Source organism: Mobula hypostoma, chromosome 21, assembly GCF_963921235.1.
Source record: "Mobula hypostoma chromosome 21, sMobHyp1.1, whole genome shotgun sequence".
NCBI lineage: Eukaryota > Metazoa > Chordata > Chondrichthyes > Myliobatiformes > Myliobatidae > Mobula > Mobula hypostoma.
The window spans coordinates 52,913,282-53,019,461 of NC_086117.1; the positions used below are offsets into that span (position 1 = coordinate 52,913,282).

General features: G+C 45.0%; 2 protein-coding genes across 2 annotated transcripts; one reads left to right on the forward strand and one right to left on the reverse strand.

Annotated features, from left to right (window-relative positions):
• Window positions 1–13,880: 13,880 nt before the first annotated feature.
• Window positions 13,881–49,983, reverse strand: ogfod2 (2-oxoglutarate and iron-dependent oxygenase domain containing 2). Its single transcript, XM_063074036.1, has 7 exons — window positions 49,773–49,983; window positions 46,946–47,002; window positions 32,229–32,339; window positions 28,245–28,344; window positions 21,463–21,587; window positions 16,254–16,511; window positions 13,881–14,544 (listed from the first exon to the last, which is right to left on the reverse strand). Exons 1-7 carry the CDS (start codon window positions 49,917–49,919, stop codon window positions 14,269–14,271), a joined length of 1,074 nt encoding a protein of 357 aa, XP_062930106.1. The 5' UTR covers window positions 49,920–49,983; the 3' UTR covers window positions 13,881–14,268.
• Window positions 49,984–54,448: 4,465 nt separating this feature from the next.
• Window positions 54,449–89,992, forward strand: zgc:113436 (uncharacterized protein LOC503528 homolog). Its single transcript, XM_063074034.1, has 8 exons — window positions 54,449–54,611; window positions 67,838–68,031; window positions 70,195–70,306; window positions 70,386–70,524; window positions 74,506–74,560; window positions 80,305–80,562; window positions 87,220–87,336; window positions 89,795–89,992. Exons 1-8 carry the CDS (start codon window positions 54,485–54,487, stop codon window positions 89,990–89,992), a joined length of 1,200 nt encoding a protein of 399 aa, XP_062930104.1. The 5' UTR covers window positions 54,449–54,484.
• The last annotated feature ends 16,188 nt before the right edge of the window (window positions 89,993–106,180 follow it).

The following is a 106,180-nucleotide window of genomic DNA, read 5'->3' on the forward strand; positions in this document are numbered from 1 at the left end:
AGCCAGAAGGGGACATGAGAAGGCCTTGGCGGACAGGATTAAGGAAAACCCCAAGGCATTCTACAAGTATGTGAAGAGCAAGAGGATAAGACGTGAAAGAATAGGACCAATCAAGTGTGACAGTGGAAAAGTGTGTATGGAACCGCAGGAGATAGCAGAGGTACTTAATGAATACTTTACTTCAGTATTCACTATGGAAAAGGATCTTGGCGATTGCAGGGATGATTTACAGAGGACTGAAAAGCTTGAGCATGTAGATATTAAGAAAGAGGATGTGCTGGAGTTTTTGGAAAATATCAAGTTGGATAAGTCACTGGGACCGGGTGAGATGTACCCCAGGCTACTGTGGGAGGCGAGGGAGGAGATTGCTGAGCCTCTGGCAATGATCTTTGCATCATCAATGGGGATGGGAGAGGTTTCGGATAATTGGAGGGTTGCGGATGTTGTTCCATTATTCAAGAAAGGGAGTAGAGATAGCCCAGGAAATTATAGACCAGTGAGTCTTACTTCAGTGGTTGGTAAGTTGATGGAGGATATCCTGAGAAATAGGATTTATGAACATTTGGAGAGGCATAATATGACTCGAAATAGTCAGCATGGCTTTGTCAAAGGCAGGTCGTGCCTTATGACCCTGACTGAATTTTTTGAGGATGTGACTAAACATATTGATGAAGGTAGAGCAGTAGATGTAGTGTATATGGATTTCAGCAAGGCATTTGATAAGATACCCCATGCAAGGCTTATTGAGAAAGTAAGGAGGCATGGGATCCAAGAGGATATTGCTTTGTGGATCCAGAACTGACTTGCCCACAGAAGGCAAAGAGTGGTAGTAGATGGGTCGTATTCTGCATGGAGGTCGGTGACCAGTGGTGTGCCTCAGGGATCTGTTCTGGGACCCCTACTCTTCATGATTTTTATAAATGACCTGGATGTGGAAGTGGAGGGATGGGTTAGTAAGTTTACTGATAACACAAAGGTTGGGGGTGTTGTGGATAGTGTGGAGGGCTGTCAGAGGTTACAGTGGGACATTGATAGGATGCAAAACTAGGCTGAGAAGTGGCAGATGGACTTCAACCCAGATAAGTGTGAGGTGGTTCATTTTGGTTGGTTAAATATGATGACAGAATACAGTATTAATGGTAAGACTCTTGGCAGTGTGGATGATCAGAGGGATCGTGGGGTCTGAGTCCATAGGACACTCAAAGCTGCTACGCAGGTTGACTCTGTGGTTAAGAAGGCATACGGTGTATTGGCCTATATCAATTGTGGGATGAGGTTTAGGAGCTGAGAGGTAATGTTGCAGCTATATAGGGCCCTGGTCAGACCCCACTTGGAGTACTGTGCTCAGTTCTGGTCACCTCACTACAGGAAGGATGTGGAAACCATAGAAAGGGTGCAGAGGAGATTTACAAGGATGTTGCCTGGATTGGGGAGCATGCCTTATGAGAATAGGTTGAGTGAACTCAGCCTTTTTTCCTTGAAGTGACAGAGGATGAGAGGTGACCTGATAGAGGTGTATAAGATGATGAGAGGCATTGATTGTGTGGATAGTCAGAGAACATAGAATAGTACAGCACAGTACAGGCCCTTCGGCCCACATTGTTGTGCCGACCCTCAAACCCTGCCTCCCATATAACCCCTCACCTTAAATTCTTCCATATACCTGTCTAGTAGTCTCTTAAACTTCACTAGTGTATCTGCCTCCACCACTGACTCAGGCAGTGCATTCCACGCACCAACCACTCTGAATAAAAAACCTTCCTCTAATATCCCCCTTGAACTTCCCACCCCTTACCTTATATACAAGATATAAGCCCACAAGAAATAGGAGTAGAAATAGGCCATTTGGCCTATCGAGTCTGATCCACCACTCCATCATTTTCCCTCCAGCCACAATCTCCTGCCTTCTTCCCATATCCCTTCATGCCCTGATCAATCAAGAATCTATCAAACTCTCCCTTAAATTTCTGTAAAGAGGCTTTTTCCCAGGGCTGAAATGGCTAGCAGGAGAGGGCACAGCTTTAAGGTGCTTGGAATTAGATAGAGAGGAGATGTCGGCTAAGTTTTTTACACAGAGAGTGGTGAGTGTGTGGAATGGACTGCCGGCAACGGTGATGGAGGCAGATACGATAGGGTCCTTTAAGAGACTCCTGCATAGGTAGATGGAGCTCAGAAAAATAGAGGGCTATGGGTAACCCAAGGTAATTTCTAAGGTAAGGACATGTTCGGCACAGCTTTGTGGGCTGAAGGGCCAGTATTGTGCTGTAGGTTTTCTATGTTTCTGTTTCTATTGGCTTGCAAGGCAGATAACAGAAATAATGTCCCAAGCCTGTGACCTTTGATCAAAGTTTAGACAAATAATCACCAAACTAAAACATTAACTCATTCTCTCATCCCAAAGAATGATGTTTCCAGCATTTTCTGATTTCATTTCAGACTTCCGGAATCCATAGGGTTTAATTATTTTCAACCTCAGCAGAACTCCATTCTGTTTTTTGACTGTCTTCTCTGAAGTTAGTTTGTAAGTTAGTTAATTGCAGGTAACTGAGAGCATTCTGACTGGTTGCATCACCGTCTGGTATGGGGGACCAAGTATAGAGAAATAACATACCAGCCATTTATCAGTAGATACCGCAGAATTGCTTGCCCTCATTTTAAGCTTACAGTGGGTGGGGGAAAGTTGTCCTGGCGAAGTTATAATTTGTTCAGATTCCCTTTCAGTTTTGATGAGTCTTAAATCAGGTCATTCTGGCAGTCGGTCAGATTTACTGCTGGAAGCTCATCAAACTTTATCTCATATTCAAAGTATTGGTCTACATGTACTCCTCTTATGGGCCCCTGCACATAGAAGTGTTGAGGGGATTGAGTGGGTTGATTGTTTCGTAAGAGTTGGACTGTGGACATAGACCTTCCACTTAGCAAACCAGAAGCTAAGGGGGTGGTGGGGTTAATAATTAGGGGATTATGGCGGGACCTGTGGGATACTGAGCATAACCGGAGACCCCTTTACAGAATACATCAAACTGTTGGATTGATGGGAGAAGGGGGTAAAACAAGAAGGGAAGGAGCTATATAGACTCGATATAGAGTTAGGTATAGTATGCTTAATTATTCCTTGTATCTTGACAGAAAATAATCTTTCTGGGGTGTGGAGGTTTTGTCGTCATTGTGAAACAGTTACTTGCTGCCCGTTATGCCATGGGCAGCAATGAAGATCCTCCATCTCTGACAGTGTCTGGGGCTTCCTCCATTGTGTTAGCTTCCTCTCACAACTGTCAGTCGTGCAGATCCCGGGTGGAGACTCGGGAATACCGTCGCACTCAGATGTAGAAGGATTCTTCATTGCCGTTTCTGTAACAATTTTGTTTGACCAGTCAGGGTTGTTAGCCCTGAGTTGAACCCCCGAACCCAGAGGACCAGTGGACCACTCTTAGTTTGTCCTCTACCCTACCCATGGGTGACCCTACTAAGAGCCAAAGCATAAAGCCCTGACTCCAGCCAACGTAGCTCTCCGGGACATTGAGGCCACACGAGCCCCCAAACCCTACAATCCCTGCTTACAATCTATAGGGCTTTTTGGGGCAATCTAGCTTTCAGTAAGTAGTACAGTTATGGGTTTTATTTCCCAGCTCTTTGCACCACACTCCAGCCCAGTTGCACCTTTAAGTTGGACTGCCAACTGCCAGGAAAAGTCAGGAGAGGAAGCAGGTCAGCGCCCAGAAGTGATGTGGAGGATGCGGGCGCTGGGAATGACGGAGTGTAGCTGGTGGGAATGTGACTGGCCAGAATGAAGGGAGAGACGCGGTAAATGCAAGAGACTCCATCAGCTGGTTTGACAGGGGGCTGGCCAAGGAGGGAGCGACACTTTGTTTAAAGTGACCGGCAGAGTAGGAGCAACTGGCCCACCACAGATGCCATCCCGTTAGCTCTTCACACAACTCTGCAACATCTGGACAGCAAAGATGCATACATCAGGATGGGCTTTATCCATTACAGCTCGGCATTTAAAACCATCATCCCCTCAAAACTGATCAGTAAATTCCAAAATCTGGGCCTCAGTGCAATTGGATCCTCGACTTCCTCACTTGCAGACCCCAGTCAGTTCGGATTGGCAAAAACATCTCCACAATCTCCGTCAGCACAGGCGCACCACAGGGATGTGTACTCAGCCCCTGCTCTACTCACTTTACACCCCTGACTGTGTGGCTAAGCACAGCTCCAACACCATATACAAGTTTGCTGATGACACCACTGTTGTGGGCTGTATCAAAGGTGGTGATGAATCGGAGGGAGATTGAAAACCTGGCTGAGTGGTGTAGTAACAACAACCTCTCACTGAGTGTCAGCAAGACCAAGGAACTGGTTGTGGACTTCAGGAGAGGGAAGCCAGAGGTTCATGAGCCAGTAATCATCAGGGGTGGAGAGGGTCGGTAACTTTTAAGTTCCCGGGTGTCACTATCTCAGAGGACCTGTCTGGACCCATCATATAAATATAATTGTGAAAAAGCACAGAAGTGCCTCTACTTCCTCAGGAGCCTGCAGAGGTTTGGCATGAAATCGAAAACCTTGGCAAACATCTATAGATGTGCATGGAAAGTATGACGACTGGCTGCATTACAGTCTGGTACAGGAACACCAATGCTTTTGAGTGGGAAATCCTATTAAAGGAGGTGGATTTGGCCCAGTACATCACAGGTAAAACCCTCCCAACCATTGAGCACATCTACATGAAACGTTGCCGTAGATAAACAGCATCCATCAGAGACCCTCACTGCACAGGTTATGCTCTTTGCTTGCTGCTGCCATCAGGTGGAGGGTACAGGAGCCTCAGGACTCAGACCACCAGGTTCAAGAACAGCTACTACCCCTCAGCCACCAGGCTCTTGAACAAAAGGGGATAACTACACTTATTTAAGGACTCTTTACCTTGTTATTTCACGCTCGTTATTTATTGCTATTTATTTATATCTGCAATTGCCCAGTTTGTTATCCATTGTTTACAGTTACAATTAGATTCCCCCAGTACGCCTGCAGAAGAAGAATCTCAGGGTTGTATGTGGTGACATGTATGTACTCTGATAATAAATTGTACCTTGAACTTTGAATGTCACAAGTTTTTGGCTATAGCTGGCTTCCAAAACAGCATGAGTCTGATCCCTACGTTGTTTAACCTCTTCACTTGTGTGTGATTGTGAATCACAGCAAATGACCTAGCCAGTGGCTTGGCCTTCCTTATTTCACTGACGGTCATTTTGCCCTTAGTGATCAATGCTGGAATATTGTTGTCTCTATAAATCCCCAACTCTCCCCCCCCCCCCACATTTTCTTAATCATGAAAAGGAATTGGAGTCCAGCTGCTGGCTTTAGATAGCAATTCTGGTATGCACCATGATCTTGGAAGTAATTACAGCCTGCACGTTGGAATGCGGTTCGGGGCTCCTGTCGGCTGGAGAGGGGGAAAGGGCACTCTGGTCACGGCTGCTGTACTCTGATTGGCCTCACTAGTGCCTTATAAAGCCCAAGCATTACGTCCTTCTTTTATATTCTAGTCCTCTTGAAATGAACGCTAACATCACATTTGCCTTCCTCACCACCAACTTAACCTGCAAACTAACCTTTAGGGAATCCTGCACAAGGACTCCCAAGTCCCCTTGTACCTCAGTTTTGTTTTCGGATTTTCTCCCCATTTAGAAAATAATCTATGCTTTTATTCCTTTTACCAAAATGCATAACCGTACACTTCCTGACACTGTGTTACATCTGCCTCTTCCTTGCCTATTCTCCCAACCTATCCAAGTCCTTCTGTAGCCTCTCTACTTCTTCAAGACTACCTGCCTCTCTTCGTATTGTCTACAAACTTGGCCACAAAGCTATCAGTTGCATCATCCAAATGATTGACATATAATATAAAAAGAATTGGTCCCTACACAGACCCCTGTGGAACACCACTAGTTACTGGCAGCCAACCAGAAAAGGCCTCCTGACGAAGGGTCTCGGCCTGAAACGTCGACTGCGCCTCTTCCTAGAGATGCTGCCTGGCCTGCTGCGTTCACCAGCAACTTTGATGTGTGAAGGCTCCTTTTATTCCCACTCTTGGCCTCCTACCAATCAGCCACTGCTTTATCCATGCTAGAATCTTTCCTGTAATACCATGGTTTCATAAACAGTTAAATAGCCTCATGTGTGGCACCTTGTCAACGGCCTTCTGAAAATCCAAGAACACAACATCAACTGATTCTGCTTTGTCTATCCTGCTTGTTATTTCTTCAAAGAATTGCAACAGATTTGTCAGGAAAGATTTTCCCTTGAGGAAACCATGCTGACTACAGCCTATTTTCTCTTCTTATGGGTCCCTGCACATAGAGATGTTGAAGGGATTGAGCGGGTTGATTGTTTGACCAAAAAAAGCTGTTAAAAGTTCAGCTGTGGATATAGACCTTCCACTTAGCAAACCAGAAGCTAAGGGGGTGGACGGGTTAAGAATTAGGGGATTATGGCAGGACTTGTGGGATAATGGGCATAAGTGAAGACACCTTTACAGAATCCATAAAACTGTTGGATTGATGGAAGAAGCGGGTAAAACAAGAAGGGATGGAACTATATATACTTCCAAATACCCTAAAACCTCATCCTTAATAATTGATCCAACATCTTTCCATTTCCACCACTGAAGTCAGACTAATTGTCCTATAGCTTCCTTTCTTCTGCCCTCTCCCTTCTTGAAGAGTGGTGTGACATTTGCCATTTTCCAGTCTTCCGGAACCGTTCCAGAATCTAGTGGTTATTGAAAATTCATTACTAAAGCCTCCACCACAATCTCTTCAGCTTCCTCTTTTTTTGGGGTGTAGTCCGTCTGGTCCAGGTGACTTACCTACCTTCAGAACTTTCAGTTTCCCAAGAACCTTCTCCCTAATAATAATAACTCCATTCACTTCTGCCTCTTGATTCTCTGGAATTTCCAGCATACTATGTGTCTTCTGCAATGAAGACTAATGCAAAATACTTATACAGTTTCTCCATCATTTCCTTGTTTCCCTTTACTCCCTCGCCAGCATCATTTTCCAGTGGTCCAATATCCACACTCACCTCTATTTTTCTCTTTATATATCTGAAGAAAAATTTGGTATCTTTTTTATATTAATGGCTTCATATTTCATCTTTTCCCTCCTTGTGGTTTTTCATAGTTGCCTTCTGTTGGGTTTTTAAAAAAAATTTTTAGTCAATCCTGTGACTAGTGGTGTGCCACAAGGATCAGTGCTGGGTCCATTGTTATTTGTCATCTATATCAATGATCTGGATGATAATATGGTAAACTGGATCAGCAAATTTGCTGATGATACTAAGATTGGAGGTGTAGTAGACAGTGAGGAAGGTTTTTAGAGCCTGCAGAGGGACTTGGACCAGCTGGAAAAATGGCAGATGGAGTTTAATACAGACAAGTGTGAGGTATTGCACGTTGGAAGGACAAACCAAGGTAGAACATACAGGGTTAATGGTAAGGCACTGAGGAGTGCAGTAGAACAGAGGGATCTGGGAATACAGATACAAAATTCCCTAAAAGTGGCGTCACAAGTAGATAGGATCGTAAAGAGAGCTTTTGGTACATTGGCCTTTATTAATCAAAGTACTGAGTATAAGAGCTGGAATGTTATGATGAGGTTGTATAAGGCATTGGTGAGGCCGAATCTGGAGTACTGTGTTCAGTTTTGGTCACCAAATTACAGGAAGGATATTAATAAGGTTGAAAGAGTGCAGAGAAGGTTTACAAGGATGTTGCCAGGACTTGAGAAACTCAGTTACAGAGAAAGGTTGAATAGGTTAGGACTTTATTCCCTGGAGCGTAGAAGAATGAGGGGAGATTTGATAGAGGTATATAAAATTATGATGGGTATAGATAGAGTGAATGCAAGCAGGCTTTTTCCACTGAGGCAAGGGGAGAAAAAAACCAGAGGACATGGGTTAAGGGTGAGGGGGGAAAAGTTTAAAGGGAACATTAGTGGGGGCTTCTTCACACAGAGAGTGGTGGGAGTATGGAATGAGCTGCCAGGTGAGGTGGTAAATGAGGGTTCTTTATTAACATTTAAGAATAAATTGGACAGATACATGGATGGGAGGTGTATCGGAGGGATATGGTCCGTCTGTGGGTCAGTGGGACGAGGCAGAAAATGGTTCGGCACAGCCAAGAAGGGCCAAGAGGCCTGTTTCTGTGCTGTAGTTTCTATGGTTTCTATAACTTCCCACTAATTTTTGCTCTCTTCTATGTCCTCTCTTTGGCTTTTATGTTGGCTTTGACTTCCCTTGTCAGCCATGGTTGTGTCATCCTGCTTTTAGAGTACATCTTCATCTTTGGGATGTATCTATCCTGCGCCTTTTGAATTGCTCCCAGAAACTCCAGCCATTGCTACTCTGCCATCATCCCTGCTAGTGTCCCCTTGCAATCAACTTGCACCAGCTCCTCACTCATGCCTCTGGTAGTAAGAGAAGAGGGCATATCCTGGCTGGTGAAAGTCTTCAGTGATGGATGCTGCCTTCAGGAGGATGAACCCACAGAAAGCATCCAGCCCAAATGGGATACCTGGCCAAATACTGAAGACTTGTGTTAATTAACTGGTTGGAGTGTTCACTGAGATCTTTAACCTCTCACTTCAGCAGTCTGGAGGTACCCACCTGCTTTAACCTGGCTTCATTTATATCGGTCCCCAAGAAGACTGTGGGGACCTGCCTCAATGACTATCGTCCAGCAGCGCTTATATCCACTGTGGTGAAGTGTTTTGAGAGGTTGGTGATGAAGCATATCACCTCCTGTGTGAGAAACACCTTGGATCCACTCCAATTTGCCTACCAGTACAACAGGTCCACAACAGATGCCATTTCCTTGGGGTTCTTCACTCAACCCTGAACACCTGAAAGCAAAGGTGCATACACCAGGATGCTCTTTATCAACCACAGCTTGGCTTTGATACAATGATCCCCTCAAAGCTAATCAATAAGCTTCAAGACCTTGGGCTCAATACCTTCTTGTGCAACTGGATCCTCGACTTCCTAACTTGACAGTTCGAATTGGCAACATCTCCTCCACAATCCTGCTCAGCACAGGTGCACCACAAGGCTGTGTGCTTAGCCCCTGCTCTGCTCACTTTACGTTTATGACTGTGAAGCTAAGCACAGCTCCAACGCCTCATTTAGGTTTACCGATGACACCACTGTTATAGTTTGTGAATGAAAGGTGGTAATGAATTTGCATGTAAGAGGGAGATTGAAAATCTGATTGTGTGTTGCCGCAACAACCACCTCTCGCTCAATGTCAGCAAGACCAAGAAGTTGGTTATTGACTTCAGGAGGAGGAAACCAGAGGAAACCATCAGCCAGTCCTCATCGGAGGATCAGAGACAGAGAGGGTCAGCAGCTTTAAGTTCCTGGTGTTATTATTTCAGAGGGTCTGTCCTGGGGCCAGCATCTAAGTGCAATTACAAAGATCATCTTATTGCTACCATCGGGGAGGAGGTACAGGAGCCTGAAGATGTACCTACATTCAGTGTGTTAGGAACAGCTTCTTTGCCTCCACCATCAGAAATCTGAACACTACCTCACTATATTGCTCTGTTTTCAATATATATTCTTGTAACTTACAGAATATTGTGCTGCCATAAAACAACAAATCTCATGACGTGTATCAGTGGTAATAAGAGCGACACACACACACACACAAATTGCTGGAGGAACTCAGCAGGCCAGGCAGCATCTATGGAAGCAGAGTACAGTCGACGTTTCAGGCCGAAACCCTTCGGCAGGACTGGGGAGTAGATTTGAAAGGTGGGGTGGGGGGATGGAGGGGAGAGAGAAACACCAGGCGATAGGTGAAACTTGGAGGGGGAGGGATGAAGTAAAGAGCTGGGAAGTTGAATGGTGAAAGAGACAGAAAGCCATGGAAGAAAGGAAAAACGGGGATAGGAGCACCAGGGAGGTGACGGGCGGGCAAGGAAATAACATGAGAGAGGGACAAGGGGATGGGAAATGGTGGGGGGGTGGGCATTAATGTTGTGCCGACCCTCAAACCCTGCCTCCCATATAACACCCCACCTTAAATTCCTCCATATACCTGTCTAGTAGTCTCTTTAACTTCACTAGTGTATCTGCCTCCACCACTGACTCAGGCAGTGCATTCCACGCACCAACCACTCTCTGAGTAAAAAAAACCTTCCTCTAATATCCCCCTTGAACTTCCCACCCCTTACCTTAAAGCCATGTCCTCTTGTATTGAGCAGTGGTGCCCTGGGGAAGAGGCGCTGGCTATCCACCTTATTCCTCTTAATATCTTGTACACCTCTATCATGTCTCCTCTCATCCTCATTCTCTCCAAAGAGTAAAGCCCTAGCTCCCTTAATCTCTGATCATAATCCATGATTAGGGGGAGGGGCGGAAAGATGTGTTTGCTGGGGGGATCCAGTTGGAGGTGGCAGAAGTTTTGGAGAATTATGTTCTGGACACAGAGGCTGGTGGGGTGGTGCCCCTTTCTTTGAAAAAGCAGGACTTCTCCTTCATTCTAGAATGAAAAGCCTCATCCTGAGAGCAGATGTGGCAGAGATGGAGGAACTGAGAAAATGGGATGGCATTTTTACAAGTAGCGGGTGAGACAAGGTATAGTCCAGGTAGCTGTGAGAGTCTGTTGATATATAATAGACATTGGTGGATAAGCTGTCTCTGGAGATAGAAACAGTAGATTGAGAAAGGGAAGGGAAGTCTCGGAAATGGACCAGGTTAATTTGAGGGCAAGCATTTTAATTCCACTTCCCATTCCCATTCTGATATGTCCACCCCATCCATGGCCTCCTCCACTGTCGGGATAAGGCCACACCTCATCCCTACAGTGGAAGGAACAACGCCTTATATTCCGTTTGAGTAGCCTCCAACCTGATGATATGAACATTGATCTCTTAAACTTCCAGTAATGCCTCCACCCCTTCACCATTTCCCTTCACCTTTCCCTCTCTCATGTTCTCTTCTTGTGGTTAAGGCATTCGACTAGTGACCTGAAGGTCGTGAGTTCGAGCCCCAGCCGAGGGAACATGTTGTGTCCTTGAGCAAGGCACGTAACCACATAGTGCTCTGTGACGACACTGGTGCCAAGCTGTATCGGCCCTAATGCCCTTCCCTTGGACAACATCGATGTCGTGGAGAGGGGAGACTGCCGGTCTTCCATACAACCTTGCCCAGGCCTGCGCCCTGGAGAGTGAAGACTTTCCAGGCGCAGACCCATGGTCTCGCAAGACCAACGGATGCCTTAATTTTAATTTAATCACACACACACCTCTGGGGTCCCGGGATAGATTCCAGAGGGTCTGTAAACTTCGATAGGTAAAAATTATTTCTTTATTTTCACTAACCTTAACTGAAATTCAGCATTGCCTTCAATTCTCTCTCTCACTTGCTGCTCCCAAGAGAAGGTCCCTGCGTTCAAATGGTCTCACTCTCTCCCCCTCCCTCCCTGCCTGTCAGGAGGTTCTGGGTCTGGACTCTCTCGATTTTGTGTTTTTATATTCTGTTTTCACTCATTCTTTCTTGTTTATGTTTAAGCTATTTGTTTTTTGCGTGCACGTGGGTAGGGAAGTATTGATATTCTTGTTGTCGTTTATGTCTTTTTATCTGCGTGGCGGGGGTAGGTGGATGTTTGTTTTTTGAACGGGTTCTATGGTTTTCTTTGTTTTGTGGCTGTCTGTGGGAAGACAAATCTCTGGGTTGTATACTACCTACTTTGATAATAAATGTACTTTGAATTATGAATGTGGGCAACAAACCACGGTGGTGTTAGCAGTACTGGAAGCCAAGAGTAGAGGCTGACATCTTTGTGAACTTTCAGATGCTGAGGGAAGTACTTTAACAAGATGGAGCTGAGATACAAAATTCTCTGCAATTTCTTTGAAGAGAGACATCTGCAAACACCTGGAAACAATTCAGAACTCTTTCAAAAGTTACTTCCATCTTGATGCCATTCAAGATGAACCATGGATCTATAATCCTTTTGGGTATAAAACTGTATCGAAGACATTGATCTTGCCAAAGATGACCCTATTGACCTTGGGACAAAAAAACTTACTACAATTGGAGTTTAACTCAAAAAGCCTTGAAGAATTCTGGTATTCCTTGAGAGAAGCCTATCATCCCTTCTAAAGTGAGCTAGGAAAGCTTTAATTCCGTTTGCAACAACGTATCTCTCAAACAAGATTTTCAACACTTGTTACTGTGATAACAAAAAACTGAAATCGATTGCACGTCCACCATGTGTAACTTTGTAAGACCACTCCACAATTTAATGTGATTATTCAAGCTAAGCAATGACGTCTTCAACAAAATAAATTTAGTTTTGACTTGTCTATATTTTAAATGTATAATCTATAGACATGTAGTGGAGACTGGCTACATCATGACCGGGTATGGAAACACCAACGCCTTTGAAAGGAAAGTCCTACAAAAAGTAGTGGATTTGGCCCAGTACTTCACAGGTAAGGCCCTCCCAACCATTGAGCACATCTACATGAAACGCAGTCATAGGAAAGCAGTAACCATCGTCAGGGACTCTCACCACCCAGGACATGCTCTCTTCTCGCTGCTGCCATCAGGTAGAAGGTACAGGAGCCTCAGGACTCGCACCACCAGGTTCAAGAACAGTTACTACCCCTCAACCATCAGGCTCTTGAACAAAAGGGGTAACTACACTCACTTGCCCATCAATTGGAATGTTCTCACAACCAATGATCTCACTTTAAGGACTCGTTATCTCATGTTCTCATTATTTATTGCTACTTATTTATATTTGCATTTACACACTTTGTTGTCTTCTGCACTCTGGTTGATCTTTCATTGGTCCTATTATAGCTACTATTCTATAGATTTACCAAGTATGCCCACTGGAAAATTAAACTTAGGGTTATACATGGTGACATATATGCACTTTTGATAATAACATTTACTTTCAACTTATATAAAGTTCAAAATACATTTATTATCAAAGTATGTATCAGTTATACAACCTCGAGATTCCTCTGTTTACAGGCAGCAACAAAACAAGAAACCTGAAAGAACCATTAAAAAACAGACTAACACCCAATGCGCAGAGTGAAAGACAAACACAAATCATGTCAGGAATTGTGCAAGTAGCAGCATTCGGAACTAAAGTGAGTCCATAGACACGAAGCCCAGAGCAGGCCACAGCCTCAGCCTCAGTTCGTCACACGGCAGAACGAATCGTCACGGAGCTCGCAGGCACGAAGCCCAGAGCAGCTGGAGTAGCACACAAGCTCGGCCCCAATGCAGCAGAGAGTGAAGTAAACGTCCCGGAGCAGCGAGCAGAACCAGCTCGACCCTCGTCTCCAGTCCCCACACCGTGTTTTCAATCCATCCAGCCTGGTATTTAAATGGTCCAGGCACCAGGCCATCCCTTGCAAGAGGAGCCGGGCCCTATCACACCAACACACTCTGGGCCTGGACCCTGCACCAAGTTAAAACCCGTATCTGACCTTTACAAATCGGCCCGGTGCTTAGAATGATCCAACCTTGTGCGTGGTTTTGGTGGATGGGCTCTGAAACTTCTCTACTTCATATGTCCTGACTCCGTCTCAACCTCACTCCAACCACTTCTCAAACTTGCCTTGATCTCTCTCCGACCTTGCCTCGCACCCACGTGTCTCGGCCATCGGGTCAGCCTCGCCTTCACTCACCTCTTCATTGTTTGCGATGATCATTTGTCATCACTTTCCACAGAAAAGGTGTTATTAATGAAGTATTTAATTGTATTTCTTGCTTTATGAACCACCAGTAAAGCCGCCGCCCATCTTCAGTAGTGGCACCTTAAAGCAGAAGGTGTCTAACGTGTTAATAAAGACACACATCTATTACAAAATTACAAATCTGTTTTTTATTATTTCGATAACTGTATTTCAATATAATCAGTTCCTTTTGTAATCCGATGTATTTTATTTTATATATTTAAATACATGATTCGGAGAAGGGGTCCATAGGCTTCACCGGATTGACAAAGGTTAGGAACTCCTGCACTGCCACCCTTACAGAGTGACACAGACTCAGGGATTACCAGATTTTAGAAAGGAATATCCATTTGAAGAAAGAAATTGAGGTTTTTGTCAGTTTGATTACAGAAGGCACTGTGTTGATGGTTGTGAATTAGCCTGGTGTTGAGGATCAAGAGAGCGACAGGACGGGTGCAGGATCCCACAGGAACCGGGTGGTGACCAAGGTCACACCACTAGTTTACTAGTATAACGAACAGACATCCACTGACTGATGCTGGTCCTGGACAGGCTCGCTGGTAAATCCATTGCCAAATCCGACAGCCTCCTCCAGCTCTGGCGTTCCGTCACACATCGGACACAGGTGGTTACGGACGGGTGACGAACGCATCCACACGATCAGGTTCCAGCGCTCCCCCGAGGAGATGGGCTGCGCCCCGTGACGGTGTTGACCCCGATGGAGCACGCCGTGGCCCACTCTGTGCTCGATTTCTACATACTCGTTCTGACTCACCCGAACCTGAAACCACACACAGACAGGGCGCCAGTTACTACCAACACAGAGCCGGGTGCTGACAGTCCTAGTCCTTGCACTCACAGTTGCATGAGATTTCAAAACCCCACCATACTGAGTCTGTTTTCGGTGAAGTTGAAGACGATGTTAGCGAAGTGTAGGGAGCAAGTTTCAGAGCATCTTCGTTCTGTTTGCCACAAGACAGCTACTCATTTCATTCAACTTCCCATTCCCATTCTGATATGTCTGCCATGGCTCCTCTATTGCCACAATGTGGCCAAACTCAGGTTGGAGGAGCAACACCTATTATTCTGTATGGGTAGTCTCCAATCTGATGGCATGAATGTCAATTTCTCTAACTTCCAGTAACCATCCCTCCCCACCCTGTTTCCCCCTTATCTATTTTTTCATTCCCCATTCGGGTTCCCTTCTCACCCCTCCTCTTCTCCTCACCTGCCTATCACCTCCCTCTGATTCCCCTCCTCTTTCCCCTTCTCCCATGGTCCACTCTCCTCCCCTATCAGATTCCTCCTTCTTCTGCCCTTTACCATTTCCACCAATCACCTCTGAGCTTCTTACCTCCCTCTCCCACCCACCCACCTTCCTCCTCACCTGGTCTCACCTATCACCATTTTGCATTACTCCCCCCCCCCCCCCACCACCTGGCTTCTTCCTTTTCCGGCCTAATAAAGGGTCTCGAATGTTTATTCATTTCAATAGCTACTGCCTGACTAAAAGTAAACTTATTATCAAAATACTCTATGTATATGTTACCGTAAGCTATCTTGAGATACATTTTCTCACAGTCTAACAGAGAGTGATCGTCTTAGTCACTTTTCTTGTGATCACAAGACCCTGTTGGACACTGTCAATGTGGAATGCTGCAAGTCCGATTCACTGATTTACTGGCGGTCAGCCGGGGAGCTCTATGGCCTCGGCCACAGTGAGGACCAGACCTCAAGCCACGGTGTCACCTGGCCACCCAGGGGACGGGTGTCGGAGTTGGTGTGTTCTGTCCATGCTGGAGTCAGTGCTGCCCTCCAGTGTTCGCCCAGCAGAAGACAAGCTGCATTGTGTTCGACTGCAGACTGCTGCAACAGTCAATGACTCAGACCATTTTTTTGGTGGTGACTGTATTTTATTCTCTTTTACATGTGGCTTGAATGCCTTCTCATTGTAAATTGTCCTGTGATTAGGCTAGGATTAAATCAGGGGATTGCTGGGCAGTGTGGCTCGAAGGGCTGGAAGGGCCAATCCTGTGCTGTATCTCAATAAATAAAATATTAAACCTGATTCTGTGACAATAACAAGCCAATTGAAACACCCACGAACCCATTGCCAAAATTTAAATGGCCAGGACTATCTCAGCTACTGGTTAGAGAGGCAGTGATTCAGGAGAAAAGAGGAGAATAATGTGGGAATCATTAGGGTGGAAACACAGGATGGCACAGTAGTGTAGCAATTAGCATGACATTATTACAGTACCACAACCCAGGTTCAACTCCCGCCGCTCTCTGTAAGGAGTTTGTACGTTCTCCCTATGATCATGTGTTACATTTCCTCCCACATTCTGAAGACGTACGGGTTAGTTGATTGATTGGTCACACAGGTGCAATCAGGCGTCATGGGCTGGAATGGCCTGTAACCCAGCTGTTTCTCCAAATAAACAAACTACTTGTGGAACAATAGAAGATGCAAGATATTTTCTACAGTACCTGCCTCATATCTCCAAAGTAGAGGTTTCCTTTATTAAAATCTTTCCCAAGTGACACATTCAATGTGACTTCAGCATTGTCATAGTGGAAACTTAAATCTCGGTCTTCGTTTACAGCATACTTCACTACAAATGCTTTGTGACTGTCCATCGCCTGACCCCCACAGTCTGGGTAAAGAAGTGACGTGATTGGTTGAAGATAATCCTCGCGGAGTGGCGTGATAAACGTCTCATCAAACCCAAGTTCGTTCAAAAGTACCTAGAATGGCAGAGGAGACAAAAGAGTTTTATTCTGCACCGCTTACGTCAGCTTTCGAACAACGAGCAGAGACCTTCAAGGCAAACTGAAGTTATAATCAAAACAAACACCTGCAGATGCTGTAAATCTGAAATAAAAACAGGAAGTGCGCAAAATACGGGAGCACTTTTAGCAGCAGAGGTGGTTCAGAACTCTGACAACTCAGTTCCTGGTCTGGGAAGTGTTACCTCAAAGCAAAGACTGGATCAACTATGGCTAATTCAATGCTGGAACTTTGAGCTCTAAAAGCTTAAGTTTCTAGAGGTTTGCAAGATTATTTTTAGCAAAGGATTATTAAACTATGGGCAGAATATTCCAAGAGGTTTCCAGATTCGAGCACATAAACACAAGAGATCCTACAGATGCTGGAAATCCAGAGTAACATGCACAAAATGCTGGAGGAACTCAGCAGATCGGACAATATCTATGGAAATGAATAAACAGTCAATGTTTTGGACCGAGACCCTTCATCAGGACTGGAAAGGAAGGGGGAAGAAACCAGAATAAGGTGGGGGAAGGGGAAGGAGTACAAGCTGTCAGCTGATAGCTGAAGAACAGGAAATACTAGAAAGATGCAGTAGATCAGGTGACACCTGTAGTGAAACAAATAGTTCAAAGTTCAACATTAATTTATTATCAAAGTACCTACAGTGGATTCCAGTTAATTAGGCCATTGGTTAATCGGGGCAGCCACTTATTTGTAACAACTCTTAAAGAACAAAAACTAGTCAAGAAAATAGATAGATTCCTTTCATTTATTTGGGACACTATGCTGCTTAACTGGGACAGGAAATTGTTGCCGAACCGTTTCTAATTAGTGCCAGTCGCGTGCACTTGTGTGTGTTTCTGTTGGAAAAGCAGTGATTTTTGTCACTGATAGTTGGTGAGAAATAAGTAGTAGGACAAATCAAAATTGTTTTACTCACTGCGGTTTCAAGCATTCAGGCTCAGAGATGCCAGAAATGGCATGGAGTGAAAAAGAAATTATTTCACTACTTCAACAAGTTAAGAACTACGAGGAATTTGAAGGTATCAACAATCATCTTGAATGTTACAATGACAATGAAGATTTGGAAGATGCATTGTGTGAAGGCAGTCCATTATCTGCACTAAGCGTCTGCGCTGACTTTGTTCATTTATAGTCAAAAGAACATAGCAGCGTACACTGGATGAATTCCTCCATCGATAACTATTAGGATCTAATATAGGTTTATGGTATGGTAGTAGTTTTGGTAGTGTCTCAATTTGTTCTGTATTTCATTTAAACACATAATTTGTTACTCAATTAAACTATAGTTTTTTTTAGAATTTATACCTTTTTAACTGTTTCCATGAAACTTTGGGTAATTGGGCAGCCACTTAATTGGAACAAAATGTATCAGTCCTGATGTGTTCCAATTAACCAGATCCACTGTAGATGTCACAATATACAACCATGAGATTCACTTTCTTGCAACATTCACAGTAAATACAAGACACACAATGGAATCAATGAAAAACTGCATGAGAAACACAAATAACTGGTGGGTAAAAATAAAACAATGAACTGTGCAAAAACAGAAAGAAAAAATAAAATAAATATTGAGAACATGAGATGAAGAGTCCTTGAAAGTGAGCCTATAATTAATTTCACATTGATGATTCACTGTCAGAACTGGGAAAATTTAACAAACAGTAAGATGAAAGTTGCAGGAGTGGGTGGGTGTCTGGGTTAGGGTCAGGCCAAGAACAAACAGCTGAGAGAGTGTGAGGGAGACTTGTTAATGACAGATAATCTATCTGGATCTACCTGCCATTGGCTACTGGGAGGCTGATAGGACAACCCTTTCTTATTCCTGACCTCTACCCACAATGCCTCACTGGATGACCTTCTCCAGGATGTTCTTCACTCAGAGGGAGACGACCCTTTATAATTGTCCACCCTGTTGGTTTTTGGAGACCAAGTACTGCTGTCATTTGAAACTAATGTTGATGGACACTTTGTTATTGGAGCCATGGAGGGATATAGGGATGGGGCAGAAATAATAGTAATAATAGAACTTCTAAGGATGTATTTTCATCAATGAAAACAGGAATCAGCACTTTATCCAATCATATACAATTTTGTTAAGAAGTACACACCACTAAACTTAAATGAAAGCACAACCCTGAAAAAAAATGAAGACATTATCACTGAAGAAGAAAATGTTAACCAATGGAAGAGCATGACCCTCCATGGAAGACATCTCCACGATCTCAGCAGACTAGATGTCGACAAGGAAGCGTCAAACACCTGGCTCAGAGTTGGAGACACTTCCCAGATACAGAAGGGTTCCTTGTGGCAATACCGGACCAGGTGGTTAACATAAAAAATGATCAAAAATACATAATAAAAGAACAACAAATTCAAGACAATAAATACAGAAAATGCCCAGAGAAACCAGAAACAATCCAACACATTACAGGAGCCTGTCATAGTTTAAATCAACCTGATACTTACACAGACACAATCAAGTGTCAAACACACCATTCACCAAAATCTTGCTTTAAGATACAAACTCATAAAAGCAACCATACCTTACTATAAATACAAGGCTAATCGAGTTTTAGAGTCAGAGTCCTACAAATTATATTACGACTGATTGAACAATATATAATGAAGGGCAGAGTTTTAAGGTGCTTGGAAATAGGTACAGAGGAGATGTCAGGGCTAAGTTTTTTTTAACGTGGAGAGTGGTGAGTGCGTGGAATGGGCTGCTGGCGACGGTGGGGGAGGAAGAAACAGTGGGGTCTTTTAAGAGACTCCTGGATAGGTACATGGAGCTCAGAAAAATACATGTAACCCAGTCCTCATTGGAGGATCAGAGGTAACCTGAGGTAATTTCTAAAGTAGTACATGCTTGGCACAGCACTGTGGGCCGAAAGGCCTGTATTGTGCTGTAGGTTTTCTATGTTTCTATAATAATATCCAGATATAATGTTACAGGATAAACAAGCAAGAATAACTTAATAGATACAGCCATTCTAAACACATGTAACACACGGAAATCAATAAGTGACAAAGACCAGAAATTTGTTGAATTAATAGAGGAAATTGAAAGACTTTGGAACATGAACAGGGGATACATTGTCCCAACAGCAATATCTGCAACTGGTGTTATCTCAAAAGTCACTACATAATAGCATTAAACAATTAGGCCGACACAGCAATATCTATGTAAATCTCCGGAAAACCATAATACTGAGCACCACTAGAATAGTCTGAAAGTTCCTAACGATTGAGAAATGAGTGTGCTTGGCTTTGTGCACCTTAGGGTTTACCAGCTTGAGTTAAGAGCAAAAAAAAAACTTTATAGAAACATAGAAACATAGAAAATAGGTGCAGGAGTAGGCCATTCGGCCCTTCGAGCCTGCACCGCCATTTATTATGATCATGGCTGATCATCCAACTCAGAACCCAGCCTTCCCTCCATACCCCCTGACCCCTGTAGCCACAAGGGCCATATCTAACTTCCTTTTAAACATAGCCAATGAACTGGCCTCAACAGTTTGCTGTGGCAGAGAATTCCACAGATTCACCACTCTCTGTGTGAAGAAGTTTTTCCTAACCTCGGTCTTAAAAGGCTTCCCCTCTATCCTCAAACTGTGACCCCTCGTTCTAGACCTCCCCAACATCGGGAACAATCTTCCCGCATCTAGCCTGTCCTATCCCTTTAGGATCTTATACGTTTCAATCAGATCCCCCCTCAATCTTCTAAATTCCAACGAGTACAAGCCCAGTTCATCCAGTCTTTCTTCATATGAAAGACCTGCCATCCCAGGAATCAATCTGGTGAACCTTCTTTGTACTCCCTCTATGGCAAAGATGTCTTTCCTCAGATTAGGGGACCAAAACTGCACACAATACTCCAGGTGTGGTCTCACCAAGGCCTTGTACAACTGCAGTAGTACCTCCCTGCTCCTGTACTCGAATCCTCTCGCTATAAATGCCAGCATACCGTTCGCCTTTTTCACCGCCTGCTGTACCTGCATGCCCACTTTCAATGACTGGTGTATAATGACACCCAGGTCTCGTTGCACCTCCCCTTTTCCTAATCGGCCACCATTCAGATAATAATCTGTTTTCCTATTTTTGCCACCAAAGTGGATAACTTCACATTTATCCACATTAAATTGCATCTGCCATGAGTTTGCCCACTCACCCAACCTATCCAAGTCACCCTGCATCCTCTTAGCATCCTCCTCACTGCTAACACTGCCACCCAGCTTCGTGTCATCCGCAAACTTGGAGATGCTGCATTTAATTCCCTCATCCAAGTCATTAATATATATTGTAAACAACTGGGGTCCCAGCACTGAGCCTTGCGGTACCCCACTAGTCACCGCCTGCCATTCTGAAAAGGTCCCGTTTATTCCCACTCTTTGCTTCCTGTCTGCTAACCAATTCTCCACCCACACCAATACCTTACCCCCAATACCGTGTGCTTTAAGTTTGCACACTAATCTCCTGTGTGGGACCTTGTCAAAAGCCTTTTGAAAATCCAAATATACCACATCCACTGGTTCTCCTCTATCCACTCTACTAGTTACATCCTCAAAAAATTCTATGAGATTCATCAGACATGATTTTCCTTTCACAAATCCATGCTGACTTTGTCATTTATTGAGAACTTTTCATACAGACGTAGTTCAAAGTGCTTTACAATGGGATAAAGTGCAAGCATTAATTAAATGTTTATTTTTCCTCTGGACCCTCTCCAGTGCCAGCACATCTTTTCTTTGATAAAGGGTCCAGAGCTGCTCCCGATACTCTGAGTGTGGACTGACAATGCTTTATAAAGCCTCAGCATCACATCTTTGCTTTCTGACTGAACGCAGTAGTAGTGAGAGGCTTATCGCAGCAGACTGACCCGGCCCGTTCCCCGTACGTTACCCCATAGTTATTCATGGTGTTGGGCCGACCCTTCGGCATGTCTGAGCGCTCAAAGTTCTCCAGCTCCTCCATCAGCTGACTGCAGAACTCCACGGTGAACACCGGGAAGGAGTAAACTCTCTTGGCTACAAGGAGAATTAAAATGGAACAATCATCCACCAATTCATACGGTCACAGAGTGTACAGCACACAAATGGCCCTTCGACCCACATCATCCATTCTAACCTCTTTACCATCTGCATCAACCCCCTTGTGCACATGAGGTCCAGTTCCTCCCTTGATTTAGCCACTCGGCATTATAACTGGTTGCATCACCGTCCAGGATGGGGGGTGGCCATTGCACAGGGCCAGAAAACTCAGCCACCTCCATCATGGGCACTAGACTCCCCAGCATCAAGGACACCTTCAAAAGGCGATGCCTCAAAAAAAGGCAGCGTCCGTCATTAAGGAGCCTCACCATCCAGGCCATGCCCTCTCCTCATTGCTACCATCAGGGAGGAGCTACAGGAGCCTGAAGACACACACTCAGTGATTCAGGAACAGCTTCTTCCCCTCTGCCATCAGATTTCTCAATGGACAATGAACCCATGAACACTACCTCACTATTTTTACCCTCTTGTTGCACAACTTATTTAATTTTATTTTTATTAGGGTACTGTGCAAAAGTCTTGGATACATCTACATATCTCAGGTGCCAAAGAATTCTGTGTAGTACTGGAGTGGAGAGCGAGTTTGGAAATCTGGTGGGAGCAAAGGATGCTGGGAATGGCGAGGGTGGAGCACCATGGGAAAAGTGCGGGACAGGTGGCAGAGAAGGGGTGCCAGGGGCAGGGCAGATAGCAGGGGTGCAGACACACCCAGCCCTGAGTCACCAGGCAAGGTCATTTGATTCCAAACAATTGGTTTACTGATCATCACAGAATGTCTCTCTGGGGCTTCCTGTTCCCCCTCCTCTCCCTTTCCCTTTTCCCAACCATAATTCCTCTCTCCCTGCCCCCTTCCCACTCTCAGTCCACAATAGAGACCCGTATCAGAATCAGCTTTATCATCACTCACATATGTCATAAAATTTGTTTTTGTGGCAGAAGTACAGTGCAATGCATAAAATTACTACAGGACTGTGCAAAAGTCTGGGGCACCCCAGCTATATGTATATGTGACTAAGACATTTACACATCACTGTATGTATACTTCTTATTGTAATGCATAGTATTTCTAAAAATTATGTATTGCATTGTACTGCTGCAACAAAACAACAAATTTCATGACATGTGCCAGTGATATTAAACCTGATTCTGATTTGCTATTTAAATGCCTGTATTTGACTGCACCACCTCCTCGGACAGGTATCTTCTGGATATGAAGCACTCCTCTCTGTGTAATAAACTTTCCCCTAAAATCCCTTTTATACCTTATCCCACTCAGCTCGAACCTTTGCCATTTTCTTTCAATACCACGGGAAGTAAGAGTGCTTCTGACCGTCTATCCTGCCCTTGCCTCTTTGTCACTACTTCTTTAAAGTTGTCAGAGCCAGGAGGGGGGTGGGTGTTAGACAAGCTCCAAACACCTATTAAATACTCCCAATGGTCTCTGACAACCAAGTCCAGCTCCTGGTCTTCACGAGTGGCTTAGCTACTACACCCATTGAAACAGTTTCTACTGAGGGGAAAAGGAGCAAAGCAGGGTTACTGGCACCTTAAAACCAGTCACTTTGGGCAGATGGGGCTGATCAGTCGTGGTTGTTAGCTCATCTAGAAGGAAAACTCTGATCTCAAATCTCACTGCCTTGCGGGTACAGTATACCCACTTATGGAGAAGGCTTTGGGAGTAAACTCCGAGGGGAAATATGGAGGTGGAGTCCAAAGGCAGTCCTATGTTGACTGCCAAATCCTGTGATACCATTGGTGCCAAACCATATCGTCCTCTACTGTTCCTTCGGATTTATCGGCTGTATGGAAAGGGGGTGCTTGCAATGTGGGCAACAACTTGCTCTCCAAATCGTACTGGCCAGGCTTGTGTATCGACTGAACCCAGACAGCTCAGATGCAACATCCACTGTCGACCTCACCCATCTGAGGGCATCAAATCAGGTCACCTCTCAGCCTCCATGGCTCCAGAGAGAACTGGTTCACCCTGTCCAATCTGTCCCAGTAAGTAAAGCCCTCGGATCCAGGCAGTATCCTAGTGAATCTCTGTCTCCTGCAGAACAACCACATCCCTTCTCTACTGGGGCCAACAGAAAAGCACATAATATCCCAGGGTTTTCTAAACAGTGTTTGTAAGGCAGGTTGCAAAACTACACTCTGACTTTTAGATTCTATGTTCTGACCTAAGAAGCAAGAGTGCCTTCTTCACCACCCTATAAAGTCAGAGAAATGCACAGTACAGAACAGGCCATTTGGCCCATCTAGTCCATGCCGAATTATTTAAACTGCCTACTCCCATCAACCTGCATCGGGATCACAGCCCTCCATACCCCTACCATCTATGTACCTATCCAAACTTCTCTTAAATGTTGAAATCGAGCTTACATACACCACTTACACAGGCAGCTCATTCCACACTCTCACCACCCTGAGTGAAGAAGATTCTCCTCATGTACCCCTAAAACTTTTCACCTTTCACCCTTAACCTAAGACCTCTAGTTGTAGTTCCACATAACCTCAGTGGAAAAAGTCTGCTTACTTTTACCCTATCTATATCCCTCATAATTTTGTATACCTCTATCAAATCTTCTATGTTCCAAGGAATAAAGTTCTAACCTTTTCAATCTTTCCTTATAACTCAGGTCCTCCAGACCTGGCAACATCCTTGTAAATTTCCTCTGTACTCTTTCAACCTTACTTACATCTTTCCAGTTGGTAGGTGATCAACACTGTACACAATACTCCAAATTAGACCTCACCAACGTCTTATACAATTTCAATATAACATCCCATCTCCTGTACTCAATACTTTGATTTATGAAGGCCAACGTGCCAAAAGCTTTCTCTATGACCCCCTATCAACCTGCGCAGCCACTTTCAATGAAGTAAGGACCTGTATTCCCAGATCCTTTTGTTCTACCACATTCCTCAGTGCCCTACCATTCACTGTGCTTCCTCTTTCAGAGAACTATGAACTCAAAACCCCAAGGTCCTTCTGATTATTAACATCTTATCATTTACTGCACCCAACCCCTACTTGACTTCCCAAAATGCAGCACCTCACATTTCTCTGGATTAAATTTGATCTGCCACCACATCACCCAACTTTCCTCCTTGCCTTCCATGGCCCACTCTCCTCTCCAATCAGATTCTTCCTTCTTCAGCCCTTTACATCTTCCACCTATCGCCTCCCAGCTTCTTACTTTATTCCCCCTCCCCGACATCTGGTCTCACCTGCCACCAGGTACTCCTCCCCCTCCCCCACCCCTCCAGCTTTTTATTCCGGCTTCTGCTCTTCCTTTCCAGTCCTGATGAAGGGTCTCGGCCTGAACTCAATTGTTTACTCCCCCCCATAACAGAATACCTTCTTCACCACCCCGTCTATCTGTGAAATCAGTTTCAGGGAACCATACACTTGTACATATCGGTCTCTCTGTTCTGCTACACCCCCTCCCTCTCTCCACCCCCACCCCCCACCAGACATCGTTCTACCAGTCCTGCTGTGATCATTCTAACACTCCAACCTGATGGCATGAATATTGATTTCTCCAGAACCATGAACTCAAAACCCCAAAGTATCTCGTCTCACCTCACACTTGTTTGGATTAAATCCGATCTGCCACTACTTCACCCAACTTTCTTTGCTGCCTTTCATCCATGGCCCACCCTCCCCTCCTATCAGATTCCTTCTTCTTCAGGTAAACCCCCCCCCTCTTCTATTCCCACTCTGGCACTTACCTTTTCTCCTTCCCTTTCTCCTATGGTCCCCACTCCTCTCCTATCAGATTCCTTCCTCTCCAGCCACTTACCTTTCCCACCCACCTGGCTTCACCTATCACCTTTCTCCTTTCCCTCACCCCATTTTTGTAGTCTTGCTTCCTTCTCTTTCCTTTCCTTTCCTTTCCAGTCCTGAAGAAGGATTTTGGTTCAAAATGTCAACTGCTGCCTGACCTGCTGAGTACTTCCAGCAATTTGTGTGTATTGCCCTGGATTTCCAGCATCTGCAGAATCTCGTGTTTCCAACTGGTCTGAATCTCACTGTAGCTTTGAACAAACTTCCTCACCATCACAACACCAACTTCTGGGTCACCTGTAAACTTACTAATTGTGCCTCCTACGTTGATGTCTGAGTCACTAATAATAATCACGAACAAGGGTCACAGCACTGATCCCTGTGGTACGACACTGGTCACAGACCCCTGACTCACCTTGGATCCCTGCAAAGAGGGATCCTCAAGGAATTGCATGGACTGGAGGACCATCAACGGCAGTAGCGTACCTGCCTTCAAGGACATGGACCAGAAAGGTGCTGGGAGAAAGGCCAGTAACAAGGTAAAATATTCCACCCACCCTGCTCACGGACTGTTTGTCCCACTCCTATTAGGAAGGAGGCTGCGTAGCATCCACGCCAGGACCACCAGACTCAAAAACAGTTACCTTCCCCAGGCAGTAAGGCTGATCAACACCTCCACCCACTAACCCACCCCTCCACACCCTCAACCGCCACTACTTTATAATTTCCTGTCAGAGTCACCTTATGTACAGACACTCCTGTGCCTAGCATCACTTTATGGAAATACAATCAATGTATATAAGCAACCTTATGTATTTATATTTATTGTGGTTTTTTTATTATTGTGTTCTTTATCTTACTGTGTCTTTTGGACTCACATTAGATTGGAGTAACAATTATTTCATTCTCCTTTACCCCTGTGTACTGGAAATTACATTAAACAGTCTTAACTAGTGATAGGGAGATGTTGGTTGCCAGAGGAGGTTGTGATATCAAATACAGGGTATTACATTGAAGCAGCATTTAGACAGACATTTAAATAGGCAAACGTCATATGAGCAAATAGGATGGACAAAAAGTGCAGCATGGAGATGATGGGCTGAATGGTCTATGACCACACTGTACAATTCCATGCCCCTAGTGTTACCATAACACAAGATATTTTCCAACACTTACAGATATCAGACCAGCGACACTGCCCAGCTAACACTGAGTCTGCGTTGTTTACGCCATTCCCCCTGAACCTGATCTTGCTAGACTACTCGTAGTCTGCACCCACTCACACTCAGCTAGGTGGAAAGGAAGGTGGATGGGGGGGGGGGCGCGGAATATGATGGCAGAAACTGGGAGGTGATAGATGGAAGAGGTAAAGGGGCTGGAGAAGACGGAATCTGATAGTAGAGGAAAGTGGACCATACGAGAAAGGGAAGGAGGTAGACACCAGGGGAGATGATAGGTAGGTGAGGAGAAGAGATGAGAGGGGAACCAGAATGGGGAAAGAGGGAAGAGGGAGGGCAGAGTAATTATCTGGTTAGAGAAATCAATGTTCATGCCATCAGGTTGGAAGCTACTCAGACAGAGTATGAGGTATTGCTCCTTCAACCTGACAGAGGCCACAGGAGGCCATGGACCAACATGCCAGAATAGGATGTACAATAAATCCTGACCTATGAAGTTCTGATCGAAGTTGGAACTTTACAAGCACTGGCGCGACCACACTTGGAGTACTGTGTGCAGTTCCGGTCACTACATTACGGGAGGGATGGAGAGAATGCAGAGAGATTCAACAAGATGTTTTTCGGGGTGGGAGGGTTTCAGTTGCAGGAAAAAGACAAAATCAGTCTCCACAATATTGTGTGCTGTCTGGTCCAATGTAGTGCAGGTGACTGACCCTCAGAACAAGCACTGGGCTTGCATTTCCTCTTGCAAGAAGGCCAAGGGGTGATGTGATGGAGGATTGTAGGAGAGACTTAGACATGGTTGATAGCTGGGAGTTTTCCCTCTGCTAGAGGTACCAAAACCAAGAGTTATGAGGAGGATCTGACGGGTTTGAGTGTTTTGGGAGCATTTTGGTTCCATTTATCTATGAAACGAAGTGTTGACATTGGGGTCAGTCCATAGGAGGCTCATGAGAATGATTCTGGGACGGTTAGAGTTTGGGAAATGTTTGATGGCTCTGGGCTTCTCACTGGAATTCAGAAGAATAGGGGGAGGATCTCATTGAAACCTATTGAAAGTTGAAAGGCCTTGATAGAATGGATGTGAAGAGGATGCTTCCTATGGTGGGGGAGTCTAGGACCAGAGGGCACAGCCTCAGAATAAAGGGACGTCCATTTCGAACGGAGATGGGGAGGAATTTCTTTAGCTATAAGGTTGTGAATCTGTGGAATTCATTGCCACAGACGGCTGTGGAGGCCAAGTCATTGAATATATTTAAAACAGAAGTTGATAGGTTCTTGATTAGTCAGGGCATCAGAGGTAATGGGGAGAAGGCAAGAGAATGGGGTTGAGGAGGATAATAAATCAGCCATGATGGAATGGTGGAGCAGAGTCGATGAGCCACATAGACCAATTCTGCTCCAATGTCTTATGGGCTGGTTTATTTTTGCACTGCAGGTGATGTTGGAATCAGATACGGTCACTATGGTTTAAAAGCATTTAGAGAGACATTTCAATAGGTAGAGATGGTGCTCATGGAGGCAAGTGGGATTAGCGTATGGGCAAATGGATCAGCACAGACATGGTGGGATGGACGGCCACTTTCCCTGCTCTATGACTCTGTCATTCCCAGTATAAAGCACCATTTCATTGCTTTCCCTCGATCAGAGATTTTCAAGGCGTGCCTGGTAGTTCCTGGATTCGGTCCAACAGCCCTTCGAAATCCGCATCCTTACTTCTGGAATAAGCGACAATTTCACGGAATTCCGGAGCGAGGAAGCTGTCCTTGAAAAGACAAAGCAACATCCTGTTTATACTGCCCCAAATATAAAAGATTCCCTTTCTGTACAGCAGAAATCTAGTGGCCACAAGTCACCAGATTTAAAGCTGGGCTACTGCTTGCTGAGGTAAGCACGGTACTGCACAGTAGTAAAACAGTTAGCGTAATGTGTTCTTGCACCAGCCACCCAGGTTCAATTCCCACTGCTGTCTGTAAGGAGTTTCTGTGTTCTCCTGTGACTGTGTGGGTTTCCTTCGGGTGCAACGCACACAAAGTACCGGAGGAACTCAGCAGGTCAGGCAGCATCTATGGAAATGAAGAAACAATTGATGTTTTGGGCCGAGACCCTTCATCAGCACTGGTGAAGGGTCTGGCGGTTTGGCAGTCCTGATGAAGTGTCTCGGAGATGCTGCCTGACCAGTTGTTCTTTCAGCATTTTGTGCGATGCTCTGTTTGTAATTTGTTCTTCCAGGTGCTCAGGTTTCCTCCTACAGTTCAAAGATGTACAGATTAGTAGATTAATAGGTCAAGTGGGTGTAAGTGGGTGGTGCAGCCCAATGGGCCGGTAGGGCCTGTTACTGCTGTACTTCTAAATACAATTGCCCAAATCTGATGTGCCATGTTGTATGATGTGGGCAATCATGCTCTTTGACCATGATTGTCCTTGGCAAATGTTTCTACAGAAGTGATTTCCCATTGCCTTCTTCTGGGCAGTGTCTTTCCAAGACGGGTGACCCCAGCCATTATCAATACTCTTCAGAGATTGTCTGCCTGGTGTCAGTGGTCACATGACCAGGACTTGTGATCTGCACCAGCTGCTCAAACGACCGTCACCACCTGCTCCCATGGTCACCTGACCCTGATCCGGGGGGGGGGGGGGGGGTTCCTAAGCAGGTGCTACACCTTGCCACCTTGCACAAGGGTGACCTGATGGCTAGTGGAGGGAAGGAGTGACTTACATCTCCTTTGGTCGAGATATAAGATGTTTGAAATTACAAGATGCACCGACAAGGTGGATGGTAACAGCAGGTTCCCCAGGGTAGGGGAGTCCAAAACTAGGGGGCCTAGATTTAGGGTGAGAGGCATTGGTTTGGTCTGTTACTTGTAGTTTTCTGATTGTTAATCTCTTTGCGGCTTAGCAATTAATACAAACACAAGAAACCCTGCAAATGCTGGAAATCCAAAGCAACTCACACAGAATGCTGGAGAAACTCAGCAGGCCAGGCATTGTCGATGGAAAAAAAGAGAAAACCGTCAACATTTCGGGCTGAGACCTTTCTTCAGGACTTAATTGCTAATTAATAGTCTGCTTGTATTTTATATAACTACTGTTTAGTATGTTTCCCAGTGGTCACAGTATGTATATGCAGTTGTTCAGTGTGTCCCCTAGTGGTCACAGTGTGTATATGCAGTTGTTCAGTGTGTCCCCTAGTGGTTACATATGTATGTGCAATTGTTCAGCGTGTCCAATCTGGAACCTGGGCCGACATTTACGTGCCGAGCAGCACCTAATTAATTAACACACATACAAGTTGCTGGTGAACGCAGCAGGCCAGGCAGCATCTCTAGGAAGAGGTACAGTCGACGTTTCGGGCCGAGACCCTTCGTCAGGACTAACTGAAGGAACAACTAGTAAGAGATTTGAAAGTGGGAGGGAGAGGGGGAGATCCAAAATGATAGAAGACAGGAGGGGGAGGGATGGAGTCAACAGCTGGACAGGTGATTGGCAAAAGGGATATGAGAGGATCATGGGACAGGAGGCCCAGGGAGAAAGACAAGAGGGGGGAAACCCAGAGGATGGGCAAGGGGTATAGTCAGAGGTACAGAGGGAGAAAAAGGAGAGAGAGAGAAAGAATGTGTGTATAAAAATAAATAACAGATAGGGTACGAGGGGGAGGTGGGGCATTAGCGGAAGTTTGAGAAGTCAATGTTCACGCACTACTTCTCTGCCACCTGTCCCACAACCCTCCCACGGCGCTCAACCCTCATCACTCCCAACATCCTTTCCTCCTGCCAGATTTACAAACTTGCTCTCTGCTCCAAGTTGACAAACGCTGTACTGTGCAAAGGTTCTAGGCACCTTAGCTAAATACAGTGCCTATAAAAAGTCTTCACCCCACTTGTAAGTTTTCATATTTTATTGTTTAACAACATTGAATCGCAGTGGATTTAATTTGGCTTTTATTGACACTGAGCAACAGAAAAAGACTCTTTCAGGTCAAAGTGAAAATAGATCTCTACAAAGTTATCTATATTACTTACAAACATAAAAAACAAAACAATTGATTGTGTAAGTATTCGCTCCATTTAATATGACACAGCAAATCATTACTGGTGCAGCCAATTAGTTTTAGATGTCACGTAATTAATTAAATGGAGATCACTGTGTGCAGTCAAGGCGTTTCAATTGATTGTAGTAAAAATACACCTGTATCTGGAAGGTCCAATTGCTGGTGAGTCAATATCCTGGCAAAAACTACACTATGAAGACAACAGAACACTCCAAGCAACTCCGTGAAAAGGCTATTGAAAAGCATAAGTCAGGAGATGGATACAAGAAAATTTCCAAGGCACTGAGTAACTCTTGGAGCACAGTTAAATCAATCATCACAAAATGGAAAGAATATGGCAGTTGTAAATCTGCCTAGAGCGGGCTGTCCTCAAAAACTGAGTGACCATGCAAGAAGGGGACTAGTGAGGGAGACCACCAAGAGACCTATGACAACTCTGGAGGAGTTACAAGCTTCAGCGGCTGAGATGGGAGAGACTGCACATACAACAACTGTTGCCCGGGTGCTTCACCAGTCACAGCTTTATGGGAGACTGAGAAAGGGAAAGCCACTGTTTAAAAAAAACTCACATGAAATCTCAGAGTTTGCCAGAAGGCCTGTGGGAGACTCTGAAGTCAGCTGGAAGAGGGTTCTATTGCCTAATGAAACCAAACTTGAGCTTTTTGGCCATCAGACTAAATGCTACGTTTGGCATAAGCCAAACACTGCACATCACCAAAAACACACCATCCCTACTGTGGGGCATGGTGGTGGCTGCATCATGCTGTGGGGATGCTTCACCGCAGCAGGCCCTGGAAGGCTTGTGAAGGTAGGGGATAAAATGAATGCAGCGAAAAGCAGGGAATTCCTGGAGGAAAATCTGACGCAGTCTGCAAGAGAAATGCGACTTGGGAGAAGATTTGTTTTCTAGAAAGACAATGATCCCAAGCATAAAGCCAAAGCTAGACAGGAATGGCTTAAAAACAACAAAGTTGTCCTGGAGTGGCCAAGTCAGAGTCCAGTCCTCAATCTAATTGAGAATTTGAGGCTGGACTTGAAAAGGACTGTTCACTCATGATCCTCATGCAATCTAACAGAGCTGAGCAGTTTTGTAAAGAAGAATGGGGAAAAATTGCAGTGTCCAGACATGCAAAGTTGATTGAGACCTATCCATAGAGACTCAAATCTGTAATTACTGCCAAAGGTGCATTTATTAAACACTGACTTGAAGAGGGTGAATACTTATGCAATTATTTTGTGTTTTATATTTGTAATTAATTTAGATCACTTTGTAGAGAGCTGTTTTCACTTTGACACGAGTCTTTTTCTGTTGATCAGCGCCAAAAAAAGCCAAATAAATCCACTGTGATTCAATGTTGTGAAACAATAAAGCATGAAAACATGAAAACCTCTGGGGGGGGTGGTGTATACACTTCATAGGCACTGTATACGTGCCTACTAAGACTTCTGTACATCTGCAGGGACTCCGACACTGAAGCCCTCAGTTTGAGAACCACAGAGTGTGTCTGGTATTCTCGTGCGTTATTATGTGTTCTGTGTAATGAGCCGATCTTTAAATATGCGCTAGGTGTGCTGTGGTTTGACAATGCTGGGTATACCTGTAAAACATAGACAGCAGGAGTCAGTGGTTTATAATGTGCCGAAATGATTGCCGCTCTCTCCAAACTGGCCTGGGTCAGCTGCCTCCTCCTCTGAACTTCCTGATCAATCTGAGGGGGCAAGGAAAAGCAATTATTAAAATACTTTTCTCAGAATTCCCCCCTTAAAGGCCTCGCACAACAGACGTAGTCACACAGAGCAAGATCCCACAAAGAACAAAGATAAGTTCACAAGACGACCACTAGTGAGGAAGGCCGGTCAGAACATCATAATCTAGAAAAGATACCGCAGAGTGGCACAGGTGCGTATCAGTTAGCATAATTTACAGCGCCAATGACGAAAGATTGGGGCTCAATTTCCACTGCTCTGTAAGGAGTTTGTACTTTCTCCCTGCAGCTGTGTGGGTTTCCACCCACATTACAGAAACACACGTGTTAGGGAGAGTAAACACTGATTTATACTTGTGTGTACTAGCCTACGCACGTGGGCTACGCTGTTGTGAGCATTTATACTTGTGTGTTGGTGTGTCTGCGTCGCTCTGCAATTCACCACCGAAACGTTAGTTGGCGGTGGGGTTTCTATGCACTGTGTTGAGTTTCTTCATGTTGAAACTCAACACGAAGAAACTCAAACTTCAAACAATGGCGACTGAAACTGAAGGAGGGTGAATTTTCTGTGTTTGTCCGGCCACTGAGAGACATGGATGAGGAAATGCATTTCAAATATTTTCGGATGTCAGCAGGTAGATTTGGCGATTTGGTTCATCGTCTCCAACCATTTATTTCGCATCAGTGTACACACAGTATACTCAGAGACTGGCAGTCACCATTCGAGTTTTAGCTTCAGGTGGAAGTCAGCAGGCTGTAGCAGCTAGCTACAAACTGGCATCAAGCACAGGGTCCTCCATAATTTCAGAGGTCTGTAAAGCTTTATGGAAAGCATTGCAGCCAGAGTTCCTTCCCTGCCCTTCAGTCGCCCAATGGGAAGCTATTGCAGCGTAGGAGGAAATGCGATGCTGCCAAGCGGACCAATCACAGTTGTTGCGGTCTGCGATGCCGCAATGCGTAGTTACATTTTGGGAGAGGTGCGCATTAGGCTACAGCGTAGGGTTCGTGGCTACGCCATACCTACAACATACATTTGACGCACAAGTATAAATCAGCCTTAAGTCGTGGACATGCCATGTTGTCACCAGAAGTGTGACAACACTTGCGGGCTGTCCCCAGCACATCCTCAGTGTGTTGGCCATTGATGCAAGTGATACACTTCACTGTACATTTCCATGCACATGTGGCAAATAAAGCTGATCTTTAAAAGTCTTTCTCTGAGTCTTGAAAGATGATAGAGCACCGATGTAAGGAAAGATAGCAGCATGAACAGAAGATTGGCCGATGGCAGAAGGCAAAGGAAACTCTTCTGGTTGGTTGCCAGTGACTAATGGTTTTCCTTAGAGGTCAGTATTGGGGTTACTACTTTTCCTTTTATATGTTAATGACTTGGATGACAAAATTGTGCCATTGCTAATTTGCTAATCGTAAACTGCTTGGAAGCCAAGTTTGCAGCAATACAAAGATAGATGGAGCAGCAGGTAGTGTTGAGGAAGCAGGGAGTCTGCAGAAAGACTTGGATAGATTAAGGGGGTGGGCAAAGAAGTGGCAAATCGAATACATTGTAGAGATGTGTATGATCATGCACTTTGGGAGAAGGAATACTGTACAAGCATTATTAGACTATTTTCTAAACAGGAAGCAAATTCAGAAATTGAAAGTTCAAGAGGGTCTGTGCAGGATTCCCTAAATTTTAACTTGTAGGTTGAGTCGGTGGTGAGGAAGGCAAATGCAAAGTCGGCATTCATTTCAAGAGGACTAGAATATCAAAGAAAGGATGCTCTGTGACACTTACTCTGCTCTGGGCTGCACTGAGGCTGCGGCTATGGCCTGGGCTTCGTGTCTGAGGACCCACTTTTATTCTAAATGCTATTTGCTTACTTTTATTGTTTGCACAATTTGGTTTTTTTCCTTCTCTCTTTGCACATTGGGTGTTTATCAGTCTTTTTTCTTAAAAAGAGTTCTTTTGGGTTTCTTTGTTTTGTGGCTGCCTGTAAGGAGACGAACGTCAAGGTTGTATAGTGTATATATACTTTGATAACAAATGTACTTTGAACTTTGATAAGGCATCGCAGTATTGTGAGCAGCTTTGGGCCCCTTATCTAAGGAAAGATGTGCTGGCACTGGTGAGCGTCCAGAGGAGGTTCACAAGAATGATACCGGGAATGACAGTCTTACATTTTGAGGAATGTTTGATAACTCTGGACCTGAACTCACTGAAGTTTAGAAGAAGGGGGGAGGGGTGTGATCTCATCGAAACCTATCAAAGGCCTAAACAGAGTGGCTCTGGAGAGGATGCATCCTATAGTTGGGGAGTCCAGGACTAGAGGGCACAGCTTCAGAATAGAGAGACATCCATTTAGAACAGAGACAAGAAGAAATGTCTTTGGACTGAGGGAGATGAAATTTGTGGAATAGTTAAGGCAGAGATTGATAGATTCTTGATTAGTCAGGGCAACAATGGTTATGAGGAGAAGGCAGGTGAATAGAGCTGGCAGAGAAACTAAATCAGTTATGATGGAATGGAGATGTCGACTTCATGGACCAAGTGGGCTAATTCTGTTTTTACGTCAAATGGTCTTAACACAAAGATTCTGCGGGTGCTGGAAAGCAGCACACATAAAATGCTGGGGGAACTCACAAGTCAAGCAACATCTATGAAGGGGACTAAAGAGTCAACCTTTCTGGCTAGGCCCTTCATCAGGACTGGAAAGGAGGGAGGCAACTTTGTTCCCACATCCCACCCCTCCCAGAGTGTGCCCTCCCTCAGTACCAGCCTCCCACAGTGAGACTCTCCCTCAATACTACCTTTCCCACAGTGTGACTCTCCCTCAGTACTGCCTGTTAACGTTCAAGCAACAAAGATAAGATTTTCTTTCATTTTAACAACTTTAATATCTCCATTCACGTGTAGTACACAAAGCTGGCATTTTCTAACCACCGATACCCCCCAACCTCACGCGTATGCCCATAACAGGGAAAGTGAACAGCCCAACTAAATGCTTACATAACCCAAATGAACAGAACTCAACAACCTCCCATCCTTCTTAATGTGTGAGTGTGTATAAATATATCTATTAGTTTAGATGTATTACTTTAACTCCAGTTGTTAGGCTTAATAAATTTCCAAGATATCATCACTTAATGTCTTCATAATTCTACAAAATAAAAAACATCTATATGGGAAATAATTCTACCACTTGAATGCCACTAGGATATGGGAATCAGTTCTAACCCTTGGTGTTCTTAATGCCTTCACTTAGCTAATGCCCCTCCTTTGTAAGACAGTCAGCTAGTTGTTCCTTTGTAGCTGACAATAGCACGCGATGAATTTTCTGTGCCTGGATGAGTTCCTCAATGCTGCTTAACTCTGGACGACGGCTCTTCTCTGCAACTGACTTGGTGGATTTGATTACATCAACTGGAGAGTAGTTGTCTGTGACACAAGTTATTCTTTGGACCACCATGGACAAACTCAGAATAGAGTGTGGCCAGATAAACAGCAATATCTTCAGACACTGCAAGGGCTTCTCCTGCCAGCGTACTCTGTACAACTCTTCCGATCCTTTTTGATTGCCAACAGAGAGGTGAAAATCTTCCCTCTTCTCCCATCAATACAATAAAGTGCCCTCCTTGAGTACCTCCATCAGAGATTTCCACGTGACGCATCACCGAAGACAATAAGCCTCAGTGAGCTTTCTTTTCCAAGCTGTTGAAACTCCAAGACTACTTTTTCAGACTGAATTCTGCACACCATCTTGTTTGCCATTTTTTGTGCTGGATGCCAAGCTGCAGGCATCAAACATATTGTCAGGTCTGCTCTGTCTTGCCACCCATAGAATCTGACTCATCTTTGACCTGAGTTGCTCAGCTACAGCTGCACTGAGGGGTGCATCCCAATTGCAAGCACTTTGACTGAAGATTCCTGAAGTAGCTTTCTTGGTGCAGTTGTACTGTTCTGTCAACAGTAAGGACGTCTATTCCTACATGGCAGAATCCACCATGTTCATCTCGGCTAATCTGAAAGGCTGACTTTAGCTGAGAGATAACTGTTGTGGCAAACTTTTGTGAGCCTCCCCATACGAGGTCATCTACATGACAGACAAGTACTCCAATCATATGACGTCCTGAATCTTGCCAGTAAAAAATAGGCAGATCCACTTGTGACATCAAGCTTCGGCAGAGAGGCACACGGGAGGTGAGGAGAGACATGAGGAACATCACTGGCTTCAATCAGCCTAGTTGTAGAGCCTCAGAATGCAGCCGTGAATGGGCTAATGAGTTAAACCAATTCTTCAAGATATTTGACAATTGTCCTCAGCACACCAGTCCAGGTGCCAAGCAACCCAATGCTTCCTCAGCACCAGGGCCCTACCCTCCTCCCCCCTCCAGTTCAACACGGATGAACAACACAGGCTATCACAGTCCATATCTCTGCACCTACCATCCACACCTCCACATACCAAATGCTATCGTCCCAATCTTTACCTCCCTCAGCCCACTTTCCACCAACTCCCCAGTTATCATGGACTCACTTTCACTACTGAGCAGGAGAGAGGAGCTCTGGGGAAACCCAGACACGGCAAAGTTTTGGGACTGGATGGTGTGAACCCCAGGGTCCTGAAGGAGTGCGCTGAGCAGCTGTGTGGAATTCTCCAGCGCATTTTCAATCTGAGTCTCGGCCTGGAAAGGGTCTCAACTGTATGGAAAATATCCCGTGCGGTCTCAGTACCCAAGAAGGGCCAACTGAAAGTCTTGAATGACTACTGTCCAGTGGCCCTGACCTCACACATCATGAAGACCCTAGAGAGGCTCGTCCTGGCTCACCTCAGACCCCAGTCAGATCAGCCCTCAATCCCCTGCAGTTTGCCTACCAGGAGTACACTGGAGTTGACGATGCTGTCATCTACCTGCTGAACGGAGCCTGCTCCCATTTGGATAAGAAGGGCTGCACTGTGAGGATCATGTTTTTTTAATTTCTCAAGGAAGTATTTCTTCAATACCACACAGCTCTCATTGCTGGGGGGGGGAAAGCTCCACTCGATGCAGGTTGGCACTTCCATTGTATCCGGGATAACTGCAGACCACAGTTTGTGCAGCTTCAGAGCTGTGTGTCAGACATGGCTGTAAGCAGCACTGGGGCCCTATAGGGGACTGTATTGTCTCCCTTCCTGTTTACCCTGTATACCTTGAACTTTAAATACAACACTGAGTCATGTCATCTGCAGAAATTCTTCGATGACTCAGGAATAGTTGGGTGAATGAAGGGAAGATGAGAGGATGAATACAGGATCCTGGTGGAGGACTTTGTCAGATGGTGCAAGCTGAATCATCTGCAGCTCAATATCAGTGAGACAAAGGAGATAGTGATGGACCTTAGGAAGACTAACCCTGCACTGCTCCTTGCCTACTCCTGATAGTGAGGATATAGATGTGGTGAGGAGCTACACGTACCTAGGGTGCACCTGGATTACAGACTGGAGTGGAGCACCAACACAGAGGCTGTGTATAAGGGCCAGAGTCACCTCTACTTCCTGAGGAAACTGAGGTCCTTTGGAGTATGCAGGCCTCTCCTTCACATGTTCTACCAGTCTGTTGTCACCAGTGCAATCTTCTATGTGGTGGTGTGCTGGGGCAATGATATCAACATGGGTGATATCCATGTATCTATAGCAAGGTATGGTTGCTTTTATGAGTTTGTATCTTAAAGCAAGATTTTGGTGAATGGTGTTTGACACTTGATTGTGTCTGTGTAAGTATCAGGTTGATTTAAACTATGACAGGCCTCCTGTAATGTGTTGGATTGTTTCTGGTTTCTCTGGGCATTTTCTGTATTTATTCTGTACATATCAATAAACTGATTAGAAAGGCTGGCTCTGTTATAGGTGTCAAACTGGACACCTGGAGGCTGTGGTAGAACAACAGAAAATCCTACGGAAAATCCTGGCAATTCTGGACAACGTTTCTCACCCTCTGTATGCCACCTTGGCTGAACAGACGAACACTTTTACTACCTCTGAGTGTCTCTTTGTATTTACAATACAAACAGCACTGAAACGTGTGAACTCATCAATGTACCATACTCCTTGTTGCAGTTCATGTAGATCTATGGCTATTTCATTGTATCCAGATGCAAGTGGCAGACCAACCACTTTTGACTTGTCTCACAGATGTCAATTATCTGCTTTAGAATGGAAAAATAATCTGCATCTTTGTTTCCTGAACTCCTGAGCAGTTTCTGAAGTCGAAGTGTGTTCTAACTGTTTGTGAAGCTTGAGCAACACTTCGCACTTCTCATCTGGGGTCACGTTCTGTGTGACAGTTAGTACTCCATTCTCACATCGATTCTCAGTGAAGTCTTTATCTAGAATGGTCAAACAGTAACATCCAGAGCTGGTGAGCTCGAGAGACACTGGCTGTTGAAATATCAATGCTCGGCCATTCTCCATATCTAGTACTGCTTCTACTTTCTTTAGGGAAGTTTTACTCAAGAGTAATGGAACGTTCACTGGTACCACCTCCGTTTCCACATAACATTTGGTCTGCCCAACTTTTGTAGGATTTTTCACTCTTTTGGTAGAATGTACAATCTTTCTATCTCCACATTTCGAATGCTTTGTAACTGGGTGTATCTGTGTTCACCAGTTTATGCACTTCATTCTGGGTTAGTTCACTTATATAGCTATCCTTTACATTGCAAAGTAATTTCTTTAGCCAAAGAGGGGTGAATCTGTGGAATTTATTGCCACAGGTGACTGTGGAGGCCAAGTCTTTGGGTATATTTGAGGAAGAGGTTAATAGAATCCTGATTAGTCAGGGCATGAAGAGATACAGGAAGACAACAGGAGATTGGGGCTGGGAGGGAAAATGGATCAGCCATGGTGAAATGGCAGAGCAGACTCAATGGGCCAAATGGCCTAATTCAGCTCCTATATCTTATGGTCTATCAAGCCACTTTTCTCCATACACTGTGTGCAGGCATGCTGTATCAATAAGCAGATCTTATAGATTATATCAAAATATCTGCATTAGTAAGTGATTTCTTTGCAAACAATATTATATGCCACTCTTCTACATATTCAGATCTATTATTTTCTTCTGTTAGTTTAACTTGTTCAGTTCTGTGTGGGCAGTTTTTTGCCCAGGACCAACAGCACATTTCTATCTCCTGTCATACTGATCTATGGACTTGTGCCAGGTAATGGTCCCCTCATCTGGTCACTCTGGGAACCACTCTAGTTTCTGCTTGTGAAGAATGCCGTTTCCTGGGGAACCACTCTAGTTTCTGCTTGTGAAGAATGCCGTTTCCTGGGGAACCACTCTAGTTTCTGCTTGTGAAGAATGCCGTTTCCTGGGGAACCACTCTAGTTTCTGCTTGTGAAGAATGCCGTTTCCTGGGGAACTACTCTAGTTTCTGCTTGTGAAGAATGCCGTTTCCTGGGGAACCACTCTAGTTTCTGCTTGTGAAGAATGCCGTTTCCTGACTCAAACTTTCCGACTGTTGTCTTGGCGACCTTATCTCCAAAAAAATCCTCGTCAGTGCATATTTCATAGATGCAAATGCAAGTTCTATACATGCAGTTAACGCTAGCTGTTTGTTCTTAATGTCTACACACACGGTAAACAACAACTTAAAAGCTAATACTATGTCAGGAAGTTCCATTTTGTATTTACGCCTGCAACTGTACTTTTGTTCAAAATCAATGATATAATCAGCCATATTTGAAGAACTGTCTCTGCAAATTTTTCGAAGTCTGAATATGCCTCATGTATCCGATCCTCTTCTTCCTTCAGAAGAACAGAGCCAAGTGCATTTATTAGTGTAGTCATACGTCATCTTTGTTCAAGTCTTCCAGTGAAATTTCCATGGTGGTCTTCCTGAAAGCGACAGTACAACTACAAGGGCCTGCTTCTTCTGAAGCTCCGTAACACCAGTCTATATTCCAATTTCATTTTTCTAGCTCTCTTAAGGCTTACTCTCGTCAAATGCCGACAGGATCCGATAGTCAGTAACCATCCTCTGCTAAAATGTTAACGCTCAAAACAACAAAGACAAGATCTTCTTTCGTTTTAACAATTTTACTTTCTCCATTCATGTTCGGTACACAGGCTGTCATTTTCTCATCCAACATTCCCCCCACCACCTTCGCGCGCATGCCCATAACAGGGAATGTAAACACGGCAATATAGCCCAAACAAACAGAACCAAACACTGCCCAGCCCAAAAACACAACCCTTGTCGACTTCAATTAGAAAATAATCTTCTCATTCAAAACCACTGATACAACAATGCTCTCATAGACAATAGACAATAGATGCAGTAGGCCATTCGGCCCTTCGAGCCAGCACCACCATTCAGTATGATCATGGCTGATCATCCAACTCAGAACCCTGCACCAGCCTTCCCTCCATACCCCCTGATCCCTTTAGCCACAAGGGCCATATCTAACTCCCTCTTAAATATAGCCAATGAACTGGCCTCAATTGTTTCCTGTGGCAGAGAATTCCACAGATTCACCACTCTCTGTGTGAAGAAGTTTTTCCTCATCTCGGTCTTAAAAGGCTTCCCCTTTATCCTCAAACTGTGACCCCTCGTTCTGGACTTCCCCAACATCAGGAACAATCTTCCTGCATCTAGCCTGTCCAATCCCTTTAAGATTTTATACGTTTCAATCAGATCCCCCCTCAATCTTCTAAATTCCAATGAGTATAAGCCTAGTTCATCCAGTCTTTCATCATATGAAAGTCCTGCCATCCCAGGAATCAATCTGGTGAACCTTCTTTGTACTCCCTCTATGGCAAGGATGTCTTTCCTCAGATTAGGGGACCAAAACTGCACACAATACTCCAGGTGTGGTCTCACCAAGGCCTTGTACAACTACAGTAGTACCTCCCTGCTCCTGTACTCGAATCCTCTTGCTATAAATGCCAGCATACCATTCGCCTTTTTCACCGCCTGCTATACTTGCACGCCCACTTTCAATGACTGGTGTATAATGACTCCCAGGTCTCGTTGCACCTCCCCTTTTCCTAATCGGCCACCATTCAGATAATAATCTGTTTTCCTGTTATTGCCACCAAAGTGGATAACTTCACATTTATCCACATTAAATTGCATCTGCCATGAATTTGCCCACTCACCTAACCTATCCAAGTCACCCTGCATCCTCTTAGCATCCTCCTCACAGCTAACACTGCCACCCAGCTTCGTGTCATCCGCAAACTTGGAGATGCTGCATTTAATTCCCTCATCCAAGTCATTTATATATTGTAAACAACTGGGGTCCCAGCACTGAGCCTTGCGGTACTCCACTAGTCACCGCCTGCCATTCTGAAAAGGTCCCATTTATTCCCACTCTTTGCTTCCTGTCTGCTAACCAATTCTCTATCCACATCAATACCTTACCCTCAATACCGTGTGCTTTAAGTTTACACACTAATCTCCTGTGTGGGACCTTGTTAAAAACCTTTTGAAAATCTAAATATACCACATCCGCTGGTTCTCCCTATCCACTCTACTAGTTACATCCTCAAAAAATTCTATGAGATTCCTCAGACATGATTTTCCTTTCACAAATCCATGCTGACTTTGTCCGATGATTTCACCGCTTTCCAAATGTGCTGTTACCACATCTTTGATAACTGACTCTAGCAGTTTCCCCACCACCGATGTTAGGCTAACCGGTCTATAATTCCCTGGTTTCTCTCTCCCTCCTTTTTTAAAAGGCTGATCATCCACAATCAGTATCCAGTTCCTGCCTTATCCCCATAATCTTTGATTTCGCTATCTTTAAGAGCTCTATCCATCTATTTCTTGAAAGCATCCAGAGACTTGGCCTCCACAGCCTTCTGGGGCAGAGCATTCCATATATCCACCACTCTCTGGGTGAAAAAGTTTTTCCTCAACTCCGTTCTAAATGGCCTACCCCTTATTCTTAAACTGTGGCCTCTGGTTCTGGACTCACCCATCAGCGGGAACATGCTTCCTGCCTCTAGCGTGTCCAATCCCTTAATAATCTTATATGTTTCAATAAGATCCCCTCTCAGCCTTCAAAATTTCAGAGTATACAAGCCCAGTCGCTCCAATCTTTCAACAGATGACAGTCCCGCCATCCCGGGAATTAACCTTGTGAACCTACGCTGCACTCCCTCAATAGCAAGAATGTCCTTCCTCAAATTTGGAGACCAAAACTGCACACAGTACTCCAGGTGTGGTCTCACCAGGGCCCTGTACAACTGCAGAAGGACCTCTTTGCTCCTACACTCAATTCCCCTTGTTATGAAGGCCAGCATGCCATTAGCCTTCTTCACTGCCTGCTGTACCTGTATGCTTGCTTTCAGTGACTGATGTACAAGAACACCTAGATCTTGTTGTACTTCCCCTTTTCCTAACTTGACTCCATTTAGATAATAATCTGCCTTCTTGTTCTTACCACCAAAGTGGATAACCTCACATTTATCCACATTAAACTGCATCTGCCCACTCACCCAGCCTGTCCAAGTCACCCTGCATTCTCATAACATCCTCCTTACATTTCACACTGCCACCCAGCTTTGTGTCATTGGCAAATTTGCTAATGTTACTTTTAATTCCTTCATCTAAATCATTAATATATATTGTAAACAGCTGCGGTCCCAGCACTGAACCCTGCGGTACCCCACCGGTCACAGCCTGCCATTCCGAAAGGGACCCATTAATCGCTACTCTTTGTTTTCTGTCAGCCAGCCAATTTTCAATCCATGTCAGTACTCGGCCCCCAATACCACGTGCCCTAATTTTGCCCACTAATCTCCCATGTGGGACTTTATCAAAGGCTTTCTGAAAGTCCAGGTACACTACATCCACTGGCTCTCCCTTGTCCACTTTCATAGTTACATCCTCAAAAAAATTCCAGAAGCTTAGTCAAGCACGATTTCCCCTTTGTAAATCCATGCTGACTCTGACCAATCCTGTTACTGCTATCCAGATGTGTCGTAATTTCATCTTCTATAATTAACTCCAGCACCTTTCCCACCACCGACGTCAGGCTAACCGGTCTATAATTCCCTGTTTTCTCTCTTCCTCCCTTCTTGAAGAGAGGGACATTAGCCACCCTCCAATCCACAGGGACTGATCCTGAATCTATGGAACATTGGAAAATGTTTACCAATGCATCCACGATTTCTAAAGCCACCTCCTTAAGTACCCTGGGATGCAGACCATCAGGTCCCAGGGACTTATCAGCCTTCAGACCCAACAGTCTATCCAACACCATTTCCTGCCTAATATAAATTTCCTTCAGTTCATCCATTACCCTAGGTCCTTTGGCCACTATTATATCTGGGAGATTGTTTGTGTCTTCCCTAGTGAAGACAGTTCCAAAGTACCTGTTCAACTCGTCTGCCATTTCCTTGTTCCCCATAATAAATTCACCGGTTCTGTCTTCAAGGGCCCAATTTTGGTCTTAACTATTTTTTTTCCCTTTCACATACCTAAAGAAGCTTTTACTATCCTCCTTTATATTCTTGGCTAGTTTACCTTCGTACCTCACTTTTTTCTCCGTGTATTGCCTTTTTAGTTACCTTCTGTTGCTCTTTAAAAGTTTCCCAATCCTCCGGCTTCCCACTCGTCTTTGCTATGTTATACTTCTTCTCTTTTATTTTTATACTGTCCATTACCTCCCTTGTCAGCCACGGCCTCCCCTTACTCACCTTAGGATCTTTCTTCCTCTTTGGAACGAACTGCTCCTGCACCTTCCGCATTATTCCCAGAAACACTCGCCATTGCTGTTCCACTGTCATCCCTGCTAGGGTATTGTTCCATTGAACTTTGGCCAGCTCCTCCCTCATAGCTCCATAGTTCCCTTTGTTCAACTGTAATACTGACACTTCCAAGTTTCCCTTCTCTCTCTCAAATTGTAGATCAAAACTTATCATATTATGGTCACTACTTCCTAATGGCTCCTTTACCTCGAGGTCCCTGATCAAATCCGGTTCATTGCACAACACTAAATCTAGAATTGCATTCTCTCTGGTAGGCTTCAGTACAAGCTGTTCTAAGAACCCATCTCGGAGGGACTCCACAAGCTCCCTTTCTTGGGGTCCAGCACCATCCTGATTCCTCCAGTCTACCTGCATGTTGAAATCCCCCATAGCAATTGTAGCATTACCTTTGCAACATGCCAATTTTAACCCTTGATTCAGCTTACACCCTACATCCAGACTACTGTTTGGGGGCCTGCAGATAACTCCCATTAGGGTATTTCTGCCCTTAGAATTTCTCAGTTCTATCCATACAGACTCTACATCTCCTGATTCTATGTTCCCCCCTCGCAAGGGACTGAATATCATTCCTCACCAACAGAGCCACCCCACCCCCTCTGCCCATCAGTCTGTCCTTTCGATAGGACGTATACCCTTGAATATTCATTTCCCAGGCCCTGTCCACTTGAAGCCGTGTCTCTGTTATTCTACAACATCATACTTACCAATTTCCAACTGAGCCTCATGCTCATCCACTTTATTTCTTATACTCTGTGCATTCATATATAATACTTTTAATTCATTACTCCCCTCACCTCCCATATCAATTCCTATTTCACTTGGCCATACTGTACGATCCCTTCTTGAGCTTTCTGCTCTGTTGATTCTGCTGTCTTTCTTTTCTTATTCTCACTTTCCCTTCATCTCCATCCTTATGTTTCCAGTTCGTCTCCCCCCCCCCCGCCCCACTACTTAGTTTAAACACACCGGTGTTGCAGTGGCAAACCTGCCTGCCAGAATGCTGGTGTCCCGCTTATTAAGGTGCAACCCGTCCCTTTTGTACAATTCATCCTTACCCCGAAACATACCCCAGTGGTCCAAGAATGTAAATCCTTGCTTCCTGCACCAGTTCCTCAGCCACACATTCAGATCCATTATCTCTCTGTTCTTGCCCACTCCAGCACGGGGAACTGGAAGCAAACCGGAGATAACCACCCTGGAAGTCCTGCTTTTCAGCCTTCTTCCGAGTTCTCTGAAGTCACGCTGTAGAATGTCTTTCCTCTTCTTCCCCACGTCATTTCTGACGACATGCACCACCACTTCCGGATGTTCTCCTTCACCCTTGAGGATTCCCTGCAATCGGTCCGTGACATCCTGGATCCCGGCACCAGGGAGGCAACACACCATCCTTAAATCTCACCTGTTGCCACAGAAACCCCTTTCTGTACCTCTCACTATGGAGTCCCCTACTACCACGGCTCTACCTGATGTACTCTTTCTGCCAAAACTTTTACGGTGGCGTTCTACCAACTGAAGTAGGCACAGTACTCTGTACAGAGTTCTTTAAAGTCAGTAATTTGAACAGCTATATCCTCTTTGTGAGCTGCAACTTCCGACCCAGCAGCTTCCCTACAGACTTTGGGGCAGACATCTTAGAGCCGCACCCCGCCATGACGCAGTTGGAATTCAAAGTTCAACACCTCCGCTGGGATACAACACAGTCTACACCCAGAACACCAGCAAAGTCAAAAAGAAACAATTCAAAGCCAAGGCAGGACGGGAGGGGAAAGAGGAGTGGATTGGCAGGGAAGTCTGGGCAGTGTTAAAAACCTCAGCGCTGTCCATGCAGCCGTGACAATGAAAGCTTTACCGGGCCAGTTTGCTGTTCCTCCAGCCGCTCCTAAGTCCTCTTCACCCAGTCGCCCTGGGCTAGGCACTCCGAACGGCAGCGGTTTTCCACTGTTACACATGGAATAAATCCGTCCCTACTCCCGGCAAAGTTAGACTCAAACTTTGGCAATCCATCAGCCGCATCCACTGCTCAGTGCTGAGAGACACAGGCTGAGAAACTTCACCAAACAGATTCCTTCCAGGCAAGGAAACTGTTTCGGTCCGCTGCTGAAGTAATAGTCCACACTCCCAAAGTCCAAAACCGACCTTTGGCAATTTTGCAGCAAATGTTCAACTTTAGGAGAGAGAGCTCCGACAATGTGAGCCTCTCCCAGAACCACCCTTCCCACATTGTGACCCCCCCCGTACCACCTCTCCAACAATGTGACCCTCCCCCAGTGTGACTCTCCCTCAGTAACACCACTCCCACAGTGTGACTCTCCCTCAGTATCACCCCTCCAACAGTGTGACCCTCCCTCAGTATTGCCCCTCCAACAGTGTGACCCCCCCCAGTACCACCTCTACAACGTGACCCTCCCCCAGTGTGACTCTCCCTCAGTAACACCACTCCCACAGTGTGACCCTCCCTCAGTATCGCCCCTCCAACAGTGTGACCCTCCCTCAGTATCGCCCCCTCCAACAGTGACCCCCCCAGTACCACCTCTCCAACAATGTGACCCTCCCCCAGTGTGACTCTCCCTCAGTACCACTCCCAGTGTGACCCTCCCTCAGTATCACCCCTCCAACAGTGACCCTCCCTCAGTATGGTCCTTACCACAGTGATATACATGTGATAAACAAATTTGAATAAATGATGGATTTGATTCCAATAATCTGAGGGACCAATTATCGAAACGTATGCTGGTTCACTGTGACAAAGACCATGAGGTACAGCGGGGGTACTGGAAGTAGAGCCAGCACTATGACACCAAGCTTGAGAGTAAGTGGAATTGGGTAATCAATAGGCCAGTATTTACCTTTGCTTGAACCTCTTTCAGCTGTTCATCAGTCTTGCATCCTTTGCTCCGTAAAATCTGGAATAGAGCACGTTTTCTGAGTTAATAAATGAAATGCAAGGCCTAGTGAAAACCATAAGCCCAGTCCCAGTGCAACTGTGCAGTGCTTGTGGGGGAGGGGCCCAACCGTCGCCAACACAAGAGCCGAAAGAGTGAAGATCAGCTTTCTTTCTCACATCTACGTTGAAGGGGAGAAGATGGCGGCGCGACGGCAGCACGCGCGGCCACTTCGGTGATGATGTCTGTTATCTGTCAAGTAGGGGACCGTGCACAATTCTGATTTGATGGACACAGACGTGAGAGCACAGAGGAACATCTGGAAAATTTCTGAAATGCCCGCTTCGCTGCCGCTGCTACTGTGTGGTAACTGGAATCTCCGGAGCAGAAGGCCCCGAATCCTCGGCTTTGCGAGTTTCAGCGGCCGGGGCGAGGTCAAATGTGCTCGGCAGAGGATGGCACTCGGGAGGCTGGTCGGAAGCTTGGAGTTTTCGGACAGATGGACTCAGGGTCAGCTGCTTCCAGGGCATCGGCAAGTTGATGGTGCCTGGAGGTTTATGGCAGGGAGTTTCTCCCTTTTGCCGCCTGCTATCAGGGACTCAGGAGTTGATCGACTCGGGGACTTTTGAGACTTTATTTACCGTGCCCATAGTTTGTTCTTCATCAAATTATGGTATTGCTTTGCACTGCTGTAACTATATGTTATAATTATGTGGTTCTGTCAGTGTTAGTCTTTGGTTTGTCCTGTTTTCTGTGATATCACTCCGGAGAAACATTGTATCATTTCTTAATGCATGTATGCATTTCTAAATGACAATAAAAAAGAGGACTGAGTGTTCTCATAATCTAATCTAAAAACGTACGGTGAAATGCAAAGTTTTATGTTAATGACAAACACAGTCCGGGGATGTGCAAGTGTTGCCATGCTTTCGCTGCCCACAATTCACTCATCCCAACTGGTGTGTCTTTGGAACGTGGGGGTGGGGGGGGGAAGAAACTGGAGCACTCAGAGGAATCTCACACAGTCAAGGGGTGAACGAACAGACAGCAGCAGGAATTGAACCCAGGCTGTGGGCACTGCCCTCCAAAAGGACCACAACCTTGTCGTGATTTGGAGGTTTGCATGCCTCAATGACTGGACAGTTATGATGGCTGGAGTCAAGGCTTTGTGCTTTGGCTCCTGGTAGGGTCATCCATGCCACACAGGTCAAAGGGTAGAGGCTAGATAAGAGTCGGCCTCTGGTCCTTCCAGGTTCAGGGGTTCAGCTCAGGGCTAACAACCCTGACTGGCCAACCAAATCTGTTACCGAAACAGCAATGAAAGAATCCTTCTACATCTGAGTGCGACGGTATTCCTGAGTCTCCACCCGGGACTTGCATGACTGACAGTAGTGAAAACTGAGAGGAAGCTACTGACACGATGAAGGAAGCCCTGAACACCACCAGAGATGGAGACCTTCATTACTGCCCCCAGTACCAGTGGCGTAACAGGCAGTAAGTATAAACCCTGGCACTGTAAAGTGTTTAACTAACTGCGACGTCGCCCATATTTCTATAACAGGCTGAAGAATGGGATATATATCTGTCTAAGATTTCTGACCACCCTGACTGTTTGCCCAATTTGAAATAAGAGGGAAGGGGGAATTGGAGAAGAATGGTTTTCTCGCAGAGTGTCAGGCACCTTTGGTTGCTCTACCCCTGTGAAGATGGAGGCATTGAGCACAACTGAGGCAAAGAATGACAAACATTTAAATTGCAAAAGGCTCGAGGGGTATGACGAGAGAGCAGAAAGTGGCATTGGTGGCAAGACTAGACAATCCACAACATACTGACGAGTGGAACGGGCCTGGATAAAGAGATTAGGCCATGCTTTTCCAAACGCTCATAAATCATCTCCCTAAAAAACCTCTCCAACCTTCCAAATGACTGACATGAGACTCAACAGTCCATAGTTTCCAGGATTATCCCTGGTTCCATCTTGAATAATGTAACAATATTCCCTCTGACTATCCCAATACCCTGCTCCTACCTCACTTCCCACTCCCCCTGCCTTCCTCCCCCATCCAACTTGACCTTCCCTCCAACCACACAATCACAAAAAGCTGCAGAAAATTGTAAACTCAGCCAGCTCCACCATGGGCACCGACCCCCGCCCCATCGAGGACACTTCAAGGAGCGATGCGTCCAGGAGACATCATCCATCACTAAGGACCTTCCTCACCCAGGTCATGCCCTCATCTCATCGTTACCATCAGAAAGGAGGTACAGAAGCCTGAAGGCATATACTCAACGTTTCAGGAACAGTTTCTTCCTCTGTGTCATCAGATTTCTGAATGGACATTCAACCCATGTATACTACCTCACTACTTTTTACTCTCTTTTATAATTACTTAATTATGGGTTTATAGAGCCCCTTCCTGCCCCCAGACCAACCACCCTCTCTCTCCTTTGAAACACTTCTCTCAAGCTACTCCATCCCCCCACATACCCCTCCATCTTTCTCCTCCGCCTCACCCCCATCCCCTTCCCATGTTCCCCCTTCCTCGTCTCCCCTCTCCCCTACCCCATCTTCTCAATTTCCCCGTTTCACCTTCTCCATCTCCCCTCACCACCTCCAACGTCTCCCCTCACCCCCTCCCCATGTCCCCTCCTCTCCATCGCCCCCTCACCACCTCCCAACATCTCCCCTCACCCTCCTCCATGTCCCCTCCTCTCCATCTCCCCCTCACCACCTCCCAACGTCTCCCCTCATTCCTCTCCTCCTCTCCCCTATCCCCGGTCACTCATTTACAGAGCGGAGGTCCCGGTCCCAGTCCGCCTGGCTCACATGGAGCCCGAACTCCTGCAGGAAGATGTTGTCAGTGTAGAAGCAGCGGCAGCTGTAGAAGCGCGGCCGGCGACTGGCAGCCTCCGAGCTCCGGGAGCAGCCCGACGCCATCCCAAACCCCTCGAAGCTGCGGGTAGAAGTCCCGCTCCGGCCGGACCGCCGGCTCCGCTCCAAACGTTCCGCCACCTATTGGTTCCGCCCAGCCGCCGCCGTCCTGCCATGGCCGGCGACAAGTGGAGCGTCGCCACCCAGACCGAGCGGCAGCCACCCCCGTCCCGGGGCTCCGAAACCGCCGAGCGCTACCGCCATATCCAGCGCTACCTGTCCCGGGGCGTGTACAGTCCGAGCCTCGGGCCGCTGCGGCGGAGGAGCGTCCGGCGCTTCGCCGCCAACTTCACCCTGGACCGTGAGTGAGGGGACGGGGAGCGGGTATTATGGAAGGTGGGGCCGTGGTGGAATAAAACCATAAGATGTAGGAACAGAATTCGGCCATTTGGCCCATCGAGTCCGCTCCGCCATTTCATTTCCCTCCCAGCCCCAATCTCCTGCTTCTCCCCGTGTCGCTTCATGCCCTGAAACTCAACCTCTGCCTTAAATATACTTAAATATTTGGCTTCCCCAGCAGCCTGTGGCAAACAATTCCACAGATTCATCACTCGCTGGGTAAATAAATTCCTTCTCATCATTCTAAAAGGAGTGCCCTCTATTCTGAGACTGGCCCCTCTGGTCTTAGACTCTCCCATCATAGGAAGCATCTTTGCATCCACTCTATCGAGGCCTTTCACCATTCAATTTGGATTTTAATGAGGTCACTCCTTATTCTTCTGAATTCCAGTGAATACAGGCCTAGAGCCATCGAATGCTCTTCATATGACAAGCCAATCAATCCTGGAATCATTTTTGGGAACATTATTTAAACCGTCTCCATTTTCAGCACATCCTTTCTAAGATAAGGGGCCCAGAATTGTTCACAATATTCCCAAGTGAGGCTTCACCAGTTCTTTATAAAGTCTCAACATTACATCCTTGCTTTTATATTCTAGTCCTCTTGAAATGAATGCTAACATTGCTTTTGCATTCCTCACTACAGACTAAACCTGCAAATTAGGGAATCCTGCACAAGGACTCCCAAGTCCCTTTGCACCTCAGATTTTTGAATTTTCTCTCCATTTAGAAAATAGTCTATGCTTTTATTTCTTCTATGAAAGTGCATGACTGTACACTTCCCCACACTGTATTCCATCTGCCATTTCTTTGTCCATTCTCCTAATCTGTTTAAGTCCTTCTGCAGTCTCCCTGCTTCCTCAACACTACTTGCCTCTCCACCTATCTATGTATCGTCTGCAAACTTGGCCACAAAGCCATCAATTTCTTCGTCCAAATCATTGACATATAACATTAAACAAGCAATCCCCACACAGACCACTAGTCACCAGCAGCCAAATAGAAAAGGCTCCCTTTATTCCCACTCTTTGCTTCCTGCCAATCAGCCACTGCTTTATCCATGCTAGAATCTTTCCTGTAATACCATGGGCTTGTAGCTTGTTCAGCAACCTTGTGTGTGGCACCTTGTCAAAGGTCTTCTGAAAATCCAAACACACGTCATCCACAAATTCTCCTTTGTCTATCCTGCTTGTTATTTCTTCAAAGAATTCCAACAGATTTGTCAGGCAAGATTTTCCCTTAAGGAAACCATGCTGATTTCAGCCTATACCATCTGGTCTAGGTGACTTATCTACTTTCACACCTTTCAGTTTCCCAAGAACCTTCTCTTTAGTTATAGTAACTTCACTCACTTCTTCCCCCTCCCACCCCCGACACTCTTGAACTTCCAGCTTACTGCTAATGTCTTCCACAGTGAAGAATGATGCAAAATACCTATTCAGTTCATCCGCCATTTCCTTGTCCCTACTGTCACCTCTCTTTTACACTTTATATATCTGAAGAAACTTTCGGTATCCCCTTTAATATTATTGATTAGCTTACCTTGAGAGGATCAAGGGAAAGAGGGGGTAAATAGAAGGGGTAATGAGGAGGTTGTGGGCAGTGGCAAGGGAAGAGAAGGGAAAAGGAGATGGGGAAGGGAGGGGGAGGCCATGTCATTCTGTGACAGGTTGCCCCCTCTCTTCTCAAATTCAAGTTCAAGTGTATTGTCATCTGACTGTACATATATACAACCAAATGAAAACAACATTTCTCTGAACCATTGTGCACCCACAAAACATATCATACACATCACTGAAAGCAAAATCCAGGTTGAGCACCCCTTATCCGAAATGCTTTGGGCCAGAACTGTTTTGGATTTTGGATTTTTTCGGATTTTCGAATATTTGTATCCATATAATATGATTCCTTGGGAATGGGACCCAAGTGGGATCACCAAGTCTACTTACATTACAAATACGGCTTGTATGTATACCCTGAAGATAGTTTTATATAATATTTTAAAATATTTTTGTGCATGAAATGATAATGTCTACATTGAACCATCTGAAAGGTAAGCTATCGCTACCTCTGCTGCCCCGGTGGACAGTCAATATCTGTTTGGCATCACCACCACTCCCAACTTTGAATTTATGTGCTACCGGTAAGCAGTCTTTGTCTCACACACCAATTGTACTGATGCAGCCCTTCAGCCTGTTAGATTTTCATCAGTGATGATCTTGGCAAACTCATCAACGAATTTCCCTGCATGAACAACAGACGTCCTATCTCCACAAATATTTTAAAAAATTAATGCTGTGCTTTTTCTTACATTTCTGTAACCAGACTGCTGAATATTCACAATTACCTTCAATTTTCTGCTTGTCACGATAGATCTTTGTTTGTTTCATCATCATCATCATCATGGCTTGGTTTCGCAAATGAAGATTTAGGAAGGGGGCTGCCCATGTCTTCTGCAGGCTTGCTGGTGGCTGACGAGGCCAATACGGGACAGGCAGGCCTGGCCACAGCGGCTGCAAGGGAGAGGATGGTTGTAGACGTGGGCGCGTCCTTCAGCCTGCGCAATGGTAGTTTAGGTGGAGTGCAGTGTGCGCAGTACTGGCCCCACCCTTTACACTCGGGGTTCATCTGCCATAGCCTAGCAAGCTGGGACGGTGACAGCGAGGTCCTTAGGTCATAGGATTTACGTCAGAGTGTCCTTCTCCGAGGTGGATGGCCTGACAAGGGTTTGGATTCAGAGTTGTCCTTCTCTTAGGCTGGCTGGCTGCCAACCAAGGCTAATGAGCCCAGCCTACCCATCCAGTTATACCGCCGGACACTCGGTCACGCCATGACGTAGTAAGCTCGGTGGAAACGGGGGGCACTGATGAGAAGGTGTTGCTACGGACGCAGTAATGTAGGAGAGGCCATTTGCAGTGGCCTCCTGCCTAGCAGGCCAGCCAGTGACCACGCGGTGATCACTACATCGGGAAAGGAGAGGCGATGTATTGTGCGTTCACTTTCCCTGGGTGAGCGGGACATTAGGCCCAGACCTCACCCACCCCCCCAAACAGCAACAAACAGCATATGCTCATTCTGACGCTGACGAATTTAATACACAAATGAAATCATCATTTTTCACTTTATGCAGTGTTTTCCTTTTTTTCATCAGCTTCTGGTCATTACATGTGTGAGCTCAGTTCTCAGAATTCCCTGTGGTGCACAGAGACCTGCGTTTTGCCTAGGAACCTTTCCAGCACTTTGTGAAATTTTCCATTTGTGACATCAGCATTCAAAAAAAAATTGTCTTTCTGAGGTTTTTTGGATTTTAGAACTTTGGATAAGGGGTGTTTAACCCGTATTACGATGAATAAGTTAATAAAATATAATTCAAAATGCATGTCGTGCGCAGCATAGGTAAACAGTAAACTGCCTGCTATCCTAGTGACAAGACCTCGGTGGTGGCAAGGTATTCATTAGTCTCACAGCCTGAGAGAAGAAGCTGTTACCCAGTGTGTCAGTCCTAGTCCTGATGCTCCTGTACCTCCTTCCTGACAGTTGTGGGTCAAAGAGATTGTGGGATGGGTGGTAGGGATCTTCAACACTTTCAGGTAAATATCACAAATAGCTGGCAGGGAGACCCCAATGAACCTCTCAATAGTTTTCACTATCCCTTGTGGAGTGAAACAATGCCACGGGGCACAAACTGTAAATATAATTCGACAGACAGCTCATCTTCAACTCTAAGGGGTGAATTGTGAGGAATTTGCTTTTAACTTATTTCAGTATCTGGGATGTGACCAGCACATTATTGAAAAAAAAATTGAAATGTTCCCACAACAAATGGACTCACTTCCAAGGACTTTTCAACTCATTTTCTGGAAATTTATTTCTTATTATTTTTTATTTCTTTCTTGTATTTGCCGTCTGTTGTCTTTTGCACTCTGGTGGAACGCCCTCTTTGGGCGGTCTTTCTTTGATTCTGTAATAGTTATTATTATGTAGATTTATTAAGTATGTCCACAAGAAAATGAATCTCAGGGTTGTATGTGGTGATAGATATGAACTTTGACAATAAATTGACTTTGAACATAGGAAATATACGTTACGAGCCTGTTGCCATGGCAGCAGGTCGGGCCAGTACGCAGGCGAAATGCGCCCGCATTTTGTTGTCCGTTTGGTTTGGGTACCGGGTTGCCGCTGATCCCCGGTCAAAGTGTCCGTCCTCAGCGGCCGGCAGCAATTCAACAGCCATGGCCGAGGTGGGCAATAAATTCCGCGACATCCAGCGCTATCTGTCTGATGGCCGCTTCCCTCCTACATTCTGCCCGGCCAAGAAGAAGAACCTGAAGCGCTATGCGCAGAAGTTTCTGCTGGAAGGTGCGTGGGTCCAGGCCCAGGTCCTGTGACTGGGATAGCGCCGGAGCGTCAGGGAGGAGATGTCGGCCCGGCCTGGCCCGGGCTTCTTTCCTCCATCACCCTTGGGTAGCAGAGGAAAGACCCCATCCAGGGCTGAAAGGAGAAGATTTCCGAGGTTGTACATGGAGAAGTAGGAACAGGAGTGGGCCGTTCGGTCCCTCCTTGGGTTGCTGGTCCGAATCAGGTTTAATATCACCGGCATCTATAGTGCAATTTGTTGTTTTGCGGCAGCGACACGTTGTAATACATAATAATACAAACTATAAATTACGGTAAGAAGTATATGTAAAATAAGTAGTGCTAGACGAGAGGAAAAATTAGTGAGGTAGTGTTTATGGTTCAATATCCACTCAGAAATCGGATGGCAGAGGGGAAGAAACTTCCTGAATCGTTGAGTGTGTGCCTTCAGGCTCCTGTACCTCCTTCCTAATGGTAGCAATGAGAAGAGGGCATGTTCTAGATAATGGGTGACCTTGGTGACGGATACCAGCTTTTTGAGGCATTGCTCCTTGATGTCTGAAAGCTGAGGAGGCCAGTCTCCCTGATAGAGCTGACTGATTTCAGAGCTTTCTGCAGATTATTTCAATCCTGTGCATTGCCGCCCCCCACCCCACCCCACCCCACCCCACCCCACCGGAATGAGATGCAGCCAGTTAGACAGCTTTCCATGGTACATTTGTAGAAATTTGCAAGGTCTTTGTGGCATACCTAATCTCCTCAAACTCCTAATGAAATATAGGCGCTGTCGTGCTTTTTCTGTAATTGTCATTATCAATACTCCAGTGAGCACTCACCTGGTGTCAGTGGCCACATAACCAGGCTGTGATATAAGACCATAAGGTATAGGAGTAAGATTAGGCCATTTGGCCCATTGAGTCTGCTTCATCATGGCTGATCCATGTTTCCCTTCAGCCCCAACCTCCTGCATTCTACCCATATCCCATGCCTCAGCCCGAAACGTCAACTGTACTTCTTCCTAGAGATGCTGCCTGGCCTGCTGCGTTCCACCAGCATTTTGTGTGTGTTGCTTGAATTTCCAGCATCTGTAGATTTTCTCGCGTTTATGCTGTTTTTAGCTTCAGCTTTTTTACAGACGGTGTGATATTTGCTTCCAGAATTTGCTGGTATTTAATTGAATTCATTCTTCCCTCTACCAGTGAAATGTTCCCCGTGCCACTGGCTGCAACACAAGCCCAAAGCATGATCGATCCACCCCCGTGCTTAACAGTTGGAGAGGTGTTCTTTTCATGAAATTCTGCACCCTTTTTTCTCCAAACATACTTTTGCTCATTGCGGCCAAAAAATTCTATTTTAACTTCATCAGTCCACAGGACTTGTTTCCAAAATGCAACAGGCTTGTTTAGTTGTTCCTTTGCAAACTTCTGATGCTGAATTTTGTGGTGAGGACACAGGAAAGGTTTTCTTCTGATGACTCTTCCATGAAGGTCATATTTGTGCAGGTGTCACTGCACAGTAGAACAGTGCACCACCACTCCAGAGTCTGCTAAATCTTCCTGAAGATCTTTTGCAGTCAAACGGGGGTTTTGATTTGCCTTTCTAGCAATCCTACGAGCAGTTCTCTCAAAAAGTTTTCTTGGTCTTCCAGACCTCAACGTGACCTCCACCGTTCCTGTTAATTGCCATTTCTTAATTACATTACGAACTGAGGAAATGGCTACCTGAAAACGCTTTGCTATCTTCTTATAGCCTTCTTGAAAGTGGGCATGCAGGTACAGCAGGCGGTGAAAAAGGCGAATGGTATGTCATTCATAGCAAGAGCATTTGAGTACAGGAGCAGGGAGGTACTACTGCAGTTGTACAAAGCCTTGGTGAGACCACACCTGGAGTATTGTGTGCAGTTTTGGTCCCCTAATCTGAGGAAAGACATTCTTGCCATAGAAGGGAGTACAAAGAAGGTTCACCAGATTGATTCCTGGGATGGCAGGACTTTCATATGATGAAAGATTGGATCGACTAGGCTTATACTCTCTGGAATTTAGAAGATTGAGGGGGGATCTTATTGAAACATATAAAATCCTAAAGGGATTGGACAGGCTAGATGCAGAAAGATTGTTCCCGATGTCGGGGAAGTCCAGAACGAGGGGTCACAGTTTGAGGATAAAGGGGAAGCCTTTTAGGTCCGAGACTAGGAAAAACTTCTTCACACAGAGAATCTGTGGAATTCTTTGCCACAGGAAACAGTTGAGGCCAGTTCATTGGCTATATTTAAGAGGGAGTTAGATATGGCGCTTGTGGCTAAAGGGATCAGGGGGTATGGAGGGAAGGCTGGTACAGGGTTCTGAGTTGGATGATCAGCCATGATCATACTGAATGGTGGTGCAGGCTCGAAGGGCCGAATGGCCTACTGCACCTATTTTCTATGTTTCTATGTTTCTCCTGCTTTGTGGGCATCATTTATTTTAATTTTCAGAGTGCTAGGCAGCTGCTTAGAGGAGCCCCTGGCTGCTGATTGTTGGGACAAGGTTTGAGGAGTCAGGATATTTATAAAGCTTTGAAATTTGTATCACCTGGCCTTTCCTAACGATGACTGTGAACAAGCCATAGCCCTAACAAGCTAATTAAGGTCTGAGACCTTGGTAAAAGTTATCTGAGAGCTCAAATCTCTTGGGGTGCCCAAACTTTTGTATGGTGCTCCTTTCCTTTTTTTCACTCTAAAATTGTACGAAACAAAAAAAACTAATCTTGCTTAAAATGTTGAAAAGAATGTTTCATCTTTAACTTTATGACTTTTGGAGATCAGTTCATCTTCTACTCACTTAACTATTCACAGTAACAGAAATTTTGACCGGGGTGCCTAAACATTTGCGATCTACAGTATGTACCATCGACTGACTGCTTCACCATCTGGGTCACCATGGCTTCATGTGGCTGATCGAGGGGGGCTAAGTGCTACACCTTGCTCAAGGGTGACTAGCAGTCTAGCGGAGGGAGGGAGTGCCTTACACCTCCTTTGGTAGAGACTGATTTTCACCCTGCTGTCCAAGACCTTTCAATATTTGATAGATATTCGAGATATCATCTGAGGGATGTACCAATCTTTGTCTCCATTAGTTTGCCTGTCCAACTGTGGTATTAATTCCTCCCTATTGTTATTCCATATTAATGCAATGATCAAAGTATCTTCTACCATAGAGATTGTTGCCTGTGTAACTCCAATACTTCTTCCCATTCCTGTATCCATTTTCCAGCCTCACTTTCTGCAGGCTAATATTGACTTAGATTCTCTGTTTTCCGTATGTATGTATTTATTTATTCAGAGCAGGGGTTCCCAACCTGAGGTCCTCAAGACGGCTCGGGTGTTGGCATAAAAACAGTTGGAAACCCAGGAACCCCTGACCTAAATCCTCTTGTGTTTTGGAGACTGAGACATGCTGATGTTGACACGTAAAAAGTTGTTCAGGCACTTAATGAATTAAGTACAGAGTTGATGTGTCCCTAACTGTTGTGCTCCACCACGATCACAATTTTCAAATGAGGGATTGGGTATTCGGGACAATAATCAGCGGATACTAGATATAATACATATTTCTAATTCTGCGTCTGGGGGAGCATGAGAGCATAGTGGTTAGCACAATGCTTTACAGTACAGGTGACCTAGGTTCAATTCCCGCCGCTGCCTCTAAGGAGTTTGTATGTTCTCCCTGTGACCACATAGGTTTCCTCCGTATGCTCCGGTTTCCTCCCACAGTCCAAAGACATACCTGTTGGTATGTTAATTGGTAATTGTAAATTGTCCTGTGATTATGCTAGGATTAAATCGGGGATTGCTGGGTGGCGTGGCTGGAAAGGCCAGAAGGGCGTATTCTGTGCTGTATCTCAATGAGTAAATAAAAACGTGGTTTCCCAACCTGGGGCCCACTGACCCCTGGTTAATGGTCGGGTGTCCCTGGCATAAAAAAAGAGTTGGGAACCCCTGATCTAGAGATACCACACAGTGACAAACCCTCGCGGTCCAATGAACACACGCCACCCTCAAGTTCTTTTAAAACATCTTTTTTAGTTGTTTTATTCCTTATTTGTTTACCTTTGTGGTTTATTTTCTCTTCCTTGGAGTCGTGTGGTTCTACAGCATGAAAACAAGCCCTTCGGCCCGACTCTTCCACGCCAGCCAAGGTACCTTTCTGAGAATCAGAATGAGGCTTTCACTGACATATGGCACGAACTGTGTTGTTTCGCAGCAGCAGTACAGTACAAAAAAACATATAAATAACAAAGATAAAATATTTCAAAAAAACAAGGAATAGTGAGGTAGCATTCAGGGTTTTATGGGTTTCCAGTCTAAGATGGTGCTGGTGAACCTCAGCAATTTCTGGCTGATGAAACAAGGAAGACAATTAAATACTTTATTAATCACTCTTTTTCTGGTAAACGATCATGGCAAGCAATAGTCTGTAACTTCCCTTTGGACTCAAAGGCAATTCAATGTGCCAGAACAAAGCAAGGCAGCGAGCCCGTTGCTAAGAGCGAGGAAGACCTGAGATTCAATCGATTTTAAACTCTAGGCTGACTAGGAAAGGTTGGGTACAGGCCCAAAGTGTATTGAAGCAACAGAACCCGATGTTTGGACAATGTAGGTGCCGGGTCAGATTGAAAACCGTCAGGGTGTCAGGGCCGAAAGCAAGAGACAGGCTGGTTCAGCTTGCTGCTCCACCACGTTTACTCAGCTCTGTGCTGAAATAAATGTCCGTGGCCAAACTTTCTTCGTGTGCTTCAGTTCAGAACCCTGTTTGCTTGCAGTTATTGTTTGCATGATTTGGTTTTTTTCTCTGCGTGTTGGGTGTTCCACAGTCTTCTTATGTTTTTTGTTTTCTTTGTTTTGTGGCGAAACAAACCCATAGGAGACGAATCTCAAGGCTGTATAATTTATGCATACTTTGAACTTAGACTGTTCAGAGATCTGTTGCCGAAGAGGAAGAAATTGTTCCTTTGAGTGTGGGTCTTCAAAGTTCAGAGGGCATTGGCTGAGAAGGAGAGGTTGCAAGACAAACGTTCGAGGTTGGCCAAGGTGCGATAATTGAAACGAATTAGTCAAATATCAGCCAATATAATCAAGGTTTGCTCTAGGGGAGCGGCCCTGTTGAGGGAAGTGCCTTGCGAGAAAAGTGCAAGTCTTTGGCTCGGGAGTCTTCAGCGAGGAGACTACGCCACAGTTGGTGAGGGTGAGAAGTGGTGAAGAAATGACAGCTCAATTGATTCAGTGTGCTGCTTGCATGATGTGGGAGGTCAGGGGTGTTGATGGTGCCTCTGGCTGCTACAAATGTGGAAAGTGTGTCCAGGTTCAGCTCCTGAAAGACCGTGTTGAGGCATGGGAGAGGCAACTGGATGACCTCAGGTTCATCTGGGAAACAAGAGTTTTCTGGACAGGACCTGCAGCGAGATTGTTACACTGAAGATACCAGAGGAGAGAGAGGGGGGGGGGGGCGACGATGAGGAAGGGATGGATGCTTGAAGTACAGAGACCCTGGGGGATGTGCCTCTTGAAAACAGGTTCACCCTCTTGGAAGCTGTTGGGACAGAAGACACTGCCAGTCTGAGAGGTGGTCAGGTCTGCGAGTCAAAAATTGGCGCAGAAACAAAGCCGAGAACACAGACGTCAGGCAGAGCCGTGGTAGTAGGGGACTCCATAGTGAGAGGTACAGAACGGGGTTTCTGTGGCAACAGGTGGGATTTAAGGATGGGATGTTGCCTCCCTGGTGCCAGGATCCGGGACATCACGGGCTGATTACAGGGCATCCTCAAGGGAGAAGGTGATCAGCCGGAGGTGGTGGTGCATGTCGGCACAAACGATGTCGGGAAGAAGAGGAGAGACGTTCTACAGCGTGACTTCAGAGAACTGGGAAGAAGGCTGAAAAGCAGGACCTCCAGGGTGGTTATCTCCGGTTTGCTTCCAGTTCCTTGTGCTGGAGAGGGCAAGAACAGGGAGATAGGGGATTTGAATGTGTGGCTGAGGAGCTGGTGCGGGGAGCACCAGATTCTTGGACCACTGGGATCTGCTTTGGGGTAAGGATGAATTGTACAGAAGGGCCAGGTTGCACCTTAACAGGTGGGGGACCAGCATTCTGGTAGGCAGGTTTGCCACTGCTACACGGGTGTGTTTAGACGAAGTAGTTGGGGGGAGGAGAGGAAATATAAGGATGGAGTTAAAGGGAAAGAGAGAATAAGGAAAGTTAAGAAAGACAACAGAATTAAAGGGGCAGAAAGCTCAGGAAGGGATCAGAGAGTATGGGCAAGTGCAACAGGAATCGATGTGAAAGGTGAGGGGAGTAATGAATTAAAAGTATTGTATATGAATGCACGGAGTATAAAAAATAAAGTGGATGAGCTTGAGGCTCAGTTGGAAATTGGCAAGTATGATGTTGTGGGAATAACAGAGACATGGCTGCAAGAGAACCAGGGCTGGGAAACGAATGTTTATGTATATACATCCTGTCGAAAGGACAGACTGATGGGTAGAGGGGGTGGGGTGGCTCTGTTGGTGAGGAATGAAATTCAGTCACTTGCGAGGGGGGACATAGAATCAGGAGATGCAGAGTCAGTATGGATAGAACTGGGAAACTGTAAGGGCAAAAAGACCCTGATGGGAGTTGTCTACAAGCCTCCAAACAGTAGCCTGGATATAGGGTGCAAGTTAAATCAAGAGTTAAAATTGGCATGTCGCAAAGGTAATTCTACGGTTGTTATGGGGGATTTCAACGTACAGGTAGACTGGAAAAATCAGGTTGGTACTGGACCCCAAGAAAGGGAGTTTGTGGAATGCCTCAGCGATGGATTATTAGAACAGCTTGTATTAGAGCCTACCAGGGAGAAGGCAATTCTGGATTTAGTGTTGTGTAATGAGCCAGATTTGATAAGGGAACTCGAGGTAAAGGAGCCATTGGGAGGTAGTGACCATAGTATGATAAGTTTTAATCTACAGTTTGAGAAGGAGAAGGGAAGATCGGAAGTGTCAGTATTACAGTTGAACAGAGGGGACTATGGACACATGAGGGAGGAGCTGGCCAAAGTTGACTGGAAAGATAACCTAGCAGGGATGACAGTGGAACAACAATGGCAGGTATTTCTGGGAATAATACAGAAGGTGCAGGATCAGTTCATTCCAAAGAGGAAGAAAGGTTCTAAGGGGAGTAAGGGACGACCATGGATGACAAGGGAAGTCAAGGACAGTATAAAAATAAAAGAAAGGAAGTATAACGTAGCAAGGATGAGCGGGAAGCCGGAGGATTGGGATACTTTTAAGGAGCAACAGAAGATAACTAAAAAGGCAATACGGGGGGAAAAGATGAGGTACAAAAGTAAGCTAGCCAAAAATATAAAGGAAGATGGTAAAAGCTTCTTTAGGTATGTGAAGAGGAAAAAATTAGTTAAGACCAAAGTTGGGCCCTTGAAGACAGAAATGGGTGAAATTATTATGGGGAACAAGAAAATGGCAGACGAGCTGAACAGGTACTTTGGATCTGTCTTCACTAGGGAAGACACAAACAATCTCCCCAATGTAATAGTGGCCAGTGGACCTAGGGTAACAGAGGAACTGGAGGAAATTCGCATCAGGCACAAAATGGTGTTGGGTAAACTGATGGGACTGAAGGTTGATAAATCCCCAGGGCCTGATGGTCTGCATCCCGGGGTACTTAAGGAGGTGGCTCTAGAAATCGTGGATGCATTGGTAATCATTTTCCAATGTTCTATAGATTCAGGATCAGTTCCTGTGGATTGGAGGGTAGATAATGTTATGCCACTTTTTAAGAAAGGTGGGAGAGAGAAAACAGGCAATTATAGACCAGATAATCCGACATCAGTGATGGGGAAGATGCTGGAATCAATTATAAAAGATGTAATAGCGGCATATTTGGATAGCAGTGGCAGGATAGGTCAGAGTCAGCATGGAATTACAAAGGGGAAATCATAGAAACATAGAAAATAGGTGCAGGAGTAGGCCATTCGGGCCTTCGATGCTGCACCGCCATTCAGTATGATCATGGCTGATCATCCAACTCAGAACCCTGTACCTGCCTTCTCTCCATACCCCCGATCCCTTTAGCCACAAGGACAATATCTAACTTCCTCTTAAATATAGCCAATGAACTGGCCTCAACTGTTTCCTGTGGCAGAGAATTCCACAGATGCTTGACTAATCTTCTGGAATTTTTTGAGAATGTGACTATGAAAATGGACATGGGAAAGCCAGTGGATGTAGTGTACCTGGACTTTCAGAAAGCCTTTGATAAGGTCCCACATAGGAGGTTAGTGTGCAAAATTAGAGCAAATGGTATTGCGGGTAGAGTACTGACATGGATAGAAAATTGGTTGGCAGACAAGAAACAAAGAGTTGGGATTAATGGGTCCTTTTCAGAACAGCAGGCAGTGACCAGGTGCTGGGCCCGCAGCTATTTACAAAATACATTAATGATTCAGATGAAGGGATTAAAAGTAACATTAGCAAATTTGCAGATGACACAAAGCTGGGTGGCGGTGTGAAATGTGAGGAGGATGTTATGAGAATGCAGGGTGACTTGGACAGGTTGGGTGGGTGGGCAAATGCATGGCAAATGCAGTTTAATGTGGATAAATGTGAGGTTATCCACTTTGGTGGCAAGAACAGGAAGGCAGATTACTATCTGAATGGTGTCAAGTTAGGAAAAGAGGAAGTACAACGAGATCTAGGTGTCCTTGTTCATCAGTCACTGAAAGTAAGCATGCAGGTACAGCAGGCAGTGAAGAAAGCTAATGGCATGCTAGCCTTCATAACAAGGGGAATTGAGTATAAGAGCAAAGAGGTCCTTCTGCAGTTGTACAGGGCCCTGGTGAGACCACACCTGGAATATTGTGTACAGTGTTGGTCTCCAAATTTGAGGAAGGACATTCTAGCTATTGAGGGAGTGCAGCGTAGGTTCACGAGGTTAATTCCCGGGATGGCGGGACTGTCATATGTTGAAAGACTGGAGCGACTGGGCTTGTATACACTGGAATTTAGAAGGCTGAGAGGGAATCTGATTGAAACATATAAGATTATTAGGGGATTGGACAAGCTAGAGGCAGGAAACATGTTCCCAATGTTGGGGTGTCCAGAACCAGAGGCCACAGTTTAAGAATAAGGGGTAGACAATTTAGAATGGAGTTAAGGAAAAACTTTTTCACACAGAGGGTTGTGGTTCTGTGAAATGCTCTGCCTCAGAAGGCAGTGGAGGCCAATTCTCTGGATTCTTTCAAAAAAGGGTTAGATAGAGCTCTTAATGATAGTGGAGTGAGGGGATATGAGGAGAAGGCAGGAAAAGGGTACTGATTGTGGATGATCAGCCATGATCACAGTGAATGGCGGTGCTGGCTCGAAGGGCTGAATGGCCTACTCCTGCATCTATTGTCTATAAATTTTTTTTCTAAGTCACCATATACAACTCTTGAGATTTGTTTTCTTGCTGGCATTCACAGTAAATACAAAGAAATGAAAATAATAAATAAATAATATCATGAACGTGAGATGAAGAGACCTTGAAAATGAGTTCATTGACTGTGGGAACTGTTCAGTGTTGGAGTGAGTGAAGTTATCTCCTTTGGCTCAGGAGCCTGATGTCTGAGGGGTAATAACTGTTCATGAACATGGTGATGTGAGTCCTGAGGCTCCTGTACCTCCTTCCTGTTGGCAGCAGCGAGAAGAGAGCATGGCCTGGGTGGTGGGGATCTCTGATGATGGATGCTGCTTTCCTCCGACAGCATTTTGTGTAGATGTGCTCAATGTTGGGAGGGCTTTACCCATGATGGACTGGGCCGTATCCACTAACTTTTTTTAAAGATTTTCTATTCGAGAGCTTTGGTGTTTCCATACCAGCCTGTGTTGCAGCCAGCAATACACTCTCCACTGCACATTTATAAAACCTTGTCAATATTTTAGCTGTCATGCCAGATCTTCACAAACTCCTAAGGAAGTACAGGCACTGCCTTGCTTTCTTCATAATTGCTCTTGCATGCTGGGCCCAGGACAGGTCCTTCCACAATGCTAGTGCTGAGGAATTTCAAGTTGCTGACCCTCTCCACTTCTGATCCTCCGATGAGGACTGGCTCATGGACTTCTGATTTCCTTCTCCTCCCCAAACCCTAAGAAATGATCCAATTAGTGAAGGTGAAGCCTCTCTGTTCCTCCAAGTCCCCACACGTATTGAAATCGGTTTATTATTGTCATGTGTACCGAGATACCGTGAAAAGCTTGTCTTGCACACTGTTCATACAGATCAGACCATTACACAGTGCTTTGAGGTAGAACAATGTAAAACACTAACAACACACAATAAATTGTAAGAGTTTCCATAAAGTGCAAGATCATAACGAGGTAGACTGTGAGGCCAAGAGTCCATCTTATGATACAAGAGATTCATTCAAGGATCTGATAACAGCAGAGTAGAAGCTGTTCTTGAGCCTGGTGAGATGTGTTTTCAGGCTTTTGTATCTTCTGCCTGATGGGAGAGGGACAGAAAGAGAGTGTCCCAGGCAGATGGGGTCTTTGTTTCTGCTGGCTGCTTTACCGAAGTGGAGACAGTCCACAGAGGGGAGGCTGGCTTCTGTGATATGCTGAGCTTTGTCCACAGCTCTCTGTAGTTTCTTGCAGTCATGGACAGAGCAGTTCCCGTAATAAGCCATTATGAAAGCTTTCTGCGGTGCATCAATAAAAAAGTGCAAAGAGTGGACAGGGACGTGCTGAATTTTTGTAGCCTCCTGACGAAATAGGGACATCGGTGAGCTTTCTTGGCCGTGACATCAATGTGGTTGGACCAGGACGGATTGTTGGTGATGTTCACAGTTTGGGAACTTGGAAGCTCTCAACTCTCTCAACCTCAAAGGTCCTGTCTACTGTTGATGTAGACAGCAGAATGTGTACCAACCTCCTTCCTGAAGTCCACGACCAGCTCTTTTGTTGACACAGAGGTAAAAGTTGTCATGACACCAGCCCACTAAGCTCTCTATCTCCTTCCTGTACTTTGATTCATCGTTATTTGAGATATGGCCCACGACGGTGATGTCTTCTGGGACGAGAGTAGGGGGAAGTTCGAGGAGAATCTGGCCACACATTGTTGAATGCACAGGGACTAGAGTAGGGGGAAGTTCAAGGAGAATCTGACTACGCAGTGTTGAATGCACAGGGACTAGAGTAGGCGGCTGAGGACAAAGCCTCGTGGAGCACCAGTGTTTAGAATGGCGAAACTGTTGCTGCCCATCCATACAGACTGTGATCGATTGGCCAGGAAGCCAAGGATCCATTTGAAAGGGAGGTGTTGAGTCCCAGGGTCTGGACTAGGGTGATGAGTTGCAAGACCCTACAAAGGATTGTGAGGACTGCTGAGAGGATCTCTCTTCCTCCCATCTGAGATACTTACTAGGGGCGCTGTGTACACAGGGCATTGCTGATAATTTCTCCCAACCATCCAACAATATCTTTGACCTCCTATTATCAGGCAAGAGGTACTGTAGTATTAGGACAAGAACTGTTAGAATGGGCTGTTAGTTCCTGAAGAAGGGTCTTGGCCCGAAATATAGTCTGTCTATCTATTTCCATAGATGCTGCCTGACCTGCTGAATTCTTCCAGCATTTTGTGTGTGTTGTTAGGAATGGGAGACAGCTTCTTACCCCAGGTTGTGAGACTACTGAACTCCCTGCCACCACCCAGGTCTCATCACATATGAAGCATCGGTAGCATTATACTGTTTACTTTTTAACTTGTGTTGTAAATGCACCTTATTATTTGTTAATTTATTTCTGGTAATATTCCTTTATGTGTTTGAGTTTTATGTCCTGTGTTGTACAATGAGGAATGTTGTTTCATTTGAGGGTATATGGTTGAAATGCGCCGGCCACCGTTCAGGCTAGCCATTCTGCGCCAGTCCCCCTTCAGGCTGGCCAGTCTGCTTTGGTCCCTGCTCAGGCTGGTTAGAGTTTCCCTTACTTCATCGTCAGATGCTGCCCTCATCCGCATCTCCTCCATTTCCCAGAGATCCATGCTCACCCCATCTTTGCACCACATTGACAGAGTTTCTCTTGTCCTTGAACAACGCCTGCTGAGTCTCTGCATCCAACACATCGTTCTCTGCAACCTTTGCCACCTTCGCCAGGACTCTTACCACCAAATACATCTTTACCTCCTGCCACTCTCTGCTTTCCATAAGGATCGCTCCTACCATGATTCCCTTGTCCATCCGTCCTTCCCCACTAATCTCCCTCCCAGCATTTATCCCTGCAAGCAACAGAAATGCTACACCTGCCCAATCACCTCCTCCCTCTTCCTCACCTCCATTCAGGGCCCCATACGGTCCTTCCAGGTGAGGGAACGCTTCACGCGAATCTGCTGGAGTTGTCTATTGTATACCGTGCTCATAATGTGGCCTCCTCTATATTATTGAGACCCGACGTAAATTGGGGGACTATTTCATTAAGCACCTCTGCTACATCCACCAAAAGTGGAACTTCCTGGTAGCCAAACATTTTAATTCTGATTCCCATTCCCGTCCCAACATGTTAGTCCATGGCTTCCTCTTGTGCCAAGATGAGGCCACTCTCAGGGTGGAGGAGCAACACCTTGTATTCCATCTGGGTGGCCTCCAACCTGATGGCATGAATATCGATTTCTCCTTCCAGTAATGTTTTATTTTCCATCCCTCTTACCTCTCCTCATCTGCCTATCACCTCACCCTGGGTCCCTCCTCCTTTCTCCTGTGGTCCACTCTCCCCTCCTATCAGATTCCTTCTTCTCCAGCCCTTTACTTTTTCCATCCACCTGACTTCACCTATCACCTTTAGCTTGTCCTCTGAGCAGCATTTTGTGTCTGTTGCTGAGGATTTCCTAAGCCCCTCACCCCTACTGGGGCATAGGCTGCGGGCCTGTCTCTCAAGGTGTCCCCAGGTGTAGCCCAACTTCTTGGTGTTTCCTCCTTCTCCCAGGGATGAGGTCTTTGGAGCTACGGTTGGCATTTCTATAGCTCTGGTTTTTACAGGATGGGGTTGCTAGCCCCATGCACAACCCTCCTGCTTTCACAGTCCATGGCAGAGTTGCAGGATGTTAATATTAATTCAGCCCTCAGCAAGGAGACTCAGTTTCCCCATTTTGTCGTGAAGTGTCTTGCAATTTAATTTTTCTCAATCTTGGTGCTGGCGCATTGGTATAACGTGTGATATTTATTTTCAGGTGGCTGTTTATACTATGTGGGGCCAAAGAAGGACGAGAAGAGAGAAGTGGTGGTGGATGGGGAGAGGCGACGGCAAATCTTCCTGGAATGTCACTTTTCTGACGTCGGCTGTCACTTGGGCCAAAAGAAAACCGTACACAGAATCCAAAGCCGATATTATTGGTTGGGAATAGTAAAGGATGTTGTAGATTGGGTAAGGAAAATAGGTCACAAATGGCTGCTTTTGTTTACATTAAGATTAGCTTCATTAAATGATGTGTTGAAATATGAGGTCATTGGGACATAACCTGTGTTGGCCCTTTGAAAGTGTTCCTTAGTTTGTTCCACTTCCCCACTCATAGGCATGCATCCATCTCCCTTCCAAGCTGCTGGAAAAGGGCCAACTATTAGCCCACAACAATCAAAGAGGAGGTACAGGCGCCTCAGAACTGACACCACCAGGTTAAGGAACAGTTATTAATCCTTAGCCATCAGGCTATTGAACCAGAGGGGATAACTTCATTCAACTTCACTCACCCATTGCTGAACTGTTCCCACAGCCTATGGACTCACTTTCAAGGACAGTTCATCTCTTGTTCTCGATATTTATTATTTACTTGTTATTATTATTTCCTTTTTTCTCTCTTTTTGTAGTTGCACAGTTTGTTGTCTTGCACATTGGTTGTTTGTCTGTACAGTTGTGTATAGTCTTTCATTGATTCTATTGTGCTTCTTGTATTTACTGTGATTGCCTGCAAGAAAATGAATCTCAGGTGACATGTATGTACTTGATAATAAATTTACTTTAAACTTTTGAACTGTGAGTAACATCATGAAGGATCCCACCCACCCTGCTTATGGACTCTTTGTCCCACAAAGGGAGGAGGCTACATTCCATCCACACAAGGACCACCAGACTCAAAAACAGTGACTTTCCCCAAGCAGTAAGGCTGATCAACGCCTCCACCCACTAACCCAGCCCTCCACACCCCCAATCACCACTACTTTATCATTTCCAAACATTTATGTATGTTGCATGTCTTATGTCATTATCATGATGTGCCGTGTCATGTGAAGTGGACAATCATGGTCTTGACAAATTTTTCTACAGAAGTGGTTTGCCATTGCCGCCTTCTGGGCAGTGACTTTACAAGACAGGTGACTCCAGCCATTATCAATGCTCCAGAGGTTGTCTGCTACCCCTTGCCCAAGAGCGACCTACAGGGTAGTGGAGGGAAGGAGCACCCTTATACCCCCTTTGGTAGAGACATACTGCACCCCACCACCCATATCTTACGTATTTACATTTATCATGTTTTTTTATTATTATTGTGTTCTTTATCTTTTTGTGTGTGTGATTTTTGGTGCTGCATCAGATCCGGAGTAACAATTATTTTGTTCTCATTTACACTTGTGTGCAGGAAATGATATTAAACAATCCTGAATGTTGAATCTGAAAGTTCTTAGTGAATTTTTGAGGAATGTGTTCCATATCATCAAAGCTTGCTGCACCGAAAGTAACATTACTCTCTGCCCTCTGCTCTTCTGATATCTCCTTTTCCCTCAAACCTCCTGTCACTCAGCCTCCTCCCACTTTGTTATCGTGTGAACAGAGTCACCAGGGAGAAGTACTGGTAGATCCAAAGAATCTCTGTGTTCTGTGAAACGAGATGCCTAGGTTTTGTATTGAGACCCCTTTCCGGGAAAAAGGCCTGCCAGACCCAACACTACATGACATTTTATACGCTAAAGATCAAAGAAAAATTCAGGACAATTCCATATTTATAATGCTTCCTTTGAACTATACATCACCCTCACACCTACCTCATCGCACCTACACACAGAAACCCAATTCGCACAAATACCAGATTTAAATCAGCATTGTCTGGTCTTCCAATAACTGTAATGTCTTCCAATTAACTTGGTTCACGGTTCTTTGGAACCCATTGTTCAGAGTTGCATTTTAGATTTAATCCACAGCTAATATTCGAATCTGAAGACTGGTGGCTGAAGTTATTTGTTATATGTGCTGTACCCCCCCCCCCAAAAAAAACTCTTAACACACTTCTTCCCACTTACTCACCAAACCCTCTCACAGTTCTGAATGTAAGTACTGAATCTCCCCGAGCCTTCTCGATTAAGGAGAACAGTCCCAGCTTCTCCCCATCTCTCAGTGGGTCACAACCTTCATAGGTTAGAACAGTGGTTGCCAACCTTGGATCCACAGACCTCTCAGTAAATGGTAGGGGCTCCAGCATAAAAAAAATGTTTGGAACTGCTGTTTTTATCTTATCTTCAGTAGTTCTGTTTGAGTGACAGTTGACGAAAAACTGATTTTGTAATGAGAACGTTTCTCACTTCTTTGTTGGGGTTATAGATTAAAATGTGTGATACCTGCCAGCATGCAGAACACTACAAGAACGTCTCGCGCAAATTTCAACCGTTGAAAGTGACAAGACCGTGGGAAATTCTTGGCCTTGAGTGCACTGGTAAGGCAAGGTACTCTGTCATAAACTGCTTTTCTCACGTTTCTTTGCATCATATCTGATTGACTTTCTGTTGGCACAGGTCCTTTCCCAGAGACGGTCCGCGGCAATACCTATGTACTGATAGTCACAGACTATTTTACAAAGTGGGTTGAAGCAATTCCAATACAGAAAAGGGATGCCTTGTCTGTAGCTGGGGGCTTGGCTGCGACCTTTTACAGGTGGGTACTTCAGAATTTCAGCTGGTGTCAGTAAGAACAAGTCTTTGCTCTTGAGAGATCCTGTTCAAACCTGAGGCCCTGAGGCCCAGGTGCAAGTACTGGGGCTGACATATACATACAGAGCCTATAAAAAGTATTCACCCAGCCTTGGAAGTTCTCATGTTTTATTGTTTTACAATATTGAATCACAGTGGATTTAATTTGGCTTTTTTGATCAACAGAAAAAGACTCTTTGGTGTCAAAGTAAAAACAGATCTCTACAAAGTGATCTAAATGATTGCAAATACAAAACGTAAAATAATTGATTGCATAAGTATTCACCCCCTTCAAGTCGGTAATAGTTGATGCATCTTTGGCAGCGATTACAGCCTTGGGTCTGTGAGGATAGGTCTCTAGCAGCTTTGCACGTCTGGACGCTGCAATTTTTTCTTCAAAAAAAGCCAAATTAAATTCACTGCGATTCAGTGTTGTAAAACAATAAAACATGAACACTTCGGGGGGGGGGGGAATACTTTTTAATAGGCATTGTACAGTACTGTGCGGAAGTCTTAGGCACATATGTAGAGCTAGGGTGCCTAAGACTGTTGTACAGTACTGTATTTGTCAACGTGGAGCGGAGAGTGAGTGTATGAACCTGGCAGGAGCAAAGGGTGTTGGGAATGGCGAGGGTGGAGCGGGATGCATGTGGCAGAGGTGGCAGAGGACTATCAGCATGGGGGAGTGGCATGGCACAGGTGCAGATCCACCCAGCCATAAGAGACCAGGCAAGGTCATTTGATTCTAAACAATTGGATTATTGATCATTACAGAATCTCTCTCTGGTGCTTTCTGCTCTCTTTCCCTTTTCCCAACCATAATTCCCTTCTCCCTGCTTCCTTCCCGCTCTCAATCCGCCCATCCACTCACATGTGATGAAGTTTGGTTTTTTGTGGCAGCAATACAGTTTGTTCGTTGATTAAGTGTGGTGTTGTATGATGTGGGTGATCATGGTCTTTCTGTGACCATAATTGTTACTGACAAATTGTTCTACAGAAATGGTTTACCAGTGCCGCCTTCTGGGCACTGAACAGGACTATCAATACTCTTCAGAGATTGTCTGCCTGGTGTCAGTGGTCGATATGCACCGTCCGCTCATACGACCATCCACCACCTGCTCCCATGGCTTCATGTGACCCTGATCGGGGGCTAAGCTGGTGCCACACCTTGTCCAAGGGTGACCTGCAGGCTAGCGGAGAGAAGGGGCGCCTTGCTTCTCCTTTGGTAGAGACATAACCTCGGCAGTACAGTGCAAAACATAACATTCTTACAGTACTGTGCAAAGGTCTTAGGCTATATTTATGTGCCTGAGACTTTTACACAGTACCTTACTTGGCATCCTTAGCAGTCTCTAGTGTATCCTATGGAAAGACCAGTGCCCTTGAACTGAAAAGCGGATTTAAAAAATAATGGATAGGGCCTAGTCCATTGCAGATAAAGACCTCCCTACCACTGAGCATATTGACGAGGAGTGCTGTCACAGGAAAGCAGCATCCATCATCAAGGACGCCCACCATACATCTGGATGCTCTTTATTGATTACAGCTCAGTATTTAACACCATCATCCCTTCTAAACTAAGCAGTAAGCTCCAAGACCTGGGCCTCAATAACCCTTTATGCAACTGGATCCCGGATTTCCTCACTTGTCGACCCCAGTCAGTTCAGACTGGCAAAAACATCTCCTCTGCCATCTCCATCAGCACAGGAGCACAGCAGGGATGTGTACCTAGTCCCCTGCTCCACTCACTTTACACCTATGACTGTGTGGCTAAGTACAGCTTCTTCACCATTTGCAAGTTTGCTGATGATACCACTGTTGAAGGCTGTGTCAAAGGAGGTGATGAACCAGCATACAGGAGGGAAATCGAAAATTTGACTGAGTGGTGTAAATAACAACAACCTCTCCACTCAATGTCAATAAGACCAAGGAACAGATCACTGACTTCAGGAGAGGGAAACCAGAGGTCCATGATCCAGTAATCATCGGAGGATCAGAGGTGTAGAGGGTCAGAAACTTTAAATTCCTGGGTGTCATTACCTCAGAGGACCTGTCCTGGACCCATCATATAAATATAATTTTAAAGAAAGCGCAACAGCACCTCTATTTCCTCAGGAGTCTGCGGAGATTCAGCATGTCATCGATAACTTTGACAAACTTCTATAGATGTGGTGTACTTGGATTTTTAGAAAGCCTTTGACAAGGTGCCACACATGAGGCTGCTTTGCAAGATAAGAGCCCATGAAATTACAGGGAAGTTACTAGCATGGGTGGAGCATTGGCTGATCAGCAGAAAACAGAGAGTGGGAATAAAGGGATCCTATTCTGGCTGGCTGCCGGTTACCAGTGGAGTTCCACAGGGGCTGGTGTTGGCACCGCTGCTTTTTACGATGTACGTCAGTGATCTGGACGACAGTATTAATGGAGTTGTGGCTAAATTTGCCGATGATACAAAGATAGGTGGAGGAGCAGGTAGTGTTGAGGAAACAGAGAGCCTGCAGAGAGTTTTAGATAGTTTAGGGGAATGGGCAAAGAAGTGGTGAATGAAATACAATGTTGGAAAGTGTATAGTCATGCACTTTGGTGGAAAAAATAAACGGGCAGACTATTATTTAGATAGGGAGAAAATTCAAAATGCAGAGATGCAAAGGGACTTGGGAGTCCTTGTGCAGGATACCCTAAAGGTTAACCTCCAGGTTGAGTCGGTCGTGAAGAAAGCGAATGCAATATTGGCATTCATTTCTAGAGACAGAGAACATAAGAGCAGGGATGTGATGTGTAAGGCACTCGTGAGACCATGCAGTTTTGGGCTCCTTATTTTAGAAAGGATATACTGACATTGGAGAGGGTTTAGAGAAGATTCACAAGAATGATTCCAGGAATGAAAGGGTTACCGTACGAGGAACATCTGGCAGATCTTGGGCTGTATTCCCTGGAGTTCAGGAGAATGGGGGGGGGGGGAATCTCATAGAAACATTCTGAATGTTAAAAGGGCTGAACAGATTAGATATGGCAAAGTTGTTTCCATGGTAGGGGATTCTAGGACAAGAGGGCACGACTTAAGGATTGAAGGACGTCCATTTAGAACAGAGATGCAGAGAAATTACTTCAGTTAGAGGGTGGTAAATCTGTGGAATTTGTTGCCACGAGCAGCTGTGGAGGCAAGACATTGGGTGTATTTAAGGCAGAGATAGATAGATTGCTGATTAGCCAGGGCATCAAAGGGTATGGGGTAAAGGCAGGGGAGTGGGGATGACTGGAAGAATTGGATCAGCCCATGATTGAATGGTGGAGCAGACTCGATGGGCCAAATGGCCTACTTCTGCTTCTATATCTTATGGTCTTATGTGTGGTGGAAAGTGTGCTGACTGGCGATGTTACAGCTTGGGCTGAATCTACTACCTTCTGTGGGATTTTCTGTTCAAAGGCACTGGTGTTCCCAAACCAGGCAACGTTGACTGAACTCCAGCGAGTACAGGCTCAAAGTCATCTACTATCGTAATATAGAGTTGAAAATGGTGATTAGCCAAGATCTCACTGAAAAGTGGAACAGGCTGAAGCAGTTGTATACCCTCGTCCTGGAGTAACAGGCTGTGAAAATTCTAGCGTATATTATTCGATTCCGAGAAGTTTAGGGAGCAGTTTGCTGGGGTGGGCAAGTTGTCAGTGGAATTTTTAATCAACTAGTTGCAGCGCAGATGATGTCAGTGGCTGTATATTTTTAGCCTCTCCATCTTGCACCCTGAAGGGTGTTTGTCGGATTTACCACAAGACCTTTTTGCAAATGAATAGCATTAGCAGTCTGCATCAGTGTGCACCATTTGATATGCCATTCCTCGTTGGCAATGATGGACAGTAATTGCGAAGATTTGCATTAAGTGGTGCTTTTTCGCAGAATCTGCATCATTCTGTTTTTTCCTTCATTAATGTTATTTATTTGACACAGGTTTGGGGCTTCAAAAGAGACATTCTCCAAGGAAAGCAGAATATTTTGTGATGAGGTAACAGACATTTTGAGCTCTTCAGTGGTGTGAGAGAATGTGTGCATGTGTATGAGAGCATACACCTGCCGTAAATGTATACAAGATAGATTTTAGTTCTTTGGGACACATCAGGACCAGTACAGTTTGGCCCAATTAAGCCACTGGTCGATTAGCCGAAGTTTCATGGAATTAGTTAAAAAGGTATAAAAAAGACAAACTACTGTTTAACTGAGTAACAAGTTAAGTGTTTAAATGAAATACAGAACAAATGAAAACACTACCAATACTACTACAGTACTGTAAAACTGTTTATTAGTTCCTAATGGTTATTGAGAGAGGAATACATCCAGTGTATGCTGCTGTGTTCTTTTGATTGGCTGTAAGTGACTTAAAATCAGCCCAGACTTCTAGTGCAGATAATGGATTGCCTTCATACAATGCTTTCGACGATTGCATCTTCCAAATCTTCATTATCATTTTAACATTCAAGATGATTGTCAATATCTTAAAGTTCTTTATAGTTCCTAACTTGATGAAATACTGAAATCATTTCATTTTCACTCCCAGCCGTATCTAGCATCTCCAAGCTTAAATGCTTGAAACCTCAGTGAGCAAAACAGTTCTGAATTGTCTTACTGCCTATTTCTCGCCAACTATCAATGACAAAAATCTCCGCTTTTCAAACACAAACACTCACAACTGACGCTATTTAAAAGTTGTTCGCTCTAAGCAAAGTGCACATAACTGATGCCAGTTATAAACTCTTCAACAACAGTCACCTGTCCCAAATAAGCAGCTGCCCTGATTAACCAATGGACCAATTAACCTGAACAGATTGGGTACATGTATGTTGGAAGGGCTTATTGCACATGGATATTGTAATGTACAGTGAAAAGAAATATAAGAACATAACATATTGGAGCAGAATTAGACCATTTGGCCCATCGAGTCTGCTCTGCTATTTCATCATGGCTGATCCAATTATCCTGGCTGCCCCAGTCTCCTGCCTTCTCCCTGTATCTCTTCATGCCCTGGCTAATCAAGAATCTATCAACCTCTGCCTTAATATACCCAATGACTTGATCTCCACAGCTGCCCATGCCAATGAATTCCACAACTGCTCACAATACACCAGGTGAGACCTCACCAGTGCTTTATAAAGTCTCAACATTACACCCTTGCTTTTGTATTCTAGTCCTCTTGAAGCACATGGTAACATTGCATTTGCCTTCCTCACCACAGACTCAATCTGCACGTTAACCTCCAGGGAATCCTGCACAAGCACTCCAAGTCCCTTTATGCTTCAGATTTTTGTATTTTCTCTCCCTCTAGACCATAGTCTACCCTTGTATTTCTTCTACCGAAGTGTGTGACCTACACTGTATTCAATCTGCCATTTCTTTACCCCTTCTAATCTGTCTAAGTTCTTCTGTCGGCCTATTTCCTCAAAATTACCTGCCCCTCCACCTATCTTCATATTGTCTGCAAACTTTGCGACAAAGCCATCAATTCCATCATCCAAATCATTGACATATAACGTAAAAAAAATCAGTCCCAACACAGATCACTAGTCACCAGCAGCCAACTAGAATAGGCTGCCTTTACTCACACTCTTTGCCTCCTACCAATCAGCCACTGCTTTCTCCATGCTTGTATCTCTCCTGTAATACCATGAGCTTTAAGCTTGTTAAGCAGACTCATGTGTGGACCTTGTCAAGGCCTTCTGAAAATTCAAGTCCACACCATCAACCAATTCTCCTTTGCCTATCATGTTGGAATTCTTCAAAGAATTCCAACAGATCTGTCAGGCGAGATTTTGCCTTGAGTTCCTCCAAGTAGTCCAAAATCACAACCTTTAAGGATCGACTCCAACATCTTTCCAACCACTGAGGTCAGACTAACTGGCCTATAGTTTCCTTTATTCTGCCTCTCTCCCTTGAAGAGTGGAGTGACATTTGTAATTTTCCTGTCTTCTGGAACCATACCCAAATCTAGTGATTCTCAAAAGATCATTACTAATGCCTCCAAGATCTCTTCAGCCACCTCTTTTCGAACCCTGGGGTGTATACCATCTAGTCCACATGACTTCCGTCTACCTTCATACCTTTTAGTTTCCCAGGAACCTTCTCTCTAGTTATGTCTTCCACAGTGAAGATTGATGCAAAATACTTATTCAGTTCCTTGTATCCCATAACTACCTCTCCAACATAGTTTTCCAGCGGTTTGATATCCACTCTCGCCTTTCTTTTACTCTTTATGTATCTGAAGAAACTTTTTTAGTTGCCTTCTATTGGGTTTTAAAAGCTTCCTAATCTTCTAACTTCCAACAAATGTTTGCTGTATTATATGCCCTCTCTTTGACTTTTGTATTGGCTTTGACTTCTCTTGTTAGCCACAGTTGTGTCATCTTTCCTTTAGAATACTTCTTCCTCTTTGGGATGTATATACCCTGTGCCTTCGGAATTGCTTCCAGAAATTCCAGCCATTGCTGCTCTGCCATCATCCCTGCCAGTGTTCTTTTCTAATCAATTCTGGACAACTCCTCTGTCATACTTCTGTAATTCCCAGTACTCCACTGTAATAATGATACATCTGACTTCAGTTTCTCCTTCTTAAATTTCAGGGTGAATTCGTTCATATTATGATTACTTGCCCTTAAAGGTTCTCTTACCTTAAGCTCTCTAGTCAATTCTGGTTCATTGCACAACACCCAACCCAGAAAAGCTAGTCCCTTAGTGGGCTGATCAACAAGCTGCTGTAAAAAGCCATCCTGTAGGCACTTCAGAAATTCCCCACCAACCTGATTTTCACAATCTACCTACGTATTGAAGTCCCCCATGACTGTTGTAACATTGCCCATTTAGCATGCATTTTCTATCTGCCATTGTAATTTGTAGGCCACATCCTTGCTGCTGTTTAGAGTACAGCTCCCATCAGTGTCTTTTTATCCTTGCAGTTCCTTACCTCTATCCACAATGATTCAACATCTTCCGACCCAATGTCACCTCTTTTTAATGATTTGATTTCATGTTTTATTAATTGCAACGCCGCCCCCTCTGCCTAGCTGCCTGTCCTCTTGATACGATGTGTATCCTTAGACGTTAAGCTCCCAGCTATTATCTTCGTTCAGCCATGATTCAGTGATGTCTACAACATCATACCTGCCAATCTGTAACTGTGCTGCAAGTTCATTTATCTTATTCCATATACTGTGCACATTCAAATATAACACCTTCAGTCCTATATTCATCCTATGCGATTTTGTCTGCCTTTTCCTGTTGACTGCAATTTTGCCCTATCAACAACCTCTCCTCACTACACATTCCCTCTGCTTGTAAGCCAGCTACCTCATTTTCAGCGCTGTTATCCACCTTTCCTACGATACTTCATGAATTGAAATATAGGCAGCTCAGGACACTAGTCATGCCATGCTCAACCTTTTTGATTCTTAGCTTTGTCTGAGGTCTTGCCAACATCTGTCTCCACAACCTCTCCACTACCTGTTCTGGCACTCTGGTTCCCATCTCCTGCAACTCTAGTTTAAACCCTACCGTGCAGTATTAACAAAACTGCCAATTAGGATATTAGTCCTCCTCCAGTTCAGGTGCCCTCCTTCCTACTCCTGCTCTTTAACCATGTATTAATCTGTTTAGTCTTCCTAGTTCTGCCCTAACTAGCACGTGGCAAGGGTAGCAATCCTGAGAACACAACCCTGGAGGTCCTACCCTTTAACTTGGCACCTAACTACCTGAACTCCCTATGCAGAACCTCGTCACTTGTCCTACCCATATCACTGGTACGTACATGGACCACAACTTCAGGCTGTTCATCCTCCCGCTTAAGAATGCTGAGGACTCGATCCGAGATATCCCGTACCCTGGCACCCGGAGGCAACATACCATCCGGGAATCTCGTTCTCGCCCACAGAACCTTCTGTCCATTCTCCTAACTAATGAAACCCCATCATCACAGCGTGCCTCTCCCCCCCCCCCCAACCATCTTCCCTTCTGAGTCACAGAGACAGACTCAGTGCCAAAGACCTGACCACTGTAACTTTCCTCTGTTAGGTCATTCCCCCACCTCCTCCCCAACAGTATCCAAAGTGATATACCTGTTCTTGAGGGAGTTCGCCACAGGGGTACTCTGCATTAGCTCCTTCATCCCTTTCCCCTCCCTGACTGTCACTCATATCTGGCGCAGGACACAGGAGCTGCAACTGCCTATCTATATTTTCTGCCTTGGTAGCCTCCTACCAGATGGCATTACTATTGATTTCTACTTCCAATAAAAAAACTTTCTCCCTGCCCTTCCTCTTCTTCTATTCCCCCCTCTGGCCCCTTACTTCTCACCTGCTTATCACCTTCCCCCTTCCCTTCCTCCTATGGTCCACTCTCCTCTCCTATTAGATTCCTTCCTCTCCAACCCTTTACCTTTACCACCCCCTTGGCTTCACCTATCACCTTCCAGCCAGCCTCCTGCCCCTCCCCGTCTGAGGCCTCCGTCGGTCAGGGTCGACCATGGATGTTGTGTCCTAGCTGTCTAGATACGCAATCCTGGGCAGTACAATATGGAGAGCAGGCTGTTGCCCATGTAATAGGCTCGCCCACTCCATGCTGCTGATGGACCCAGTGGAACGGCCGAGACCAGTACAGTGTCGCAGGAGTTGCCAGTCAGCATTGAACTCAATGTAGGACTGCCTTAGGGACTCCAGCTCCAGATTTTTCCCTCGAGGATTTACTCCCGAAACCTTCCCCATGAGTGGGTATAGTCGCAAGGCAGCGAAGGTTTGAGATCAGAACTTTCCTTTTAAAGAGAAGAGCTGCCAACCACGGCTGACGAGCCCCATCTGCCCGAAGCGACTGGTTTTAAGGCGCCAGTAACCCAGCTTTGCCCCTTCTCCTGTCAGTAGAAGCAGTTCCACTGGGCTTAGTAGCTAAGCCACGTGTGAAGGCCAGGAGCTAGATTTGGTTGTCAGAGGCTATTTGAGGCGCATTTAATAGGTAGTGGGAGCTTGTCCCCATTACCACTCTCAGCTATAACAACCTTAAGGAACCACCCCTCCCCACACCTTTTTATTCTGGAGTCTTCCCCCACCTCAGTCCTGATGAAGAGTCTTGGCCCGAAATGTTGACTTTCTATTCCTCTCCATAGTCGCTGCCTGACCTGCTGAGTTCCTCCAGCATTCTGTGTGTGTTGCTCTGGATTTCCAGCATCTGCAAACTTTATTATATCTATAAATTACAATGAGATATATATATATAGTGCAAAAGGGTATATACATCTTTGAAGAAGTTGTTCCTGAATTGTTGAGTGTGTGTCTTCAGACTCCTGTACCTCCTCCTTGATGGTAGCAATGAGAAGAGGGCATGTCCTGGGTGATGGGGGTCCTTTTTGGGGCATCGCCTTTTGAAGATGTCCTCAATGCTGGGGAGGCTGGTGCCCACGATAAAGCTGACTGAGCTTACAACTTTTTGCAGTTTCTTCCAGTCCTGTGCAGTGGCCCCTCCATATCAGACGCTGATGCAGCCTGTTAGAACGCTGTCCACGGTACATCTGTAGAAATTCATTAGGACTCTCCTCAATTTAATGTTAATGTTCCCAGCTGGTGGAGAAGTGAGAAACACTGCTTACGCCTGGTTTCTCATGAAGCAGTTGTGGTATATCACAGTACAACGTTGTTGAAGTATCCAAACATTTTTGTATCCCTGAATTGTGTCATGCTGAAGACTACCCACTTCTGAGTTCTCATCTGTCTGCTACAGGTGAACAAAAACTTGCGTGAATGTTGGAATATTCACAACAAAGTGACTCCCGCTGAACACCTGCAGTACACAGGCCTCGATGACAGAACCAGTGAGGTACTGAAGACAGCCATTAGGAACACAGTGAACTCCAAGCTGAAGGACTGGGACATCTGCTTAGACCCAATCCTCTTTGAATTTCGGACGTCAGTAAATTCAAGTACCAAGTTCACACCTTTTTTCCTGCTGTACAACCGAGAAGCACGATTATCGTCCAAGGTAAGGTCCGCTGGCCTTAGCTGCCGTGAATCATTTACTTGTAGTATTGTCACACATCTTTGGTTGCTACACTCCCCCCAAAAGTTCTGGTAGAAGTTCTTGACTCATGTTAAATGTTAAACCCCTGAGCTCTACTCTTAAAGATGTTCTCTGGCTTTCCTGCTTCACTATTATACATAATGGGTGCACGGTAGCATATTGGTTAGTGCGACCCTATTACAGATTGATATGTTGGAGTTCGGAGTTGAATTCTGGCGTCATCTGTAATGTGTCTGTATGTTCTCTCGCCCCCCCCCCCATGGAATGTGTGGGGTTCCTCCAGGTGCTCTGGTCTCCTCCCACAGTTCAGAGACTTACCGGTAGGTAGGTTTATCGGTCATTGTAAATTGTCCAGTGATTAAACCTGGTTAAATCAGGGGTAGCTGGGCAGTGCAGCTTGAAGGGCTACTCCGTGCTGTATCTCAATAAATAAATAATGTGAATTTTAATGTAGTGGGGTAGTTTCAGGTATCGGGTTAAATTGTCTGGATGTTGCTATCAGAGCCTGTGATTCAGACACTGGGGAGGTGGGTGCAAAACCGGCATGACTGCTGCTTTGCAAAGTCCGGCCTGATAAAGCAGTAGATACAATCAGGTTCAAGTTCAAGTTTAATTGTCACTTACCATGAATACAACCAAACAGCATTACTCCGGGGCCAAGGTGCAAAACACAGTACCAACATTCACGCACAGCACAAGGCACATATAGCACAAATAATTACAATTGGAATCACCAAACAGTCACACAAAAAAAATACCCCAAGTCCCTGAGTGCCCTGCCCTGTAGATCGATGGTACAAGGGATGTTGTAGGCAAGAACAGCCCACAGCAGTCCGATCATCACTCACTAGTGCAGGTGCAGATTCAAAGTACTTCTATTATCAAAGTATGTATGCAGTATACAACCCCTGAGATTTGTCTTCCCACAAGCAGCCACAAAACTAAGAAATGCCATGTAGCTCATTCAAAGAAAATGTCAAACACCCAGCACGCAAAAAATGGACAAATTGTGCAAACGGCAAAAGTGAGTGAATAAGATACAGAATATTAAACATCAAACCACTGAGTCCTTGAAAAAGCAGTAATGTTCACTGTAGATCAGGTCAGTTCAGTAACCTTCAGTGTAGCTGGGGTCAGTTCAGCGATGTTCGGTGTAGCTGGGGTCAGTTTGGCGACGTTCAGTGTAGCTGGGGTCAGTTTGGCGACGTTCGGTGTAGCTGGGGTCAGTTCAGCGACGTTCGGTGTAGCTGGGGTCAGTTCAGCGACCTTCGGTGTAGCTGGGGTCAGTTTGGCGACGTTCGGTGTAGCTGGGGTCAGTTCAGCGACCTTCGGTGTAGCTGGGGTCAGTTTGGCGACGTTCGGTGTAGCTGGGGTCAGTTCAGTTTACCACTATGTCATTCGGTGACCGCAGAGCCAGTCTGCCCCGATCAAGATCACACAAAATAGAATAAGAAAAGGGGATGAGTGCAATCCAGCTTGTCCTCCACCGAGCAAACACCAGAGGGCAGCTCCAAAGGCAGGGGCCAGCCTGCCAAGCCCACTGCCTCTGGCATCTGCTTCAATTAGTTTTTGTGTTATAAATCCTAACCTAAGAATAATCTTTAAAGCCAAGTGGTTTAAATGTTGTCGTGTCTCATCTGACTGATTACAGTCTTTTGTTTAAAAGGGATGTTTTTGAACTCTTGGATTTCATCAGAGTAAGAAAAAATCCATTCAGCAGAGTATTTTGGGCAATTCAGGATTGTTTAATGTCATTTGCAGTACACACGTGTAAAAGAGAACAAAATAATTGTTACTCCAGATCCGATGCAACCCAAGAAAAAGGAAACATGATAATAATAAAAAACACAATAAATATAAGTACATCAGATAGTTTATAAACATGGATTGTGTGTCCATGAAGTGACACTAAGCACAGGAGTTTATTGTGTTTTTGGAATACGTGAGGAATAGGCCCTTCCGGCCTTTCGATCCACGCTGCCCAGCAACCCCCTGATTTAATTCTAACCTAATCACGGGACAATTTACAATGATCAATTAACCTACCAACCAGTACATCTTTGGACTGCGGGAGGAAACCCACACGGTCACGGGGAGAACATACAAACTCCTTACAGGCAGCACCGGGAATCGAACCCGGGTCGTCTGTACTGTAAAGCGTTATGCTGACCACTATGCTACCGCACTGCCATCAAAGAATGACTGTATGTAAGGTGTCTGACAGGAAATGATCAAGTAGTGATGGTTGGGGGTGTAGATGGGTGTGCAAGTGGGTGGAGGTGTTGATCAGCCTTACTGCTTGGAGAACGTAACTGTTTTTGAGTCTGGTGGTCCTGGCATGGATGCTATGTAGCCTCCTCACTGATGGGAGTGGGACAAGCAGTCTACGAGTGGGGCGGGTGAGATCCTTCATGAGTTACTGGCCCATTGTGATATAAATTTAGTCCTTGCCTGTTTAATAGTTTTTGATTCCCCACTGCACTCATTTCCATTTAAGAGATATACAGTAATTGTTGCATTAATGTAATGTTGCTATAATTGGATCCCTGTATTGTAACAATGCAATACAAAATTGACGTATTTCCCTGTACTGAGAGGAGGCTTGAGTAGACCCACAAACGGCTTCCACTCACTGGTTTGTTTCCATGGTGCTTATTAACTTAGTCAACTGAGTTTTGAATTTATTAACCCATCCTTGTGAAAGCTGCCAGGCTTTAGCATTGTGCAAAACTAATTCAATCCATTCTCTTCCCAGTCAATAATCAATTTCTGGGAACCAGTGTTACTTTACAAAATTAGTTAGTAAATTTTCAAAGTTCAAAGTAAATTTATTATCGAAGTACATATATGTCATCTGAGATTAGTTTTCTTTTGGGCATACTCAGTAACTCTACAGAATAATAACCATTACAGAATCACTGAAAGACCGCCCAACTTGGCCATTCAACCAGAGTGCAGAAGACACAAACTGTGTGCAGAACAAAAAGATAAAATAATGATAATAAATAAATTAGCAATAAATATTGAGAACATGAGATGACGAGTCTTTGAAAGTGAGTCCATTGGGTGTGGGGAAATTTCAATGATGGGGCGAGAGAAGTTATCCCCTTTGGTTCAGGAGCCTGATGGTTGAGGGGTAATAACTGTTCCTGAACCTGGTGGTGAGAGTCCTGAGGCTCCTGTACCTCCCTCCTGATGGCAGCAGGGAGAAGAGAGTGTGTCCTGATGGGGGTATGGCGGGGGTCCCTGATGATTGATGCTGTGACCGTGTTTCTTATTGATGTATTTCATATAAATGTTACAGAAGAAGAGAAATGGAGAATTCCAGGTCGGTAGTCTGATGTTTAGCTGTTGGGGAAAATTGTTGGAATACATAATCAAGGAAGTGATTACAGAGCATTATGACACACGAGGCAGAGTCTAATCAAATGCTTTTGTGGTTAGAATGAACTGGTTTTCCCAAAAGATATTTGACGTGCCATGTAAATGGTTACTGTACTAGAAAAGGATTCATTGGGGAAAAAAGTGGGCAAGCTGTAACAGGGTTGCCATGGAGATGAGTTCTGGGGCCTTCGCTCCCTACAACCCGTAATCATGACTTAGGTGAAACATCCAAATTTGTTGAAGATACAAAAAGGATGGTGTTATAAAAAAAATACAACTTATAACGAGACTTATAACTTATAACTGTGAGGCACAGAGAGATCTGTATTTACTGACGAGTACCTTTATTGTTTAAACTAACATGTTCGTGAATTCACACACTAAATGCCTTGTTGTGCACACTCACTAGGTATCCCTGACTCTCCTGAATAGTCAAAGGATAGCAGAAGTATTACCCAGACAAAGGAGTTTACACTGGCCAGGTGTTCCTCATAGTCCCGATTCACTCACCATGTGTTTCACACAGGGTTGCTCGCGTTTCGAACTTACCGCTACCAGCACACAGGAAGCATCCACTTTTATATCAATTCCTTATCTATCCAAATATCGCATTGCAGTGTCATTGGCCACAGGTCACGTGTCTGTCCTTTAACACCTTGTTATTGGCTCTGCGCCAAGCCAGCATCAATTTGTTGCCCTCTTCCCATCAAGTGACAGTCGATAATTTGTTCTCAATCAGCAATGAGCTCGAATTACTTCAGGCAGGCATCAGCCCCGATATTCACAAACCTGCGTGTTATAGCCAACTAAAGAACATCTCATAAATAACTTCTTATTTGGAAATTATCTCCAGTCCAGCAGATTACCCGAAGTAGCATTGTGTCTTCTTTAAACCATTGATCAAGCCCAGCATGTCAAGCTCACAAAATGGCAGCCACCATCCCCAAGCATGCAGCAAGACAATCAGTCTGTCTGCTTCCACTGTCCTTGATTCATTGGAATTCACTGATCTGTAGATTGTCATTCTTTCTGGCCAACAGTGGCAAAGCAAGTTGTGAGGAGAGTACAAATCTGGAGTCAGTGGCTGAAAAATGGTCAGATAGTGTGGGGAATGGAATCAACAAAGAACTGCTGAGGAGTCTGTGGAGATTCGGCATGTAATCTGAAACTACGGCAAACTTCTATAGATGTATATTGACTGGCTGCATCACAGCCTGGTATAGAAACAGCAAAGCCCTGAACGGAAAATCCTACAAAAAGTAATGGATACTGCCCATTACATCACAAGTAAGGCTGTCTGCAGCACCTACATGAAACACTCATAGGAAAGCAATACCCATCATCAGAGACCCTCACCACCCAGGCCATGCTCTTTTCTTGCTGCTGCCATCAGGTAGAAGGTACAGGAGCCTCAGGACTCGCACCACCAGGTTCAAGAACAGTTACCATCAGGCTCTTGAACGAAAGGGGAAAACTACACTCACTTGCCCATCAATTGAGATGTTCCCACAACCAATGATCTCACTTTAAAAACTCTTTATCTCATGATCTCGCATTATTTATTACTATTTATTTATATTTTCATTTGCATGGTTTGTTGTCATCTGCACTCTGGTTGATCTTTCATTATAGTTATAGTTACTATTCTATAGATTTGCTGAGTATGCCCACAGAAAAATGAATCTCGGTTGTATATGGTGACATATATGTACTTTGATAATAAAATTTACTTTGAACTTTGAGCAGAGCAGCGTTTAGTTGGTGTGATGAATGGAGAATACTGGATGTAGCAAATAATGAAGAGAGCAAAGAGCTTGTCCTTAATTGCAGAGTGGGTTGGAGTACAAGGATTGAAGTAGACTTAATATAACAGGGTGGCAGGAGAGCTGTGTTGACCTTTGTTGTGGCGAGAACTAGGGCCTCAGGCTGCGCGGTTGCCCAGGAGAGGAGATGCCGTGTCCTCAGTGTCAGGAAGTGTAAGGTAGTGCACTTTGGTAGAAGAAATAAAAAGGTAGACTATTTTCTAAATAGAGAGAAAATTCAACAAAGGGACATGGGAGTCTACGTGCAGGATTCCCTAAAAGTTAATTCACAGGTTGGATTGGGGGTGAGGAAGGCAAATGAGATGTTAGCATTCATTTCAAGAGGACTAGAATATAAAAGCAAGGATGTAATGTTGAGCCTTTATAAAGCACTGTGAGGCCACACTTGGAGTACTGTGAGCAGTTTTGGGCCCTTATCTTAGAAAGAATATGCTGACATTGGAGAGAGTTCAAAGGAAGTTCATGAAAATGATTCCAGGATTGAAAGGCTTATCATATGAAGAGTGTTTGATGGCTCTGGGCCTGTACTCACTGGAATTCAGAAGAATTGGGGGTGGTGGGGGTGGTGACCTAATTGATACCTGTTGAATGCTGAAAGGTCTTGATAGAGTGAATGTGGAGAGGATGTTTCCTATGGTGGGGGAGACTTAAGACCAGAGGACATAGTCTTAGAATAAAGGGGTGTCCATTTAGAACTGAGATGAGGAGGAATTTCTTTAGCCAGAGAGTGGTGGATCTGTAGAATTCTTTGCCACAGGCGGCTGTGGAGGCCAAGTCTTAGGGTATATTTAAGGCAGATTGGTAGATTCTTAATAAGTCAGGGCATGAAGGGATACAGGAAGAAGGCAGGAGATTGGGGCTGAGAGGGAAAATGGATTAGCCATGATGAAACAGTGGAGCAGACTTGATGGGTTAAATGGCCTGATTCTGCTCATGTATAGTTGAATGAAAATGAACCTTGAATAACTAGTTTGTTGGGGGGGGGGGCAGAGGGAATGCTGGTTTGTCATCTTGCCATTTAAGATCGTAGTCGACAGACTGACACCTGGTGTTTTATTGAGGTGAGGTCTGAAGGGGTTTCTAAGGGTAGGTACTGTGAATATGTTTCTGTTGGAGAGGACAGATCTAAAACTGAATGGAGAAACCATTTCAAATTTAAAAATCTGCCATTTGAGAAGAATTTCTTCGCTGGTAACTATGAATCTCTATAGTGTCTTCCCATCAGGTCTGGATCATTCAATGTATTCAAGGCTGGGAGCTGAGCTTCAGGAGGGGGCAAGGCTTATAAGGCAGGGAAGGAAACGATCAAAATACTGAAGGAGTTGGAGGGATCAAACTTGTGCTCTAGTGTTTAAAGGTTTACATTAAATATGGAGAAAATATTCTAAAAGTATAACTAATTGTATTTCAGGGAGAGTTTGAAATTGCACATGAGTACAAACTGCAAGATAACTGTGCCATCAAAGCGGAAAGTATCGACACGTTCACAAGTTCCATGGATGAGCAACAAAATACAGTTAAAGAAATGGTATGTATCAAAATAATCTTAGCTACTCATCCAGCTCTGCGATGCACAGAACATGTCAGTTTGAACATAATGACACAAGAAAATTGGAGGAAAGCTTGACAAGGCCACTTGTCCCTAAGATACAACATTGTCTAATGTCTGTTCCAGTACACAAGTGTAAGGGAGAACGAAATAATTGTTACTCTGTATCTGATGCAGCACCAAACAAACACAATAACATGAAGAACATCATTATCATCTTTACATGCCATGTCGTATGATGTGGGCAATGGTGGTCTTATCCATGACCATGATTGTTCTTGGCAAATGTTTCTACAGAAGTGATTTGCCATTGCTTCCTTCTGGGCAGTGTGGATGACCCCAGCTATTAAAGGTTCAAAGGTTCATTTATTAACAAAGTATACAACTCTGAAATTCTTCTTCTCCAGATAGTCTTGAAACTGAGAAAGAGAAGAACAACAGCATGATCATCAACCCCTCAAATCCCTCCTCCCCGCACAAACAACAAACAAAAACGGAACAGGCACGTCAGTACTCTTCACAGGTTGTCTGCCTGGCATCAGTTGTTGCATAACTAGAGCTTGTGATACACATCAGCTGCTCAAACCACCATCCACCACTTGCTGCCATGGCTTCGCATGACCCTGATCGGGGGACTAATCAGATGCTACACCTTGCCCAAAGTTGCCCTTCAGGCTAGCGGAGGGAATGAGCACCTTTCACCTTCTTTGGTAGAGACGTATCTCCACCCCACCTCCCTAAAGATAAACAAAAAATAATAATTTTTTAAAAAAACACAATAAATGTTTGAAAGTTTGGTTGATTGCTGAGCTTGGCAAAATGTTTGCAAACGTTTTTGGCTCCAATTGAAAAGCCGTCATTAGTGCACAGTTGAGGGTGTTGTTTCCTCAGAATGCTGGCTTAGATACTCCTTTAGGGTCCGAATGGATATTTTTAAGACATTGGGATCTGATTAGATGGTTCAAAGCACTGTGAACAGTTTAGCAGTGGAAGATTCCGATTGCCTAGCTTTGAGGGAGGTCCGTGGAAGTATTTGCTTTGCTATCCAGATCCAAGATTACTGGTGATTCTTTGATTGTTGACATTGTTACTTCTCTTTTCTCCATAAACATTCATATACCGGATCTATGTCGATGCATCCTTCTGTAGAGAATGAAGCTTCAAGAAATTCTCATTCTTTTCTTGTTCTTGTTTGAGTCAAGACTCTGGCTGTCGTCCAGCAGAAGCATGACCCACTCTCACTAGTATCAGCTCATGAAGACGAAGCAAGTCACCATTTCAACCGGATGACAGCCAGATGATGGCTTCTTGTTTACAACCAAAACGTCTGCAAACTTTTTGCCCAGCAATCAACCAAACTTCCAAATAGCCAACCTGAGCTACCAATATTCCACAATTTTTCACACAATAAATATAATAAAGATGGTTTGTATATATAGATTGATTGTATGTCCATAAGGTGACAATAAGCACAAGAATGTCTGTAAATAAGGTGGCTCTGACAGGAAATGATAAAGTAGTGGTGGTTGGGGGTGTTGAGGGGTGGGTTAGTGGGTGGAGATGTTGATCAGCTTTACTGCTTGGGGAAAGTAACTGTTTTTGAGTCTGGTAGCGCTGGTGTGGATGCTACGTAGCCTCCTCCCTGATGAGAGTCTATGAGCAGGGTGGGTGAGATCCTTTATGATGTTACTACACTACTATTTAATATGATCTTGGCTGATCTAAGTTGCAAAGTGGCAGTTCTCCATAACCTTCAATTTCTGATCCTCCAGCAATGTACCTACCTTAAATATCCCAACAATCTGGTCAAAATCTGATGGTAGCTTTTTGTTGGGCATTACACATGACCCTTGTTTCCAACCACTGTCTCTCAGGTACATTTTTCATTTCTCCAGAGTATGAGGTTAATTCCCATTCTCTTGGGGTGCCACAGTAGCATAGTGGTTAGCTTGATGTTACTACAGCTGGGAATGTTGGAGTTTGGAGTTCAGTTCTGATGCCGTCTGTAAGGAGTTTGTACACTCTCCCATGAGTGCGTGGGTTTCCTCCGGGTGCTCGGGTTTCCTCCCACGTTCCGAAGACGTACCACTTAGTAGATTAATTGGTCAGTGTAAATTGTCCTGTGATTAGGCTAAGGTTAGACAGGTGGGTTTCTGGGCACCGCATCTCATTGGCTTGGAAGGTTTGTAAAGATAGATAGATCACTAAAGTAAGTGAGTAAGTCACTTTGAAAGCTTTGGCAGGGTGACTGTGTGAAGCATCTCCATCTCCAAATCTGCACACAGCAGAATCTGCTGAACAGAGCCAGGACCTTGTTGTGAAATTGACTTTGGAGGCTTTCATAAGCTTAACTTGTGGTGCTGATGAGTGGTGTTATATTGAATGAGGTGAATGAAAGCCAGGAGTTCTGCCAATAATTTCTTTTCCCTTTGTGTAGGTGCTTGCCAACCTGGCTGCAGCTCATAAGCGTGAGAAAAAGCATGCCAAGAGGAAAGCCAGGAAGGAGATCCATTTTACCATAGGAGGTGAAGCGTTTCCTGGAAACACCAAAAAACTGAAGAAAAGTCACTTTCTTTCTTCTCAAATCGAAGCAACTTTGTCCTCTGAGCACACTGTGGGTGGTGGGATGGTGTGAAGCTGCTTTTCAATGTCATATAAATTATTTACGGGATTGAGGAGAATTTTTTCTGGTGATACTGTCCTAGGAAGTGGATTGAAAATGGCAACGCAAAGCCCTATCTGTGGGTCAAGGAGCCAGCACCAAGACAAGTACCTGGGAACAGGTATCCAACACTCTCAACACCTGGGGGCAGGTGTCCAACACCTGGGGGCAGGTGTCCAACACTCTCAACACCCGGGGGCAGGTGTCCAACACTCTCAACACCCGGGGGCGGATGTCCAACACTCTCAACACCCGGGGGCGGATGTCCAACACTCTCAACACCCGGGGGCGGGTTCCAACACTCTCAACACCCAGTGGCAGGTGTCCAACAGTCTCAACACCCGGGGACAGGTGTCCAACACTGAGCTCAACACCTGGGGACAGGTGTCCAACACTCTCAACACCCGGGGGCGGGTGTCCAACACTCTCAACACCCGGGGGCGGGTGTCCAACAGTCTCAACACCCAGTGGCAGGTGTCCAACACTCATCCCTAGGGGGCAGGTGTCCAACAGTCTCAACACCCAGGGACAGGTGTCCAACACTGAGCTCAACACCTGGGGACAGGTGTCCAGCCTCAGCAGCTGAGGAAAGGTGTCCGACACTGAGCTCAAGGCCAGAACAAGACATTAAGTATCCGGTATCTGCACTCTGACCTGCTAGCTGTAAATTTTTTATATTTTAGCTGTTCAGAATCAGAATTAATTTTACACCAACAGTATTATCCGTTCAGTCTCTTGTAAATTTGTGGAATGCTTGTACCTTGTAAATATCTGAAATCTGCTGAAATTCCTCATGCACACTTTTGATTGTATAAAATGTGTTTTTGTAAATTTGAAGAATTGAAATATTTGATTCTGAAACTTGTTCTAGACACTTGTTTCCACCTCCTCCCTATGACCAAGTGTGTTTCTCCAGCTGTTTCTGTTCCCTCTGCCAGCCGGGGCTGCTGTAAATACACCAAGTGTAGGTTATTGGATGTAAGAATAAAGGGAGCTGATGACCTTTTGTGAGAGAACAGGTTTGAGAGCTACAGGAGTGTTGGGAACATGGAGCCAAGAGAGTGAATAGTCAAATTAGATAAGTAGTGGGAAAAAAAAATTAAGAAGTAGTGAGGTAGAAGGCAGAGGGGAAGAAGCTGTTCCTGAATTGTTGAGTGTGTGTCTTCAGGCTCCTGTACCTCCTCCCTGATGGTAGCAATGAGAACAAGGCATGACCAGGGTGATGGGTGTCCTTAATGATGGACGCCACCATTTTGAAGCACCAGTCCCTGAAGATGTCGTGGATACCACAGAGGCTCGTGCCCACGATGAAGCTGACTAAGTTTACAATTCTCTGCAGCTTAGTTTGATCCTGTGTAGTAGCCCCCCCCACCCCTACCCCTACATATACAAGACGATGATGCAGCCAGTTAGAATGCTTTCCATGGTACATTTATAGAAACTTGTGAGTGTCTTAGGTGACAAACCAAATCTCCTGAAACTCCTAATGAAATATAGCCACTGCCGTGTCTTTATTGCTGCATCAGTATGTTGGGTCTAGGTTACGTTGTAAGAGATATTGACTCCTAGGAAATTGAAATTGTTCTCTTTCCACTTCTGATCCCTCTATGAGGACTGGTGTGTGTTCCCTCATCTTCTCTTCCTGAAGTCCACAGTCACTTCTTTGGTCTTACTGAAGTTGAGTGTGAGGTTGTTGCTGCGACACCACTCAACCAGCTGGTGTATCTCACTCCTGTACGCCCTCTCGTCACCATCTGACTAGAACAAAGAAGTTCGTCATCGCATCACTAGAACAAAGAAAATTGAAACAAGGACTGTGATAGAAGTCTAGTTTGTGAAAGGAGACGGAAGCAAAATATGGTGTATACAGTAATGAGGACAGATGCTAGTAGCAGGAGGAAGAGAAAAGTAAGAGAAAAAAGATGACTGCCACATGTTCAACTCTTAGATAAGAAGCATTCCATTCAAATTTGAAGATTAAGAGTTAGCCAGGCAGATAGATGCAATACCAAAAGAAGCTTCCAGAGCTTTCCAGAATACAAATGTAACCACTAGGGGACACACCGAACAACTGCATATATGTACTATGACCACTAGGGGACACAATGAACGACTACATTTCAGTGGCCCAATCGGTCGCGGGAGCAGATCACAGTGAGGAAGTTTCTCACAGGTTGGTGACACTTGTTTAAAAGGAGAGATTTGTGGGCATTTGGGCTCATTCCAGCAGCCCAATCAGTGGTGGGAGCAGAGCACAGCAAATAAAATAGAAGTACAGAAGGGACAAGTGGGGCGGCCATTGTTAGGAGTAGGCCAGTAGTGAAAGTAAGGGTGTCAGGCTTTGGCCAAAAGAAGACTTTGGCTCGGAAGAGGTGGTGGCTCTAGTAAGTTTCTGTTAAGGTTTCATTGTTTTTCTCTTACCGTACCTAGTGTAGTTGACGGCCATTGTGTGTTCTGCATGCCGAATGCTGGAGTCCTGGGAGACCCAGAGGCTCCCAGGGACTACATCTGTGTGAAGTGCATCCAGCTGCAGCTCCTCGAAGACCGTGTTAGGGTCTGGAGCAGCAACTGGATGACATTTGGCTTGTACGGGAGAGTAAGGAGATAATCGATCAGAGTTACAGGGAAGTAGTCACCCCTAAGTTGCAAGAGGTGAGTAGCTGGGTGACTGTCAGGAGAAATAGAAATGTGAACTTGCAGTTAGTGCGGAGCACCCCTGTGGCCATTCCCCTCAATAATAAGTATAACGTTTTGGATACTGTTGCGGGGGATGACCTCCGAGTGGAGTGCATGGAGACCAGGTTACTGATGAAGAGCATAGGTCCATGGTGCAGATGGAAAAGAGGGAGAAGAGGGGATCGGGAGTGATGGGGGACTCAGTAGTCAGAGGAACAGACAGGAGATTCTGTGGATGTGAACAGGGCACCCAGATGGTATGTGGCCTCACTGATGCCAGTGTCAGGGATGTTTCGGATCGCATCCACAGCATTTTGGACGTGAAGGAGAGCAGCCAGATGTCTCGGTACATACTGGTACCAATGACACAGGAAGGAAAACCAAAGAGTCCTGAAGAGAAAATGTGGAGAGCTAGGTAGAAAGCTGAGAAGCAGGACCTCCAGGGTAGTAATTTCTGGATTGCTACCTGTGCCATGCACTAGAGGATAGAAACAGGATAATTTGGCAGATAAATTCGTGGCTGAGAAGCTAATGCAGAGGGCAGTGCTTCAAGTTATTGAATCATTGGGATGTTTTCTGGAGGGGATGTGACCTGTACAAAAGGGATAGGTTGCAGCTGAATGCAAGAGGACCGATATTCTCGTGGACAAGTTTGTTAGAGCGGTTGGGGAGGATTTAAACACATTTGACAGTGGGTGGGAATTGGAGTGAAGGGACTCAGTATAGGACAGATGGTAAAAAAGCAAAGATAGCATGCAGACTGTCAGGATGTTAGGACAATATTGCAGCCAACAGGGTGAGTATCAGTGCATTAGGGTTACAGAATCAAAAAGGGTAGCAAAGACAGCACTCAGTGTTATATCTCAATGCACGGAGTATAAGAAATCTTGTTGCACTTTTACAGATTGTCAGGTATGATGTTGTGATCATGGCTGAAGAATGGTTGTAGTTGGGAGCTGAATGTCCAATACACTTTGTATTGGAGGGCTAGGAAGGTAGGCAGAGGGGGTGGTGTGGCTCTGCTGGTAAAGAATGGCATCACATCAGTAGAAAGCTGAGACATAGGATTACAAGATGTTGGATCCTTGTGGGTTGAGTTAAGAAACTGCAAGAGTAAAGGGACCCTGTTGGCAGTTATATACTGGCTTCCCAATAGCAGCTGGGATGTGGACCACAGATTACAACGAGAAATAGAAAAGGCCTGTCAAAAGGGCAAGATTTCAACATGCAGGTCGATTGGGGAAAATCAAGTTGGTACTAGGGGATCAGCTATACTGAATTGGGTGTTGTTTAATGAACTGGAGGTGATTAGGGAGCTTAAGGTAAAAGGATGCTTAAGAGGCCGTGATCACAATATGATTGAGTTCAACTTGAAATTTGATAGGGAGAAAGTAAAGTCTGTTGTAGCAGTATTTCAGTGGAGTAAAGGAAATTACAGAGGTGTGAGAGAGGAGTTGGCCAAAGTAAATTGGAAGGAGATGCTGTCAGGGATGACAGCAGAGCAGCCATGGCGTGAGTTTCTGGGGGAAAATGAGAAAGCTGCAGGATAGTTGTATTCCAAAAACAAAGAAATACTCAAATGGCAAAATACTACAGCTGTGGCTGACAAGGGAAGACACAACTAATGTAAAAGCAAAAAAGAAGGCATACAACAAAGCAAAAATTAGTGGGAAGAAAGAGGATTGGGAAACTTTTAAAAGCTCACAGAGAGCAACTAAAAGAATCATTTGGAGGGAAAGAGATGAAATATTAAAGCAAGCTAGCAAACAATAACAAAATGAATAGTAAAAGCTTTTTCAAGTATGTAAAAGATAAAAGAGATATGACAGTGGATATAAGACCGCTAGAAAATGAGGCCAGAAAAATGATAATGGGGGACAAGAGGCTGGCAGATGAACTAAGTGAATACTTTGCATCAGTCTTCATTGTAGAAGACACTAACTGTGTACCAGATGTTGAAGTGTGTGAGGGAAGAGAAGTGAGTGTAGTTACTATTACAGGGGAAAAGGTGCTCAAAAAGCTGGAAGACCTAAGGACACAGCTGGTCCAGATGAATTACACCATGGGGTTCTGAAAGAGGAAGTGGTACAGATTGTGGAGGCATTGGTAATGATTTTTCAGAAATCATTGAACTCTGGCATGGGACAAGAGGACTGGAAAATTGCAAGTATCACTCCACTCTTTAAGAAAGGAGGAAGGCAGCAGAAAGGAAATTATAGATCAGTTAGCCTGACCTCCGTGGTTGGAAAGATGTTGGAGTTAATTGTTAAGGATGAAGTTATGGAGTACTTGGTGACAGGACAAGATAGGACAAAGTTAGCATGGTTTCGTTAAGGGAAAATCTTGCCTGATGAACCTGTTGGGATTCTTTAGGACATCACAGGTAGGATAGAAAAAGGGGATGCAGTGGATGTTGTATATTTGGAGTTTCAGAAGGCTTTTAACAAAGTGCCACACATGAGGCTGCCTACCAAGTTAAGAGCCCATGGTATTACAAGAAAGTTACTGGCATGGTTAGAACATTGGCTGATTGGTAAGAGGCAGCGAGTGGGAATAAAAGGATCCTTGACTGATTGGCTGCCAGTGACTAGTGGTGTTCTGCAGGGGTCAGTGTTGGGATCGCTTCTTTTTATGCTGTATATAAATGATTTAAATGATGGAATAGATGGCTTTGTTGCCAAGTTTGCAGATGATACAAAGATTGGTGGAAACAGGTAGGATGCAGAAGGACTTAGACAGATTAGGAGAAAGGGCAAGGAAATGGCAAATGAAATACAATGTTGGAAAATGCATGGTCATGCACTTTAGTAGAAGAAAAAATGTGCAGACTATTTTCTAAATCGGGAGAAAACACAAAAATCTGAGATGCAAGAGGACTTGGGAGTCCTTGTGCAGAACACCCTAAAGGTTAACTTGCAGCTAGAGTTGGTAGTGAGGAAGGCAAATGCAATGTTAGCATTCATTTCAAGAGGTCCAGAATAAAAGAGCATGGATATAATGTTGAGGCTTTATAAGGCACTGGTGAGGCCTCACCTTGAGTATTGTGAACAGTTTTGGGGTCCTCATCTAAGAACAGATGTGCTGGTATTGGAGATGGTTCAGAGGAGGTACACAAGGATGATTTCCAGGAATGAAAGGGTTATTATGTTATTATACGAGGAACTTTTGATGGCTCTGGGTCTGTACTCACTGGAATTTAGAAGGATTGGGGGGGGGAGGGTATACATTGAAACCTTTTGACTGTTGAAAGGTCTGGACAGAGTAGATGTGGAAAGGGTGTTTCCCATTGTGGGGGAGTCTAGGACAAGAGGGCACAGCCTCAGGATAGTGGAGCATCATTTTAAAATAGAGATGTGGAGAAATTTCTTGAGCCAGAGGGTGGTGAATTTGATACCACAGGCAGCTGTGGAAGCCAGATCGTTGGGTGTATTTAATAGATTCTTGATTGGACACGGCATCAAAAGTCACGGGGAGAAGGCCGGAGAGTGGGGCTAAGAACAGGAAAAAAGGGTCAGCCATGATTGAATGGCAGAGCAGACTCGATGGGCCAAATGGCCTAATTTTGCTCCTGTGTCTTGTGGTCTTATATACATACTGTGACCACTAGGGGACACTCTGAACAACTGCATGTACATACTGTGACCACTAAGGTGGGGGGGGGGGGGACACTGAACAACTGATGATGCAGCCTCTACATTGGTGAGCCCCGTTGTAAATTGGGGGACTGCTTTGTCGAGCACATGCACACCATCCACCATGAGTGGGAGTTCCTGGTGGGTGAACATTTTAATTCCCATTCCAACGTGTCGATCCATGGCCCCCTCTTGTGCCAAGAGAGGCCACCCTCAAGGTGGAGGGGCAACACCTTATTTTCTGTCTGGCTACCCTCCAATCTGAGGGCATAAATATTGATTTCTCCATCAGGTAAACAAATCACTCCACCTTCACCCCTTCTCCACTCCCGCACCTTCACAAACCAATCCTCACAGAGGGATCAGAAGTGGAGAGAGTGAGCAGTTTCAAGTTCCTGGGTGTCAAGATCTCTGAGGACCTAACCTGGTCCCAAAATATTGATGCAGTTATAAATAAGGCAAGACAGCAACAATCAGAATCGGAATCAGGTTTATCATCACCGGCATGTGACGTGAAATTTGCTAACTTGGCAGCAGCAATTCAACGCAATACATAATGTAGCAGAGAGAAAAAATAATAAAATAATAATAATAATAATAAATAAACAAGTAAATCAATTACATATATTGAATAGATGACAAAAAACATGCAAAAACAGAAATACTGTATATTAAAAAATAGTGAGGTAGTGTCCAAAGATTCAATGTCCATTTAGGAATCAGATGGCAGAGGGGAAGAAGCTGTTCCTGAATCAGAGCGTGTGCCTTCAGGCTTCTGTACCTCCTACCTGATGGTAACAGGGAGAAAGGGGCATGGCTCTGGGTGCTGGAGGTCCTTAACAATGGATGCTGCCTTTCTGAGCCACTGTTCCCTGAAGATGTCCTGGGTACTTTGTAGGTTAGTACCCAAGATGGAGCTGACTAGTTTTACAACCTTCTGCTGCAGCTTTTGGTCCAGTGCAGTAGCCCCTCCATACCAGACAGTGATGCAGCCTGTCAGAATGCTGTCCACAGTACAACTGTAGAGGTTTTTGAGTGTATTTGCTGATGTGCAAAATTTCTTCAAACTCCTAATGAAGTATAGCCACTGTCTTGCCTTCTTTATAACTACATCGATATGTTGGGACCAGGTTAGATCCTCAGAGATCTTGACACCCAGGAACTTGAAGCTGCTCACTCTCTCCACTTCTGATCCCTCTATGAGGATTGGTATGTGTTCCTTCGTCTTACCCTTCCTGAAGTCCACAATCAGCTCTTTCGTCTTACTGACATTGAGTGCCAGGTTGTTGCTGCAGCACCACTCCAGTAGATGGCGTATCTCACTCCTGTACACCCCCTCGTCACCACCTGAGATTCTACTAACAATGGTTGTATCATCAGCAAATTTACAGATGGTATTTGAGCTATGCCTAGCCACACAGTCATGGGTATAGAGAGAGAGTAGAGCAGTGGGTGAAGCACACATCCCTGAGGTGCACCAATGTTGATCATCAGCGAGGAGGATATGTTATCACCAATCTGCCCAGGTTGTGGTCTTACAGTTAGGAAGTTGAGGATCCAATTGCAGAGGGAGGTACAGAGGCCCAGGTTCTGCAACTTCTCAATCAGGATTGTGGGAATGATGGTATTAAATGCTGAGCTATAGTCGAAGAACAGCATCCTGACATAGGTGTTTGTGTTGTCCAGGTGGTCTAAGGGCGTGTGAAGAGCCATTGAGATTGTGTCGGTCATTGACCTATTGTGGCGATAGGCAAATTGCAATGGGTCCAGGTCCTTGCTGAGGCAGGAGTTCAGTCTAGTCATGACCAACCTCTCAAAGAATGACTATACTTCATTAGGAGTCTGAAGAGATTTGGTATGTCAACAAATACACTCAAAAACTTCTATAGTTGTACCATGGAGAGCATTCTGACAGGATGCTTCACTGTCTGGTATGGGGGTGGGGGGTTACAGCATGGGGCCGAAAGAAGCTGCAGAGGGTTGTAAATTTACTCGTCACCATTCTGGGTACTAGCCTACAAAGTACCCAGGACATCTTCAAGGAGCGGTGTCTCAGAAAGGCAGCGTCCATTAGACCTCCAGTACCAGGGGCATGCCCTTTTCTCACTATCACTATAAGGTAGGAAGTACAGAAGCCTGAAGGTACACACTCAGCAATTCAGAAACAGCTTCTTCCCCTCTGACATCCGATTTCAAAATGGACATTGAACCCTTGAACACCACCTCACTTTTTAAATATATATTATTTCTGATTTTTGCATGATTTTTAATATATTCAATATATGTATACTGTAATTGATTGATTTATTTATTATTATATTTTTTCTTCTGTATATGTATTGCATTGAACTGCTGCTGCTAAGTTAACAAATTTCATAACACACACCGGTGATAATAAACCCGATTCTGATTATATTCCCCACTCTGTTCTTTTACTTCTGTTCTTTTACCTGCCTGTTATTTCTCCCTCGGTTCCCCCCCCCCCTTTCCTTTCTTCTATTGTCCACTCTCCTGTTCTATCAGATTTTTTCTTCTCCAAGCCTTGACCTTTCCCACACACATGGCTTCACTTATCACCTTTCAGCTAGCTTCTTTCCACTCCCTCCAACCTTCTATTTCAGACTTCTTGCCCCTTCCCTCAGTCCTGAAGAAGGGTCTTGGCCTAAAATGTCAACTCTTTACTGTTTTTCCTCAGATGCTGCCTGATCTGCTGAGTTCCTCCAGGATTTTGTGTGCATTGCTTTAGATTTCCAGCATCTGCAGATTTTCTCATGTTTTTAACTGCATATACAGTACATACTGTGACCACTAGGGGACACTCTGAACAACTGCATACACATACTGTGACCACTAGGGGAGATACTGAACAACTGCATATACATACTGTGACCACTAGGGGACACTCTGAACAACTGCATATACATACTGTGACCACTAGGGGACACACTGAACAACTGCATATACACACTGTGACCACTAGGGGACACTCTGAACAACTGCATATACATACTGTGACCACTAGGGGACACTCTGAACAACTGCATATACATACTGTGACCACTAGGGGACACACTGAACAACTGCATATACACACTGTGACCACTAGGGGACACTCTGAACAACTGCATATACATACTGTGACCACTAGGGGACACACTGAACAACTGCATATACACACTGTGACCACTAGGGGACACTCTGAACAACTGCATACACATACTGTGACCACTAGGAGAGACACTGAACAACTGCATATACATACTGTGACCACTAGGGGACACACTGAACAACTGCATATACATACTGTGACCACTAGGAAACATACTAAACAGTTATATGTATATAAATAGTTATAACATATACTAACAGGTAATTTTTAAGCTGCAAAGAAAAACAATCTAATCCAAAATTTAAAAGGCCTAACATGGTTAAGCAAGGCTGATATGGTTTTACAAAAGAACAGTTGTGTTGCACAGCATATTAAGGATCTTTGAGGATTTAGTTAGCAGGACAAGCAATATGAAGCATTGGATATGGTGTAGTTAAAAAGAACTGGGGACCTTTTGGGAATTGTTGGTGGCTTCAGTCTTAATGATCAAGGGCTATAAATCAGAATTAGGTTTCTTATCACTGGCATATGTTGTGAAATTTGTTGTTTTGGGGCAGCAGTACATTGTATTGCAATGAATAGTTTGTATTATGCATTGCAACATATACATATATTTAAAAAGTTAAGTAAGTCATGCAAAAAGAGAAATCAAAAGTAAGGAGGTAGTGTTCGTGGGTTCGTTGTCCATTCAGAAATCTGATGGCGGAGGGGAAGAAGCTGTTGCTGAATTGCTGAGTGTGCGTCTTCATGCTTCTGTACCTCCTCCCTGATGGTAGAAATGAGAAGAGGGCATGTCATGGGTGATTGGTGTCCTTAATGATAGATACCAACTTTTTGAGTCATCCTTCCTTGAAGTAGTCCTGGATGCTGAGGAGGCCCGTGAAGGAGCTGACTAAGTTTACAACTTTCTGCAGCTTATTTCAGTCCTGTACAGTGCCCCCCCACCCCAGTCCATACCAGATAGTGATGCAGCCAGTTAGAATACTCTCCCTGTCACATCTGTAGAAATTTGTGAGTGGCTTTGGTGACATACTAAGTCTCCTCATAGAAACATAGAAATCCAGGCCCTTTGTTCCACAAAGCTGTGCCGAACATGTACTTGCTTTGAAATTACCCAGGGTTACTCATAGCCCTCTATTTTTCTAAGCTCCATGTACCTATCCAGGAGTCTCTTAAAAGACTCTATAGTATCCGCCTCCCCCACCGTCGCCGGCAGCCCATTCCACGCACTCACCACTCTCCACATTAAAAAAAACTTACTCCTGACATCTCCTCTGTACCTGCTTCCAAGCACCTTAAAACTGTGCCCTCTCATGCTAGCTATTTCAGCCCTGAGAAAAAGCTTTGGACTATCCACACGATCAATGCCTTTCATCATCTTGTACACCTCTATCAGGTCACCTCTCATCCTCCATCGCTCCAAGGAGAAAAGGCCGAGTTCACTCAACATATTCTCATAAGGCATGCTCCCCAATCCAGACAACGTCCTTGTAAATCTTTTCTGCACCCTTTCTTTAATTTCCACATCCTGTAGTGAGGCGACCAGAGCTGAGCACAATACTCCAAGTGGATTCTGACCAGGGCCCTATATAGCTGCAACATTAGCTCTCGGCTCCTAAATTCAATTCCACGATTGATGAAGGCCAATGCACCATATGCCTTCTGAACCACAGAGTCAACCTGCGCAGCAATTTTGAGTGTCCTATGGACTTGGACCCCAAGATCCCTCTGATCCTCCACACTGCCAAGAGTCTTACCACTAATACCATATTCTGCCATCATATTTGACCTACCAAAATAAACCACTTCACACTTATCTGGGTTGAACTCCATCTGCCACATCTCAGCCCAGTTTTGCATCCTATCGATGTCCTGCTGTAACCTCTGACAGCCCTCCAACCTTTGTGTCATCAGCAAATTTACTAATCCATCCCTCCACTTCCTCATCCAGGTCATTTATAAAAATCACGAAGAGAAGGGGTCCCAGAACAGATCCCGGAGGCACACCACTGGTCACCGACCTCCATGCAGAATATGACCTATCTACAACCACTCTTTGCCTTCTGTGAGCAAGCCAATTCTGGATCCACAAAGCAATATCCTCTTGGATCCCATGCCTCCTTACTTTCTCAATAAGCCTTGCATGGAGTACCTTATCAAAATGCCTTGCTGAAATCCATATACACCACATCTACTGTTCTACCTTCATCAATCTTTTTAGTCACATCCTCAAAAAATTCAATCAGGCTCGTAAGGGACAACCTGCCTTTGACAAAGCCATGCTGACAATTCCTGATCATATTATGCCTCTCCAAATGTTCATAAATCCTGCCTCTCAGGACCTTTTCTGTCAACTCACCAACCACTGAAGTAAGACTCACTGGTCTATAATTTGCTGGGCTATCTCTACTCCCCTTCTTGAATAAGGGAACAACATCTGCAACCCTTCAATCTTCTAGAACCTCTCTTGTCCTTATTGGTGATGCAAAGATCATTGCCAGAGGCTCAGCAATCTCCTCCCTCACCTCCCACAGTAGCCTGGGATACATCTCATCCAGTCCCAGAGAATTATCCAATTTGATGCTTTCCAAAAGCCCCAGCACAACCTCTTTCTTAATGTCTACATGCTCAAGCTTTTCAATCCACTGTAAATCATCCCTACAATCGCTGAGATCCTTTTCCGTAGTGAATACTGAAGTAAGGTATTCATTAAGTATCTCTGCTATCTCTTCTGGTTCCATATATATTTTTCCAGTGTCACACTTGATTGGTCCTGTTCTCTAATGCCTTATCCTCTTGCTCTTCACATACTAGTGGAATGCCTTGGGGTTTTCCTTAATCCTGCTCATCAAGGCCTTCTCATGGCCCCTTCTGGCTCTCCTAATTTCATTTTTAAGCTCCTTCCTGCTAGCCTTATAATTTTCTAGATCTCTATCATTACCTAGTTTCCTGAACCTTTCAAAAGCTTTTCTTTTCTTCTTGACTAGATTTTCAACAGCCTTTGTACACCATGGTTCCTGTACCCTACTATCCTTTCCCTGTCTCATTGGAACGTACCTATACAGAATGCCATACAAGTATCCCCTGAACATTTGCCACATTTCTGTCGTACATTTCCCTGAGAACATCTGTTCCCAATTTATGCTTCCAAGTTCCTGCCTGATAGCTTCATATTCCCCTTAATCCAATTAAATGCTTTCCTAACTTATCGGTTTCTATCCCTCTCCAATGCTATGGTAAAGGAGATAGAATTGTGATCAGTATCTCCAAAATGCTCTCCTACTGAGAGACCTGACACCTGACCAAGATCATTTCCTAATACCAGATCAAGTACAGCCTCTCCTCTTGTAGATTTATCTATATATTGTGTCAGGAAACCTTCCTGAACAAACCCTACCCCATCTAAACCCCGTGCTCTAGGAAGATGCCAATCAATATTGGGGAAATTAGAATCTCCCACCATGACAACCCTGTTATTATTACACCTTTCCAGAATCTGTCTCCCTATCTGCTCCTCGATGTCCCTGTTACTGTTGGGTGGTCTATAAAAAACACCCAGTAGAGTTATTGACCCCTTCATGTTTCTAACTTCCACCCACTGAGACTCAGTAGACAATCACTCATGACCTCCTTTGCTGCAGCTGTGACACTATCTCTGATCAACAGTGCCACGCCCCCACCTCTTTTGTCTCCCTCCCTGTCCTTTCTGAAACATCTAAAGTCTGGCACTCGAAGTAACCATTTCTGCCCCTGAACCATCCAGGTCTCTGTAATGGCCACAACATCATAGCTCCAAGTGCTGATCCACGCTCTAAGCTCATCAGCTTTGTTCTGATACTCCTCGCATTAAAATAGACACATCTCAAACCATCGGTCTGAGTGCATCCCTTCTCTATCACCTGCCTATCCTCCCTCTCGCATTGTCTCCAAGCTTTCTCGATTTGTGAGCCAATAGCCCCTTCCTCCATCTCTTCAGTTCAGCTCCCACCCCCCCCCCCAGCAATTATAGTTTAAACTCTCCCCAATAGCCTTAGCCAACTTCCCTGCCAGGATATTGATCCCCCTCAGATTCAAGTGAAACCCGTCCTTTTTGTACAGGTCACACCTGCCCCAAAAGAGGTCCCAATGATCCAGAAATCTGAATCTCTCAATCTAACGAAATATAGCCGCAGTTGTGCCTTCTTTGTGACTGCAATAATATGTTAGGCCCAGAGTAGATCTTCATAGATGTTGACACTCGGGAACTTGAAATTGCTAAGAAGTTACGTTTAAGAATTGAGGCCATTGTGTGAGGGCCCAGTTTTAGCGTGGTTAGGCTTTGGCTTAAGTGGGTTAGGAGAGGAGAAGTGAAGGCTCTTGATAAGTTTCGATCTTTCTTTGTGCATTTGTTCATAGCTAGCGCAGTGAGAATGTGTCCAGGGTCAGTGATACATTTGTCATGTGAGCTGTGGGAACTCTTGGAGATCTCCAGTCTCCCTGGTAACTACATCTGTATGAGATGCATCCAGTTGTACCACCATACAAACAGTGTTGAATAACTGGAATTGAAGCTGGCTGCACTTCGGCTCATACGAGAGAATGAGGAGGTGATAGATATGAGTTACAGGAATAACTATCAGGAGACAATGTCCTGAAGTGAGAATATAGGGAGTTAGGTAGAAAGCTGAAAAGCAGGACCTCCAGGGTAGCAATCTCTGGATTGCTGCCTGTGCCACATGCCAGTGAGGGTAAGACTAGGATGATTTGGCAGATGAATGTGTGGCTGAGCAATTGATGCAGGGGGCAAGGTTTCAGATTTCTGGTTCGTTGGGATCTCTTCTAGGGAAGTTACGACCTTTACAAAAGGGACGAGTTACACAAACTCAAGGAGGACCAATATCCTTGCGAGATGTTGAGTAAGGTTTAAATCAAGTGTTCCTAATCTTTTTTATACCATGGAGCCCTACCATTAACTGAAAGATCCAGAGCGGGCAGCGGAGTGAGAAGCAGCAGAGTGATAGGGCTTTGGCTCAACAGGCTTAGGCGGTAATGGGACGAGGCAAGGTAAGTTTACCTGTGTTATTTGCGGAAAGGAGGAAGTATGTGCATGAGGACAGTTTTCAGTGCTCAGTGTCAGATGTGGGAAGTCCTGGAGTCTCCCAGCCTCCCGGACAGACTTATCTGCACCAGGTGTGTCGAGCTGCAGCTCCTAAGGGACTGAGTTAGGGAACTGGAGTTGCAGCTCCATGACCTTTGTCTGGTCAGGGAGAGCGAGGAGGTGATAGAAAGGAGTTATAGGCGGGTGGTCACACCGGGGCCACAGGAGACAGACAAGTGGGTTGCAGTCAGGAGGGGGAAGGGGAAGAGTCAGATACTAGAGAGTTCCCCTGTGGCTGTATCCCTTGACAATAAGTACTCCTGTTTGAGTATTGTTGGGGGGGGAAACAGCCTATCTGGGGGAAGCGGCAGTGGCTGTGCCTCTGGCACACAGTCTGGCCCTGTGGTTCAGAAGGGTAGGGAAAGGAAGAGGAAGGCAGCAGTGATAGGGGACTCTATAGTTAGGGGGTCAGACAGGCAATTCTGTGGACGCAGGAAAGAAACTCGGATGGTAGTTTTCATCCCAGGTGCCAGGGTCCGGGACTTTTTCTCTCTCTCCTTTTTCTCCCTCTGTCCCTCTCACCATACTCCTTGCCCATCCTCTGGGCTTCCCCCCTCCCCCTTTCTTTCTCCCTAGGCCTCCTGTCCCATGATCCTCTCATATCCCTTTTGCCAATCAACTGTCCAGCTCTTGGCTCCATCCCTCCCCCTCCTGTCTTCTCCTATCATTTCGGATCTCCCCCTCCCCCTCCCCCTCTCAAATCTCTTACTAGCTCTTCTTTCAGTTAGTCCTGACGAAGGGTCTTGGCCTGAAACGTCGACTGTACCTCTTCCTACAGATGCTGCCTGGCCTGCTGCGTTCACCAGCAACTTTCATGTGTGTTGCTCTAATGTTGTCAATTGCAATATGATGAGACATAGCTAATGATGTGGGATGCGGTTCATTAATCAAGGGACAAGCTTCATTAGGACAGTGCAGATGTCAAGAACACAGAAGGAGTAGATAAGGGGCAAAGGAAGATAGCAAATGACCAGGAGACTAGCCTGGTGCACACATGTAGCAGATTAGCATTGAGATTGGCTGAGTGAGAGGTGCTAGTGATTGTACCAAAGATTGTAATGGGAGTTATGCTTGCAACACCAAATACCCCAAAGACTGTGAAATAAATACTACACCTTGAGGCAGTGTTTGTAGCCCTGGACATTCTTCTGACATTTCAGCAACTCTATTTGAATCATCTTTGACAGTTATTTACACAGCTGTCCTGGATATTGTGGTGCTGCACACACTGATTATGTTTTGACTACATGGGCAGAGTTATTTTTCCAACTGTTTATCGTACTGTTAGCACAGCAAAATAGTCAGATAACCTTTGTAAATGCATAATGAGACAGTTGTTGGTGTTATTAGGGTTCATGATCAAAAGCTCAGTCGAAGACTGAAGGTTGTAAGGAAGTAAGAAAGAGGCAGAGAGATGGAAAAGTTTAGGGAGGGAATTCCAGAGCTCAGAGCTCAGGCACAGTTACTTGGAGTTCAGGCAGCATAGTGGCGTAGTGGTTAGCACAACACCTTACAGTACAGGAGCCCCAAGTTCAATCCTCACTGCTGCCTGTAAGGAGTTTGTACGTTCTCCCCATGGCCGCATGGATTTCCACTGGGTACTCCGG

What these genes read in the sequence shown, in the direction of transcription:
- ogfod2 (XM_063074036.1), bottom strand. Translation starts at nt 49,919, where the DNA reads ATGGCGTCGGGCTGCTCCCGGAGCTCGGAGGCTGCCAGTCGCCGGCCG. An exon ending in GGGACCGGGACCTCCGCTCT is followed by an intron (nt 47,003 to 49,772) that starts GTAAATGAGTGA and finishes GCTCTATTCCAG; the next exon opens with ATTTTACGGAGCAAAGGATG. An exon ending in TGAAAGAGGTTCAAGCAAAG is followed by an intron (nt 32,340 to 46,945) that starts GTAAATACTGGC and finishes TTGCCCCCTCAG; the next exon opens with ATTGATCAGGAAGTTCAGAG.
- zgc:113436 (XM_063074034.1), top strand. Translation starts at nt 54,485, where the DNA reads ATGGCCGAGGTGGGCAATAAATTCCGCGACATCCAGCGCTATCTGTCT. An exon ending in GCAGAAGTTTCTGCTGGAAG is followed by an intron (nt 54,612 to 67,837) that starts GTGCGTGGGTCC and finishes ATTTATTTTCAG; the next exon opens with GTGGCTGTTTATACTATGTG. An exon ending in AAAATACAGTTAAAGAAATG is followed by an intron (nt 87,337 to 89,794) that starts GTATGTATCAAA and finishes CCCTTTGTGTAG; the next exon opens with GTGCTTGCCAACCTGGCTGC.